General features: G+C 35.7%; 1 protein-coding gene and 1 long non-coding RNA gene across 3 annotated transcripts; one reads left to right on the forward strand and one right to left on the reverse strand.

Moving 5' to 3' along the window:
• Positions 1 to 11,463: 11,463 nt before the first annotated feature.
• Positions 11,464 to 117,334, reverse strand: SLC13A1 (solute carrier family 13 member 1). Of its 2 annotated transcripts, XM_007504223.3 has the most exons (17): positions 117,204 to 117,307; positions 111,408 to 111,507; positions 105,705 to 105,842; positions 77,873 to 78,001; positions 65,567 to 65,703; positions 63,018 to 63,205; positions 61,439 to 61,496; positions 61,309 to 61,357; positions 49,173 to 49,324; positions 36,916 to 37,035; positions 30,827 to 30,925; positions 29,262 to 29,363; positions 23,978 to 24,084; positions 21,859 to 21,968; positions 19,017 to 19,178; positions 14,987 to 15,124; positions 11,464 to 13,250 (listed from the first exon to the last, which is right to left on the reverse strand). In XM_007504223.3, the coding sequence occupies exons 3-17, from the start codon at positions 105,831 to 105,833 to the stop codon at positions 13,113 to 13,115; spliced, it is 1,818 nt and encodes a 605-aa protein (XP_007504285.1). In that variant the 5' UTR covers positions 105,834 to 105,842; positions 111,408 to 111,507; positions 117,204 to 117,307; the 3' UTR covers positions 11,464 to 13,112. The 2 variants fall into 2 exon arrangements, with proteins under 2 accessions (XP_007504285.1, XP_007504286.1); XM_007504224.3 differs by lacking the exon at positions 111,408 to 111,507 and having other exon boundaries at positions 117,204 to 117,334.
• Positions 17,866 to 72,382, forward strand: LOC130454587 (uncharacterized). The gene is made up of 3 exons (XR_008912285.1): positions 17,866 to 18,083; positions 71,215 to 71,261; positions 71,917 to 72,382. It is a non-coding gene; the product is annotated as an uncharacterized LOC130454587 (long non-coding RNA).
• Positions 117,335 to 144,179: the final 26,845 nt, after the last annotated feature.

Genomic DNA, 144,179 nt, shown 5'->3' on the forward strand with positions numbered 1-144,179 from the left:
TCAATTTAAAAGAAGCCAGGGATTTTATAGGGAAGAAGTGAGGAGGTAGAACATTCCAAGTATGGAGGATGATTTATGTAGTCAAGAAGGAAGGACATAGATTTTCATGTACAGGGAATAAAAAATGGATGTTTGTCTGTGTTCACAAGTGACTACAATGTGTAAATAATCTAGGTATTTTAATGTGATTTTTTTTTAAAGAAAGAAGGGTAAGAGGTAAGAGTCAGGCATCTAGAAGTGATTGTGAGGGACTATAAATTCAAAGCAGAGGAATCTGCTTTTATTTTCCTAGGGCCAATAAGAAACCAGTGAAGCTTCTTAAAGCAACAAGTTTGGATCTATTCTTTAGGAATATCAGTTTGGCAATTGTATGGAAGGTGATTTGGGAGAAGGAGAAGGCTAGATGTAGGGAGTCCAAATAGGAAGTTATTGCAGTAGTCCAGGTAAAAAGTGAAGAACAGCTAAACTTGGATTATGGCTATGTGAGCAGAAAAAAGGGTAGCTAACAAGAATTTTTTAGGTTTCTACTATGTTCTAGGCACTGTGATAAGTACTTTATAAATATTATTTCATCTGATCATCACAAGAACCTTGAGAGACAAATGCTCTTATTATCCCCATTTTGTACATAAGGCAGCTGAGGCAGACTTGTCAAGGGTCACACAGTTATGTATATGTTTGAAGCTAGTCTTGAACCTAGGTAATTCCAACTCTAGTCCCAGCATTCTATCCAAAGTACTATATAGCTGCTTCTAAAGAAGAGAACAGATATAGATGTTGTAGAGTAATAATTAATAGTACTTAGGAACTGATTATATAAGAGGATGAGGAAGAGAAGAAGAGTAAAGAGTTGAGAATGACTTCTAAGTTGCCAACTTGGAAAACTGGTAGTATCTTCAAGAGAAATGGGAAATTTAGGAAAGTCATGTATGTGGCAGAGAATATAATGAACTATGTTTGGGTGATGTTGAGTTTGAAATGTCTATGGGGTGTACAGTTAGAGATGTTGGAGACACATTAGTGGTAATGTGGGATTGGAAATTAGGAGAGAAATCATAGGATCATAGATTCAGATTTGGAAAGAACCTTAGGAGTCACCTCTTTAAACTGCTTCATTTCCTAAATGAAATTCTGAGGCCCAGAGATATTAAGTGTCTTTCTGAGAGCTATAGAGTTATTAGGTTCTAGAACTGAGTTTTAAAACAGATCATCAGACTCCAAATTCAGTGTTCTTTCCACTATACCACAAGGACTAGATATTTAGACTAAGGAGTTATGAGGATGGATACAGTAATTGAACCTATAAGAGCTAATGAGAAAACTTGGAGAAAACAGAAAGAGGGAAATACACAACTAGTAATTATGTTATTAAATGTGAAAGGAATGAATTCACCCATAAAACAAAAAACAGATAAGAGAATGGATCAAAAAACAAAACCCAACAATATATTATTTACAAAAAATAAAAACACTTTTAAATGAGACATACAGAATAAAAATAAAGAAATGGAGCAAAATATACTATGCCTAAGTTGATTCAAAGAAAGCTTGGGTAACAATAATGATTTATAACAAAGTTAAATCTAAACTAATATAGAATCAAGAGAGATAAACAGGAAAACTCTATTAAGTTAAAAGGTCCCAAGACAACAAATCATTACCAATATTAAACTTATATGTGTCAAGTATTATAGCATCCAAATTTTTAATAGAAAAATTAAAAGTTACAGATGGAAAATATATAGCAATAATAGATGGGAACTTAACTTTTCCCCTCTAAAAATTAGATAAGTCTAAGAAAAGTAAATAAGAATGAAATCAAGAATATGAACAGAATCTCAAATAGGTTAAATATTATCAATAGTGAGAATTGAATGGAAATGGAAAATGGTATACCTTCTTTTTAGTGTTACATGACCTTTACAAAAATTGACCACATGTGAGGGCATCAAGATATTATAGTTAAATATAAAAAGCAGAAATATTAAATGTTTCCTTTTTAGACCATAATACAACAAAAATTACATACAATAAGGAACCATGGAAACAAAAGGTAAAAACCAAAGACTAAGTGACAATCTCAAAAAATGAAACAGTTAAAGAACAAATGATTGAAACCATATACAATTTCATTGAAGAGAATGATAATATGAGACAATATGCCAAATCTTTTGGGATACAGCAAAAGTAGTAATTAGAGGAAAATTTCAATCTCTAAATGCTTATATTAATAAAGCAGAGAAAGAAAAGATTAATAAATTAAAAAGGCAATTAAAAAACTAAAAAAGAACAAATTAAACATACTCAACTAAAAGCAAATTAGAAATCCCAAAAATTAAAGATGAGTTCAATAAAATTTAAGGTAAGAAAACTATTGAATTAATAAATAAATATGAGTTGGTTTTATGAAAAATCAGCAAAATTGATAAACCACTCATTAATGTTATTTTTATTTTATTATTTAAAAAACCCTTACCTTCCATCTTGGAATCAATACTGTGTATTGGTTCCAAGGCAGAAGAATGGTAAGGGCTAGGCAATGGGGGTTAAGTGACTTGCCCAGGGTCACATAGCTGGGAAGTGTCTGAGGCAAGATTTGAACCTTAATCTTATTTTGAAAAAGAGAAGAAAACCAAATCGCTAGCATTAAGTATAAACAGGGTGACTGTATCAACAATAAAGATAAAATTAAAGCAATTATTAGGAGTTAAAAATATTTCCCATTTTTTCTTTTCTATAGAGTTTAATGCTATGGCAGAACTTGATATTGGATAGTATAGCAGAGAGAGAGATGTTAAATATACTTTAAGTGAAGGAATGGAGAGAAAAGGGGAAGCTCTTGTCAGATGAATTTTATGTTCTCAATAAAGTGTGAGATGAGATCCCTTGCTAAGGAGGAATAGAGGAAATACTATGGTTGAATTGAAGGGAAAAGAGAAATTTTTTTTCTCTTTTTTTTATTTAAACATTATTTTATTTGGTCTTTTCATACATTATTCATTGGAAACAAAGATCATTTTCTTTTCCTCTCCCCCCCCCACCCGCCTTTCCCTCTCCCATAGCTGACCCATGATTCCACTGGTTATCACATGTGTTCTTGACTCAAACCCATTTCCCTGTTGTTGGAATTTGCATTATAGTGTTCATTTAGAGTCTCTCCTCAGTCTTATCTCCCCAACCCTGTAGTCAAGCAGTTGTTTTTCATCGGTGTTTTTACTCCCACAGTTTATCCTCTGCTTGTGGGTAGTATTTTTTTTAGATCCCTGCAGATTGTTCAGGGAAATTGCATTGATACTAATGGAGAAGTCCATCACCTTCGATTATACCACAATGTATCAGTCTCTGTGTATAATGTTTTCCTGGTTCTGCTCCTTTCGCTCTGCATCACTTCCTGGAGGTTGTTCCAGTCTCCATGGAATTCCTCCACTTTATTATTCCTTTGAGCACAATAGTATTCCATCACCAACATATACCACAATTTGTTCAGCCATTCCCCAATTGATGGGCATCCCCTCATTTTCCAATTTTTGGACACCACAAAGAGCGCAGCTATGAATATTCTTGTACAAGTCTTTTTGTCCATTATCTCTTTGGGGTACAGACCCAGCAGTGCTATGGCTGGATCAAAGGGCAGACAGTCTTTTATCGCCCTTTGGACATAGTTCCAAATTGCCCTCCAGAATGGTTGGATCAATTCACAACTCCACCAGCAATGAATTAATGTCCCCACTTTGCCACATCCCCTCCAGCATTCATTACTTTGCATAGCTGTCATGTTAGCCAATCTGCTAGGTGTGAGGTGATACCTCAGAGTTGTTTTGATTTGCATCTCTCTGATTATAAGAGATGTAGAGCACTTTTTCATGTGCTTATTAATAGTTTTGATTTCTTTGGCTGAGAACTGCCTGTTCATGTCCCTTGCCCATTTGTCAATTGGAGAATGGCTTGATTTTTTGTACAATTGATTTAGTTCTTTATAAATTTGAGTAATTAAAGCTTTGTCAGAGGTTTTTATGAAGATTGTTTCCCAATTTGTTGCTACCCTTCTGATTTTGGTTACATTGGTTTTCTTTGTACAAAAACTTTTCAATTTGATGTAATCCAGATTATTTATTTTGTATTTTGTAACTCTTTTTAATTCTTGCTTGGTTTTGAAGTCTTTCCCTTCCCAAAGGTCTGACATGTATACTATTCTGTGTTTGCCTAATTTTCTTATAGTTTCCTTCTTTATATTCAAGTCATTCACCCATTTTGAATTTATCTTGGTGTAGGGTGTGAGGTGTTGATCTAAGCCTGATCTTTCCCCACACTGTCCTCCATATTTCCCAGCAGTTTTTATGAAAGAGTGGATTTTTGTCCCAAAAGCTGGGATCTTTGGGTTTGTCAAATACTGTCTTGCTGAGGTTGCTTGCCCCAGTCTATTCCACTGATCCTCCTTTCTGTCTCTTAGCCAGTACCAAATTGTTTTGATGACCGCTGCTTTGTAATATAGTCTGAGATCTGGGACTGCAAGACCCCCTTCCTTTGTATTTTTTTTTTCATTATTTCCCTGGATATCCTTGATCTTTTGTTCTTCCAAATGAACTTTGTTATGGTTTTTTCTAAATCAGTAAAAAAATTTTTTGGAAGTTCCATGGGTATGGCACTAAATAGATAGATGAGTTTGGGTAGGATGGTCATTTTTATTATATTGGCTCGTCCTACCCATGAGCAGTTAATGTTCTTCCAATTGTTCAAGTCTAGTTTTAGTTGTGTGGAAAGTGTTTTGTAGTTGTGTTCATATAGATCCTGTGTTTGTCTCGGGAGAGAGATTCCTAAGTATTTTATTTTGTCTTGGGTAATTTTGAATGGGATTTCTCTTTCTAGTTCTTGCTGCTGAGCTGTGTTGGAATTATATAGAAATGCTGATGACTTATGTGGGTTTATTTTGTATCCTGCAACTTTGCTAAAGTTGTTGATTATTTCGATTAGCTTTTTGGTTGAATCTCTAGGATTCTTTAAGTAGACCATCATGTCATCCGCAAAGAGTGATAATTTGGTCTCCTCCTTGCCTATTTTGATGCCTTCAATTTCTTTTTCTTCTCTAATTGCTACTGCTAGTGTTTCTAATACAATGTCAAATAATAGAGGTGATAATGGGCATCCTTGTTTCACTCCTGATCTTACTGGGAATGGATTTAGTTTATCCCCATTGCAGATGATATTAGCTGATGGTTTTAGATATATACTGTTTATTATTTTTAGAAATGACCCTTCTATTCCTATGCTTTCTAGTGTTTTTAGTAGGAATGGGTGTTGTATTTTATCAAAGGCTTTTTCTGAATCTATTGAGATAATCATGTGGTTCTTGTTGGTTTGCTTGTTGATGTGGTCAATTATGTGGATAGTTTTCCTAATGTTGAACCAGCCCTGCATCCCTGGTATAAATCCTACTTGATCATGGTGGATGACCCTTCTAATCACTTGCTGGAGTCTTTTTGCTAGTATCCTATTTAAGATTTTTGCATCTATATTCATTAGGGAGATTGGTCTATAATTTCCTTTCTCTGTTTTTGGCCTGCCTGGTTTTGGAATCAGTACCATGCTTGTGTCATAAAAGGAGTTTGGTAGGACTCCCTCTTTGCTTATTATGTCAAATAGTTTGTATAGTATTGGGATTAACTGTTCTCTGAATGTTTGATAGAATTCGCTGGTGAATCCATCAGGCCCTGGGGATTTTTTCTTAGGAAGTTCTGTGATGGCCTGTTGGATTTCTTTTTCTGATATGGGATTATTTAAGAAAACTATTTCTTCTTCTGTTGGTCTAGGCGATTTATATTTTTGTAAATATTCATCCATATCACCTAGGTTGGTATATTTATTGCCATATAGTTGGGCAAAGTAGTTTTTAATGATTGCCTTAATTTCCTCTTCATTGGAGGTGAGATCCCCCTTCTCATCCTTGATGCTGTTAATTTGCCTTTCTTCTTTCCTTTTTTTAATTAAATTAACCAGTACTTTGTCTATTTTGTCTGTTTTTTCAAAGTACCAGCTTCTAGTCTTGTTTATTAGCTTAATAGTTCTGTCACTTTCTATTTTATTAATTTCTCCCTTAATTTTTAGGATCTCTAGTATGGTTTTCTTCTGGGGGTTTTTAATTTGTTCATTCTCAAGTTTTTTGATTTGCATTTCCAATTCCTTGGTCTCTGTCCTCCCTAATTTGTTAATATATGCACTCAGGGATATGAATTTTCCTCTAAGTACTGCCTTGGCTGCATCCCATAAGGTTTGAAAGGATGTTTCACCGTTGTCATTTTCTTCAACGAAATTGTTAATTGTTTCTATGATTTCTTCTCTAACTATCTGATTTTGGAGTATCATGTTATTTAATTTCCAATTAATTTTTTATTTGGGTCTCCATGTACCCTTACCGATCAATATTTTAATTGCCTTGTGATCTGAAAAGGCTGCAGTTAATATTTCTGCTTTTCTGCATTTGAGTGACATGTTTCTATGACCTAGTGTATGATCTATTTTTGTGAATGTGCCATGTGGTGCTGAAAAGAAGGTGTATTCTTTTTTGTCCCTATTTATTTTTCTCCATATGTGTATTAACTCTAATTTTTCTAAGATTTCATTCACCTCTTTTACCTCTTTCTTGTTTATTTTTTGGTTTGATTTATCTAGATTTGATAGTGGTTGGTTCAAGTCTCCCACTAATATGGTTTTACTGTCTATTTCCTCCTTCAATTCTCCTAGTTTCTCTATTAAAAATTTGGATACTATACCATTTGGTGCACACATGTTGATTAGTGATATTTCCTCATTGCCTATACTCCCTTTTAGCAGAATATATTTACCTTCCCTATCCCTTTTGATCAGGTCTATTTGTACGTTGGCTTTGTCAGATATCATGATTGCAACTCTTGCTTTCTTTCTATCGGTTGAGGCCCAAAAGGTCTTACTCCAACCTCTAATTCTAACCTTGTGAGTGTCAACCCGTCTCATATGTGTTTCTTGAAGACAACATATGGTAGGGTTTTGGGTTCTAATCCAATCTGCTATTTGTCTACGTTTTATGGGTGAGTTCATCCCATTCACATTCAAAGTTATGATTGTTATTTGTGGATTCGCTGGCATTTTGATATCTTCCCCTAGTTCTGACCTTTCTTCTTTAGCTTTCTCCTTTTGAACCAGTGATTTACTTTAGGTCAGTCCCCCTAGTCCCCTCCCTTGAGATGCTTCCCTTTCTAGCCCCTCCCTTTTTATGCTCCCTTCCCCTCCCCCCTCTCCTTCCCTCCCTTTTTGTACTCCCTCCCCCCCCCCCTCCTTGAGTTTCCTTTCTTTCTTGCCCTAATGGATAAGATAGAATTCAGGATCCCACTGGATCTAGATGTTCTTCCCTCTCAGATTTGATTTCACTGAGAGTAAGGTTTAAGTAATTCCACTTCACGCTCTCTTCCTCTCCTTCTCATATGAGAGTTCTTCCCCTCCCCTTCCCATGTGTATCTTTATATGGGAAAGTTTATTCTATTGATTCCCCCCTATTTCTTGAAGTTAATCTTAGTATTATCGCGGTTCCCCCCTCCCTTTTCCTTTCTTTGCCCCAACTTTCCCCAAATCTTCTTAATGCCCCAATCTTTCCCTATGCTTGTTTCTTCTAACTACTCTTATGTTGATACAATTTATGAGAGTTACACAAAATATTTTCCCCACATATTAATATATATAATTTGATGTAAATGTAGTCCTTATAGAAGCGAGTTTGACTTAAAGAAAAAGATAAGATTTATCTCCTTTCCCCTTTCTTTCATATTTACCTTTTCATGTTTCTCTTGCTTTCTGTGCTTGGATATCGAACATTCCACAGAGCTCTGGTCTTTTCTTAGCAAATGCTTGGAAATCTTCTATTTTGTTGAATGCCCATACTTTCCCCTGGAAGTATATAGTCAGTTTTGCTGGGTAGTTGATTCTTGGTTGGAGACCCAGCTCTCTTGCCTTTCTAAATATCGTGTTCCATGCTTTGAGGTCTCTTAGTGTGTTAGCCGCTAAGTCGTGTGTGATCCTTATGGGAGCCCCCTTATATCTGAAGTTCCTTTTCTTGGCTTCTTGTAGGATTTTCTCCTTTACTTGGAAGCTCTTGAATTTGGCAATTACATTCCTAGGGGTTGTCTTTTGGGGATTTAGTATAGAAGGTGTTCTATGGATCCTTTCTATTTCTATTTTGCCCCCTTGCTCCAGAACGTGAGGGCAATTTTCTTTTATAATCTCCTGTAGAATAATATCGAGTTTGTTGTTTACCTCTGGTTTTTCTGGGAGACCGATAATTTGGAGGTTGTCTCTTCTTCCTCTGTTTTCCAGGTCTGTGACCTTCTCAGTGAGATATTTTATGTTTTCTTCTAATTCATTAATTTTTTTGGGGTTTGCTTTATTGATCCTTGCTGTTTTATCATCTCACTTTCCTCGAGGTGCTTAATTCTGGTCGTTAGGGACTGGTTTTGCTTTTCAGCCTTGTCTGCCCTTCTATTGGATGCTTCGAGTTCTTTTTCCAATTGAGCATTCTTATCTGTCAGACAGCTGATCTCTTTCTCCCATTTTTCTTTCCAGGTTTCCATCTTTTGGATAAGTTCCAGTTTGAGATCTTCCAGAGCTTGTTGATAGTTTTCATTTTGGGAGTCGTTTTCTGAATTTTTTTGGATTTCCTCCTCATTCTCCTCTTTTCCTTGGGTACTTCCACCATAAAAGTTTTCAATAGTCACTTTTTTCCCTTTCTTCCTGGAGGCTTGATTTTGGGCCATGTGAGCCATCCCTTTGGTGGTTTTATTCCCCTTTCCTTTTTGGTCTGGGATCTGAGTTATATGGGTAGTTTTTCTGTGAATTTAGGTTGCTTCAGACTAGTTCTTCCCAGCCTCCGAGGTTTCTTAGAGCGCTGGCTCCCTGATCAGAGCCACACTGCCCAGGTGTTCAGCTCTGCCCAGATAATCAGCGCGTGGTCCGCCCCTGGTGTTCAGCGCAGCCCGCCCCAAGTACAGCTCTGCTAGATTCTCCAGTGAAACCGCCCTGAGATGTTTTTTCCTGGCAGTCCCCAGATCCCAAGGACCCTGGAGTGCCCCCCCCCCAGACAGAGATGTTCCCCACTCACTCGCTGTCCTGGTGAGTGCTCAGGTAGCTCACTCTGGTTTAGTGGGGGAGGTGGGGTGGGGGAACGGTGGCTCAGTTCACTTTTCTGTGCAAGCTTTTCCTTCTTATTTTAGTTTGGAAATGTTCAAGCCCCACGTACCTTTGCCTCTGTGGGGTACTGGGGAGTCCTTCTGTTCCTCCAAAGGTGATTTTATGCCCCTTTGATGTAGTCTATTTCGTTCGGTGCCGGGGAGAGGAAGCGTGTGGCATCTAGATTGCAGCCATGATTACCCGGAAGTCCGAGAAATTTTTTAATGGATGCCAGTGGTCAGTTTATTAGGGGGGAAAATAAGTAAGAACTGGGGCTCAATTGAATTAGATTACATTAATTTATAGTGGATCTAGTCATTGTAGTTTTGTGATCTGTGCCAGTAGAAATTAGCAGCACACCAGTAGGAGCAGAAAAAGCAGATAGTGGGGGTAATTCAGAGTTGGGTTGTAGAAAGATATGAACATAAAATACTACAAAAGAAAAAGGGGAAAAGAGATTCAAGGGTTAATTGCACAAGATAATTTAAAAGTCAAGTTGTCCAAGGGCATCCTATAGATAAAGTGTTGGCCTTGGAGTAAGGAAGATCTGGGCTCAAATCCAGTCTCTGGTGTACATTTGCTAGGTAATCCTAAGTCATTTAACCTTTCTGAATGGTTGATTTAGCCAATTTTAGGTAACTTCCCAGGATTTATCTATTAGGTCATTGTGAGGTTTTTTTCTGCTTTGGTGAAGGAGATTCCCCAATATTTCTGCTTATGAAAATGACCATAGAATAGTTTCTGCTATAGGGAATTATAGAAATGATTATCTTGAAAAAGCAAATGAAATTAAAACTTGAGAAAATAGCCATTTAACTGTCATTCTAGATAGACTAATACGTGATGTGAGAGAAGTATATCTAAGGTGCAGATTAAAAGAAAATAAAAAGCACCTCCCTCCTGAGAAATGTTTTAACTCTTATGAAGAAATTTTATGAAGAAAATAAGAAGTCAACATATGTAATAATGACCAATGGAAATTTGGCTATGAAATCAGCTCATAGACTTTATTTGTTCATGACTACTGTAATAATTATATTATTAAAAATGCACTTAACCAATAACCTTGAAAAATAAGCCCCAAAGAGAAGCTTTATATATGTATATATACATTGATATGTGAATACATATATTAATATGCATGTCAATATATTTACATATATGTATATACATAGAGAAACTAAGAGATGAACAAAAGTTTGTTGGTAAAGTTTTCCAGTTTAATAAAAGTATTATGAATTATGAAGTATATTATAAATTAAGGTGGAGTTCAGAGCTGATATTGAAATTTTAGAAATTAATAAGAATTTATGAAAACATACTTTTTAATTTTCTTTGAATTCAATATGAGAATGAATTGGGAAAATCGACCAATAAAAAGTAGAAAGAGAGGTGATCATTTCATTTAGTATATGTAAAGGACTTAATCCTAAATTCCCATTCTACATGAATTCCAGAATATTTAAAGAAATTATTAATACTTATACATAGAATGTTTAAAAACTTTTATTTTTTTAATTAATAAACTTTTTTTTTTGGCATCCTATATCTATTACCCATTACAAAAGAATGAAAAGGAAAAAAAGAAGAAAGAAGGACCAAAAGTTTTGTAACAGATATTTGAGTCAAGCAGAACAAAATCCTGCATTGGCCATGTCCCAAAATGTATATAAATGTATCTCACATTCTGCATCTTAAGGTCATCTCTTATCTAATAAGAGGTGGGTCACGTGCCCTTTGAAATGGTTGCTCATTGCATTAATCAGAATTCTTAAGTCTTTCAATGTTATTTTTATAATGTTTGTGCTACATAAATTATTCTTTTGTTCTGAAGGACATATGTTAAATGAGTTGTCCAATCATTTCTGATACATGCAGCAAGTATTAAAATGTAGCAAGACAATTCCCTGGACCACTTGATTGTATTTGGTAAAGTGGAATTTTTTCCCCGTAGTGTGTATTTGGTAGCAGTTGGGAGTAATTTAGAAAAATTGTTCAAGCTGAAAAGTTGGCATTATTTTTCTTGAGAGCAAAACTAAACTGCTTATTATAATTGGGAAAGTTATTTTTATTTTCTTATAATGGCATCTGCATCAAGCCATATAATGCAGCAGTAGTAAAATAAATGATTAGAAAAAAGGCAGAATTATAATAAATAGTATAGGTCATAAATAAATGAGTTTACCACACTCTTAGGGGTGGTAAAATGAATGTTTCACTAGAGTTTTTATGAAATGTTTTCATGAAGGTACAGAAGACTGATATACTCAGGAATTTTGCAAAAAAAGTGATTTATTTCTCCATGAATACACTGATAACCCTAACATAAGATGCACAGAGATAAATACAAAAATTTAAAATGTACATTTTAAAAATCCTTTAACTATTACAATTAAATACTCACTCACATGCATGTAATTTTACCAGTAATTCTGTAGTAATCTTGATTTTTATAAGACCAAGCCTAACAAAATACTTTTAATTTAATTTAATTTAAAATCTAAAGATTTTAAATGGCCAAATAAGGATGAGTTTTTTTTTTTACTTTCTCTATATAGTTTCATCATATTAGAGTAGCTTTGCTTTTTACTCACTCCCATGAACATTAGTTTAATCAGCATGCTTTCTCCCTTCTACAAGCTTGCCATAAAATGTCATTCTTGACCTTCCTCTTGAACTTTCTTTGCTTGCATTTCCCATTTTACATAAATATCACTTGACCTATTTTTCCTCTATTGCTTTTGAACTTTATTCCTTTTTCTCTCTCAATTGCTAGTTTATGCCTTCTCTTCTTAGTTAATATTGTAGCTATTATTTTAATGAATTTGGAACTTATATTTAGGTCTGTATAGCTAGTGAGACCTTAAATTCTGTGTATTTCCATCTGTAAAAAAAAAAAAGATGAGTAACAGGGAGATACGGGACAAAAAGTAAATGCAATTTGAAATGGTGATTATAACCTATGATGAATTGTTTTTGTTTGGCATTTCCTCCATTGGTATATATGTTATACTAGTGGCCTAAATCATAGCAAGACTTATTGTTCACACATGTGAAAAATGTACTCCTTAACATTGATTAAAGATATGGATTACATTAAACTTAATTAACCATGTTTGAGAAGAAATGAAACAAGGATTGAATTCCCATTGTTTCCTGACTTCCATTTTTATGTTTTATGTTAGGATGCATACTCCACTTTTACATTTTTTACTTCAAATATTATATAAAAATTTAAATATATATGTACATATATAGATATCAAAGTCTCTAGCTACACTGTGCCTCAAGTGAATATGTAATACAAATCATAATGTTAAACTAAATCTCAAACTGAGGATAAAGCAAGTTGACTCATATCTAATTCTTTTGTATAAAGCAAAAGAAAATGACTCAAGTTCAATGTCAATCATGGGTTGCTTGATGATGCTAAGTGTAATGGAGAAAGAACTGCATTGACTTCCTCCCAATGGGGTTGTGGGTCCTGCTGTAAGCATGATACTTAAGTATACTTAAATAATCTATGATTTCTCTAGCAAAGGGAAGCTCCCTTGTATCTGTATTGGAACTCCATCAACATGGAATTCTCAGTAGAAAACTCCTAGGGTGCTGCCTAAGGCAAAAAAAAATAAATAAATACTTTGTCCAGAGTTATAGGAGCTAATATTTGAGTTAGGATTTTACCCCAGGGCTTTTTGAACCCAAGCACAAAACTGCAACATGTTTCCTTGACAGTAATTCTAAATGAAGGAATACCTGATATGTTCCCTACAAAAACAACTGTAGTTTGAAGGGCTTGCACTTTGTCTTGATGCCTCAAATATTCCTCCATTTAGCCATTTATTGTCAAGTTTTATGATGTATTCTTAATGTTTCTCAAAAATGTCCTACACAACAGTTAGAAACTCCATTCTGGTCAATGGTCATGGCAATGTAGTATTAGTAATTTCAGGAGCCCAACTAGGGTATGTATGGAGATCAAACATGGGTACCACCCATGTGAAGACACCAAGCATCACTACAGCAACACCAATGATATTAACGCCCAAACCAGCTTTAACCTTAAACAAAAATAAAATACAAAAGTTAGTTTCTTGTAAAGTAAACTAACAAGATGATTTTAATATAATTTTATGGATTTCTATATTGAGCTTGCACATAGCCTTGAGGAGTCATGTGAGTCACTATTCTGTAAATAAGAGAGGTTCTTTTTTCAGTGATACCAGATATTCTATCCATCTATCCAACCATAGAGTTGGAAGTGACTTGAAAAGGTTATCTTGGAATATGACTTAAGTCATCATTGATTTAATTGACACTCCTTTCTTAAGAAGGAAATTCTACAACCTCTGGTGGTAACTCATTCAAGTGTTTATAAGCTGTTTTGCATTAGGAAATTGTAATTTTCCTTTTACAATCATATTTGTTGTCAGCATTTTATGGCTTTTTTGTTATTACATTTTATGGGACATAATTTAAGGGGATAGTTTATCTAAAGTTTTAATATAATTAGTTGTGATATAACTAGGTTCTATAGTGTTTGATAAATGTTATTTGAAGGGAAATGAGGCTTTATTATTCTTTTCTTCAGGCTTAGTAATAACAGTTTCATTGATTTTTTATAAAAATCATGTTAAATTTTGTAATTTTGGCATCATCTTTAAATTTTCTCTAAATTATTTATTCTATAACTCAAACCAGACATAGTAGGAATGTGACTAATACTTATTCATCATCATCATTATTACTGTCATTTATTATTATATCTTGCCTCATATTTATTACTTGTATTCCTTCCAAATGTTCACATGTAATCATTTTTAAATATATACATGTTATATACACATATAGCTAACATAGATAAAGGCTAGCAAGTTACTATAGAAGCCCCTTTTTTTACATTCTCCTAGCTAAGGTTGGTTATTACATCTTTAAAAGCAATTTTAAAATATTAAAAAAGATTTTTAGCTCCTGAGTCATTCGAACTAAGGGATGTAATGATTTGGTCAATAGATAATAATAGCCTATTGTTGACTTCTAATATAGTGATAAAATGATTCTCTTACATTTATGGTCTTTTTAGTCCCTATATCAATTTGTGGTATATAGATATGTATTTCTTTTTTAAATTATTTTAAATTAATTTTAAGCATTTTTCCATGGTTACATGATTCCTGTTCTCTCTCCCTTTTTCTCCCCCTCCTCACAGAGCCAACAAACCATTCCACTAGGCTATACAGGTATTAGGTACATATTTCCTTTGCTACACACTAGCAAGTTTTTTGTTTTCTTAAGTACAAAACATTTTTTTCATGTTAGGTCATCATGTCTTTTTAATTTTACAAAAATTACCATTGATATGTACATATTTCCTTGAAAATCAGTCAATGCTATTGAGCTAGGTATCTGATCATTATGGCAACTCTTATTAGAATGTAAGTTGCAAGAAAAGATCCCTTTATTTTATTTACTCTATCTGAAGGCATGCAGAGTATGTCATTAATGAATATATATTAATAGTATGACTTCTTTACTTGAAAAAAGACCTCCATTCCTTTTAAATTAAGTATTATTCCAGATTATATCAGCCATGTAGGGCACAAATCTCTAAATACCTAATCTATAAATTTGATTCCAAATTCATGAAATCATTGAAAATATTTATTACTATTTTTTAAACATTCTCATTATTTTACCTACCAATATTGGAATATGAATCACATTTCCCTTCACCATAAAAAAGAGAGAAACAAAACCATCCCACATGCATATCAAGATCTTATTTCTAATCACTTACCATGTCCATGACTTTCAAGTGGCCATAGGAAAAGACAATGGCATTGGGTGGATTTGCCATTGGTAAGAGGAATGCAAATGAAATACATAGAGTACAAGGTATCAGAATATAAAGTGGGTTCACATGAATAGCTTCAGCCTATTGAATAAGAAAAATGAAAGGATGTTAAGGACATTTCTGAGGCAAAATAATAAAGCAAAAACTAAAATGAATAAATTCATCACAATTTAATATCTACTGATAAGATAATGAATGTACATTTGACAGTTATAGCTTTAAAAGAGAAAAAAAAAAGATTTAATCTGTAGGAATGGTCCCTTCCTTTCTCAGTAAGATGTAAGTCAATGCCAAAATCATTTTCCATCATATTTTCCTCAGTTTTTGCCTTTTCTTAGATAAGTTGTTTTCAATTTTTTTTTTCAGACAATGGGGTACTGAGCATAGGACACCACTACCCTTTGTCATACCAAAAAAAATTACAAAATTGTTCCCCCTTGATGAGACAATAATGTCTGTTTTGATCTTTAATATAACAAAGTTGTGTTATTCTGTCATGCCCTCCTCTTCATGAAACCATTTGATGTGTTCTTGTTAAAGATATTGGAATGATTTTCTATCTCCTTCCCCAACTAATTTTATAGATAAGGAAACTGAGGCAAATAGGGTCAAGTGACTTGCCTAGGGTCTCACAAGATGTTAGTGTTAGATCTAAATTCCAATTAACCTGGTCACTGATTACTAGAAAACTTTTATACTCTGATAAAAGTTTTTGAGAAACCTGAAAAATGTGTAAAGATTTCTTATTTAAGCAACAAAACTAAAAGCCATAACTCCCACTTTTCTTGTGGTGGGCATGAAAATAAGTATTTGCAATGATGGATTAATAGACCATTCAATATTAAATATATTGTATTATACATTTATTAAATCATATGAATATGATTTAGCCCATGTACATGAGGCCAGATTTGACATCAGGAAGATGAGTCTTCTTAACTCCATGCCCAGTACTCTATTCAGTGTACCACTTTAATTAAAAATTATTTCAAATCAGAAACCAAATTTGAGGTCACTTTTATACTTATAAACAGGGTATATTCCCAAAACTTTGTCCATCATTCCTTGCAAATTCTGACTACATTTTACTTGAGAAACAGTGTTATTTAATGGTCATTTGGTTCAATGCACATACTTTTTTTCTCAAAAATCTAACTCATAATTTACCTGCAGCATATATAATACTAATATTTCAAAGGCAACTAGACCTTAATTACTATTAATAAAATTTTTCTATGTCAAAAATATTCAATGATTAAATAAGATTACAAGAAATAAAAAGAAAAAGAAGTAACAACCGTTCTGGGTTCTAGTTTCCTCACTTGTATAATGTGGGGCTTGAACTAAATATTTCATAATGTTCCTTACACTTCTATCTCTGATTATTTTTTAATCTCACCTCTCATGGAAGCAGCAGGGGAGTGGGGAGAAAGAGGAAAATAGAGATGTCCAGGCTCCAATTCAATTAAATTGGGGCACAAATGACAGTGACACCAATTCTGGTGAGCTTTCCAGCTCATGACTTTCTTCTTTTATAAGGATCGTTTGTTTGTAAGTAAAATGTTCATTAGCCATTAACTGACTGTAGAAGAATTGCCATAGCAATATATTTACTCATTTTTTGTCCCCCCACATAATTCTCTGATCCAAGTTTGAGGAAAAAAAAATCAGCAAAGCTATTTTACCCACATAATCCTTTTTTTCCTTTTCCCTCAATTTGACATAGTACCATGATAGCTAACAGACACTGGTTGACAGTTTTAAGAATACCGATCAATTTTTCACAACTAGAGACAGAGGAATCTGTAACTGTATACTGTATAACTGTATAACTGTAATACTGTAACTCGTTCCACTAGGAAGGAAACATGTTTACATAAAATTGAGTGCACTTTGTGCCAGACAAAAGGTTAAATGAAAAAAAGTTGTATCTAGCTACTTGCTTGTGTTGGGGAAGGAATTAGTAAGGGCAAGAAAGTATCTCATCTCTTTTTCTTTCACAATCACCTTTTCTTTCTATGCCTTTCTTCCTCAATTTTTATTTTTTTATTCTTCCTTTCCTCCCTAGTATCTTCTCTGGACCAGCAGGTACTAACCTGAACCAAAGGTACTAAACCTTAAAACAAAAATATATATGCTTCTTTCAATCATTTGTCAGTCAATTTATATTCTCCCTCAGGGAAGAAGGAAGGGAAAAAATATGGATTCAGGTGCATTTGAATGAGAGATGTTTTTGTTAGAACTAAATTCCGATTAAGGGGGCATCTGGGTTGCTCAGTGGATTGGGAGCCAAGACTAGAGATGGGAGTTCCTAGGTTCAAATTTGACCTCAAACACTTCCTAGCAATGTGACCCTAGACAATTCACTTAACATCCACTACCTAGTCCTTACCTCTCTTCTGCCTTGGGACCAATACACAGTATTGATTCTAAGGTGGAAGGTAAGGGTTTAAAAAATAATGAATTACAATAAAGTAAATTCCAATTAACCTGGTCACTGATTGCTATGAAACTTTTATACTGTGGTAAAACTGTGTGACAAACCTGGAAGATGAAGAGAGACTTTTTATTTAAGCAACAGAACTAAAAACAAGACATTTTCCATAGTTCCCACTTTTCTAATGGGGGCATGAAAATAATGGTATGCAATGAGGGAATATCCAGAGTGTGAAGATGAGATTAACTCTCCCCTGATTGTGAAGATTAAATTAACTCTCCCCTGCCCATTTTTAGATTTAATCACCAGAAGCGTGTATACACCCCACTTACACTTGAGTGGGGGAGGTCTGTGACCTATTTGTGAGACAGTGGCTGATGAATCATAATTGACTGACTGCCCCCTGGGCAGTCCTAAGCAAAATTTTAGCTGTAATTGATACATGTAAAATGGAAGGAAGGCACAGAAAGTGACAAAAAGAAATGGTCTTTAAAAATGCCAAGAACTTCCTGTGAAGGGGTCTTTTGTCTTCAACTTCACCTTGGAGGAGGTCTAACTGAGGATCTCGGACTGCTTCTGTTTTCCTTAGAACTACCATGTAGGGTAAGTGAAAAAGGGTGACTCCTCCTTTCCTGGATTTTCAGAAGGGACTGGCCTCAGGAGAGACTCTCCCTCTTGAGAGAGGCTTCTTGCACCCCCAGGTCCTCAGCTCAAGGATAAGGACTAATTAGCCCTGCCTGAGTTGAACCAGGGCCAGAGCAAAATACTTAGTATGTAGGTTAGATATCTTACCCTATCCTCTCTCTTATTTTCTTACATTCACTCTATATTTTATAAATAAATTGCTAAAAAAAATCATTTTGGAATTGATTAAATTCCTGGAGACCCTACTCTTAAATAATCCAATCCAACCTTTTATATTAACCCCATATATTCTGACCCTTACAAGAGCAATATAATTAAATACATTATGTTTTGTGTTTATTAAATCACATGCTTATAATTTAATAAATATATAACACAATAATTTAATATCACTTTATAAAGAATAAGGAATAATATTTCTACAAAAGAGCACCTTAAATACCTATGAATACTACAACAATCCCATAATATGAATGAATGAATGAATGAACCAATCAATGAACCAATGAATGAACAAAAGCAAAAGCCTTTATAAAAGACTTATCTCATACTATCCTCTGAAGTAAGCACTGAGTACTCATACAAAAATGAAAACTAACTGCCTTCAAGGGACTTACCTTCTAATATGGTTCTAATACTGTAAGACTATTGTCTTACTATATATAGTATATATGCATATATATGTGTGTGTGTGTATATTTACATATATATACATATATATGAATAATAGCTCAGACTAAAAAAAATAGGACATTTTTGTTCAAAAACATCAGGAATGATGAATAGTGGCATAGAAGAACAGATTTGTTCCTCATTCCAGTAGCAATGCCTACTTGATTTGCTTTTAATCTTTTCTCTTACAAGGTCAGTCAAAGTAAACCAAATACTCACCAAAGGTGCTAATATAGGTAGGAGAAGGGTTATGGTAGCTGGATTGCTAGCTACCTCTGTTAAAGAAGTGACAAGCAAAGAAGATATAAGGATGATTGACCAAACTGGTAATGAGCCCAGAGGTGTTAGTTGTTGACCAATCCATTTAGAAAGTCCCGATTGCTACAAAACAAATAAAATTATATTGTTAATATTTAGTACTTATTAAGAATTCCTCTTGATGACTTTAGGAGCAATGCTTTGCTGGAGAAATCACTAGCTCAAGATGGTTTTGCCTATCTTGTAGTAATCTTTCAAAACATCTACATCTGTGGAATCAAAGTTTTCTGTAATTTAACCCTTCAGGAGGGGGGAAAGGAGAATTCATTGACTCTTACTCTGACTTTCCCAGTAGGTTCTAGGACAGTGTTGGTAAACCTTTTAGAGGCGGAGTGCCATGCCCACACACCCTGGAGACTGAGTGCTGCACCTCACCCCCAAACCCACCTTTACACCACATAGGGGAGAGAAAGCTTTCCCATTGTTCTGTTGGGCAGAGGGGTGGATGAAGTAAGGAATGTCCTCATCAAGTATAGAGAGGGAAAAGGGAGTAGCTTGAGCTCTCCATTCCCCTCCAGCTCTGCCACCTGTGAGCCACCCACCTTATCCCTGTGTACTCCCCATTGGGCTACTTGATAGAGGGGCAGAGGGTGCGAAAAAATGTTATCAAACATGATGAAGAGGGGAGGGGAGCAGCTCTACCCTAGTTCCTCTGTCTTTCTAGTAATAAGCTCTGAGGTGGGGGCTAGGGTGGTCACATGCCTACAGAGAACACTCTGCATGCCATCTTTGGAACCCATGACATCACTCTTAGAGGAGGTCTGATTTCTTTGTTTTTAAAAGAAGTCTGTTTAAGGAGGTTGTAAAATGGTAAGGTGGAAGCAGTTTAAGGAAGGAAATTTTGGAAGCCATCCCAGACTATTAAAGATTAGGTAAAAACTAAATGAAAAAAAACCCTAAAGTAGTAATAAATGTTGAAGAGTGCCTATATATGCTTCTCAGGACTGTGAAGGTAGAGGCATGATTACAATTTGGAAGTTTCTCTCAGAAACTGCAAGAATCTCAATTTCTTTTGAAAAGGTCATAAATTTCCTTTAAATCTTAGGGCTTGGGCTTCCTAACTTCTGTCTAGGTATTGATAAGAGAGCTATTATAGAAACATGTGTAAGCTTGGATCTGTCTTGGTATAACAAACTATAATCTCTAAGTCTGACTAAAAGAGTCAGACTATCCAACCTCTTAGGATTCCTCCAGATTAAATGTTCTAGGTCTAGGTCAAATAGTTTGTATTACTAGGACATAATTGAACTACTCATCTCCATCATTTGAGAAGTAAAGGAAGTGAAGTTCACTACATCAAATTTAGGTGATATATTGATCGTTGGAAAGAATACTAGAGGCAATCTAGTCCAGTTTCACAAATGAGGAAACTGAGGCACAGACAAGTTCAGTGACACACTCACACACAGAGAAATTTTTAGGAATTTCAGAATCCAAATATAAGGACATTGTGAACTGATATCCAGAAGCAAATTGCTCCTTAGTGAAGACTATAAAGCTACATTTCTAATGCCTATACTAGTAGAAACTTTCCTTCCTTGATGTTCAACATCCAGTTACACTGTAGAGAAGCTATAAAGTAACATTGGAAACAAAGGTAAGGCCTCTCTGGATAATTAGTTTCAGAAAGGGATGTATGTTGGAGAAAAAGAGGGCAGTTTGACCAGAATTACCTTCCCAAGATTTTCTGGCTCTAATGAATAATCCAAAACCTTTCCTGATGCATTCTGACATTTAAAAACAATGACCCAAAAGTATGAAAAAGTTCTGAGAAATTTTACAAAATCATAGACTTGAATCAAAAAGGAAATTTAGTTCAACACTTCAGAACTCCCCCCAAACTGTCCTTTTTTATGAAACTGTGAAAGCCAACTTAGTATGATGGGGGAAAGGACTATTATTTGCCATTTGTGTGACTTTACGCAAGTCACTTTTCTGGGTCTCTATAAATTGAGAGGGTTAGACAAGATGGAATCTAAGGTACCTCATTATAAATCTGTTATGCCAGGACCTTATTACCTCCTCTTAGTTCTCCTAAACTGAGCAAGGTGGACAATACAAAAGACCAAACCATGTGAGCCTCTTATTGATTACCATGAGTCTTGAATAAGAGAAAGTCAATATTTTTAGGGGAGACTTTAATTTATACCCAATGTATAATCATAACGATTTTAAACTTTGCTGTATCAAATGAACTCCATCATTTTAGCATACATTTATTCATCCTGTTGAAGGGTTTTCTTTGCGATCAGTGAAAGTTTCCTTCCTTTAAGTCAAACTGCCTCAGGAAAAAGGCCCTTTATATATCTTATTTTCCTATGAACTGAGTATTTTTTCCTATCCTTTTACTATACTAATATTATTTCATGGAGGGAGACTTTTAATATTGACTGCATTATTTCCTTTTGTCAAGCTGGAACACTGAAAAATAAATGTGATATGCTTGAAGTCTGTTAAAGTCCTTGAACTTTGCTCTAATTTCTGTTTTCTATCAGGTATGTGACTGGTGAAATCTATATCATGAAAATGAGAGAATAACCTTAAATTTGGTGAAAATTTGAGCCTTTGTACTTTGTTTTGGGGGGCAGGCACAAGTTGCCCAGAATCTTCTTAATAATAAATATAATGTAATGTAAATAATATAAATATAATAATAAATATAATTAAGTTTATATAGAATGACATATTAAATATAATTTAGTAATAAATAATAGAAATCTTCTTAATAATCAGAGTTTATTACCTCACAGCCATCAGCCAGGGCAAACCCACCACCCACGAGAATAGCTATGTCCCAGGGCATAAATGACTGGAATTCTTTCCAAGTAATCAGCGGAGAGTAATCAAAAGCAACTAGAAAAAAAAGAGAATTTGATCTTCAAATATTGTTTCACCAACAACCATAACACATGATACTTAAAAGTAACTTGTTTTCAACACTGGAAATGGTGCCTAGGGCATTAAGAGTTGGGCATGACTGGAAAATGAATGACAACAACTAAGACTAAAAGGGACATATTAGTTAAGTATCTGAATAAGTTTTAGATTAGTTTTGTTTCTCCCCAAGAGGAAGAACTAGGAACAAGAGGGCAGGTACTCAAGAGGCATATCTTAACTCAACACTTAGGGAAAAATTAATAAAAGTTGGATCTATCCAAAAATTGCGATGTACGCAATTGGCAGCAAGCAAGTTCCCATTCACTAAAAGTCTCCCATTAGAAGCTTATTAGATAATTTTACACAGGGTTACTGTCCATGGATGTAGACTATTTCAAAGCTTGTAAGGTCCTTCCTCTATAAGAAACATGAACCTCAAGAATTTCTATGAAGGATCTCACCCCAGACTGAAGATGACAAGACATTTGTTTCCCTGCAACCTGAATAATGATGATCCTGATTGTGGGGGATGACTTTGAGTCTAATATAATCAATCATATAATCTTATAATCAATCAAACATAAGGATTCCCCATGGAAGACCTTTTCACTTCCCAAAGGGAAAAGATTCTTGGTCAGAAAAGAGGGACAAAATTGACATGAGATCAGAGAAGAGAAATGGTTTTAAGACTTCCCAAAGTGTCTGGATAATAGTTGGAGGGGCTCAGCAAATACAAATGTAGTGAACTCTGTCAGGAAGCATATCTTCCTTGTTAACACTCTGAGCATTTACCTCATTGCTCAGGAAAAGGGAGCCTCTTTGGTAGCCTTTGACCACACAGGAAATGTTTGCAGGCTTGGGAAAGGAGACAGTGCAGTAAATTTTGGTGACTCCATCAACTTGACTTGGAACCCCTGACCCAAAAAATTCACTCCAAAACTACATGCTACACAGGGTGAATTAGAGCATCTCTTTGGTGAATTGATGCTGAACAGGGGAGGCATCTAAGTAAGAAGTACTAAACTATCAATAGCACCACATCTACCCTTCCTCAATCATCTAACATAGGACTAGATGAATGAAATGTGTATATCTTTGACCCCAGGATCCCTGTTCTTCCCCAACACCTCCACTTAATACTTTCTTAATAATTTCTTCATCCATAATTCCAATAGCTACTCTGACCACTGTAAATAAGCATGGCTTGCTGGACACCACTAGGATGACAAACAGCAAAATTCTTTTGGACTCTGCTGCCATTGGAGGTGCCTCTAACCTGAGGTTTCTATCTTCTCTGAACATCCCCCTATTTATAGTAGTCCTGTAGTCTTTATCACTCCACACCTGATCACTTAATCAGGGTACCTAATGTGCACTTTTTGGCAACCTGTGGCAGCCAGTAAACTATTTATTTGGAGGACTAGAATATTAAAATATATATATGATGACCCTTTTTTAAAAAAGGAAATGAATTCTGAGTAATTTTAATGATTAATCTTGGTTTTAGATAAGAGATGGTGAAATGTATCCCTTCCCTTAAAGAGCAAGATTGGGGACTATTGTTTAGGAATATTAAATACTGTTAGATGTAGCTACCTTGTATGTTGGTTTGACTTAAGTGTTCTATGGTACAAAGGGGAGTTTGATGTGTTTGGTGGGCAGGAAGCAATGCATATTTATATATACACATATATTATCCACTTATTTTGTACAAAAGAAACAATTCCCTTTTCTCCCTAAACTCCAATATTTCTCTTCCATAAACCTTTTGGTTTTTAGTATTTCAACATTTTTCTTAGTTCCTATTGTTGTTAGTTCTACATCTCTAACTGTATATCTATATATATGTGTATGTGTGTATATACGCATCACCTATGTGTGTCTGAGGCTGTTTCGCCTACTCATTTTATTCTTTTTAACAAGAGAGATTAGATTACCCACAAACATGACACTGATATAATCTAGAATTTTAAATAATACTCAACTGATTTCTCCAGTAGGTGACATTTTAGTCAATTTCTTGGCTGGAATCAAAAAGAAAAGGCTGCCTATAGTTAAGGCAACAGTTGAATCTGTAGCAAAGCCTGGATACCTAAAGGAAAGTTATAAATGTATTTATTAAACACAACATCTTAATTTCACAGGAATAAGATACCAAACGAATTATCCTATAAGTAATTGTAAGGCTATATGAGACTTACTTCATGAAACCTGTCATAAAAATTAATTTATCTTCTATAAATAATTTGCATATAAGTTGGGGCCCCCAATCTCAGAATTACTGCTTAATGTTATTGTACCAATATTTATTTGAATCAGGAACACACTGGATTTAAGCTTTGCTTCTAAGAGGCATTGTAGGTGTACTACCAAGAACACATCTTTTAAATTCCCCGTATAAGACAAATAGCCAGCCTACAACAGAAAAAGGGAGTTTATACACTGAAAGTTCCCTGCCCTGATGAAATCTATGGTCTGTACTGGTCCCAAATCATCCTACTATAGAAATAGATATCTATATGTTGGTTCCCTCTCTCGCTATATGTATGTATGTGTATACATATATATATATGTATATATAATTACTATATACATAATTACTACATATATAATTGCTATTTATAATTACTATATACACAATTGATATATATATATATGTATATATATATATTTAGTCCTATATCAATGTGAATAATTGTGTTGGTTTCTGTGGAAGTCACTGTGTAAAATCAGTATAAGGTATAAGGAAGGTGTCTAAGGGGAGGCATCTTCCTTTTGCTCTTAGAGAGATCCCCAAATTCCTTGTCTATTTAAAAACTGTCAATATTTTGGTGATCCTGTGATGTGTGGCATAACACTGGAAAAACCCACCCCTTAGGTTTGTTTGCTATTCAACACTGAGTATGTACTGATTCAGTGAATTAGAACCATGATGTGAAAATATAAATGCTGTATTTCAGTGCCCTTTTGGGGGGGGGGGGATAGCTGGATACAAAAAATAAAGTGAAAGCCATAACTGGTATACAATCTAGCCTTTGGAAGCTTGTCTCTGGATTTGTAAGGGTGTGGAAAGGGTAAATAATGGGGTTAAAATGTTCTGTTTGTGCTTTAATCTAAAACTCTTTGTAGCTTTGGGTTCTGATCTCTTCTCCCACCTCACTCCCTGCATGTAGATATATCAACATCAGAGGAAAGTAATTCAGAATCCTTATGGAAGAAAAATCTGAATAGCACAGTTCAGAGCCATCATTCTATACCCCAGAAGAAAAGCAGTGCTTAGGTACTCAGAGTCTATAGGCGAACACATTAAGAGCAAGTGCTTTTATGTTTGTTAGGATGAAAGGACCCATGTCAAATTTTGGTCTTGAATATCATAGCTAAATAGTCTCTCGTTTTATTTATTGTTGGGTTTTTTATTATTTTTAATCACTTTGTTAGAAGATAAATGTTGGAGCAAGTGTAGACAAGGCTTGGCAACCTGACTTACAACACTCAAATGTTTTTATTAAGCCAGACTCCAGCTAGAATAAAATATAAATGTTTTAGTGGCACTGAAAATAATCCCCTCTCTAAGGTAGATCTTGTTTCATAGTTTCATGTATCATTTCAACTCATGACTGTTTATTGTTTTTTATCTCAGCTAATAATTTCTACAGTATAAGAGGCTCTAGTTATTTGGGTATTAAGAAGTGGGGAGCTAGATGGCCCAGACCTAGAGATGGGAGGTCCTGGTTCACATTAAGCCTCAGATACATTTCCTAGTTGTGTGATCCTGGGTGAGTCACTTAACCTCCATTGTCTAGCCCTTTACTACTCTTCTGCCTTGGAATCAATACACAGTATTGATTCTAAGATTGAAGGTAGGGTTTTTTTTTAAAGTAAAATGAGTTAGGAACAAAATTTGAAAGCTAGATATTTCTAATTCTGATTGAAATTCTAAGCCCCCCCCTCTCATTTTCCCCTAATGTAGTGCACTAGATTTTAATCTGGAGGACATATTCAAGTTCAACAATTACTTAATACATCTATGACTGGATAAGTCATTTAATCTTTCTCTATTTCAGCTTAATTGTAAAATGAGGCAATAGTTCTAGATGATTTCTGAGGATCTTTCTTGCTTTACATCTAAAATTCTATTAAATACTATTTTGAATATAAACTACAGGAGTATTTTTGTATAGTTGCATTACAAATGAAGGAGGAAGGCAGGGTGTGCAAGGGAAAGACCATTGTGTCTGTAGTCAAGAGAACGTGGTTTGAATCCTGCCTCTTACCTGATCTATGTGCCCTTGCAGAAATCACTTAGCTTTCTCTAGGACTAACTTTCCCCATCTATAAAATGAAGAAGTTGAACTAGATAATATCTAGAAACCTTTCTAGATCTATGTGATACTCTTAAGAAAACAAATCCAAAAGCACATATATTTTTACAGCCACTTGGCAGTGCCAACAGTATGGCAATCTCCAAAGTCCTTCAAATGCTTGAAAATCAAAAGGCTACATAGTAGAGTTTAGCTCTCAAAGTCAACACTTGTCCATGGTGATATCTTTAGATATCTAAGACAATATGAATATTAAATGTATAATTAGACATGGGGGTTTGGGGACAGCTGGGTATCTCAGTGGATTGAGAAATAGGCTTAGAGATGGGAGGTCCTAGGTTCAAATCTAGCCTCAGACACTTCCCAGTTGTGTGACCCTGGGCAAGTCACTTGACCCCCATTGCCTAGCCTTACCACTCATCTGCCTTGGAGCCAATATACAGTACTGACTCCAAGACAGAAGGTAAAGGTTTTAAATTAAAAAATTAAAAAAAATTAGACATGGGATGGAAAAGTAGATGATATTGTGGAAATATGGCCAGTCTTCAAGTAAGGAAGACATAGGGGCAAGTTTTGCATGTAATAAAAATTATTATTAAAATAATTATAAAATATTTTTATTTTAAAAAATCATTTTATTTATTTAATTTTTAATTAATTATATTTAATTATATATTATATAATTTATAAAATTATATATAATTTAATTAATTATAATATATAAATATATAATGAATTAAATGTTTAATTTATTTAAAATTTTATTTTATTATAAATAAAATAAAAATACAAATATAAATTACAAAAAAATACAAACCCTGTGACCAAGAGCAAATTTTATAACTGCTTAATGTCCTAAACAACTCTATAGAATGCAATTTGCCAAGAGAGGGAATTTATAGCTTGGGAGTTACCTACATTGATGAAATTATAGGCCCAAACCATACTCATATGCTTGTGTGGGTATGTCTGTGTGTGTTTAGGGAAGGTGATGGAGAGGGGAAAAAATGAGAAAAAGAGATTATTTCACTCTCCCATAACCTGGCAATTCTCAGATGCCTTAGAATGTATCTATTGTATCATCTACCTGAAAATCATAATCATCCAGATAAAGCATTTTCTTTTCCACTGTAATACATTTTCTAAAATGAGTCTGGCTTGCTTGAAAACAAATTTATTTTCTTTACTGGCTGAGCAAAAAGTCATCATGGAGTGAGTCACTCTATTGAAGTCACCAGCATCTACAGCAATTGTCGTGCTGGGTTTCTTTTATTTCAGTTGTAATTGCTGGTTCTGTATTTTGCCAAGACAGACTAGGCTTCCCCGTAACCTCATTTTGTTTAATATGAAGTGACACACTGCATTCTATCCAGGTCCGGACAGATGGGATGGAAACAATGGGAGGTAGCCATAAGAAATGGTATTTGGATTTTGGACAACCTATGAATAGCTCTAAACTCTACAAAGAGAAGAGTTATGTCATATTTTCATAATTATATATTACAAATTGTCTTATTTTATATGTTTATATGCATATATCTATAAAAATATCAATTCATTTCCTATAGCTATCATGGGTTATGTAGATGAGGTTTAAAGACATTAAACTCTACTAGGTTAGCTGGAAATTTATTTGATTCACCAAATTGATTTGGGTTCCCCTTCACTTACAAATTATTTTTCTATTCTGATCTTCTCTGCTTTATATGTCTCCATCTCATTGTTTTCCCAGGTCAATAATTTCACACCAGGGTCAACAAACAATGCCCTGTGGCCCAAATCCAGACTGCCATTTGTTTTCATATAGCCCTTGTACCCAAGCCTTTGTTTGCCAACCCTTCATCTGAGAAAAGACTCTGACCTGGAATCAGACACTGTTTGAATCCCTCCTCCAATACTAACTAGCTGGATGACATTGGATAAGTCACTTCCCCTCTTTGAGAATCTATTTCCATCTCTTTAAAATGGGGATCCTAGATTCATTAAGAGAAAAGGTAAAGGGACTTTAGGTGGTTAACTCCTTCAAGCTAAATATAAGAACATTTCAGTCTAGAGATCAAATGATTTGCTTAAGGTCACAAATTTAAGAAACATAACACAGATTCCAGTCTGAATTCTGAATCTAAGTCCAACGGTATAACTGTATTCTCCTGCCACAAAATATAAAAATAGGAAGATGAAGAAAGAGGAGGAGATGGACTGACATTCATAAGGAAATTAATTGTAAAGCATGAGATGTAAAATCTCATTTTATCATCACAACTACCCTGGAAAGTTAATTTGCTAATTAATTAATGTGGATATTTTCTCTTATTATACAAATTATAACCCATATGTCTGCCCATTCTGTGTGACTTTTATACATGTCACTTCAATTCTCTGAACCTCAGTCCTTCAACTATAAAATGTCATTCTTTGTATCCATACCACCTAGCACAGTGCCTGGCACATAGCAGCCCTTCAAGAAATGCTTGTTGACTTACTGGTAACTTGTCTTCTATTTTGTTCTAATCAATGAGATTTATGTTTTTAAATGAGATTTAGATTAGGCAATCTCAGGTCCCTTTAAATCCTGAGATTCTGATTCTTCCATATAAACTAAAAGTCATGAATGCATAATCCTAGTAAGCCATCAAGGGGAATTGAAAGGAATTTGGAGTAGAACCTAGAATGTTAGAGCTAGAAAGGGCGTTGGAGAACAACTAACCCAATATACTTCTATTCTGTAGCTAAAGAAGGAAGGCTCATTTGTTCCATGTCACAGAGTGAGTAAATGTCAGAACCAGGACTTGAACCCAGATCCCCCAACTTCAGAGGCACCTTTTTTTGGCTTAGAGATGTCACCATGTCAAATGGAGAGGAATTAAGACTTGGATTCTAGTCTCGATTCTGAGGAAAGCATCAACGGTATATTGGAAAAGACGATTTGACAAAATGTGACACTTACTTTGGAAAAAGTGAGGACCAACCAGGCATAAAGCCAGGATCTCGGCTGAACCATAACAGGGCCATTATGCTGAAGAGGATCAAGGTTATAATTTCTTGAAACCTGTTGACAAAGTCCAATATCATCAACACTTATTTGGCTTAATTGTAACATGTATACAACAGTGCTCCTGGGCTATCATCAGGTTCTGTGATATCTTTAAAAAGTTATAAATACATATTATTGTTATTCATCAGCCTAGTTAAAACTCTAGAATGTAAATCCTATAAAGCCAGAAAGTTCATTTGACAGTTGTCATGGGAAAGAAAGAAAGGAAGAAAGGGAGAAAGAAAGGGAGAAAGAAAGAAAGAAAGAAAGAAAGAAAGAAAGAAAGAAAGAAAGAAAGAAAGAAAGAAAGAAAGAAAGAAAGAAAGAAAGAAAGAAAGAAAGAAAGAAAGAAAGAAAGAAAGAAAGAAAGAAAGAAAGAAAGAAAGAAGAGAGAGAGAGAGAGAGAGAGAGAGAGAGAGAGAGAGAGAGAGAGAGAGAGGGAGGGAGGGAGGGAGGGAGGGAGGGAGGGAGGGAGGGAGGAAGGAAGGAAGGAAGGAAGGAAGGAAGGAAGGAAGGAAGGAAGGAAGGAAGGAAGGAAGGAAGGAAGGAAGGAAGGAAGGAAGGAAGGAAGGAAGGAAGGAAGGAAGGAAGGAAGGAAGGAAGGAAGGAAGGAAGGAAGGAAGGAAGGAAGGAAGGAAGGAAGGAAGGAAGGAAGGAAGGAAGGAAGGGTTCCATGTACAGAAGTCAGCAAATAATGAGTTCACTTTTTGGTTTAGATCTGTAATTCGCTGGAGTCATAAATTCCTGAGTAGCTATACCCTGTACCAGTGCTGATTGGAAACTTTGCTAAAACTCAGTAGTTCTCAACTGTGGTCCAGGGACACCTTGGAGATTCCCTGAGAGCTTTCTGGGAATCTTTAAGTTAAAAAACTATTTCCATAATAAATAAGTTTTAATTTCTAATGTGATAGTTTTTCTTTCTGTTCACACATATGTATACATGTGAATTTATATGTGCACATACACATATGTATATGTATATTGTATGTATACCATATATATGTATACACACATCCCCAGATAAAAGAGAAGCTTGAGGGAAAGGTCCTCAGTAATCTTTCAGAGTTTAAAAGGGTTCCTAAGACAAAAAAAAATTGAGAACCACAGTGATAACTTGTAGTTTTAGGAGAACTGTGATTTGCCCAAGATCCATGATTCCAAGATCATTCTTCTATCCCAGTGGTCTTGGGTTTTATTCTACCATGGACTCCTGTCATTCTGGTGAAGCCTACAGACTTCTTCACAGAATAATATTTTAAAAATATAAAATAAAATATTTAAGATGGAAGGGGAACCAATTACATTAAAATATATTTATTATCTTTTTTTTTTGTAGAAAAGTTTGCAAACCCCTAGTTGGTGAGGGGGGGTATACTCTATGTCTCTTTTGAGCGTATATAAAAATACATCCTAGTAGGCATATACACATACCATGATTTTCTTTTCCTCCCTGTTACATAAGCAACAATATACCTTACCTCATTGGTCCAAGTTTTTGGTACTCTTCCTTAATAACGTCAGCACAGGCTTGTTCTTTGGCTGTTTTGGTCTTGCCACATTTGAACATTTCTGCAAAACTGGAATTTAAAAACTGTGATTCTTTTTAAAGATCTGATAAAAGAAGCATATAGGGTTCTTTCACACAAACCCCTCTCATCTGAAAACAATTGTAAGCTTTATAAAATAAGACTCAGCTCCCCTGTTATTGATAGATGTCTGGGTCATCTCTATTAATGCATCCTTCTCATGACTTCAAATTTATCTATCTTCTTTAACTTTAAGGTCCACTTTAAATCCTATCTTCTTCTTCCAACCTTCCCTGATAACTGTGAAGCATTTTCTTTTTTAATGATATTTTTGACAATGAGTACCTTGTTCCATAGTTTCTGTTTTTCTAATTAAATACCATAATGTAGATTCCCTTTTCCCTAATTGTTTCCTGTGTGCAAAGGTTTATAAAGTCCTCAAGGGGTGTGACTTCTTCATATCCTTTTTGTTCCCTAGACCATATTACCTGACATGATGCTCTAATGTACCTAGAGAACAGGGTCACAATGTGTTTGCTTTACTGTTCCCTATGACATACAAAATAGAGGGAATAAGTGCAGGTATCTTCCACATTGTGGGTTAGGGGCATGGTTGCCCACATGAACTGAGAAATCCATGTAAAATTTTTCTGCTCTCCCTTCATATCAGAGAAGGTTTGAATTTTTTTTCTTTTTCTTTCACAGGATGTTTATCTTATTGTAAAATTTGGGTTTGGGATTTGGTCAATATGTTGGTATTATGTTGCATATATTATATGCCTTTCTGAGATTATAAACTTTTTTCTGTGTCATCTGCTGACTTTTTTGTGTCATCTGCAACTTCTCAAAGCTCTCCAAAAATTCCCATTTAATTTCTTATGCCTACCCACAATGTATCAAAACCATAATGGGAAAGTCATGATATAGAAGGCATATCTGTATTTTTAAAGCACCTACTACAAGTCATTCTACTAAGTACTTTTTAAATATTATTTTACTTGATCCCCATAACAACCTTCTAAAATGGGTTCTATTATTATTAACATTTTACACATGAGGAAACTGAGGCAAGTGGAGATTAAGTGACTTGCTTAAGAGTCATACAGCTAGTAATTTAAACTCAATTATTCCTGGCTCTAGGCCACCTAGCTGGACTTTACATGATGATACAAGGTATCCAGTTGGCACCATCTATTCTTTTTTGATTACGCTGAATCAATCCATCCACATTCTACTACAGAGTTGTTCTACCCCATCATCCTTGCTCAAAACTCAGTAAACACTCAAATCCAGTGAAGATGCCTCCATGTCAGAAGCATAGATTCAAGTTTCATCCAATAAGGTAGTTAGGCTAATAGAGTACTGGGCCTGGAGTCAGGAAGACTCCAGTTCCTGAATTCAAATCTGACCTCAGACTCTTACTAGTGGGGTGAAGCTGGGTACATCACTTAATCCTTTTTTGCCTCAGTTTCATAGCAAAACACTCCAGTAGCTTTGTCAGGAAAACCACAAATGGAATCACAGAGTCAGACATATCTGAACAACAGCAAGATACAGATAAAGTCTCATTAACCTCAAAGGAAATATCTTACAACTACAACTCTGCAAAAACTAGTACTATACAGCAAAAATCAAAGAACAAAACGATCTCTCTATACAAAACTACTTAGAGCAGCAATGTTCATAGTAGTCCAAAATGGGAAATTAAGGGCAAAATCTTCCAACTTGGGAATGGCTAAACAAATTGTAGTATCTACATTTAATAGAATATTATTGTGCTATAAGCAATGATGAAATGGACAAGTTAAAAAAGTGGGAAGAAGTTTTATGAAATGATGTGAAGCAAGCAAAATTAGGAGAACAATTTACATGATTATCAAAAATTATGGAGAATAGCAGTTTTGAAAAAACTTTGGAACCACAATCAACACAATGGTCAAGCATAAGGACAAAAGAATAAAGATGAAACCCACTACTCGCCTCATGACAGAGAGGTGATGAACTTAAAATGCAAAAAGAGACATACATTTTCAGACATGACTGATATAGAATTTTATTTTGCTGCATTCTGTAGATTATAATTGAGGGATTTATTTTTCAGGATATAAAAATTGCTCAATAGGGTGGAAGTAATGGGAAGAATTGATTAATAAAAAACTTATTAGTTGAAAAATAAAAAGTGCTACACAAAAATCAAAAGAATTAGTATTATATTTCATCTCAAAATTCCCCTTTTATGAAATCTCAATTACAATATATCTTGGTATTAGCTCCTACCTCATTTATCCCTAAAATTACTCATGCTTTGGGGCAAGGTGTTTGGTAAGGATATGGTCAGAAGGCCAAAGAGTAGAGAGTGAAGAGATCACTTACTCTATGCCCCTTCTAATTTTCAAACTATAAACTCCCCAAAAGGTCTTTAAAACCACAAATAATGGGCATTTGTACTAATAATGGAGTTGTTTTTGATTAAAAACAATTTAGATGTTAAATTTTATTATTATATACAATGTTAGTAACACAGCATGGGAGTCAAAATGGTGGAGTAAACCAGCTTTGTGTCACCATGAGCGTTCTCTCCAATGAAGACTAAAATATCACCACAAACTGAAATCAGAAGTGAAAGAGCCAAGAAGGAGACAGAGTGAAACAACTTTCAAGAAAATAAAAACCAAAAAGGTAGGCAGAGAATATGTGGGTCATTGGGGTGAAAGGGAGAGAAGAGCCAGAAAAAAAGCTGTAGCAAGAATAGAAGAGCAAGCCAAAAGCAAGCCAAACCCACCCACCCCACATTTGCTGACTCATGTTTGGAACCTAAGTCCAAGCCAACATTCAGATCCTGAGCTGCTACCTGTGCAAATAATGGTATAAGTCAACTCACACCTCTTAAAATTTAAAAACTGTGGAAAAGTCCAGAGTCCTAGTCCAGGGCAATCTGGGCTGAAGTGGGCTGATCCATGTGGGTCCAGAGTGAAGCCAGGAATCCTAGTCTGGGTTTGGGATGAGGACAAAGTTCACAGGCCCCACTCCTTACCCCCATATTTTTTGCCCAAAACTAAGGACAGATCTCCAGGACAGGGCAATCTTATTGGATCCAAGTATAGAGTAAGACCAAAAACTTGTGTCTGAATCTGGGACTAGAATTTGATCAGCCCCTGACCTCATCAAGTTCAGAGTGAGATCAAAAACTTACAACTAAGCCTGAGGCAAGTCTTTAAACTATCAGCATTTCAAGGGTAATTCAGTAAGGAGGGGGAGAGGACTCTTAGAACCCTCAGCCCCAAGACTATCACATCCTCCTCCACGAACTGAAATTGGTAAAAACTCAGAAAATAAACTGAGAATAACATTAAGGAAGGACTGAAATTTAAGAGGGTATCCCAACTTCCCAGAAAACAGAGCCTACTTATAATTAGATAGGAACAGCGAGCAAACAAAAAAATATATAACTCTAAAGAATTTTTAGGTAATATATATATAGCATGTCATCATAAAGATGGCCCTACCATATGGCATAAACTGAGAGATAATTGATAGCCCTTGTGTTCCAATGGTATTCACACCATACCAAGAGACCTACCATATTCAATGAATCACCCTCTGAAGAATTTATGGGAGGATTGGAGAAAGATTGCTTAGGTTGAACAGATATAGATGACATGATTTTTATCATTGGAGGAGGAACTCATCTATCAAATTACAAATACATACAAGGAGTGAAATAAATTAGAAACCAACATTTATACATTATCCTATAACATACTAATATTACTAAAAAATAACCCATAGATAAGAGTGAAAAAATTTAGGATAAGCCTCATTTTGATATCCAATGTTCTGTAAGGAAATACAATTAAAAAAACAACAATAAGCATCTTTCCCATAAATAGTTATCCAAATATGAGACTGAACAGGAATCTTCTTGCTTTATTCTGGAACAATACAGAATTAAGTAAAAAAAACCAGATTGGCTTTCCTGAAAATGAAGGTTAATGCCTTCACAAAGGAACTGATGAAGCAAATGACAATACATCAACCTCTCCATTTAAATAACTTCAGTGGCACTGATGAATGAGACTACCGTCCCAAATATGTTTGGGTCATTTATAATGGGTAAGTTAACTGTGTTAACAGCCAACCCACTAATCAGAATGTATGGTACCCTGCCAAAAGAGCAGCTTATCATTTCTGTTTTTCAATCCCTTGCCTCTGGAGGTGAGTACCCCAGCAGGCTGAAAAGGACATTGAAAAATTAGCTTAAGAATCAAACTGTGCAGCATCTAACCAATGGTGGACAACAAGGAGAACTGTTTAAACATGCCACTGATCATGATTTATGGACTTTAACTAATTTATATACTTCATGGGACATTTTTACTCTACCAGAGTGAACATGTTTCAATATATCTGCCTTTTAGATCTTCTTAATTTCTCTTCCTTCCTCTACTTTATTTTTAAATAATAACAATTACATTCATACTTTGTAAAATTGTCAGTTGCCATAACAAATACATGAAATAATTTTGACACTTAGGTGAGATATATTCATTATTGAGTTCAGATTCTTATCTTATTACATCTACATCTTATAAAACTTACAATGAAAATATATTGGTTCATCAAGGTACCAGATTTCCAATAGAACCATTTAGTATGTAGATGTCCTCTCCCTGCTGGTGCTCACCTGCTGATCTCAGTGACATGCCACACATTTGCTTCCTTGGGGGATGTTGCTACATACTGTGTACACAATCTGGACAAATACATTTTTAATTTTTCTAGCACTATCCCCCACCCTCTGATGGAAACAGGCAGCTCTGGAAGGAACCCAGGAAGGAGAGGAGGGAAAAAATGAATGTCAGCAGGCAGACAGGCTATGGAAATCTGGGTAAAGGGTTGCCTTGTGCCAAGGCACAACACAACACACCAAACCTGTTTACAAAAATGCTGCCATTCACCAACAGGCAGTTTTTATAACCAATTTCCTTTATTACTGCTTAGGGTATCATATGCTGTTTTATTGATGATCCCTGAAATAATTTGAATACAATACTATTCTCAAAATGAATTTTAAATGTTAATTCTCTTAGGAATTATTTACAAAATTCTTTTTGGGGATTTGGATACTAAAGTGTGGATGAATAATTTTGTTGTCGGTATTGCTAAAAATATTGACAACTTTTGTCTTTCTGAAAAAATATTTCTCATGAAATATTAAACAAGAAAACTATGATCCCTCTAAGTTGGCTTGAAGTTCTCCCTGTGTTGAGCTTGTCATAGTTTATATCGGATTCCTTTTAAAATGCTTTTTTTTTTTCAGGAATAATGGCATTGAAAATTATTTATTAATATGGATCTTACAATGTAGTGAACTCAATAGAATGAATAAGGGTTCAAGCAAAAACTATATGACCATTGTTAATCTTATTTTTAAAGTGTGGATTAGGCCAAATAGCTTCTTAGGTCCCTTAAGAGCATATTTTCCTGTGATTCAATTTTAAATTATCTATCCTGCCTTAGCCACAAGTAATATCTATATTTGTATTTATATGTATATAAATATATGTAGATATAGATATTCATTTCTTCTTCTAATGAAGTGATATTCCAATTGGAAGGCTGACACAGAATAGAATATTTCTTAATTTTCCAGAAACAAAAATATGTGGCATTTGCTTAATTAAATTCACCTATAAGAAATAGAATAAAAATTTTTTCTTTACTTCTTGAAATGAGACCATATCAAGTTTCACAATTTCAAGACAAAAGTATATGCATGCTAGAACCTCACTATAATAAATGGTTAAGGCCCTGTGCTATGAGATTACTTTATGAAATAAAGCAGCATATAAGGAAGATATTTGGCAATTTTAATAACAATGTTCCCTAAGAAATGCTTAAAATTGACAGTACTTGGGCCAAAATTTACTCTATAGTAAATAGTGTTAAAGCAAGATTCCTGTGCCTATTTACATGGTTACAAGCTTTGCAAATAGTTCATTCACCTTTAGTGATGCCATAAATAGCAAATGTTTACTTACTTGAAACCTAGGAAAAGCCACTGAAGCCAGATCCAGGACAAGAAAAGAAGAATAACTGCAACAGGAAAGGAAAGCATAAACCAAGATCCAAAATTGATGCACTGACATTCTGGGTAGCGGCTGGAGAAAAAAAACAAAAAACATTATATTGGCAACATTAATATCACAAGAGGAACTAATGTGACATCTCAAGGATTAATACTGATTTACCATTTCCCCCTGTTGCTAGCCAAAGTAGGTTCTCTTGCCCCCTGGATTATCACTTAGAACAGTTAATCACAAAATTATTTCTACGCCCCAGTAAAAATCTGTTTTTTATAGAATTTTATTTTTGTATCTTATAAATTACATAAGCTTGTAAACATATCTATATCTATGAGAACAACTCCTGCAGTAGGTGCTTGGAACTGAAAATGAGTGAGTGGAGAAAATAAAACAAATGAGAGGAGAAATGAGGAGTTTCTCTTATAGGAAGATTGCCCTCATTAGACATTTAGTTCAACTTTAGCTACAGACAGATCCTGAATCTTATTCCCATCATCCATTATCCCTTCTTTATCCTCTTCATCCTTTTCCATTCTTTTCACTTATCCACAGCAGCAACCTCCACTGATCTATCAAACAAAAAACAAACCCTTTCTTTGATTTCTCCCCAGAATACCTGGAGATGGGAACACAGAAATTATATATACATACATGTATATATAGAGAAGCATAGACATTTAATCATATTACTATACAGGCACATATATATGCATATATACATGAATATACACATATATATCCATATATAAATAAATTTATGCATTCAAGCATATAATTTCTGTTTCTCTAGTAAACATATTCCCATTATCTCAAAAGAAGAGTCCATAATATTAAATACAATTTTGTGTTACTGCTTTGTTTTAATGAGCTGGGTAGATAAGTATTTGGATATCTGTAGAACTCATCTTTTTTATTAAGACTTTTCACTGTAAATTAAAATTACATTCAAAATTACATACAGCAACATCTAAGATCTCAAGATATTATTTATGTCCAACAACACTTCATCTCTTGTTGGCTGGTCCCCAAAAGTTCAAAAGTCCTTGAGAACTAAAAGCCAGGAAATAAGAAATTTAGATTTATTCTTTTTAAAGCTGTTTCTATAATCTATGAGAAATTAATTTATTTCTGAGATCAAAAATTCTGATTGAAAAAAATTAATAAAGATATGTCCTCCAAACATTCTCCTCCAAACAACTTTAAAACATTGCCTTAAATCAAATATTTAAAGTGGTAGAACTAATAAATGGTCAGGTAGTAGAAGAAAAACTAGGAAACTGATTGATACAAGAAAATAATGAAAAGAGGATTAATAGCTTGGCAAAAGAAGCACATAAATACTATAGAAATTAACATTTCAAAAACCAAAACTGGTCAAATGGAAAAAGAGGTACACAATTTCATTGAAGAAAATTATTTCCTAAATGTTAGAATTGGGCAAATGGAAGCTAATACTTCATGAGACACCAAGAAACAATAAAACAAAGTCAAATGAATGAAAAACTAGAAACTGTATAATATCTCATTAGAAAAAAAGTGACCTGAAAAATAGATCAAAAAGAGATAATTTAAGAATTATTGGACTATCTGAAATCCATTATCAAAGAAAGATATCATGTTTTAATAAAATAGCAAGGAAAACTGCCTCAATGTTCTCAAACCACAGAGTGAAATAGAAATGGAAAGGATCCACTAAAATTCTGGAATGCAAAAAACATCAACAACAACAACCCAGAATTACAATCAAGAATGACCTAGCCAGAAAAGCTGAGTATAATTTTTCAGTGGGGAGAAGTGGATGTTTAATAAAAGAGAGGACTTTCAAGCATTTCTGAAACAAAAGACCTTAGCCCAATAGAAAATTTGACATTTAAACTTAAACAAGACTCAAGATAAGCATAAAAAGATAAATATGAGGGTTTCAATAAGGATATCAATAGTTAAATTGATTACATTGATAAGTGGGAAGATGAAACATTTAACTCCTAAGAACTTTATCATTATTAGTACAATTATAAATGATTTATATAGAGGACATGAGTATGAGTTGATTATGTTGACATAATCTCCAAAAAAAAAAAATGAAGTGATGAGAAAAAGAGGTGCACTAAAAGAAAGGGGAAGGGAATAATAGAAGGGAGAAACTTTTCTCCCATAAAAGAAGCATAGAAGGAAGAACTTTTCTACTGAAAGGGAATTTAGGGAGAGATTTGATCAAAGGCAATACTTGAGCCTCACTCTTACTAGAATTGATTTAAAGAAGGAAGAATAAACATATATATATATATATATATACATATATATGTATATACACATATATGTGTATGTATACACATATATGTTTGGTTGTGTGTAGAAATGTAATTTACTCAATAGGGGAAAAGGAGAGGAGGGGAAGAGAAAGGATGGACTGATGAAAATAAAAACAGATTAAAGGAAGAAGTGGTTAGAAGCAAAAAATAATCTTTTGAGAAGGGATAGAATAAAAAGATAGAGAGGAAGAGGAGGAGGAGAAAATGAAGAAAATAGGATGGAAAGAAAAACACAGAAATCATAACTGTGAATATGAATGAAATGAGTTCACCCATTAAATGGAAGCAGATAACAGAATGGACTAGAAATCAGAATTGAACAATATGTTGTTTATAAGAGACACACATAAAACAGAGAGACACACTTAGAGTTAAAATAAATTGATTAATCAAAATCGAATATGTTTCAGGTAAATTATAAGAAGGCAAGGGTAGAAAGCATGATCTCAGACAAAGCAAACACAGACTTCATTAAAAGGAATAATACAGGTAACTATATTTTGCTAAATGTACCATAGACAATGAAGTAATATCAAAAGTTTTCTAGCAAGTTTCTCTGATAAAGTTCTCATTATACTGAGTATAGAACTGAGTCAAATTTATAAAAATAAAATCCATTATCCAACGGACAAATAATCAAAGGATATAAACAGGTAGTTTTCAGAAGGGAAAAAAAATCAAAGCTATCTATAGTTGTATGAAAAAATGCTCTAAATTACTACTGATTAGAGAAAGGCAAATTAAAACAAGTCTGAGGTACCACTTCACATCTATCAGAAATGACAAATGCTGAAGGGGATGAGGAAAAAATGGGCATGCTAATGAATTGTTGGTGAAATAGTGAAGAGGCCAACTATTCTGAAGAATAATTTGGAAGGAGACTTAAAAAGCTATAAAATTGGGGATACCTTTTGATATCACTACTAAGTCTGTATCCAAAAGATATCAAAGAAAAAAAAGATCTTTATGTACAAAGAATATTTATAGTAACTCTCTTTGTGGAGGCAAAGAATTATAAATCCAGAGGATGGATATTCATCAAGTGAGAAATAGATGAACAAGTTGTGACATATGATTGTGAGGGAGAAACTTTGTGCTATTGGAAATGACAAGAGAGATGGCTTCAGAAAAACACAAGAACTATATCAATTCATGCAAAGAGAAGTGAGAAGAACCAGGACATCACTATGTGTAGTAACAGCAATATTATAATCATCCAAGACAAAGACAAAGCATTCATGATGAAAAACTATAGGACAATCTAGAGAAAAAAATTATGAACTCTGAGAGTAAATTAAAGTATAATTTTCTTACTTTATCAAGTTTTTTTTCCTTAGAAAATGGCTAATATGGAAATATCTTTTGCATAATTTTATACATACAGTTGAAATCATATTTTTGCCTTCTGAATGAGTGTAGGGGGAGGGAGAGAATTTCAAACTCAGAATTTTACAAGAAATATTCAAATTAAATAAACAATAAATTAGAAAAAATATAATAAGTAGAATGCTGACCTGAGGAAGTTGAAGATAAACTTGCATTTTTATAAAAAGAAAAAAGTACTAAACAAGGAACAGCTAGATAAAACAGAAATAGTTAGGGAAAATACTTACCTTAGAACCCCTTATATGAAGTAATTTTGCTTGTATTTGGTATAATATCATTTACCTTATTTTGAAACTAATGATCTGTGATTTTGCCACTTCACTTCTTATGACAAACTTTTATAAGGATGTAGACAATCTTCAAAAGTTACTATAGTAAGGGCAACTAGGTGGTAAAGTGGATAGAGCACCAAGTCTGGAGTCAGGAGGATCTGGGTTCAAATCCAAACTCATACATTTCTTAGTTATGTGATCCTGGGCAAGTTACTTCAGTCTGTTTTCCTAGACCTTGACTTTCCAAGGCAGAAAGTACATATATTTTTAAAGTTGATGGTAGTAAAGATATTTACCACCCTGCTACTGTCCTCATGATTCTTTGTTTGTTTATCTTAAATTGGAGTTCTACTTTCACTGGTATAGAGAACTCCCAATTCTTCCAATATTAGCTGTTCTGGAATTAATCATTTTAGTGAATTAACTGATTTAGTGAATCATTTAGATTAAGGGTCACTGAGAGGATAAGATTTGCACAAGATCACATAGCCAGTATTATTGGTCAAAGGAGGGTCTTGAACCCTGAGTTTATTGACATTGTGTCTGGCTCTCTTTTTTCTGTACCATTCTGCAGTTAAAGCAAGTGTTTATACCCTGTTCATTTAGGTAGGCTAGTCCTGGAATAACAGACATACAATTTGTCACCAAGACCCTAGTTAAACGCTTTTCAACTTGGAAAGATCTACCAGAGTGTACTAGCTGGTATAGACTCTGGGAACAAAAAGTCTTTTCAGTGAGTACAAATTTACTCCCTCTTTATAGTTGGGGGTTGAGTTAGGGGGAGGGTGTTGTAGGGAAGAAAAGAAAAACTCATTTGGCTCCAAGAAGTTTATTAAAGTTTACTGTAACAGGATAAGAACTAAATCGTTTTATTCAACTAACAGAACTACCTAAGTATGCCAATTTTGTATACATCCATTTACCTAAACATAATTTCCTTTATCTCTAACTCCCTCCCTTCTTCCTTCTTTCTTCTTCCTTCCTTCCATTTATAGATCCTACCTTGATATCAGTTAATAAGATATACTGCAAGGCTATTCTTACTTGTCAGAATCATTTTAGATTTGAAAGGCTCAAGAGAAACATTTCAGAACCATTTCCTTCAGGGATAGTTCATCAAGACAGAATGAGAAGCCCAGAAAAACTAAACTAAGATGTTTTTTTTTTCCCTCCCTCTTTCCCTGTCTAAAGAATAATAAAGAACAAAATTACATAGACTGTGCTAATAAATGTTTCTTGGTTCTTAGAGATAGGTTTCAATTCTGGGTTCCAGGTTAAAGATTATGACTTTAATTTTATTAAGAAATCTTAATTCATGCATTGAAAATAAATGAATATCAAAAATTATAAAATCTCATTTTAATCTGGCTGCCAGGGAACAAATTTATTGCTCAGTTTCTGGGTTTTTTCTACATTAAGAAAAATAATTCACTATATAGCATTGTACACAGCAGATATGATTTGACCTGCAATATAACTGAATCAATGGTGCAAGGCAGTACTTTCTAATAGGGGTTTTCTATATTGAAGCCAAGACAATAATCTCTTTCAGAGAAAGTCTGGAATAACAGCTTGGCTGTCACAACTTTTAGGTCTGACATTAAAATGATGAGGGACTTTAATACCAGCAAAATCCCAGGAAATGATCCCTTAAGAAAGTATGTGATCATGGAATTTTTCAGCTTGATGGCATATTCTGGCCATTTGGTTCACTATAAGCACATGTCCATGCTGATTACCATCTGGTTGATTAATGTGTGTGTTGATTATTTCTGGGCCAAAGAAACTTTCTAGCTTTGTATTGCTGAAATTTTAAAGGTTTGTTTTCATGATACTAACAAAGATTTGAATGGGTCTTTTTTATATATGTACACACAAGTCTACACACACACATAGATATAGATATAGATATATGGACATATATATATATATATATATATATATATATATATATATATATATATAGGTGCAGCTATAAATTGGAGGGATTGGACTAGAGATATAACATTAACTCCAGCTCAAATATTCTATGAATATATGAAGTATGAAAAGAGAGTCTAGCTCTTGGGTAGAGCTCTTTTCAACTCTGCTAGATTTCAATGGTTAATCACACACACACACACACACACACACACACACACACACACACACTTATTTATTTCCCCTTTACCTCACAGACTTTCATTTGGCAGTATAATATGTACTGTCCATATAATGTATACTTAGAATCTCCATTTCTTACCAGATGACTTTACTTCAGAGTTCATGTCCATCCATTTCTCTTTATCTTCTATTTTTCCTAATAGGTCTCCATATGTATGGGACTTCTCTTAAACCTCAAATCCTGCCTAGTGTTCAAGAATAAATCTTCAGTAGTAGGGATGATGATAGCAAGATATGGAGGAGAGATTAATATCCCATGGCTACTACTTCCTAACACCCCCAAACCCCAGCCACATACATACTCACTTTGGTTGTCCTTTCAGAACTGTTCCATAGGAAGTATATACAACCTATATTTCTCACCCATACTCTGCTTTAAGACCTCTACCATAGCTCCTGAGACATAACCTGGAGGCTAAATATGAGATATTTCTTTAAGGCATAGTTGAATTTTAAGAATTCTTTGTATGATAATTTCACTCATAAAATCAATATATTACTTGCCTTCTCAAAGAGTGGGTGGGGACTAAAGGTAGGGAGAGAATTTAGAACTCGAAATTTAAAAATAAAATAATTTTTAATAAATAAATAAATGAAAAAGTAAGATTCAAAGTTAGGGGAAGTATTCTTTGCATATCCAAAGTCTTATTAACCTTTGTAGTTTCTTAGGAGTCTAAGTAAGGATGGGGTGGAGGAATAAAGAGCAATAAAGAAAAGGAAAAACTGTGACACTTTGTTAAGTAGTAATTCAAGAAAGGAGGAAGCCCTGGTGAGATGTACTATATGAAAGAAGCAGAACCAGGAGAACAATGTACACAGAGAGAAGGTTACACTGTGGTACAATTGAATGTTACAGACTTCTCTACTAGCATCAGTGAAATGATCCAGGACAATTCTGAGGGACTTATGAGAAAGAATGCTATCCAAATTCAGAGGACGAACTGTGGGAATAGAACCACAGAAGAAAAACAAGGGTCAATGGGGATATGCTTGGGGATATAGACTCTAAATAATCACCCTAGTGCAAATATTAATGGTATGGAAATGGGACTTGATCAATGACACATATAAAACCCAGAGGAATTGCATTTTGGCTATGGAAGGGGGTTTCAAGGAGGGTAAGGAAAGAACACGAATCTTGTAACAATGGGAAAATATTCTAAGTTATTTAAATAAAATTTTCAAAAAAAAAAGGACTAAATGATAGTGACTATTCCTACCATCCATCCTACTGTAGATCCCACCCCAAAACATAAGAGCTTTCACTACCAATCGAACAATCTATCAAATTTTCCATTCCCATTGGTTGGCAAATCAGGTGAAGGATGGGAGGATGGCATCCTAGATATTGCTCTTAAAGCTGCAGAGGGAGATTTGTCCCTGAAATCTCACACTGGAAATTTGAATACATTTTCCCAGAAAAAAATGATCAAAGTACTCGAAAATGTGAAAATATGCTTTGGAAAGTATGTGATAGGGAAATTTTATGAATAGGAATCATTGAAGGAGGTATAATAATACAATGGTTATTATTTGTGCCCTATGTAAATTTTGGTGTAATCAGCTTTTATGGAGAAAAGAATTTGATATATTAGATGGCTCTCTGAGAGGAAAAGGAAAATATAAGGAGAAATTTAGGCTATGTAAAATAAAAACAAAAGATAATCAATATAATTTATTCAACCTTAAGAAAAATACTTCAGTGGGCAGACTGGAAAACCTAAGTATAATATGTGATCTTGTTGGGGAGAAATGTCACAAATTTAAAACATGAATTTGATACGGGACATTTTGGAGTGAATAGGGAACTTCTTACAATAATAAGGCCAATACTCAATAATAGTAACTTCTCTCCAGCATATTTTATACTCATTAATGTCCCAGCTAAAGCCCACCAATTGGCACAAAAATCTTAAATAGGCAGTAATTTAATAAATTATGTGTTGATATTTTTATTCTCAACCCAATACCTTCCTTAATGAATGCTTTTTTTTGGAGACACTGAATATTCAGAGCCATCAGCATTGTTTCTTCCTACTAACAGACTCCTTTTCTTTGATTAGTTTTGCTCTGATAACAAAATGAACATGTAGGGTGTGATTCAGACATGGAGAATATCCCTTTCTCATTATCACCTCGCTACTTTAGGTCTTTGTCACCTCTCCCCTGGACTATGGCAGTAGTCTCCTGGAACAGAATTTAGAAGCCATCTGTTCCAACCCCCTCATTTTACAGATGACAAATTTGTCCACAGTCACACAGATAGCAAACAGTAGAGATGAGATTAAGATGCACACCTCCTGTGTGTAACAGGATCTTCCCAACACTAGGGCTTCACCTGTTTTAGCTTTCAAAAAAAATATAAGCTCTACATATATGAGAGGACTAATTCTCCCAAATAATATTAATAAGACTTTTGCTAATTGATCCAGTTGGTACAAAATTGAGACCAATAGACAGAGCATGTAAGATATTTTCAACAAACTCAGATAATTAGTGCTCTCTCATTAATGTTATACAGCTGTCAGAAACGCAACTGCCTCTGATGACTTTCTAGTTATATATCAAAAAGATGAGACACACAACTAGTGACTGTGGTTTAGTTTGACCAGTTATACCGTGATCATTTTATCCATAGCTAAGGTCATTTTCCCCCACTTGGGCTGGATCTACCAAAGAAAAATTTCATACAAAAATGTATGCTTTCTCTCTCTCTGTGAATTGTCAAGCTTATCATAATTGGAAAAAACCAGCCAATCTGAGACAGTTAGATACATTTGTCTGTGATCAAATCTTATTGTTTAATAAGTTGTGTATTGAACTGAACTTTTTAACAGAACAATTTCATTGTCTACTGTAAAGATTAAATAAATAAGAGGTCAGTAGACTTTCTCTAGTTCCCAAAGAACTTTGTGGTTTCTATGAGATAGCCAATCATTAATTTAAGCAGCTAATTTATCTTCAAAGCATAGCCTTTACTTTTAAAAAAGTCCATGTGGAAACTCCTCTCTACTCAACTCCCCAACTAGATTGTGAAATTCTTAAGGAACCTAATAGTTATTCACCTCTACTTTAAGTACCATGGATGTGGTAACTCATAGCATCATAGGTTTTGATCTGAAGAGACCTTGCAGCCAATTGAGTACAATCCTCTCACTTTGTAGATGAAGAGACTAAGAAGAAACATTAAGTGATTTGCCCAAATCACACAGCTAGAGTCTAAGGCAGGATTTTAATGAGTCTTCTTCACTACAAATTCTGTACTCTTCCTACTGTACTATTTACATGCCATGTTCACTAAGCATTTGGTGAATTAGTAAAGTATGCACCAGCTATTTTGAATCTAAGTAAATTAGTAGCCACTTGGAGTCAATTAGGAAGCAAAGGATTCCTCTATCTGATTTATATTTTGAGAACAAGTTGTCTAATCTTTCCCATTTCTGAATCTTTTTAAATAATGGCCCTTTTTGACTAAATGCAGGTGTCAGAAACAAACATTGAATCTGAGCTTTGAAAAAACCCATGGGACACTCAAAATAAAAACTGACAAAATAAGCATTGGCATTGCTAAAAGAGATGCTAAGTAATGTATCAAGAGAATATCAAGGACATCAACAGGTGATGTGGCAGCTAATTTGGAATCAAAGGGTAATCACCATCCCCAGTTCCAGTTTTCAGGACACAGAACAAGAGTTCCCACTTTTCTTCTCATACTTTTAAGCTCCTACATTTTAGTTTTTAGCATTTTATATGTCAGAAGATAATTTATTTCAAATTGTATACTATCCTTTATGGTAAAAGCTATCCTATGGTTAAAGAAAATGCAAAGAAACTACATCATAGAATTTAAAGATTTCAACTTGTGACCTCCATATTATCTTCTTTTTTTGTGACATTTGGCCTTTTGACAAATCCCCATGATTAGAATAATTTCTGGATGTTTTTTTTTCTTTAGAAAACCCAACTCAAAATCTTGGCCTCTTCATGATGAAAAGCTTTTATTAATAGCATAAAATCAAATATTTAGAGGCAAAAGTAACCTGACAGGCTTTCTCATCCCAACTCCTCACCTTACAGATGACAGAAGCTGAATTCCTGAAAAGTTAAATGACCCACAATCATACAGGTAGTAAGTGTCCAATATCTAGCATCTAAACTGATCTATTGGTTCCCAAACAACTGTTCTTTCCCCTTAATCTAATTCCTTTGTCTTTAAAATGCCTTCTAATCCAGTGGTTGCCCTGTAATCCCAATCTACTTGTTCAACTCTCTGTGCCACTCTTGATATATCCAATGCCAAATCAGTTTAGTCAATATTTCTTAATTACATCCAGATGTTTCTTTCCTCGTTCTAATCCCTCTTTCTAAAAACTTCTCACTTCATATTTTTGCCAGTTCAATTTCAACTTCTCTCAAGTTTCCATTCATATGCTTCATCTTTCAGGTAGCTTTCCCTGATCTACCCAAGCCAGAAATGATTCTTCCTTCTCTTGAATTCCCATAATGCTTTTTTTGTGTCCTTCAAGTACTTTTAAATTCTTGTTTTGTACTATATTGATTTATGTATATGATTTATTGTCTCCCATACAAAAGTTGCAAGGGACCTTAAAAATCATCTAGTCCAACCGTCTCCTTTTATAGATGAGGAAATTTAGCCCTACAAACAATAAATGTTTTGCTAAAGATAACTGTTGCAAGCTTCAGTCCTCAGATTTGAACTCATGCCCTATGACTCAAAAATGAGTGCTATTTTCATCATGTCTACATGTCTATACTACTTCTACTAGAGTATACGTTTCTTGAAGTCAAGAATTTTGTTTTCTTATTTATGTTCCCATATAGCACCTTTTGCAATGTCTTATTCAATATGTTAAGTAATGGTCAATAAATGTTAGTTGAATTGAATTGAACACACATTTTACATATAGACAGTGTAGTAATGTATAGAAAGATTGGCTCAAAGCCAGGAAGATCTAGTATTAACAATCACCTCTGACACATTCTTGCTTTGGTAATTTGGCCAAATCTCTTAAAATCTTTATGTACTAGGTGGTTCTCTAAGAGTATAAGTTGCAGAGAAGATGGCAACTTACATTAGTAGAAGATGTTTCCTTCCATGGGGTTTCCATATAGAAAACCAATGAAATGACAAGTCTTGTTTTTATCCATATTGAATATTAAGTAAAATTAATTGAATCATTGTCCTAAGTCCAATTTCTCTACTCATTGAGTGTTGTTCCTCATTTCTCCTCTCCTGTATCTTTTTCGTTCAAGGCCTCAGTAAATGGGAGTTCATATTAAAATTGCTAATTACTGATTCTCTGCTTTTTCCAACTCCCATAAGCTGAATTTCCTACATCTGTATTCCTGTCTTTCCAAGACTAAATCTTGATACTCCTGCCAGATTCTTAATTAAACATCCACTTGAACTTCCTCCAACTTCATGACATTTGGACTTGTACCGACTCACTTTGGACAAACATCTTTGATATTGGAAGTAATTGAATATATTGTTTAAAAGCATCTGGATATCCTGCTTTCAGAATTCAGCCAGCACCCTGCCACTTAATCCTTCTGAGTCACTCCTCTGAGCACTCAACTCTAATCTTAGTCTGGTTTAGACCTCTGGCTTTCATATGACCCAATGGATCTACCTGGAATTCTGTTTATTGTCCTTTCCAGATCTCATACATATCACTGCTATTCAAGGTACTATTGAGTCCATGAGAAGCCTGAAGTAGAATGTTAATACTATTTAAACTATACCTAACCAATTTTTAAAAGGAAAATAAATTTGTAATATAAAAGCACATCTCTTCCCTTAAGCTCTGCTGGGTGGATACTCTTGAGCAACAGCAGTAACTTGGTAACTATTGACATAAAAGAAAGTCCTAGAGAAATCACACCTACTTCTGAACTGGACTGTGATTATCTAGATTTAGAGGAGAGGGAGTAAACAAAGGTAATAGGTCTAGACTTAGATTTCTATGCTACCCATTTATAATTTAGAAATCATTAGTGAATTTTGATAAGTCAGGGATTTTCTAAGCGTAAACTCACCAGCTCATATTTTACTTACAAATTGAAATGCTCAGCAAAGATCAAGTTGGTAGATGTGCCTGTAATAGTGGTCAGCCCTCCAATGGTAGAAGAATAAGCAATGGACAGACACATCAATTTGCACATCATGTGGTCCTTCTTTGTCCGATATCTTCTTCCAGCTTCTGAATTCTGTGCAAGAGCAAAAATGAAGCATTTCTATGAGAAAAGTCTTTATAATATCCCTAATAATAATAAGCAGGGCATATCACTCTCACAGATGTGGTAGTGAAAGTGTTTGTAAACCATGACATATTGCAGAAATACAAGCTCTTCTCCCATTTATCCTTCCATTAATATCATTATGTCAGTGCTAATAATATTCGGGTTGAAAACATCTAAATTGTCACACAAATATAAAAGCTAGCCAGCTTAGAATTCTAGTCTTTAACTACATTGACAAAGGAGGGATATCTTATAGGAGAGTACAGTCCTGCCAAAAGTCATGATGGATATGGTAATGTTCAGCCTGGCAGGGAGAGACAAGAACACTCAACTATATTAACCTTTTAATTCCTACTTAATTGGAAGACAGGCCCAGAGGCAACATCTCTCCTAAAGTAAAATTAATTTCTTTTGCAACACGTTTTACCTGAAGATAAAGTTTAGTTTCCATATTGGATACTAGTTTTCCCTAAATACTTTACAAGGAAAAATATTTAGAAATCTTTAATAAAATAAAGTTAGAAATTGATTCTATTGAGAAATATAAATAAATAAATTCAATAAGGAGTAAAAGATCATTTTATGATAGAATTATGAAACAAAAAATAGATTTTTCTGACTTTTGTATGTGTGAATATGAAAAGGAATTATGATTTTGTCAACTTGGGAAACTTTCTAATTTGGGAACTTCCTCCATCAACACGGATCCCAGTCTATCCCACTAGATGTTGACATTTTGACTAATGCATGAAATCCTAAGATGTTACAAAACCTCTGGGAAGAATTGCATAATTATAGAAAGGAGTTTGGCTTTTGCATACAAACAGGAAAGACTGGATGGATGAAGAATCGAGATTGCCTATATATGAAAACATGTCTACACCCTATAGAGTTTGTCAAATAGCATATCTATCTGGGATAGAGAAAGATGGACAATAAACTGGATCCAGAGTTTAGAAAGGAAGAAAAAAGTGGGTTGGATTGTTTTGGGGAATTGAAAAGTACTTTCATTGATCCCAAGCTTCCAAAAATATCAAGAGTCTATCTTTTCAATTCAGACCTTTTTTGGTGTTCTAGCATGGCAAAAATACTCAAAACATAACAGCCTTTGGAAAACTAAAGGTGAATATGACAAGGAAGCCAATGACAAGGTGCCCAATAAGTGGAATCAGACTGCAACACAAAACTAATAATGAGCTCCTAAGAAAAAGAGTATCAAAGGATGTCATCAAGGAATTGTATGATACAGAAAATAGGTTAGTTATGTGGTGAGAGGGAGGGATGATAGGTAAATGATGAGAATGCTCAACTGAAACTCTTAAAATATTAACTAGTAAGAAAGGATTCCATTGTGTTGAGTTGATCCCATTGTGCTGGACTCTTAGAATGATATGCATATTAACTGGTCATGGGTAGGACAAGCTAACTTAATAAAAATGACCATGCTACCCAAATTAATTTATTTATTTAGTGCCATACCCATCAAACTTCCAAAATACTTTTTTACTGAATTAAAAAAAAAAACATAACAAAGTTCATTTGGAAGAACAAAAGAGCAATGATATCCAGGAAAATAATGAAAAAAAATGCAATGGAAGGTTGCCTTGCAGTACCAGATCTCAAACTATACAATAAAGCAGTGGTTATCAAAACAATTTGGTACTGGATTAGAGACAGAAAGGAGGATCAGTGGAATATACTTGGGGCAAGTGACCTCAGCAAGACAGTCTATGACAAGCCCAAAGATCCCAACTTTTGGGATGAAAACCCACTTTTTGATAAAAAAAAACTGCTGGGAAAATTGGAAGACAGTGTGGGAGAGATTAGACTTGGATCAACACCTCACACCCTACACCAAGATAAACTCAGAATGGGTGAATGACTTGAACATAAAGAAGGAAACTATAAATAAATTAGGTGAACACAGAATAGTATACATGTCAGACCTTTGGGAAGGGAAAGAGTTTAAAACCAAACAAGACTTAGATAGAGTCACAAAAAGTAAAATCAATAATTTTGATTACATCAAATTAAAAAGGTTTTGTACAAACAAAACCAATGTAAGCAAAATTAGAAGGGAAGCAACAAATTGGGAAACAATCTTCATAACAAAAACCTCTGACAAAGGTCTAATTACTCAAATTTATAAAGAGCTATATCAATTGTACAAAAAAACAAGCCATTCTCCAATTGATAAATGGACAAGGGACATGGATAGGCAGTTTTCAGATAAAGAAATCAAAACTATTAATAAGCACATGAAGAAGTGTTCTAAATCTCTTATAACCAAAGAGATGCAAATCAAAACAACTCTGAGGTACCTTCTCACACCTAGCAGATTGGCTATCATGACAGCAAAGGAAAGTAATGAATGCTGGAGGGGATGTGGCAAAGTTGGGACATGAATTCATTGCTGGTGGAGTTGGGAATTGATCTAACCATTCTGGAGGGCAATTTGGAACTATGCCCAAAGGGTGATAAAAGACTGTCTGCCCTTTGACCCAGCCATAGCACTGCTGGGTTTGTACCCCAAAGAGATAATAATGAAAAAGACTTGTACAAGAATATTCATAGCTGTACTTTTTGTGGTGGCAAAAATTTGGAAAATGAGTGGATGCCCTTCAATTGGGGAATGGCTGAACAAATTGTGGTATCTGTTGGTGATGGAATACTATTGTGCTCAAAGGAATAATGAAGTGGAGGAATTCCATGGGAACCAGAACAACCTCCAGGAAGTGATGCCAAGGGAAAGGAGCAGAACCAGGAGAACACTGTACACAAAGACAGATACACTGTGGTACAATTGAATGTAAGGGACTTCTCCATTAGTGGCAATGCAGTGATCCTGAACAACCGGAAGGGATCTATGAGAAAGAACACTTTCCACATTCAGAGGAAAAACAATGGGAGTAGAAACACAGAAGAAAAACAACTGATTGAATACATGGGTTTAGGGGATATGGCTGTGGATGTAGACTAAATGAACATCCTAATGCAAACACCAACAACATGGAAATGAGTTCTGATCAAGGACACATGTAATACCCAGTGGAATTTCGTGCCAGCTATGGGAGGGGTGGGTGGAGGGGAGGGGGGAATAGAATGTGATTTTTTTAACCAAGGAATAATGTTTGCAATTGACCAAATAAAAATTTAAAAAAAAGAAAGATATGCATGTTAGTTGCACAGGATAGATAGATGTAGATGGGCTGTGATCTTCACTAGGGGCAAATCCTGAACTGATAAAATGACAAGTTAATTTGAATATTCAAGAGTATTATCTTCAACTATATCCTATTTCTCATCTGCATAATTGATTACAAAGACCTATCCATTTCTACTTCTATAATATCTCACATATTTGTTCACTTGCTATCTTCCAAGTGATAGTAACCTAATACACTCCATCTCTATGAACATGACATTCAAATCTATATATTCAATCCACATCTTTCTCCTGAGTTCCAATCCCTCATCACTAACTGACCTGGTAGTAATTAGGAAATTAGTAATTGTTGGTGTCCAATTGTTTTAGTGACCTCTGACATTTTATGACTTCATTTGGGTCTTGGCAAAGATACTGGCGATTCTGGGAAAAGAAACTGAAGAGATTTGCTATTTTCTTCTCCAGATTATTTTATAAAAGAGGAGTTGAAATAAACAGGTTTAAATGACTTGTCCAGAATCACAGAGCTAGTGTCTGAGGCCAGATTTGAACTTGGGTAGATGAGTCTTCTTGACTCCAGGACTAGCACACTATCGCATGAGCCACCTAGTTGATCCAGATTAGAATATAATACTGGTAATTGGCAACTTAATATCTCATGGGAAGTTTAAATTAAATGTGTCCCAAGCATTATCTAACACACACATACACCCACACCCGACTTTTCTATCTAATTTTCTTGTTACTATCAAGGATAATTATCATTCTTCCAATTGCCCAGGATTTTGACCTCAGAATAATCCATGATTCTGCCTTCTCTTTTGATCTCCTATATCTAGTTAATTGAATAATAATATTGCTTCTACCTCCACAATATCTTTGAAATCAGTTCTCTTCACTTGTATGACTGCTGTTCTAGTTCAAGTCAATACCTTTCACTTGGTTAATAACAAAAATTTCCTAGTTTCCTTGCTTCAAATTTCTCCCTTCTCTAATTCATCTTTCATATAGCTATCAAACTGATATTCCCAAAGCATAAGTTTGACAGAGTTAGTCCTCTGTTAAAGAAGCTCCAATGTCTCCCAATTACCTTTAAAATCAAATACAAATTCCTTTTTTTCATAATTTAAAGTCCTTTACATAGCTCCAACCTGCTTCCTGACACATTCTTCTTCTAACCTCCCATATGCACAAAGACATTAATTCTTTCAGGTACTATGGACCAAAATGGTCAATGTTATTTCTTGCCACACATGACATGTCATCTCCAGTCTTAGAGACCCTGCAGGAGTTGTTCCTGAGGCCAAAAAAGCCTAGAATGCATTTTCTTCACCTCTTAAAAATTCTAATTTCCTTTAAAACTTAGATTACTTCCTATGTAAGACCTTTCCTGATCCCAATACATGTACTCTGTTGACAGTAGTTCTCCAAAAAGATTATTTTGATTTACTTTTTTTTCCCTAAAAGCTTGCCTTTCATCTTAGAATTGATAATGTATATCAGATCCAATACAGAAGAGAAATAAGGGCTAGGCAATAGGGGTTATTACTTGTGCAAGATTACACAGCTAGGAAGAGTTTGAGGCCACATTTGAACTCAGGACTTTCCATCTCTCAGCCTAGATCTCAATCCACTGAGCCACCTAGTTGCCTCCTTTGATCTAGTTTTGTAAGGACTTATTTTCCCAATGGAATATAAGCTCCTGAAGTGTATAAGAATTTCCTGGGGAATGAATAAATTATCTATTACCACATCCTGAAGGATCTCATTTAGAAATTTCTGCAAATTTCTCATTTACTACATTGTATGATAAATTATATAAGTATCATATTTCCATAATATACTTAAAATTGCATAAGGGGCAGAGGCCAGATTTTACTTAAACTTTGTATCTCCCCTAGAATCTAGCATAGTGTTTTATACATAATAGTTTCTTAAGAAATGTGAAACTGAATTAAATAAATAAATCAAAGAATGAAAAGTTGCTGAATTGGAAATTTTAGAACAAAATAAAAAATATTTCCTGTATCAGTGGCTCCTACATTTCATTTTGTACACTGTGATCCTCTATAATGAAGTTAGCTTGCTTGCTCTTTCATTTAGAGAGGCCCAGGCATTAACAAAAGCAAAATGGGGGCAGGAAGAGATAAGACAGCAAACTAGAGCCCAGAGGTCACCATACAAATTGGAACTGAGCTCCACTGGACAAACTGGCCTTCTCTTTTATCCCTCAGCCCCTGATAATGTCCTGAGCCATCATAAGGTAACAGAATTTGTCTCATTATTTGCCAGAACTCATTATACTATTCACTGATATCATTAAATACTTTTTTAAAATAATATTTTATTTGATCATTTCCAAGCATTATTCATTAGAGACAAAGATCATTTTCTTTTCCTTCTCCCCCCCATAGCCGACGCGTGATTCCACTGTGTTCTCGATTCGAACCCATTGCCATGTTGTTAGTATTTGCATTAGAGTGTTCATTCAGAGTCTCTCCTCTGACATGTCCCCTCAACCCCTGTAGTCAGGCAGTTGCTTTTCCTCGGTGTTTCTACTTCCACAGTTTGTCCTCTGCTTATGGATAGTGTTTTTTAGATCCCTGCAGATTGTTCAGGGACATTGCATTGCCACTAATGGAGAAGTCCATTACGTTCGATTGTACCACAGTGTATCAGTCTCTGTGTACAATGTTCTCCTGGTTCTGCTCCTCTCACTCTGCATCACTTCCTGGAGGTCGTTCCAGTCTCCATGGAATTCCTCCACTTTATTATTCCTTTTAGCACAATAATATTCCATCACCAACAAATACCACAATTTGTCCAGCCATTCCCCAATTGAAGGGCATCCCCTTGTTTTCCAATTTTGGGCCACCACAAAGAGCGCAGCTATGAATATTCTTATACAAGTCTTTTTCCTTATTATCTCTTTGGGGTACAAACCCGGCAGTGCTATAGCTGGATCAAAGGGCAGACAGTCTTTATCGCCCTTTGAGCATAGTTCCAAATTGCCCTCCAGAATGGTTGGATCAGTTCACAACTCCACCAGCAATGAATTAATGTCCCTACTTTGCCACATCCCCTCCAGCATTCATTACTTTCCTTTGCTGTCATGTTGGCCAATCTGCTAGGTGTTGGGTGATACCTCAGAGTTGTTTTGATTTGCATCTCTCTGATTATAAGAGATTTAGAACACTTCTTCATGTGCTTATTAATAGTTTTGATTTCTTTATCTGAGAACTGCCTATCCATGTCCCTTGCCCATTTATCAATTGGAGAATGGCTTGGGTTTTTTTGTACAATTGATTTAGCTCTTTATAAATTTGAGTAATTAGACCTTTGTCAGAGGTTTCTATGAGGATTTTTTTTCCCCAATCATTAAATACTTTTGTTCTTAAGTGTTGCTTGTATGGCATTCTTTGAAGAACTGGGAAATTTGAGTCAGTATGTCATAATGGATAAAACAACCAGCCAGACTGGGGAGATCTTGATTCTGTGGCTAGATTTCCCATGCACTAGCTATGTGACTTTGAATACTTCAATTAACTTATGAGGCTTGTGGTTTTCTCATATGTAAAATGAAGGGGCTGGTTTTGATAATTGTCAAAGCTCTTTTCAATTCAGTCTATAGCTCCTAATAGAAGGATTTGTTCTAGTCCCCAAAATCCAATCCAATCAATATCTACTAAGTGCCTACTATGTGAAAGGCACCATGAGTAGTACCAGGAATACAGACACAAAATAATAAATAATCCATGCCCTCAGGGAGTTTACATTCTACTCAGGGGAGACAACAAGGAAACATGAAAGGACATACAAGGTAATTGGAGGAGGAGGAGAGCACTAACAATTAGGGGATCAGGAAAGAGTGTTTTTTTTGTTTTTTGTTTTTTTAGGAGAGAGCACATGAGCTAAACTGTGATGATAGCACTCAAATCCCACAGCAACATTTTCTCTTAAAGCAAAAAGTGATTTTTCCCTTAGGGGATTTTTTTTCTCCCTTCAGTATTTTAGTTTGCAGATCAAGATTTAAGTGTGTGCAATGGGCAAAAGTAATCATTATTTCTTACCACTGTTTTTATAGTTTCTTAGGAATTTAAGGAATCTGAGAATCTCTCAAAAAATGGATGTACTCTTATGCTTTTTCATTTAAAGATGACATGGATGGTCAGAACAAAGCAATCATATATATATATGGCTGTGTATTTGGAGGGGTTGGATTTCATAATATAGAGAGCTGAAAAGCAGCTAAATGACCTAATAAATAAAAATCTGGCCTTGGAATCAAGAAATTGTTGTTCAGTCATTTTAGAGTCATGGCTAACTTTTCATAAAGATACTGGAGTGGTTTGCCATTTCCTTCTGCAGCTCATTTTAGAGTTGAGGAAACTGAGGCAAAAAGGTTTAGGGACTTGGCCATGGTCACACAATTAATGTCTGAGGCTGGATTTAAACTTGGGTTTTATTGATTGCAGGCCCAGTAGTCTATCCACTGTGCCTCCTAATTGCCCCAATCAAGAACACCTAAATTCAAATCTGGTCTCAGACACTTCCTAGCTATTTGACAATAGATTCCTTGTCTACAAAATGAGGATAGCATCCCCCTTGTTCTTGTGAGGATCAAATAAGACAAATTTTGTAAAGTGTTTTGCAAACCTGAAAGTACTATAAAAATGCTAGCTTTAACTATTATTAATTATAATTATTAGCAGAAAAGGATGTTTGAGGTGATAACTCCACTAATTTTATAAATGAGGAAACTGAGGCCACCAAGAAAACCCAAGGTCACTAAGGTATTATGTAGGAGAATTAAAATTCCAGTACTGAGACTCTTTTTCTAGTTTCATTGTGCTCTTCACTAGTCTTTGAGCACATTGAAATTATAATTTAATTAGAATGTTCCCTCTTGTTAAATTCTTCATAATAGAGTTAAAAATCATTTTCTAGTAGAAATATTCATGCAGCTTGCAGTTACATTCTCATTTGTTCCCCTGGCATCAATTGGAGCCCAAATTAGCCATCAATATTTCCTTTTTGAATTAATTTCAAACCTTTTTTGCTCTATTTGCTGCACCTTCCCCCTTTATCTCTTCCTCCGCCTCCCATGATAATTCCACTACACCTTGGACTGACGAGGTTTTCAAAGAATTGTCTTAGAACTTGCCAGCCTTCTATATCATTACTTCAAAGAATAAATACTTAGGGAAAAACTTAGGGAAAGTTTATGTTCTCAATACTGCCGTGGCAACCAGGAAAATATCTACATCCTGTATGTCTAAGTAATCTAAATGCAGCCGTACTCAGGGCATATCTACTATCTACATATCTAAATGGAGAAGGGTCTCCATTTATTCCTCCCTTTTCTCCACATACATCAGGACTCTTTAGTTTGGATCCCCAGAGGTCCTCTTCTCTTCTATCCCTACCCTGTGGTTGAACAATGCTGATTGGTGAGTGATCAAGTGTTAACTCAGCCAACCCATGTATCTAGCATGCTATATATTCATCCAATTATCTACCCTGGACATCCTGCCATCTGCCTTCTCACCAAGTACATAATCCAAATCCATCCTACCTTTCCCCTCTTCTATTACCACCACTTTCAATCTTTTGCTCTGGGAACAGTATTCCAATCAATGTGAATATTGCTTCTGGAAAGGTATAACAATTAATTAATTACCCTAATAACCCCAATCACCAATTCCTGTGATCCTTCAGACAAAAATTCCTTAATACAGAACTGTTCCCCTTTTGCAAATGTATCACCAGTGCTTCATACAGTGTTTATTGCATAGTAGTAACTATTTTTTTTATTCATTGTTCCATTTACCTCCTTATTCTCTAAATGTGGCTTTATGACACATTAACTTTCACTTTCTTCTTCAGGCTAGTCTGTGAGTTCTTCCCTTCAGTTCCATCTTTCCTTTGTCTTTTGATTCCTGGCTTAATATGTATGTCTACTAGGACTCTATATGTAGACTATATATTTAAAACAACAGCAATGGTTGAAGGGGTCAGAGAATGCCCAAAATCTAAAAGTTTGTGTGATCCTTAGTAGAAGTAAAAGTGGCCAGATAGGACCAAAGCCTAGTTTGTGATTTTCTTTGTTTCAGGAGTCTCCATTGCCAAAGAACCCATTACCAGGTATTCAGTCCTACTGGTGAAAAGCCTTTCCATGACAACCCAGGTTAGCTCTCAAAAAGCATATGCAATCTGTATCTAGAATGTACTTGAAGTCTTTTCAACATAGTAGAATATACCAGAACTTGTATTCTTTAACATAGTCTCCAACAACCTTGGGTAACCTTAATACCCACAGTGAGACATTGGAAGAGAACATTGGAAAAATGAGTTTCCTGACTGGAAATTTTATCAAACAAATGAAATCACAGATATGGGTAAAAAAAGTCTATTAATGTGTTATAGCCACAAGTCATACAAGTCACTGAGAAATTAAAGCTTCAGATTGTCCAAATGGCAAGAGAGAAGCACACAAGTGAGTAGAACAAGGCACATCATCATCAACAACAACAACAAATTATGAGGAAAACAGTATAAAAGATATCAAAAAGATGTTTTTTTCTGAAAGAGGAGGTAGCTCAATCATGTATTGAGAACAAGGAAGGTGATATACAGTCTACAGATCTCAAGAGTAACCATGTATCATCAAGCTGCCTAGAAGGAATCCATCTCCTATACTAATGGGTGAACTACTTGGAAAGGGTTTACTGAAAATCCTGGACAAAAGTTGCACAGGATAAGTAGATGGCTTATAACTTTGCTCTTTAGAGAACTACCCACATAGAAAAGAGCAGTGATCTATCAATGTATCAAAGCATTAAAAATGAAATTTCACTTGTTAGTGTAAAAGGGACAGTATAAGCTAATGAATAGAGGTTGGTGCTAAAGTAAAAAAATGTGCATTCAAATGGTCTGATTCATAGAAGCTGTGTGATAATGAGAGGATCACTTAAGTTCTAAATTCTCCTAAGCAATTCATGAGGACTAAGTTTTACATGACTTATCAGTCTGCACTTATGGAGGGATTTTCTATATGAGAAATTCCCAAAAAGAGAAATTCTCATAAGAATTTATATAAGGAAATAAGGAAAAAATGATAGTTCAGTGTGTGTCTATATATGTGTATACATAGATACATATTATATATATATATGTCTATAAATATATACATGTGTGGAGTCACACACACATATACACAAAATTCTTTGAAAATAAAGTATGCATCATTGAAGTATTTTTCAACCCTGCCCTAACTTTATGAGCTACTAAAATATTTTAAAGTTGTTGTTTTTTTAACTCAAAACCTTGAAGACATCCTCAACCTCCACTCCTTTCTTGGTCTATATAATCATTAAGTTCTTTCATTGCTTCCTTTGTAGTAATTCCCTACATCTATGCTAGCATCTCATATTCACAAGTCTTGTTTGAAATTTTATAAGCTAACACCTGGACAAATGCAATCACTTTCAACTCATCTCCCTTTTCTACTTTTTCCTTTTCTAAAGCATAGGTCCCAGCCTATTTGTCAAGTTTTTAAGCTCTAAGAATGGTTTATGAAAAGAATGTTTAAATTGACCTTTCATAGACCTTATAGATGTCTTAATTTTTTAAAAATTCATTAAAATTATTGAAATTGGATAAGTGGTATTGCTTAGCCCAAGATACTTTTTAAGACTAAATTACACAGAAGGTAGCAATATGCAAAGCTAGAAAATGTGTCTCACTTGGAGCTCCCTACTGAGATGAAATCAAAGGTCAAAATTTTTTCAAGTAATATAAAACTTCAGAATTAAATGATTTTTATCTATGTGTAGTTTATGAGTCTTAAAGCAATATTTAGATATCATTTTAGATCCTAAAAAAAGTTCTCAATTCATACAACTTTGGGTATAGTTTTCAGTGCATTTTTTTTCTTTATAACAAAACAAAAATCTGCTGTTAAGATTTCTGTGAGCAACAATTCTTTCCCCTCACCACAATGAGCTATCTATCAATGCATTATAGGGTAGAAGAAAGTAATGTCTCCCTCACTCCTATTTCCAATACCGTGGTTACCACAGGTCTATTGCTATTCAATATTTTTTTTCAGTGGGCTTAGAATATATTGTTCCCAAAGAAACTCAGTAGAGAATTTTTATATTAGATATAGCATATTGATTTATTTTGAGAAATGAATTTGCTGAGATATATTTCTAGATTTTCTTTCTTCAATATCTAGAGATATTTCTGGCAATTCTCCCATCTTATATTTGACAGTAGCTACTTCTTTAAACCTACATATACACTATTACATCATAAATTCAGCTCTCTAGTAACTATAGAAACATTTTCCATCGTTAGACTCATAATTAGGCTTTATAACCTTCGATGAAGATTAACAATATCCCCCACACTCAAAATAGGAAAGAAGTGGATGAAAGCTTACTTAAAATCGGACTGCTTAACAAGCAAAATCTCAGTTTAAAAAAATGCCAGTCATGGGCTTAATACCATTTTTAGATTCTCTTTGCCGTCATTATGATGCTGGTGGGTGTGTAAAAAACTAATGACATTTTTTTCTGAGGTGGAAAAATAGTTACTAGCTGGGAAATTTTTAAAAATCTACCTTTGAGGCTGAATGGAGCCTGAGGATACCAGGTTGACTTAGGGAAACAAAACAACTTTCACTTTGCTATGTGAGTTTAGAAATATATATCCAACTATCTGCCTACCAAGCATACTGATGTCATAGAAACTTGTTTAGAAAGAATCAAATTTGATGTACCTTTTCCATTTCCATCTTGCCCAAAGTTTTCCTTGCATCATTATTGTGTCTGAAAAATAAATTGCCACAGGTCATAATTTTGTTGAAATGTGATTTGGAAAATTTGAATCAAAGAATTTATGCTATTTACCTTGAAATTGGAGGGGCTTTTTCTTTCAGCTCATTTTTTTCAGGGAAATTATCACTTGCTACAAGATATTAATTGAAAGAAAGACAATTTAAATAAAATAGGCATCTTAACAGGAAGGCAGGATTGGAGAGAGAGGCATGAAAAGAGAAGAATTGGTAGAATGAAAATAAATTCTACCAAGAAAATAGTCTTTATTCAGCAGTTTAATAAGGCAATCAACTTTGATAAACATAAACTCCTCCTCAGGTTTCTCCTTGGTTTTGAGAGAAGGCAGATGTAAATGGCTACCATTAATGTTTCACATGAGGATATTCTATCAATCAGGAGCAACTATGGTAATTGCTGGGTTGAGTGCAGAGAGATTATGAGACTGCAGATCATAGACTGCTCCTAGGTTTAACTCAGGAAGGGAGAGACTGGGGGTTAGGATCTATAGATGAAGAAATGAGGACATTTCATTAGAAGAATAGATGATAGGTATAGAAGTGAACCAGTCTTGTTCCTATCATGGCCATTTTTACCACTATTTTTCCCTTTCTATCACTGGAATACCCCAATCTTTCCCTCTGCTTACTGAATTCCATTGTTTCTTTAAAGTCCAACTCCAATGCTACTTCTTTGATGTAGCCTTCCTGATTCCCCATGTTGGTACTGACCTTAACTTTCACTCTCCATCTAGCACTTTAATTTGCTATTTTTCCAGGAACTTACCATATAAAAGATACTGTAGATTCTTACTATCTTTCCTTATATAATGCCTCTGCTAGATGGCAAATTCCAAGAAAACAGAGAAAATATTTTATCTAGATTTTCTATCTCCCTCAATGCCTAACATGGCATTTGCAAGGAGTAGGCATTTAATAAATCACTGATAAATGCATATTGAATAAGGCAGTAAGATAAAATGGAAATAATTCTGAATTTAGAGTCGAGACCTGAGTTCCAATCTCTGCCCTACTATCTGCTACATGTAAGAATTTAAATATTTTGCTTAAATTATCTAAGATTCATTTTGCTCATTTATAAAATGAGAAGTTGAAACAGATGAGCTCAATTGTCCCTTCTAATTTGAAGTGTGTTGATCTGATCCTGAATAAGAGTAGCTTACTTCTATATAGCAGTTTACAAAAGTACTTTCTTTACAACTTTCTAAAGTAGTAAAAGTAGCAATAGTCCTCCTTCAGATAAGAGAAAACAGTAAACAAATTCTGCAGTGGCCCACTAATAGTAAATGGCAGAACCTGAATTTGAACCTATCCTCTTATTGAATATTCTTTGAACTATGTATATTATAACTACCTCCATAGTATAAATAAAAGTATTGATTGCCAGTAGAATCTTTTGTGCATAAATATAATGTGGTTCCTTTCAGTACAGATAAAGAGACTGAGATGTAGAAATGTTAGTTACAAAGTATAACAGAGGCTGGCACATAAGAAAAGTGCCAGGCTGAAGAGTGTGTGAGAGCCTCTGTCACAAAAGTCCACTGACAGCTTAACTGGGAATGCAGCCCAGAATTCCCGAGTTTTAGGTTCCTTCCCCTAGTAGACCTCACTGTGGCCTTATTAAAACTCAATACCATCAATTTCGAATCCATTGTTGGTAGATCCACTGAAATAAGTCATTTGTGTGGCATCAATCTCTGCTTCAGCACTGATGATCTGCTGAGCTACAGCCTCTACGATGGGCATCACCATGGCAGCAGTAGAGGTGTTGCTAAGCCACATAGACAAGAAGGCAGTGCTGATCATGAACCCCAGCGTAAGCCTGAAATGAAAGGGTCTTTAGTCTGTTATTGTTCCATTGGGATTGGTTAACCAAATATTATATCATTATAAGGAATGTTCAATGTGGATTGAAAAATAGCCTTTCAAAATCACAAATCATTAGTATTCTACCAAGATGGGGAACTATGAATCCAATTCAGGCCATGCAGAATCCAAAAAATCATGGCACAATGCCATGAGGACAATTATCCTAGTGGCTTCACTGACCTATGAATTTGGGAATAGAGACACATTTCCTCAGATTACATATATATCTGACTACCACTGAACAAAGACCATCCTTAACTCTAGTTACTATCCATGACAACAAAGAAGTCAGCTTTTAAATTGGGGAAGCTGATTATAGAGCAACTATAAGTGAAAGTGAACTCTAAAATCACCTAACTAGGATCCCTTGTTTTATAGGTGAAAAAACAGAGTACCGAAGAGATTAAAATATTAAATTAAAAGAGAGCTTAAAAGATTAAAATCACACAAGTAGAAAGTGGTAATGTATGGATTTGAACTCAGGTTATCCAAATGTAATGCTCTATCAACCATGTCACATCGCTTCAGATTTCTTCTCTTTACATATTGAGTATTCCTCTGCTTATTAAAATGTCTAGCAAGAAAGGAATAAGGAAGGGAGGATCAATGAAAACAAATCAATTGTTCTGTTTGTAAACCATTCTGGCACAAAATATGGCAACAATAAAGGGTATAAAGTATGATCAAAATGTAATCTTGGAGTTGTCATTGAATTACTGTTTACTTTGCTCTTCCTATTCTCCCTTAAAATGGATTGTCAAGAGTTAGTCCTATTCTACTTCTTTATTAAGTAGTTTCCCCACTTCCTTTAAAACATGGTTACATACAATTCCTTAGAATATTCTACATAGACTTTAATAATGCACATATACTTAGCCAAGATCTAACCCATTATAAGTAGACTGTCTCCCCCAAAATCATTTGGTGCTTCCCATAATCTTGGGAAATTGTCTAAATGGTTTAGAAATATATATATGAAGTAGATTATACCCTCTTGGATGTGGTGATCACTACACTGGTTATCACAAACCAGTCTGGCACAAGCAAAAAATATTTTTAATACAAAGTTAAATCACAATGAAAATATAAGCTCAAAAGATATAGCACATTTTACTCATGATGCTGGCAAGCCATTAATGGACCCTTCAGCAAATGGCATTGAAGAGAAACAATAGCTCTAGTTAATACTCTTTGAGGAGGAAAAAACCCTCCAATTAAGCAGCTCCTCAACCACATAGCTAAAGGGGTTCCCCCTGGCAATCAATTAAAACATCTGAGTTATTGGTAGTGCAAGGAAAAGGGACATTGTGATTTCTCTTCTTTTTTCTCAGTGATGCTTCATCTGTCCTTTGGGTCAGCTCAACTTTCACATCCTAAAGAGTATTTCCTTTTGATGTAGAAATTTCCATTAAATTTTTTTTTAATTTCAGGGAACAAAGCACCTTTGCTTTGAAGAGCACCAATAAAACACACGAACACAAAATGATCCCCTTTGAGCACTTTTAGGAAAGTACTTAACTTCATAATTCAAAATAGCACACCAATGGATATCTAACCTGAAATGGATTTTTACATTAAACTCAATACCATTTTATGACATTCAAATAAAGAATGTCTTAGAGCATAAAGTTATTCCTTTGATACCTCTGAGGTTGGAAGCTCTTGCTCTCCTTGTAACCATGACCTTACAAAGTGGTAGACTGTATTTGTCTCTAATTTGTTAATTCAATGAAAGAAAAATAAGTTAGCCCTTCAATGAAAAAAAAAGGATGTATTATTTCATGTTCTATAGATGAAACAGGTAGACATTCATTTTTCTCCTGCTGGCTTAAAAAGGTGAAAATTTTACCTAAGAATTATTCAAGTCTTCTTTTCACTTTCTCCTGATCCTGATATCCTTACAGAGGATGATGAAGGATCAAAGATCAGTGTTATATCTGCCATGAGTACAATATAACCAGTCCAGAAACAGTCTACTTGGAAACAATTTTGAAGGCTATCATTCTTGTCTGCCATGGTTCAGTGCTTTTCTCCATATTGGCTTTCAGTGAGAGAGAAAAGGTGAGATAGAGGAGGGCATTTATCCTAACTTCTCTATAATTAGAACTACAGTGGAAAGGGGGAAAAGTTCCCTCTCCAGTCCTAGAATGCATCTCTTACCAGTTTCATTTCAGCAGAGGGAAAGAAAAAGGGTCAGGAATTATGCTGTGACACAAAAAAATTCTCTGTCTGTACATTACTTATGGGCTTATTTGTTTTGCACAAAATGTTCTGTTCAAAATAAAGGCTTGGGAGTAGCAAATTGAAGACTTACCATGCAGGGTTCACACCCACCATCATCACCAATCTTAAAGCTATTCTCTTGTGTAAATTCCATTTTTCTATTGATGTTGCCAAACAGATGACTCCAATTAGCAATAGGTGAAAATCTTTGAAATAAGCAGATGCCACCTGAAATTACAATTAAGTCTATTATTAGGGTTATAATTTTCTTTGACAATAGCTGTAATTTAAAACAGTCCAAGAGTAAATTTTTGATCCCATTTTTACGTAATGTTGGAGAACTCTGGTTTTCTCCGTTTGCTTTTCACGGTCATTTTGATTAATTAGATAAAGTGCCACATTTATGAGGGTCAAATATCATAACATTGTACAATAAAAGAGAGGGCTTACTCAGCTCTTCACCTTAACCTTCAATTACAAAATCTCTTAGTTTGATTAGGGCAAATGTGTATATGTTTTTTTTTTAATTGAGAATTTCAGATCAATATAGAATAGATGAAAAGAACACTAAACTACAAGTTAAAAAACTTGACTTCTACCTCTGTCATCCACTAGTATGACTTCAGGCAAGTCACATCTATGACTTAGTATCCCAATATGTAAAATGTGGTGGCCATAGGTTTCCTTGGACCACCCAAGGGTTCCATGGTACAAAACAAAATTTGAAGAACACTCAGATCTGTTAAATCTCTTATATCTGTAGAGATCTGGAAAATTCATGAAAACCTGAATTTGGACAGCAGTCAGTGGACAACAAGAATTTCAACAAAATGAGGAAGTCAGGGAAGGTCTGATATTTGGGGAAGGGTTAAATTTGTGTGAGGTTTCAAGAAGGGAAAGTATCTGAAGAGAAATGAGATGATATCAAATAAAGGCCAATTGTGCCGATCTCACAGTTTTTTTCTAGAGTTAGCCTTGTCTGTACTACCTTCCTTACCAATGTTAGGATCAAATTGAAAGGTCTAAAGCAGTATAGAAATGTGAGTTATAATTATAACCCAAGACAATGGCTGGCCAAAAACCAAATATTTGGTCTGTTAAAAGCACTGCTACTAATTCTCTAGGTAATTAAGCCATGCAAATAAGCTTTGGCCCATAGCCCAAGATCCTAACAGGAATCAGGTGCCAGAGATAATGGAGAAATTTAATTTCTTCTACCTCCCATTTCATCCCTTATCATATTGTTTTCATTGCAACCTGAGTCTGTAAAATAAAATTAGCCACAGGCAGATGCATTTATTTTCTTAGTCTAATAGTCTGGAAGGTAAAAGAAGTTAAAAAAATATATGATGACTTAAATAAGATGTTTTTAACCTTTTTTAATGAAATATGCACACCTCTGTCAGAAGGGTTAAACTTACAGTTTAACCTTTTCAGAATAATGTTTGTAAATTAATAAAAATAAAATATATAGGATTACAAAGGAAAGCTACGGTTGATGAAAATAAAGATGTTATTTTTTTAAGAAGTCCAAGAATTTTCAAGCAAACTTGGCATGTCAAATAAAATTTCTAATGATTTCAAAAAAAAGTTTTCAGACTGCCTCCATAAAAAGTATTCCCAATTGCATTTAATCATTCAAACTTATGATAATATGTACAAAAACATTTTAAAAGGCTAGAGAACTATATAAAGGTAAGTTGTGATTACAATATGATATAGATTTGACTCTTGGTCTTTAAAGTATAGGCTGGTGAAACATAAACTCTAGTAGTTTCAAACAAATTTGAAAGGCTTCAAGTATTTCTGATTTCAGAAATAGGGAGATATCTGAATATCTGCCATGCTAAATGGGTAGAGATAGTAACAGAAAGGTGGCTATTAGGAGATGGACATTGGGCCACTGTGACCTATGAAAGAGATTCTAATACCCTTCAATACTATGTGATTCCCTTCTTTGGTGGAATGACAGAAAAGGGAACTAAAAGTGGTAAGAATCACACATTTTTAGATAATCTACAAAGATGAATTAAATTGTTGACAGTCTAAATATGTAGTCTTTGTTCAATAACCAAATGAATATGTACCTGGAGAAACTAAGTCATACCCATATGAGTATTCTCTCTACCAAAAAAAATTATAAAAACATAACATAAGTACATCACAAAGTCAAAAATCAAGTTTCCCACTCAAAAAATAGATTAAAAAAGAGTTGAGGAGCTACATGGTATGTTGTAATATTTATTGGGAAGGGAAATGGGAATTGGAAAACAGGAGGATAAATGGGGAATAATGGGAGGTTTGTATAGGGTTAATGAGGAGTTAAGGGGAGAGAGGGAATATTGCTTGGTGAGGCAAGGGAGGGAGATGCCCCCTGCTGAGAGGAAACAGCAGGGGTCCAATAAGGACGATTTGTCTTTGAATGACTGAAACTGAAGTTCAGCTCCCTCTATGACCAGAAAAGATAGTCCACTTATCTGACTATGAATTCAAATAACAAAAAGTTTAATAACTAGGTGGGATTGGAGTTTTCCTCAGTTTCAGACCTGAGGCCAGGCCCCAGAGGCTGGCGGAGAGTCTCTCCCACTCCCGTCTACTTTTGTTGTTCTAATTCAGAATCTTAGCAGTACACAGAAAGCAAACAAGAACAATTCTAACCTTCAGAAGCCTGTGTCTTTGGGCTGAACCAAGAAGAGCATGCCACTCCAGACTGGGCTGACCAAGCTCCCCTCTCCTCCACCAGGACGCAAGTCCCCCCCCCCCCCTAGCAGGAAGGAAGTGCTAGTCACAAGACCCAACTGCCACTCCCAGTTGGCCCTCCCCCACACAAACTGTTAGTCTAGTTTCCTTTCCACAATGTTCAAAGGCATCAAGTAATATCTTCTCATAGTACACTTGGATATTGAAAATCTGCAAATAGATGATAATAGAACTGATGAGATCATCAAGAGAGAGAAAAATAGAGAAAAAGATAAAAGGATCTTATCCTTCAGTCTGTCCTGAGTCTTAGTATCACATACAAATAGTGGGCATGGCATGGTTGATCATAGAGAGAAATAAGTGTCACAAAAATCCATAGCAAAATCTATTTGATTTGCTATTCTGGAGGAAAAATGGTCAAGGTAGCCAAATGCTAAAGCCTAATTAAATTTGTCAATCAAGAGATCATTGAAGCAAGAATTTTTAATTGGGTGGTGAGTTCAGAAGCCAGATTATAGTGGATTCAGAAAAGAGTGAGAAGAGAGGAAGAAGAGGCTCTGAGTGTATAGGGTTATCACAAAATAACATTCATTGGTCATCCATAATATACTAAATGAAATAGTAGAATACGAAAAATGGGTAATCTTTATTTCCAACACTCATGGAAGATATTCAGATATATTTGTTGGTTTGATTCAAATGTGTGGCTGGGCTCAGTGGGGTGTAAATGTTCAACCTTTTCTTAGTTTCCACGTGGATGAAAAACTCTGCCTGAATAATCATGGCCTGATGTGCTCCTGGAGGGAGGACCTGGTAGAGTACCACATCATGTAACTGTGGACCTTTTTATTCAATATTTTTTAATCAGTGAATTTGATGAAGATACAATAATAAGCATGCTTATAATATCTGAAGATGACACAAAATGACTATGTCTCTAGTGTCTAGCACAATACTTGAGCATGTAGTCATTACTTACTAAGTGCTTTATGACTGAATGATAGATTGATTTAAAATGAGGAAGGAAAGCATACTCAATCATGAAAGTGAGGGGAGGTTAGTTATTTTTATTATATATATATAACATGTAACATAACAATAATATAATGCATATGCTTTGTTATAAATATTTAATAAGTTATGATAAATATGCATACCCAAGAGAAACAAATTTCCTCATTATCTCTGTCCAAAAAATCTTTATCTCTCTTATTTTTCTTCTTTCCTATTATTCCTTCCCCCTCCCCAAGAAGGCAGGTAATATAATTTTAATTTATTCATAATTACATAATGCATATTTCTATGTTTTTCATGTTATAAAATAAAACAAATATTGCTTACACTAGATAAAAATTTAGGAAGGAAATAAAATAAAGGATGATATGTTTCAATTTGCATTTGGACTCCATCTATTACTTCTATGGTGATGAATATACTTTTTCATCATGAGTTCCTTCTAGTTGTCCTAGATTCTTTCCTTGCTGGTAATAATTAGATCATTCACAGTTTTACATCAGACATTATTGTTGTTAATGTATGTAAATGTAAATGTTAAATATTCTTCAGGTTTGACCACTTCACTCTGCATCACTTTATATAAGTCTTTCCAGGATGTTTTGTAATTATCTTGTTTGTCATTTCTTATGGCACAATAGGAATCCTATTCCTGAGCTTCTTCAGTCATTCCCCAATTGATAGACATTCCTTCAGGTTCCAGTTATTTGCCACCATATAAAACACAGTTATAAATATTTTAGAACATATAGTTTCTTTTCCTTTTTCCTTGATCGCTTTAGGAAATAAACCCAATAGCGTTAATTACTAGATCAAAATGAATTTTTAAAAGGTCTCTATAGGTAATTATGAATAAAAATAAGGATTAACTTTTTAAGAAATATATAGAAATTCTTATATTTAGGTTCAGAATGTCAGCAAAAAACAAAAAGTATAGTCTTGCGAAATACTGATAGAAATACAATCTATAGTTCAAGAGATATGAAGTCCAGATGTATCCTGCACTGGTCAAACATCTATAATACAGTAATCAGTTTTGAGTAGTACAACTTTAATGATTCCAACAAAACAGGGAGGGCAGTCAGATTAGCGAAGTACGTAGAAATCATGACAAATGAGACATGGATGGAAAGAACTGGGCAAGGTGAACCTAGCAAAGGCTAATCGGGGTCATAATATCTATCTATCTTCAAATGTCTAATAGCAAGAATTTTTGCTGTTATTTGGAAGAACAATTTCATACTACAAAAGTGTTTGTTACAGAGACAAATAGCTAAATATGTAGAAATGTCCTATAAAACATAAATACACAGTGAATCTTTCATCCCTGGATGTGCTGCTCAGGCAGGCTGACAGACCACATCTGACAGTAAACCACTTCTTACAGATAAGTATTGCAGTGGACAGATTGTTAGAACTGGAGTCAAGAAAATGAGTTCAAACCCAACCTCAGACACTTTTAGCTGTGACCCTGGGCAAGTCATTTAAGCTTTATTTGACTTTTTCCTCAACTGCAAAACAGGTATAGTACTAGTACCTACCTCAAAGGGGTGTTGTCAGGATGGAATAAGGTAATATCGGAAAAGCACTTAGCACATAATAGGAACTATATAAATGTTTATTCCCTCTCCCCTTCTCTGTCAGAATTATTATAGTGAAGACTCCTAAATTCCATAGTGGGACTCTGGGCTAGAAAAAAAGGTATAAATGATATTAAGACTGGCATCACTTTCGATTAAAATGTAAGTAGAAAATATTTAATAAAACAAATAAAATATTATCAAACATAGATCATGTTAATATGTGGTCATCTGTGTCACTCTGAAGTCCCGAGATACTCATGCAAGGTCAATGGCCCAAGTTTATGTTTGAGTTTGATACCATTAGTCTGGATGCTCTAATTCCCTTCCAATTCGACATTTTAATGATAATGTGCTCTTAGGACAACAATAACACCTTTGTGAACAAAGAAATCTTGTACCAGATATCTTTAACTTATAACTTGTTTGCTATGTCTGTCCAAAGGGATTCAGTGACAGTTCTGACAGATGCCACCCCTGAAAAATTGGAAGGTAGGTAAAGGTTTTCTTTGGCCTTATTCAACCACCAGAAATTCTCTCTTTCTTACTACCTTTTGTTACTTCTTGTGTTTGTCTTGTGGAATTCCAGCTGTTGATATCGCCCATCCCCTTTTTTGGTACCTTGATGAAGTTTGTGGTCTCCTAGAGCACCCTTGTGATACCTTACCCAACTGGACCACCCATCCCATTTCCCATTCCTACCATGGTCCTGCTTGATCTCAGCTGGAAATCTGAACTTTTTTTATAATGGATGAATTTGACCTTCCCAATGGAATATTTGCATTTTTAGAAATCTGATCTTGTTAAGCCAGATAAATGCATAGTTAGTGAGATATAAAAGATATATTTTTGAATGACAGTACCATTTCCAGACTTCCACCAAGGCTGCCACCCCTATCCTCTACAAGCCAGTAAACCTGGAATTAGCAATTTGGTACTCCACTTCTGAGACTATGTGGACTCTCATTCTATACAAATTCCCTTCATACTCTGGAGCTATATATCAATTTGAGGTACTAGAGAGACTTTTTGAATTATAGATCTTGGCTTTCTTGGCCAAGTAGGGATTAAAGAAATGGAAAAAACAACAAACAACAAAAATAACCTCTTTCTCCCTTTCCCTCTCCTTCTACCTCGGAATGGGAAGGCTCCAGAACAGAAGGGACCAAGGATAGAAGAAAGTGTGGGGAAGAGATACAATACTTACCAAAAGTCAAATTGGAACCACCAAGAGAAGTACCCCTGGACAACCCATCACAAAGGACACACATATCCAGCACTGTGAGACATTCTCCTACATTTTTTTAAATCTAGACAAATTGGAGAACAGATGAGAAGCTGCAGATTGCAACCGTGAGTTCAGGCAGAACTCCAAAGGTAATGAATTGCAAAAACGACCATCTTGAACTTTGAGCACTCTCTCCCTTCCCTGCTGTAGCTGCTCTGTTTAGACAGCTGTCATGCCCTGGTTGACTCTCAGAGACTGCAAGGTGACAGATATATGCTGGTACCATCGAATTTCATGCTTTTAATGGGAGACCGAATCCATTTTCTTCAGACGGGTACCCTTAAATTGTACACCTCTCAGCGTGAATAAACTCCTCTCAGCAAGAACAAAATAGAAATACATGTGAAACTTAATTTGCCTTTATCTTGTGAAATGGCAGGTTTCTGGGGAGAAAACAGGGAAAGTTTTTCTTCATTTAGAAAAAAAATTGTTTTTTCAACACTGTGTAAGGCAAAATGCTGCTGAATAGAAATGGTTTGTTTAGAATGCAAGAAGGGGCTGTGCCTTTTGGTGGTCTGAAAGGAGTGACAGGTAACTGATGTCAAACAGCAAATAAGCATGAGGCTAACATTTCCCCTTGCTAAGATGGCTACAGAGGTCCAACCCATTCCTTTTTGTTTAGGAGGAGGGAATCTAGCTGCAGTGTGCTAGGCTGGTGGAGCACACAGTGTGGTTTGAGGTCTCGGATGGGAAATTTCAATGCTGTTACAGAATCATTATGGGGATAGGACCTGTAATTACTTTATTATAGGGAACCCCCTCTCTGAATTCAAGTAAGAAACTTATCTACAAATTATATTCGTAGAGAGTTGTCTAGAGCCCTTGAAAGTGAAATAATTTACTTAGTCACCCAGAGGCTGTCAGAGAGGGGACCGGACCCTAAGTGTTCCTGGACCCAAGACTAGCTATCTATCCATTACACCATGTTACCTAATAGCTTATATTTATATAGCAATTTACATTTTATAAATTGCTTTTCCTTCCACAACAATTCTGGAGGGCAAATAGAACAAATGTACTATTACCCCATTTCAAGGATGAAGGAACTGTGGTTTGAAGAAGCAAGTGATTTGCTTAAGGTCACATAGATAGCAACTCTGTGGGATAACAACTTGTCAGAGTTGATTTCCAATTCAGTTCCAGGCTCTCTTTAAACTTAGTCATTCTTTTTTTTTTTTGAAGTTCAATATTTGGGGAATTTATTTTAAACAAATTTGGGTCTTAGGTTTATTTTATTGTTATTTCATTTTTCCATTTACATGTAAAAGCAAATTTTAGCATTAGTATTAAAAAAGTTAAATTCCAAATTCTCTTCCTCTCACCTTCATCCTTGAAATGGCAAACAATTTGATATAGGTTGTCTTGCAAAACACATTACTATATTAGTCATGTTGTGAAATAAAACATAACACCACCCCAAAAAAAGAAAAAGAAAAAAAAGGGGGGAAAGTATGCTTTGATCTTCATTTCAGACTCCATCTGTTCTTTCTCTGGTGGTAGATAGCATTTTTCTAGTTCTTTAAAATTATCTTGGATCATGGTATTGTATTGCTGAGAATACTGAAGTCATTAACAATTAATCATCATACAATGTTCTTGTGGTTCTGCTCACTTCACTTTTCATCAGTTCATGTAAGTCTTTTCAGGTTTTTTCTGAAAGCTTCCTGCTCATTATTTCTTAGAGCACTATAGTATTCTGTCACAATCCATATGCCAAAACTTGTTCAATCATTCCCCAGTTGATGGCCATCCTCTTAATTTCCAATTCCTTGCTACCACAAAAAAGAATTATCATAAATACTTTTGTTCCTATTTAAAAGATCTCTTTGGGATACAGACATAGTAAAGATATTGCTAGGTCAAAGAATATGTGCAGTTTTAGGCCACTGAGCAGAGTTCCAAATTGAATGAATGGTTGAATCAATTGACAAATCCACCAACAGTGCATTAGCATCCCAATTTTTCCACATCACTTCCAACATTATTTTCCTTTTCTGTCATATTAGTCAAAATGATGTGTAAGGTATAATTCAGAGTTCTTTTAATTTGTATTTCTCTAATCAATAGTAATTTAGAGCCTTTTTAAAAAAATTAATTTATTTAGTCAATTTAGAACATTATTCCTTGGTTACAAGAATCATATAATTTCCCTCCATTCCCTACCCCCAACCTTCCAGTAGCGACATGCAATTTATTGGATTTTACATGTGTCCTTGATCAGAACCTATTTTCATATTGTTGGTCTTTGCATTAGGATTTTCATTTAGAGTCTACTTCCACAGCCATATTCCTCTTGACCCATGTAATCAAGCAGTTGTATTTCATTGGTGTTTCTGCTCCCACAGTGTTTCCTCTGAATGTGGATAGTGTTTTTTTCTCATAGATCCCTCTGAGTTGTTCAGGATCACTGCATTACCACTAATGGAGAAGTCCAGTACATACAATTGTACCACAGTGCATCGATCCCTGTGTACAATGTTCTCCTGATTCTCCTCCTTTTGCTCTGCATCAATTCCTGGAGGTTGTTCCAGTTCACATAGAATTCCTCCACTTTATTATTCCTTTTAGCACAATAGTATTCCATCACCAACATATACCACAATTTGTTCAGCCATTCCCCAATTGAAGGGCATCCCCTCATTTTCCAATTTTTTGCCACCACCATGAGCACAGCTATGAATATTTTTGTACATGTCTTTTTCCTTATTATCTCTTTGGAGTACAAGCCCAGCAGTGCTATGGCTGGATCAAAGGGCAGACAGTCTTTTAGGCCCTTTGGGTATAGTTCCAAATTGTCCTCCAGAATGGTTGGATAAATGCACAACTCCACCAGCAATGCATTAATGTCCCAACATTGCCACATCTTCTCTAGCATTCATTACTTTCTGTTGTTGTCATGTTAGCCAATCTGTTAGGTGTGAGAAGGTACCTCAGAGTTGCTTTGATTTGCATCTCTCTCATGAGTTTTAGAACACTTTTTCATGTGCTTATTAATAGTTTTAATTTCTTTAACTGAAAATTGTGTATTCATGTCCCTTGCCCATTTATCAATTGGAGAATGGCTTGATTTTTTGTACAATTAGTTTAGCTCTTTATAAATTTGAGTAATTAGACCTTTGTCAGAGGTTTTTGTTATGAAGATTGTTTCCCAATTTGTTGCTTCCCTTCTAATTGTAGTTGCATTGGTTTTGTTTGTACAAAACCTTTTTAATTTGATGTAATCAAAATTATTGATTTTACATTTTGTGATATTTTCTAGCTCTTGCTTGGTTTTAAAGCCTTTCCTTTCCCAAAGATCTAACATGTATACTATTGTGTTCACCTAATTTGTTTATAGTTTCCTTCTTTATATTTAAGTCATTTACTCATTCTGAGTTTATCTTCGTGTAAGGTGTGAAATGTTGATCCAAACCTAATCTCTCCCATACTGTCTTTCAATTTTCCCAGCAGTTTTTATCAAATAGTGGATTTTCATCCCAAAAGTTGGGATCTTTGGGTTTGTCATATACTGTCTTGCTGAGCTCACTTACTCCAAGTTTATTCCACTGATCCTCCTTTCTGTCTCTTATCCAGTACCAAATTGTTTTGATGACCATTGCATTATAGTATAGTTTGAGATCTGGGACTGCAAGGCCTCCTTCCTTCACATTTTTTTTATGATTTCCCTAGATATCCTTGCTCTTTTGTTCATCCAAATGAACTTTGTTATGTTTTTTTTTCCTAATTCAGTAAAAATGTTTTTGGTAGCTCAATGGGTATGGCACTAAATAAATTAATTAATTTGGGTAGGATGGTCATTTTTAGTATGTTTGCTCATCCTACCCATGAGCAGTAGATGTTTTTCCAATTGTTTAGATCTAGTTTTAGTTGTGTGGAGAGTGTTTTGTAGTTGTGTTCATATAGTTCCTGTGTTTGTCTCTGCAGATAGATTCCCAAGTATTTTACATTGTCTAGGGTGATTTTAAATGAAATTTCTAAAACTTAGTCATTCTATGTCCTATAAATGCTAACAGTAACTAGAGGAAGCAGTAGATGACAGAAAGAATAATGGATGGAAAGCTAGAAAACATCCATTCCAGTCTTGGCTGTGCTATTTAATAGCTATGTATTAAAGACATTTTACTTCCCTAGACCTCAGTCTCCATAACTATCAAAGGAGGAAGTTGGGCTAGATGAGTATTGGGGGTCTGATCCCCATACCCACCCCAAAAGATCTACAAGGATCTTGAAAGTAGCTGACAAGAACCCTGCCATGTTCCTTTCTTTGTCTTAAAATCTTCCAGGCTGGAAACTTCTAGTCACCTGCTATCATCAATTGGACCTTACTAGCCAGGCCTTATTGTCCTCCTATTTATGCTATTAGAGATGGAATTCAATAAGACAAACCTGAATAAGACTCCACACTTTACTACAAAACCTCTGATTATACCTGCCAGGAGGGCTGTTGTCTTGTGTGAAATTACCAAAAAGTTACACTGAGGCAATTCTCCAAGCCAGATAACATTTATTTGCAGGATCATGCTGCCTGTCAATAAATAGGTCAGTGGCTTGCCTCAGTGTATGTCAAAGATCTCTAGCAAAAGGATGGCTCCCCCTTCATGGGTTTTGGTAAATATAAAACAAAGAAATGACCAGAATAGATGACATCATAGGACTGGGGACAACATGATTGATTGGAATTTTGGTAACAGGGGCTCACAACGATCCTTCTCTCATGGAACTAAGAAGTTCATTATTTGACTCAAGGTGTAAGATAACTTAGAATTTGGATAACAAGTCAGACATTCTTGAAGGATAACTCAGTGGTTGTAAAGATTTTAGGTCCAAAGACTCCCTTGCATTCATACATATTCCCCAAGGTCAGTTAAGTTCCTTGGGGTAAGAATAGATCAGCGATTAGCCAGAGAGATGGATTTTTAAACAACCCATTAGATGCCAATTCTGAACCAAGTTCAGAGAAAAAGAACCATGACTTAAGCACTTATAAGACAAAAAGCAATTACAGGAGAAAATCAATTACTTATGAAGAGGATCAATATGAAAATGACATCCTATAATGTGTAAACATGTCATATATATATGTATATGTATATACATATATATATATATATACACACACACACACACACACACACACACACTAAATATATACTAAATATAAAGGAATTTTGTATAACCTTGAGCCAAGTCCAGTAAGCCTCTTTCAGGATTATTGTTGATACCCCTTCCTCCTTCCACCATAGCAAGAGGTTCTGATAATCCCTCCTGCTTTTATCCCAAAATGCTTTCTAGGCCCTTTCTCCCACCCCACTTCCATTTTTTCCGGGTTTGACCCTGACTTTGGTTATGTTTGATGGCCTGTGATTAACTTCAGAGTTTTTATTTAGAGACTTATGATGTTCCAACTGGGAGTTAACATTGACCTGTGATAAAAGCCTAATTTTTTTACCCTTACTACCTTTCATCTTAAAATCAATATTGTGTATTTGTTCTAAGACAGAACAGCACTAAGGACAAGGCAATGGGAGTTAAGTAATTTGCGCAGGGTCACACAGCTAAGAAGTATCTGAGGCAAGATTTGAACCCAGAATGTCCTGCTCTCATCCTGGTTCTCTATCCACAGAGCCACCTAGGTGCCCCCCAAAAGGCTAATGTTTTTGGCAACTTTATATGACTCTTTGATGAAAGCCTCTACAAGCCACATTTGGCACGATTGGTAGAGCCAAGAAACTCTATAATTTCTCTACTGAATGTATGGCATATGAAAAAACAGCATAAATGGGGGTAGGGAAGAAATATTTACCTAAGAACTCACCTGCTTAGAAGGCATGATACCAAACAAGGGGAACATTAAGGCAGGCAGCAAAGCTGCTATAGACAGAGGTACAGCTTCTGTGAGCCAAAATATGGCAACAACAAAGAGGGTATATGCACATTCTGCTTCCTGGAATGAATTAAGGTAAAAACACAAAGTGAGAATGGGTTAGGAAAAAAATCACATAAACTATATTACTGGTTTATGAGACAAGACATTCCTAAGACTCATGTCTGTTTGTTTCATGGGAAATAGTTATTCCTGGATACTTAAACACAACTCATTGATAATTTTTAAAATGGCAAGGAAAAGAAAACCTCTAATGATTTCTCCATAGAAAGAAAAAAATCATGATCAGCTCTCTAAATGCACACTAATATTGATGATGTGTCTCTACTCTCTTTAGCATCGGTTATTCTACAAAGACTAGAAATTATCCTTGAAGTTTAGAAAGTTCAGTCATGGTTTTTGAACTTATGTTCAGTGCTGAAGTTAGACTCTTCACCTGGGGCACTTCACCCTCCACCCTTTCATTTAGTTTTTTTGTTTGTTGTTTGAATAGATTTATCATTTTTTTAAGGTTTTCTTTCTAGCATTACATCAGAATTCTTTGAATCCCTTTTCACCTAGACTGACCTCTGCTTCATGAAAAAAACAATAAAATAATGACATAATGCAAATACATTTATCATGTACCATTATCATGTACCATGTATCATTATCATTGTCTCCCAGAATTAAACGATTCCCCCTCTCCTTTCCACAATAAAGGGGAGCTATGTTTCACTTTCTATTCTCTACTGTTTTCGTGGTTTTTAACTGACTGATGTTTTCATTTATATTTTTGTGATCATTGTACACACTGTTCTCTTGATTCTGCTCATTTTGTTATGCATTAGTTCATAGAAATATTTCCTAGTTTTCAAAATTCCTCATGTTCACTGCTTCTGACTGCCCTGTTTCCAGGTGGTACAGGGGAACAGTTTGTTGTACCTAGAGACAGGAGGTCAATTCAAATCCAGTCTCAGATACTTACTAGTTCTGTGATCCTGACCAAGCCAAGGTAGAAATCTGCTCTCTACCAATTTCCTCAGATGTAATAATGGTGACAATAAGAGCACTAACCTTCCAGGCTTGTTTTAAAGTTAAATGAAATAATACTTGTAAAGTGCATTGCAGAGTACCTTGAATATAATAGGTGCTTAATAGATGTTTGTTCTCTCCTGCATCCCTACATATACCATATCTACTCATTCTTTCCCCTGTCAACAGGCATTGACTCTATACCCATTCCTTTGCTACCACAAAGCAGCATTTGGAATTTTGTTTCTGCCTTTGACTTCCTTGGAGTATATGTCCAGTAATGATATTGTGAAGTAATTAAGTCACTTACTCAAGATATAAATCTTATTATGGTTTCCTCTTAATTTTAATGGTTATTCAACAAGAATTACTACATCTTCAGTGTTTGTAATAGGTTGTAAGATTGAATGGAGGGTTTTTATGTGATTTTATTTTAATTCAGACAGGAAATAAGGCTTCACAGTCTTTGACCATGAAGAGTAGATGAACAAACCAGCTTGGACTGGGATCAAACCTTGAAATATTGACCTCAGTACTGTACTTTGGCCAGCAGAGAAGAGAAAGCAAAAAAGAAGGATGTTAATTCATTCAACTTCTTCAACATGCTTTTCATTGAGCATTTATTGCCATGTCATGTTAAGTACTTTGTGGAGAATAGCTCATGTTCCCTCTCCTTAAGAAACTTATATTCTAGCACATAAATAACGTGGCAACATGTTGCCCTTCATGACTTCATTTATGTCACCGCCATCAGTGACCCTAATATTCATTTTAAAATGATATTCCTTTGCATAAAAATGTGGGGGATTTGGGAGAAAAGATGAAAGGACACATAGTATAATTTGCCAGAGGTTTTATACTCCATTAGGATGGTCCTATTCAAATCATAGCTAACTCTATTCATCTATTCCCTTCCCCACCTTCCCCTTACCTCACATTTTAAGCAATATTTAAATGGAACTGGGAATTTAGGGCACCTCACTGGTACAGTGGATAGAGTACCATGCCTGAAGTCAGAAAGTCCTAAGTCCAAATCTGGTATCAGATACTTATTAGCTGTGTGACTCTGGGCAAGTCATTTAGCCCTGCTTGCCTCAGTTTCTTTATCTGTAAAATGTGTTACTGATGGAAATGGTAAACCATTCCAGTATCTTTGCAAAAAAATTCAGAAAGGGATCATAAGGAGTTAGACAATGAACAACAACAACACAACAACAGGATTATTACAACTGGAAAGTATTTATAACTTTCTCTTCTATTTTGCTTTTTTAATTTGGTTGGTTGGTTCTAGTTGGTTGGTTTTCCCAAGATGTATATTTAAATGATCTCTACCCTTGCCCTCTTCAACAACCTCTACATTCCCCCCACCTACCCAAAAAAGAATTTCCTTTCTGCTTCTGTCTTAGAAAATGAAGGCAGCCGACCTCCCTCCCCCTGCCAATTATAAGACAGGGTAGAACTTCAATTTACCATGCCCAGAGTATTCTCAGGGTCAAAGAGAAAGGACAGACAAGCAGACTTCCTCAGACTATCTCCTTTTCCCTGCTTATCTGTAAGTCCCAAACTCCTCTCCCTTTTGACCTCTTGCTTTTGAAAGTCCAAAGTGTCCTTTGGAGTCATTCATGTTTTCTCTGGTATCTTGTCCCTTGTAGTTAATTATGAAGTACAGACAACAATAAACATTGGAATGAGAACTTTGCCTTGAAGATTGAAAATCACTTCAGGCTTCAGGGTTCATGTAAACCCTGACAACATCAGTAAGTTTTAAAAATAAAAGTAAGTTTAGTTTGTTTTTTCCTGACCAGATCTGTGACTTTATCAGTATTTTGAGCACCTAGTGGGGAAATTCTTGGACTAATGCTGATGGATACCTTTTAATCTTAGAAAGTTGCTAGGACACTGAGGAGTTGTCATTTGCCCATGTTCATAAAGTCAGGATGAGACAAGGGCAGGACTGGAACTGTGGTCTTCCTGTATTCCTGTGGCCCTCTCTTTCTCCTATGCTCTGCTGCTTTTACTTAAAATAAAATTTTCAGTATTAAGTTCAATTGAGGAAGGGAGTTGAGAGGACCTTTCTGACTCCAAAGCCATCTCTCTCTATGCACTGTCCCACTTCTGGTATTGTCAATGTTAGACTGAATAACTAAGTGGCTACGCTATCCTTCCCTTGACTCAAATAAGAAATTTACCCATAGCTTTGCTGGACCAACTTCACACTTCAGCCTGAGCCAATTCATTCCCAATCTACTTTCTACAATTCTTTCTTTTCCTTGCTTACTATCTCTTCATGCTTCACTCTCAGTTTGATCTTTTCTTCTCCATGGACCACTACCTTGCTTCTCCTCCCCTTCCTTCATGCTCCTAGGTGGCTCTGGGTTCTTATTCATCTCAATAACCTCTTCTGGCCTTTTATTGTTCCAGACCACTAAATCTTGATAGAACTTTTCTCTTGCCTGGCCCAGCTCTCCATACCTGACCTGCTTGCTTTCCCAAATCCTTCTTCCTGCTCTCAGCAGCTGAATAGGCTTACCTTTCTCACCTAAAAAGGACCTGTCTAGAAGCAAGGGAAGACTGCTCTGACTAGGCGGATTAGAGCCTGGGGACATTTCAATAGAATTCTAACTGACTGAAATTACCACGGGAGATGTGGCTGATTATATTTTAAAAATCACTTTAGTTCTCTTTTAAATTATAGCCCCAAATGGAAATGAAAGGTAAATTACAGTTAAAAAAAAGTTTTCTCCCTCCCCCTCCTCTTTATGACACACTGACTGATATTAGAGAGAGTAATTTGGCTGATGAATTAAGACCCAAGTGGGCATGATCTCATCTAAGCACAGTTTGAGAAAACCTGGACCAATCACAGGCTTCTCTTGCTGCAATTCATTTTTAAAAGAGGACACGAAGTAATTAAGGAAGGGAAAAAACTAATGCATTCTGAATCCGTGTGCTACAAGAAAAACACTATTATTATTTGACAGAGCTGTGAGGGCCTCGTGGCTCAGGGTACATCTGTATTCCTCCTCCTGCAATGGTTTTTAACCACTCATATTCAGATTAATAATAAAAGCTTTAACTGTCTCAGAATGTCTCCATCCACAAAGATAAAGAGAAAAATGAGCTAAACTGCAGAGAAAAAGAAGCAAGCTTTTCTTTTTTCCTCTCTGAAAAAAGGATAGCAAAGAGGAAGACAATGATTTTAGTGGTTCTACCTTTTATCAGGCAGCTGGCCTCAAAAAGCTCAGATTCACCAAATGCTTTTAGCTCTTCCTTCATAACAGTTTTCACATTGGAGTCTTACATTCTAGTCCCATCGCCACCCCCCAATCCCCCAATTCAGGCTCTCCCCAGTCAGCAAGTCAGTCAATAAGCATTCAAGAGCTTCCTTGTCCTAAGATTTATTCTCCTAAATGACCCTTTTTGTTGTGTCACTCCTTTGCCAGGCAGGATGACCTCTGTGAATTCCATTGCTTTCAGATTAGTCTGGAGTAGCCTCTCCAGCTTGCTACCCAAGATCCTCCAGAGTGTGGTTCCCACCCACATTTACAAATGTATACTCCGCTCTTCTGGAAAAGGATCCTCCAGAGCCATTCAGGCTGATCTGCTCACACAGCCCAAGACTGCCTTCATTGCAGCTAGTAAACGGATATTCCTAATGCATGTATTGCATCTAGCAAAAAATAGCCCATCCTCTGGCATTTTATGTTCTGGCTCCAGCCAGTCTTGCCTAACTGACTGAACATTATTTCTGCCCAGTGTAGTGCCTTCAAAAGACTTCAAACTGGACTTGGACATTTATGAGCTATGTGACCCTGGGCAAGTCCTTTAACCCTGTTTTCCTCAGTTTCCTCATCTGTAAAATGAGATGGAGAAGGAAATGGCAAACCACTCTGAACTTGTCTTTGCCAAGAAAACTCTAAATGGGGTCATAAAAAGTCCCACCAAACTGAACAACAAAACAACCCTACTTCCTACATATCCTGTTTTCCAGACAAAATAGACAACTTGCTGACACTCAGACACTAAATTCCATTCACCTTTGAACTGGGTCTTACCTCCTCCTGCCACTTCTTGGAACTCAAACCTCCCTTCAAAACAGCTCAATTATGACCCTTTTAAGATACATTTCTGAATTCTCCCTATATGGTGGCCCAAAGCTCAAGATCAGCAGTCAGGAAAACCTGAATTCAAATTCTGACTCAGATGCTTAATAGTGTATGAACCTCAATTTTCTCATTTGTAAAATGGGGATAATTATATCACCTACTTCACAGAATTGGGAAGATTAAATGAGATCAAAACCTGTAAACTGCTTTGTAAACATTAAAGTGCTACATATTGATTATTCTTTGTTCATATCTTATTCAATATTTGTTGATTGGCTGATTGATTCAAACTGATGAGAACCTCCATTTTTTTTTTATAAATGATGATTCAAAATGGAAATAAAAAGCAAATTTATGGTAGCAACTAGGTGGTTTAATGCATAAAGAGTCAGGCCTAAAGATGGAAGGCCCTGGTTTCAAATCTGACCTCAGATACTTCCTAGCTGTGTGACCCTGGGCATGTCACTTAACCCCCATTGCCTAGCCCTTACTACTCTTCTGCCTTGGAACCAATATACTGTATTGATTCTAAGATAGAAGGCAAGCATTTTTTCCTTTAAAGAAAAGCAAACTGGCCTTAAAAATTGTTTTATACCCCACATTTCCATGACATGATATTAGACTGAGCAAATCCCACATATTTTTTAAAGTCTCTCTCAAGCCCTGTTTTCTTCTGTCAGGCCAGAAAGATCTAGCTAGCACTCTTTCTCTCTCTCCCACTTCTCTGTCTCTCTGTCTCTGTCTTTCTCCCCGCCCCCTCTCATCTTTCACATCTGCAAAATCAAGGTGTTTAGAGTTCTGAATCCTATGATTCTATATAAAGTATAATTAAATGTATAACTTCTCCAGGCAAATTTTATAAGACATTCTTGTCATTAGATTTATCACTGGGCTTGGGGTCAGGAAGACAAGTTAAAATCCAGCTTGAAATACTTACTAAATCTATTACTCTAAGCAAGTCTTTTAACTTCTGTCTCAGTTTCTTCAACTATAAAATAAGGTTCACAATAGCACCCTATCTCCCAAGGTTTTTGTAAGTATTAAATGAGATACAATTAATAAAGCACCTAGTGTGGTGCCTGGGACAGAATAAGTGCTTAATAAATGCTTGTTCCTTTCTGGCTTCTTAACAAATTCTTCAATCTAAACTTTGGGGAGGTAAATTTTTTTCAATTTCTTACATTTTATAACCATTCCTCCTTCTTCTTTGTGCTTATTATTATCTCTCCTGATTTTAATATATCTATATCTATAACCTATTTTAGTCATTTTCATGCTGATTTATTGCATTCTTTGCTTCAATCTCTTAAAATGATATTATTTTCTTAAAAAGCTTTCTTTTCATGCTTTCTTCCCAATCTCTCTTCTTTATATCTTCCCTATAACTTCTTTTTTGAGTTCAATTTTTCCAGAATACTTGTTGATACAATTTTTAATAATCATTTTTGATCCATGTTCTCTCCCTCCTTTCAATTCTCCCCCTTTCCAAAAAAGGCAGATAATATGATATATGTTGTACATGTGCTATCATACAATACATGTTTCCATGGTCATTATGTTGTGAAAGAAGATATAAAATCCTTACGTTAGAGAAAAATTCCTGTAAGAAATCCTCTAAATTCCTTTAACTGAGTCTTCCTCATCCTAGCTTCTTCCCCTCCTAATTAAGCATCTTCAAACTTCGAAAAACACTTACATCTCTGAGCTTCTCCCAACATTTACCATTTTCCTGTCTTGTCTCCTTTTCCTTATCTTTCCACATCTCTTCTTGACTTCATTCTTCTCACATTGTTAGTTCAGTGCCTCTAAATTTCCTCTCATTATATGCTTTTGCTTCCATCTATTATGTTCTCTAGTCTCTTTAACCTCAAAACCCCTGTATCAAGTGAATTTATTGTGAGGGAAGAAATAATCAGTACAAAACAGCTTGCATGTTAACTAGGACTGGCCCATGACATTGGACTGTTTTTCTCAGCCAGCCATGTGATGTTTCTCAGCCCCCATCATTTTATTTCATCTTGCTGTTAACACATACTCTCTTCACTTCAATGCCACTAAATTAATTTTTTGTTTCAATTGTCATCTTCAGTTCAAACCCTCAATCTTGGTATCTTTCTGCTTTAGATTTCTCATTGTAACCTTCAGAAGAATTCCAGGAGCAGCTCAATGTAAGAAAATATACAACATAATACCAGATTTACTATCAATTGTGTTCAGGTAAATTTCTTGATTTATTTATGAGTTTGGTTATCTATAAAATATATTCAGAGCTGAGGCAAATATTAAAGTAGTTCAAATCTGGAACATATTTAGGAGAAAAAAATCCCTAAGGACATTAAACACTTTTCAATTTCCTTGTAGTTACACTTTAGGAATTATCATGGTACCCTTTTATTTTTTCTGTCATTAGTAGGACTACAAAAACCCAAAGCTAAGAAATTTTAAAAAAGGAAAGGGAGGCAGGGGAAGCACAGAATAGTGAGGAAATGAATAAACGAAATGCTAAGGAAAGCATTGTTTTGTTTCTTTTATTTATGCCAAGTAGAATGGTCTTTGGCTTGGAGAGGGCAGAAGGAAAGTGACTTAATAGGAAATTTAAATCCAATATAAATGGTGAGATAGAAAGAGTGCACATGCCTAGCTGCTCTTGATGAGCTTAGATTATTGGGCCCAGATGAAATACACCATATAGGAATAAAGAATTGGCAAATGTGCAAGTATGGAATCTTTAAAAGATCATAGTGATTGCAAATGGGCATAAAGACTGAAGAAAGACAAGTTTTGCCCTATTTTTTAACTTTACCTTCCATTTTAGAATCAATACTATGTATTGGTTCGAACGCAGAAGAGTGGTAAGGGCTAGGCTAAGGGGGTTAAGTGACTTGTCCAGGGTCACATGCCTAGGAAGAATCTGAGGTCAAATTTGAACCCAGGACCTCCAATCTCTAGGCCTGCCTCTCAATCCACTGAGCCACTGAGCTGCCTCCCACCAATTTTTTTTTTAAATGGGAGTGTAGACTTCCGGGTAATCAAGGCTGCAATCTAGACGCCACACTCTTCCTCTCCCTGGCACCGAACGAAATAGACTATATCAAAGGCTCATAAAAATCACCTTTGGAGGAACAGAAGGACTCCCCAGTACTCCCCAGTACCCCACAGAGGCGAAGGTACATGGGGTTTGAACATTTCCACACTATAATAAGAAGGAGGAAAAGCTTGCACAGAAACGTGAACTGAGCTGCCCTTCCCGCCCCACCTCCCCCACCAAATCAGAGTGAGATACAGGAGCTCTCACTGGGACAGCGAGTGAGTGGGGAACATCTCTGTCTGGGGGGACACTCCAGGGTCCTTGGGATATGGGGACTGCCAGGAAAAAAATGTCTCAGGGCAGTTTCATGGAAGAATCCTGTGCTTAGCACAGGGGGCCCAGGGAGCTGTACTTGGGCCTTGCGCTGAGCATCTGGGCGGAGCTAAACACGTGGGCAGTTTGGCTGTGATCAGGGGCCAAGCACTCTAAGAAACCTCGGAGGCTGGGAAGAACTAGTCTGAGGCAACCTAAATTCACAGAAAACCTGCCCATATCACCCAGACCCCAGAACAAAAAGGAAAGGGGAATAAAACCACCAAAGGGATGGCTCACATGGCCCAAAATCAAGCCTCCAGGAAGAAAGGGAAAAAGGTGACTATTGAAAACTTTTATGGTGGAAATACCCAAGGAAAAGAAGAGAATGAGGATGAAATCCAAAAAAAAATCAGAACATGCCTCCCAAAATGGAAACTATCAACAAACTCTGGAAGATCTCAAACTGGAACTTACCCAAAAGATGGAAACCTAAAAAGAAAAATGTGAGAAAGAGATCAGCAGTCTGACAGATAAGACTGCTCAATTGGAAAAAGAACTCGAAGCATACAATAGAAGGGCAAACTAAGCTGAAAACCAAAACCAGTCCCTAACGACCAGAATTAAGCAACTCAAAGAAAGTGAGATCATAAAACAGCAAGAATCAATAAGCAAAGCCAAAAAATTAATGAATTAGAAGAAAACATAAAATATCTCATTGAAGAGGTCACAGACTTGGAAAACGGAGGAAGAAGAGACAACCTCCAAATTATCGGTCTCCCAGAAAAACCAGAGATAAACAATAAACTCGATGTTATTCTACAGGAGATTATAAAAGAAAATTGCCCCCACGTTCTGGAGCAAGGGGGCAAAATAGAAATAGAAAGGGTTCATAGAACACCCTCTATAGTAAATCCCCAAAAGACAACCCCCAGGAATGTAATTGCCAAATTCAAGAGCTTCCAAGAAAAGGAGAAAATCCTACAAGAAGCCAAGAAGAAGAGCTTCAGATATAGGGGAGCTCCCATAAGGATCAAACATGACTTAGCGGCTAACACACTAAGAGACCTCAAAGCATGGAACACTATATTTAGAAAGGCAAGAGAGCTGGGTCTCCAACCAAGAATCAACTTCCAGCAAAACTGACTATATACTTCCAGGGGAAATTATGGGCAGTCAACAAAATAGAAGATGTCCAAGCATTTGCTAAGAAAAGACCAGAACTTAGTGGAAAATTTGATATCCAAGCACAGAAAGCAAGAGAAACATGAAAAGGTAAATATGAAAGAAAGAGAAACAGAGATGGATCTTATCTTTTTCTTTAAGTCAAACTCTCTTCTATAAGTACTACATTTACATCAAATTATATATATATATATATATATATATATATATATATATATATTAATATGTGGGGAAAATGTTTTGTGTAACTCTCAAAAGTTGTATGCATCATAAGAGTAGTTAGAAGAAACATGCATAGGGAAAGATTGGGGCATTAAGAAGATTTGGGGAAAGTGGGGGCAAAGAAAGGAAAAGGGAGGGGGTAATCATCTATAACACTAAGATTTACTTCAAGAAATAGGGGGGGACTTAATAGAATAATCTTTCCCATATAAAGATAAACATGGGAAGGGGAGGGGAAGAACTCTCATATGAGAAGGAGAGGAAGAGAGCTTGAAGTGGAATTACTTAAAACTTACTCTCAGTGAAATCAAATCTGAGAGGGAAGAACATCTAGATCCAGTGGGATCCTGAATTCTATCTTATCCAACAGGACAAGAAAGAAAGGGAAATTAAGGAGGAGGTGGGGGTAGGGAGTATAAAAAGGGAGGGAAGGAGAGGGGGGAGGGGAAGGGAGCATAAAAAAGGAGGGGCTAGAAAGGGAAGCATCTCAAGGGAGGGGACTAGGGGGACTGACCTAAAGCAAATCACTGGTTCAAAAGGAGATAGCTAAAGAAGAAAGGTCAGAACTAGGGGAAGATATCAAAACGCCAGCGAATCCACAAATGACAATCATAACTTTGAACGTGAATGGGATGAACTCACCCATAAAATGTAGACAAATAGCAGATTGGATTAGAACCCCAAACCCTACCATATGTTGTCTTCAAGAAACACATATGAGGTGAGTTGACACTCACAAGATTAGAATTAAAGGTTGGAGTAAGAACTTTTGGGCCTCAAATGATAGAAAGAAGGCAGGAGTTGCAATCATGATATCTGACAAAGCCAAAGCACAAATAGACCTGATCAAAAGGGATAGGGAAGGTAAATATATTCTGTTAAAAGGGAATATAGACAATGAGGAAATATCACTAATCAACATGTATGCACCAAATGGTATAGCATCCAAATTTTTAATACAGAAACTAGGAGAATTGAAGGAGGAAATAGACAGTAAAACCATATTAGTGGGAGACTTGAACCAACCACTATCAAATTTAGATAAATCAAACCAAACAATAAACAAGAAAGAGGTAAAAGAGGTGAATGAAATCTTAGAAAAATTAGAGTTAATAGACATATGGAGAAAAATAAATAGGGACAAAAAGGAATACACCTTCTTCTCAGCACCACATGGCACATTCACAAAGATTGACCATACATTAGGTCATAGAAACATGTCACTCAAATGCAGAAAAGCAGAAATAATAAATACAGCCTTTTCAGATCACAAGGCAATAAAAATATTGATCGGCAAGGGTACATGGAGAGCCAAATCAAAAATTAATTGGAAATTAAATAATATGATACTCCAAAATCGGATAGTTAGAGAAGAAATCATAGAAACAATTAATAATTTTGTTGAAGAAAATGACAAAGGCAAAACATCCTTTCAAACCTTATGGGATGCAGCCAAGGCAGTACTTAGAGGAAAATTCATATCCCTGAGTGCATATATTAACAAATTAGGGAGGACAGAGATCAAGGAATTGGAAATGCAAATCAAAAAACCTGAGAACAAACAAATTAAAAACCCTCAGAAGAAAACCATACTAGAGATCCTAAAAATTAAGGGAGAAATTCATAAAATTGAAAGTGACAGAACTATTGAGCTAATAAACAAGACTAGAAGCTGGTACTTTGAAAAAAACAGACAAAATAGACAAAGTACTGGTTAATCTAATTAAAAAAGGAAAGAAGAAAGGCAAATTAACAGCATCAAGGATGAAAAGGGGGATCTCACCTCCAATGAAGAGGAAATTAAGGCAATAATTAAAAACTATTTTGCCCAACTATATGGCAATAAATATACCAACCTAGGTGATATGGATGAATATTTACAAAAATATAAATTGCCTAGACTAACAAAAGAAGAAATAGTTTTCTTAAATAATCCCATATCAGAAAAAGAAATCCAACAGGCCATCAAAGAACTTCCTAAGAAAAAGACCCCAGGGCCTGATGGATTCACCAGTGAATTCTATCAAACATTCAGAGAACAGCTAACTCCAATACTATCCAAACTATTTGACATAATAAGCAAAGAGGGAGTTCTACCAAACTCCTTTTATGACACAAACATGGTACTAATTCCAAAGCCAGGCAGGTCAAAAACAGAGAAAGAAAATTATAGACCAATCTCCCTAATGAATATAGATGCAAAAATCTTAAATAGGATACTAGCAAAAAGACTCCAGCAAGTGATCAGAAGGGTCATCCACCATGATCAAGTAGGATTCATACCAGGGATGCAGGGCTGGTTCAATATTAGGAAAACTATCCACATAATTGACCACATCAACAAGCAAACCAACAAGAATCACATGATTATCTCAATAGACGCAGAAAAAGCATTTGATAAAATACAAAACCAATTCCTACGAAGAACACTAGAAAGCATAGGAATAGAAGGGTCATTCCTAAAAATAATAAACAGTATATATCTAAAAACATCAACTAATATCATCTGCAATGGGGATAAACTAAATCCATTCCCATTAATATCAGGAGTGAAACAAGGATGCCCATTATCACCTCTATTATTTGACATTGTATTAGAAACACTAGCAGTAGCAATTAGAGAAGAAAAAGAAATTGAAGGCATTAAAATAGGCAAGGAGGAGACCAAATTATCGCTCTTTGCAGATGACATGATGGTCTACTTAAAGAATCCTAGAGATTCAACCAAAAAGCTAATTGAAATAATCAACAACTTTAGCAAAGTTGTAGGATACAAGATAAACCCCTGTAAGTCATCAGCATTTCTATATATTTCCAACACAGCTCAGCAGCAAGAACTAGAAAGAGAAATCCCATTCAAAATTACCTTAGTCAAAATAAAATACTTAGGAATCTATCTTCCGAGACAAACACAGGAACTTTATTAACACAATTACAAAACACTCTCCACACAACTAAAACTAGACTTGAACAATTGGAAAAACATTAACTGCTCATGGGTAGGACATGCCAATATAATAAAAATGGCCATCCTACCCAAACTTATCTATCTATTTAGTGCCATACCCATGGAATTTCCAAAAATTTTTTTTTACTGATCTAGAAATAACCATAACAAAGTTCATTTGGAAGAACAAAGGATCAAGGATATCCAGGGAAATAATGAAAAAAAAATACAAAGGAAGGGGGCCTTGCAGTCCCAGATTGCAGGCTATATTATAAAGTAGTGGTCATCAAAACAATTTGGTACTGGCTAAGAGACAGAAAGGAGGATCAGTGGAATAGACTTGGGGTAAGTGACCTCAGCAAGACAGTATATGACAAACCCAAAGATCCCAGCTTTGGGGACAAAAATCCACTATTTCATAAAAACTGCTGGGAAAATTGGAGGACAGTGTGGGAAAGATTAGGTTTAGATCAACACCTCACACCCTACACCGAGATAAATTCAAAATGGGTGAATGACTTGAACATAAAAAAGGAAACTATAAGAAAAGTAGGCAAACACAGAATAGTATATATTTCAGACCTTTGGGAAGGGAAAGACTTCAAAACCAAGCAAGACTTAGAAAGAGTTACAAAATGCAAAATAAATAATCTGGAATATATCAAATTAAAAAGTTTTTGTACAAACAAAACCAATGTAACCAAAATCAGAAGGGTAGCAACAAATTGGGAAACAATCTTCATAAAAACCTCTAACTAAGGTTTAATTACTCAAATTTACAAAAAACTAAATCAATTGTAAAAAAAATCAAGCCATTCTCCAATTGATAAATGGGCAAGGGACATGAACAGGCAGTTCTCAGCCAAAGAAATCAAAACTATTAATAAGCACATGAAAAAGTGCTCTATATCTCTTATAATCAGAGAGATGCAAATCAAAACAACTCTGAGGTATCACCTCACACCTAGCAGATTGGCTAACATGACAGCTATGGAAAGTCATGAATGCTGGAGGGGATGTGGCAAAGTTGGGACACTAATTCATTGCTGGTGGAGTTGTGAATTGATCCAGCCATTCTGGAGGGCAATTTGGAACTATGCCCAAAGGGTGATAAAAGATTGTCTGCCCTTTGATCCAGCTATAGCACTGCTGGGTTTGTACCCCAAAGAGATAATAAGGAAAAAGACATGTACAAGAATATTCATAGCTGCACTCTTTGTGGTGGCCAAAAATTGGAAAACGAGGTGATACCCATCAATGGCTGAACAAATTGTGGTATATGTTGGTGATGGAATACTATTGTGCTAAAAGGAATAATAAAGTGGAGGAATTCCATGGAGACTGGAACAACCTCCAGGAAGTGATGCAGAGCGAAAGGAGCAGAATCAGGAAAACATTGTACACAGAGACTGATATACTGTGGTACAATCAAAGGTAATGGACTTCTCCATTAGTGTCAATGCAATGTCCTTGAACAATTTGCAGAGGTCTAAAAAATACTATCCACAAGCAGAGGATAAACTGTGGGAGTAAAAACACCAATGAAAAGCAACTGCTTGACTACAGGGGTTGAGGGGATATGACTGAGGAGAGACTCTAAATGAACACTCTAATGCAAATACCAACAACAGGGAAATGGGTTCGAGTCAAGAACACATGTGATAACCAGTGGAATCATGCATCGGCTATTGGAGAGGGAAAGGTGGGGGTGTGGGGGGCAGCGCGGGGAGGAAAAGAAAATGATCTTTGTTTCCAGTGAATAATGTTTGGAAATTACCAAATAAAATAATGTTTAAAATAAAAAAAATGGGAATGTATAGGTAGCTTCTTTAGAATTTATTCTCACTCCCCATATTAGGAATGCATGTCCTCTTCTATCCCTGACTTTCACAATATTTATTCTCTTTCAAGACATAATCCAAGTTCTCTCTCTTTCCCAAAGTCTTCCCTAATTACTCAATATTATTACTCCCTACTTCAACCTGCCTTGAGATCAGAGAACATTTCATTTTTGTCTTTGTATACTCAACACCTAACCCAGTGCTTGGCATATATTTGGTAATTTAATTGATTGTTTTTCAGTTATCCAATTCTTTGTGATTCAATTTAGGATTTTCTGGGCAAAGATAATAGAGTGATTTGGCATTTCCTTTTCCAGTCCATTTTATAGATGAAAAACTGAAGCAGAGTTAAGTGACTTGCCTAGGGTCACATAGCTAGAAATTTATCTAGTGTTGACTGAGTAAATGAACATTTTTACAAGGCATATAAAGAAAGAAAACTTCATTACCTTTCTAGATGGGCCCAATAGTTAGGAAACTCATCCTTGCATCAAGTCTAAATCTTCTCTAAAATTTATTGAGCCTAAATCTACTCTAAAATTCTTTTTTTGTTTTATAATTTGTTTGGTTTTTATCTTACAAATATTTACAGAACACACACACACATACACACACACATGCTACTTGAGAGGTCTCCTACTACAAAGTATAAGAGTTAAGCAAAACTAACTCATTCATCACTCTTTGCTGTGGCCTCTGAGATCAAGCCAAACAAGTCTAATCCCTCTTATACATGGAAGATTTCAATTATTCAAAGATAGCTTTCATTTCCTCTAACTAAATCTTCTCTTCTCCAAAATAAACATTCTCAGATCCTTCAAATGATCCTCAAAAAAAAAAAATCAAATAAAAGCCCTTCACTATCATGGTTGTGCTCCTCTGTGCGATGTGTACAGTTTATCATCTACTCAATATATACTTGAACTTCCTAAAATATAAGTCCCAGGACAAAAAAGAATACTTCTGACAATATTTGGCCATTTAGAGGACAGAGAATCTATCATTTCTGTAGCCCTGGACAATATCTCTCAGTGAGCTGTAAGAAAATATGAAGTTATGTCTTACATGATAATACATGTATAACCCAGATCAAATGACTTATCATCTCTAGCAATGGAAAGGAAAGGAGGGAGGGAGACAATTTGGAAGTTATAAATTCAGAAAATGTAGGTGGAAAATTGTTATTACATGTAATTGGGAAAATAAACTATCTTTTAAAAAGAAGAAGAAAATATTAGCTCTCTTGGCTGCTTTATCATGCTGTTGGCTTGCAAGCCTCTGAAACCTCCAGATTTTCTTCAAATGGCTTCTGAGTCATACTTCCCCAGTCTTATACTTATGAATATTTTTGTTTTTAAATCCAAGTGAAAAATATTTATCCCTCTCCAACTTCATGTTATTAGATTTGGTTTAATGTTCAATTGGTTGATATTTTGTTAATAAGAATTTATGAAGCATCTACTATATTCCAAGAAATATGCTAAGCACATCAATATCATCTTTTGGAACCTGACTGTCACCTCACATGTTAGATCTCTCTTCTAGTCCTGTATATCTTCACATTTGATCAACATGTTATCTCTTTTCTGAGTCACTAATAAAAATATCAAATAACTTAGAGAAAAAATATCATACTAAGTTGATGTTAAACTATGAATGACTAATTGTGATTCTAATAATTTAACTAGTGTCTCTTACTAGCTGTGCAATACCCTCAAAAATAACTTTAAATTTTGTCAGGAACCAAAGTTGAGTTCATTGTTCAAAGTTTTTAGAAGTCATTTTATTCTTCATGGAGTATCAGAGTAGATGGCATTCCAGTGGCTTTTCTAACTTCCTTTTGGTTGCCTCCAAATCTAGCCCTTTCCCCACTATAACAGAATACCTTCCTTTAGTGGCTTTTCTATCACCTCATAGACAATATACAATTTCAGTCCAAGGCTCCATATTATGACTGTAACTTATTTTTTCATATTTATTTTACATTATTCCCTTCATTCATGCATTCTGAATTCTAGTCAAATGAGATTATTAGCTATTCTTTGATTTTAACCTGCCATCTCCTGGCTTCTTACCTTCATGATCTATCCCTCTATATCTGAAATGCATGTTCTCATCTCCTCATGCCAGTTGACTTCTTTTTTGGAGTATGTATATATGGCAGGGGATGAAATGGAATAGGAATCATCTTCTAACCTGGTTGACATACATACCTGATTACTCATATCAAATAAGGAGTAGATAATGGTCAATTCAGTATTAATATGTTATGATCAATCCTTGACCAGCCACTGGCTGACTCCTTTTTTCAATTTCATTAATGAAATTTCTTCCTATTTCATAAAGGGATGAGGATATAGCTTCTTGGAAATGAAACTCTCTACCTCCATTCCCCTATTATACTAAGATTCCATCTTTACATATTAATTCCATCATGAAACCTTTTTTGAACTCTCATAAGCTGAAACTATTCTCCGTTTTTATGATTTTTTTCCTTAGAATAGTTTGTCTCAATCCCTTTTTTGTTGTCAAATTTTTCTTTGCATTATATACCTACCTAACTATAAGTTATATTCCCCTTGTCCTTAATATTATAACCTCCTTGAGGACAGAGACTGTAGGCACTGTTTATTTTCCACCCACCCCCTACCATCATTTCCTTTATTCCTGCCTTAGAGTATTAAACACAGGGGGGTATTTAATAGATTGTTTTTTATTAACAAGCTTTAATTTTCTCTCTCCCCCCATATCTCCTCTCTCATCTTACACACACTGAAAAAAAGGAAATGAAAGAAAAACAAGACCATTTTAACAAATATGGAGTTGAACACAACAAATTCTCACATTGGTCATACCCTAAAGTACAGAAATCATACAACTGTTTTTTGCAAGGTCATGAAAACTGGAAGCCATTCCCTACACACTCACAGAAAAGTGATCCACCATATTGTGGAATTAAACTAGACACCTGGATTAGTTTCCAGATTGGTTGTCCCATCTTGCTTATAGTGGTTGTTACTCTTAGTACCAAATTATTCTGTGCAAAATAGGATTTGAGGAAATTATAAGTACTGAAGAAAAGAAAATTAAGGTGTTAATTAGCAAAACTCTTTCCAGGAATTTTGCATGAGAGATGAGTAGATATTAATTTTCACTAAAGAAAATATGAAAGGGTATGGGCTTAGTCTGCCTCTAGAGGAGTACAGGACAAATAGGAGAAAGGGCTGTCTAAATATAGAAAGCATAAATATAAAAAATATTCTTTCTTTCTCCAAGAGTAGAAATGCACCCATTATGAAATCATTGGATTGTCTTCTCTAAAAAATTTTAGGAAAAGGATTTATAGAATCCTTATAGGATGATTTCAATGCAGTATTCCTCAGAGACAGCAAAATGGGCAAGATCAGTGTTTCTCAACTGCTGATGCAGAGCAAATTTTAACTAGTAGATGGAGTGTTTCCTTCCAAAGGTCTTCACAACTCAAAACCCATAAACTTGAAAAACGGATTCTTCACAGACAAGGTCAATTGCCTCCAGACTCAATGTGGACAGGCATTAATTCTCAATTAATGCCTTGGGTTAAAGGTAGCTGTGACCACACACTTTGGCAGGATGGGCCTAGAAAAACACTGAACCATAGCATGTTTATAATTAGGAACTAACCAGGAGGCAATGAAAAATGTGATTGTTTTTCATGGAAGTTCACTGTTATTTATAATTCAATTAAATATCAATTAAACATCTGTGGTATATAGAGCATTATGCTAGGTGCTAAAAGGAATGCAAATATTACATAAGATATAGTCACTACATTTGTGGTCTTTTCTACTTAATAATCAGATAAGAAACATACACAAGTAAGTACTTTCCGAAATCATCCAAAAGTGAAAAAACTGTGGAAAGTGCTATGTAAGTTCTAATGGGAATGAAATAAGAAGTATTATTGACCTGTAGTAAAATGTTGACTTGGGAATAAGGAAGAAGGTACAGTAGTTTGAAATATTTCAGAGGTTGTATTAGTAGGATTTAATAACAGTTGAATAAGAAGTGAGAGAGAAGCAAAAGTCAAATATTACATCAAGGGAGATTAAAGATAATAGAAAAGGGAAAAAAGAGGATATGAGTTAAAGAACACAAGTAGAAAGGTTGGCCTTAACAAGAAAGTCCCAAGAAAAATGAACAATGAAGATCACAAAGAAATGATGAGGAGATTTATTGAGATATGAAGAAGAATAAGCTCATGAAGGATGAATTCTATTTATTTTACATTTTTTAAAATTCTATTTTCCATAAATTTCTATTAATAAATATTTCTGGCATTTTGGGATTCATATTCTCTTCTTCCCTCCCATCTCTGTACCTTCTCAAAAATAGCAGGTAATATGATATAGGTTGTCAATATGTCATCATATAATACATATTTGCATGGTCGCCATCTTATGAAAGAAAACACATTACTTACACTAGAGAAACATTCATGGAGTAAATAAAGTGAAGAATGGTATGCTTCAGATTTCATTTAGACAATGAACTCTTATCAGCCAAATGGGAAATGAGGTCTTCTGCTGAGAGGGAAGGGGGAAGAAGAAGGTAGTAGGGTAGATCTTGGGGCAGTGGGAAAGGTTTTTAATAGTCTGATGGAAAATTAATAAGGGGAAAAGAAAAAAAAAGGTTGTTGTACAGTGGTGAGGCCCCAACTGAAATTAGGTATGAAATCTGCAGCAAGCAGAATCTTGAGAAATAGAGAAAGAAGTTAATAGGGTAAACCCAGAGTTGGGATTAGTTTAAAATGACTGAAGACCAGAGTGTTCAAAAGTAGTTAATAGTGTGTTTTGACTGGCCAATGTTATAATACACATTTTTAAGAGAAAAATAAGGCCAAAGCATATGGATCATGACTAATTGCTCTTAAGTAGCATCTATGCAGATTAAGGCTTTTTAGCATCTAAGGCAGATTAAGAACCAATGGTTCAGCCAAGGAGGAAAATATGTTAACACAATATACTAGACTCTTATACAGTAAAGAACTGACTTTGAACTTTTAAATCCAGTTAGTTGTTTGTTTTAAACCTTCTCCTTCTCTCTTAGAAACATTGCTGTGTATTGGTTTCAAGAAAGAAGAGCAATAAGGGTTTGGCAATAGGGATTAAGTGACTGGGCCAGGGTCACACAGCTAGAAAGTGTCTGAGACCAGAATTCAACTCAGGACCTCTTGCCTCTAGACTTGGTTCTCTATCCACAAACCCAGTTAGTTGTCAACAGGATCCTGTAGACCTAGTTAAAGCTGATTTGATTCTAGCTACCTCCCCTGTCTCCTGTCCCTTTTATTGTACCTTCTTCCCTTTTGTTACCTCCAGATATATATTTTCTTCACTACTTCCCATTTTCTGATGACTGAAAAACCTTCCATTCTGATGTTTAAGGAAAGGAAGATATCTTAATCTACCATATCTATATCTATAGTTTACATGTAAATTCCTGGAGGCAGAGACTATCTTTTGCCTTTTTTGTATCCTCAGATAATTAGCACAGTATTTAATAAATATTTTTGGTTAATATATGAGTAAAAGGAAGTTGATAAGAAAGCAACAATCCTTTCTTCACTTGCTAATTATTTATTCTATATGATTGAAAAAAAACTAATCAGCCATCCCCCACATCCTAGAAAGAATACTGGAGTTGGCCTCAAGACACTTCTGTTTTGTGGCTAACTAGCTGTGTGATTTTAAGTTACTTAACTTCCCTGACCTTTCTTCCTCACATGGAAAATTGGGGGCTTAGACTACATAATCTCTAATGTTTTTCCCTATGAGTATATAAATCATTTAAATCCTTCAGGAAAACATGCTTCAGTGAAGTCTCAATCTCTCAGTTTAGCAATATTTTATTTTTTCAAAACTCATTTTCATACTTTCTCCTAATTATCAAGTGTTTATTTTCTTTCCCTCACACTTTCTCCTCCAAATGAACACACAAATAGAAGTTATTTACAAATGTAAGACAAAAGAAAATGAATCTACTTTTTAAACAATTAGCTTTTCTTTCCAGTTTTACTGTAAGCCCTATAAATTGGAGGCTCTCTTTCTTTATTCATAGATATAGATATAGATACAGATACAGATACAGATATATAGATATAGATGTAGATATAGATATAGATACAGATACAGATATAGATAGATATAGATATATAGATGTAGCTATAGATATAGATATAGATACAGATATAGATACAGATATAGATATAGATATATATATAGATATATAGATGTAGATGTAGATATAGATATAGATATAGATACATATATAGATACAGATACAGATATAGATAGATACAGATATAGATATAGATATAGATACAGATACAGATATAGATATATAGATATAGATGTAGATATAGATATAGATACAGATATAGATACAGATACAGATATAGATAGATATAGATATAGATATAGATATAGAGATATAGATATAGATATGGATATAGATATAGATATAGATATAGATATAGATATAGATATAGATACAGATATAGATACAGATATAGATATAGATACAGATATAGCTATATCTGTGGATAAAGAGAGCAGGGCTTCAGGTCAGGCAATTGTAAACTGTGGCTAAGACTTATTCTGCTTGTGTCCCTGTGGGCAAGCCACTTTCTCTTTTTACCCCAGGCAGCTCTCTAAGACTTTAAATTGCAAATACGTGGTCCTATTCAGAGGTGGTGGGTCTTTGACCATTGGATGAACCTTGGATTGGATTTAAAACAATATAGAAACTCATTCATATTTCTGTAAATGTCATGATTTTCTTGAGACACATTTTGATACATATTTCTTTTTTTTTAAACCCTTACCTTCTGTCTTGGAGTCAATACTGTGTATTGACTCCAAGGCAGAAGAATGGTAAGTGCTAGGCAATGGGGGTCAAGTGACTTGCCCAGGGTCACACAGCTAGGAAGTGTCTGAGGCCAGAATTGAACCTAGGACCTCCCATCTCAAGGCCTGGCTCTCAATCCACTGAGCTACCCAGCTGCCCCCTGATATGTGATATTTCTCCACAAAGTGTAAAGCATGGGTTTTTAACTTACTGTGTATGAACTTAAAAACATTTCAAAAACCAACCAACCTGTATTTCTGTTTAATTAGTTTCTTCCCCGAGCCTATGCATTTCACTTTCAGTATTTAAAAACCTACAAAGAGGTTCCCAGGTTTCATCAGCCTGCCAAAGGGGCCCATGTAGCGGGGGCACACACAAACACCCACCCACATACAAAGATTGAAAATCCGGGTCTTCTAAGAATTAACAGCCAGGCTTATCTGCCCTACTTCTGTTCTGATCCCTTGGAAAACCTATTGGCATTTTTTCACTTAGGAGTGGCTGACAGGATTTCTGACTGTCCTACTTCGCCTTTTAACAGGCTTGAGATTCCAATTGTATTGAAAAACTCCATAATATCTGTGAGCCCCAGGGATTAACTGGAAGCAAAACTGTGAAGTATACTGATGAAGGGTTTTTCCTAACCATACATACCCCTCATGACCACTTCAAGCACTCCATTATCTGTAGCAGGTCCTCTTACATTCCCCCAAGAGTCTTGTTACTGCTGTGGTTTCCTCCCAGCCTACCATTATGACCCCTCCAACACCCAGTAAACCTTATCTATCCCTAATTACATCCCAGCCTTGCCAGACAAGAACTAGGAGTGCGCCTTTTATTTCTAAGTGATTATAATGATTTGCTAACCCAATAAACTAATCCATGCTGACATGCTAAGGGAGAGGAACAGAAGAGGGCTCTGCTGATTTTCTTCTCTTTTAAGTGGGGAAGATGCTTAATTACAGTGTTATATTAGTGTTAATATTCTGACTTTTATCCTCTAAGGAAGTAACAAACGACAAGGTTTTCTGGGGTATTGTGGTAATTGTGTAAAGAAAATAGTTTGAGCAGGAGGGGCCTTGCAACATTCATAAAATTACATGATATCACTGTTTAATAAGTTCAGGTCCATCTCTACAAGGCAGGATCCTCTCTCTAACACACTAGAAGCTTCTTATCTAAGATCCTTGGACCTTCCTGGCCTCCATGATACTCCCATTAAAAATGATATAAGATCTCTTGAGAACATGATGACACTAGATTTGACCTTACTTATAGCTGAGCCTGTATAAACTGTTTCCAGTAAGAGTAAAGTATTAGAAGTTGATCATTAACAAAGAAGAGCTTATATAACTGTTCCAAAGAAGAGTGAATCTTGATGGAGATAACATTTCCCCCCTGAATAAAAGGCCACACAATTTAATGGAAAGAGCTTTGGGGCAGCAGAAAATGTGGATTTAAAAAATCCTTGCTTGCCTACTTTCAACCCATACAACCTTGGATTAGTCATCTCACTTTTCTGAGGTAGTTTCCTCATCTCTAAAACAAGATAGCTGGACTCAGTTATTAGTAAGGTCTCTTCCAAATAGAAAACCTGATAATCCCATTTAAAATATTAGAAACTCTTAAATATTAAATAGCTCCCTCCTCATTCCTTCAAAGCAAGAAGACTATGGGTATAATATATTGCATATACTAGTTGATATATTGGCTAATTTTGCTGAATTTCTTTTTAATTCCCTCTTTAAAAATTGTTTTTAACCAAGAAAGGCATACTGGGCAGGGAGGGGAAAAGATGTATTCATAATAAAGGTGATATAAAAGTCTAAGGTTTCAATAAAAATATCAGCTAAGCTAAACAATTCAGAGATTTACACATAGTAGTCTTTTTCATGATGGCTAGTATAACAGTATGTAGATTGGTTTTACAAAGTATAATTAGCAGTTGAAAAGCAGAAAAATCAGTCAACTAATTGATTATCTACTCTCTATAAATTTAGTTTCATGGCTATGGTGATCTCTCCCCCCCCCTTCTCTCTTCTTCTTCTTCTTCCTCCTCCTCCTCCTCCTCCTCCTCCTCCTCCTCCTCCTCCTCCTCCTCCTCCTTCTTCTTCTTCTTCTTCTTCTTCTTCTCTCTCTCTCTCTCTCTCTCTCTCTCTCTCTCTCTCTCTCTCTCTCTCTCTCTCTCTCTCTCTCTCTCTCTCTCTCTCTCTCTCTCTCTCTCTCTCTCTCTCTCTCTCTCTCTCTCTCTCTCTTCTCTCTCTCTCTCTCTCTCTCTCTCTCTCTCTCTCTCTCTCTCTCTCTCTCTCTCTCTCTCTCTCTCCTCCCCACTCTCTTTCCTCTTCCTCTCTCATAATAAACTGGTGGGAAAGGCTGTTCAAATTAGTATCTCTGCCCTAAACATCTAGTTCTACTTGAACATATCTAAGGATCCCTTCTACAACATCACTGACAAATATTCATCTACCCTCTTTAGAAAACCAGAAGTGGAGGGAGCTCACTCACTACTTTTGAGAGCAACTCATCTCAACATGGGACAGTTCTAATTGTTAGAAACATTTTTGTCACTTAAGCCTCCAAATGCTGTCAAAACTTTCAGTCAATGCTCCTAATTCTGCCAAGTTGAGATTCATTTCCCAGCTCTATATAATTTAGGTAATCAAGAGTCTAAGAGTTATATAGTTTGAGTCCACTGAAATTTATATTAACTTGATTTGAGTCCAAATTTAATGATTTATTACCAGTTTTGCATTCTTTCTTATTTTTGAGAGAAAGGCTCAAAAAATACACTAAAAAGGTACACTTGCTTCAAAAATGCCCTGCTTTCCCTGTAAGTCACTTTAAGGCAATATTCTTTGAGTTTAATTAGTGGCTGACTGAATGATTACATATGCCTTCAAAAGTAGCCAAAAATGAAATTACTTTATTGTACAAGGAAAAAGCCTTTCATTATCATTAATTGGTTTTTAACAAATAGCTTGATTGAAAGGGAAGGCAAAGGGAAAACATTTCATCAAATACCACCTGATTTCATTCTCTTCCACAAGGGTCATATACTCTACCAAAGATCCCACTAAAAAACCATTGGTACTCCATGTACCAATTACAAATTTTAGGTAAATAATTTTACTTCAAAAAAAAAGTGCTTTTATTTGCTTGTCTTCTTTTTTTAATGGATTTGGCTCAAATATCTCCCCATAGTACTTGAGTCTAAAGAGAGCAATAAATTTTAGTTATTTATGTAAGTTAAAGATTATAAGAAGTTGAGCAGGGCCCAAGAGACAGTTTTACTTTGTCAGGTCTAATTTTAACTCGTTTCCTTATTTTAATTCAAAATAGGTGATATTGAAACTGATGTGAAAATAGGGAAGTATGGAGAATTATTATTTTTTAAAATGTAATAAGTATTTGTTTTTTTTTATTTCTACAAACTACTAATCCTCTAAATATGGGGGTACAGCTTAAAAATCTCAAAGGAAATATAGAGAAAAAAATGGGGAGACCAAACTCTTCCAGATCTCATACTATACCATAAAAGACTAATCATTAATATGATTTGGTACTGGATCAAAAAGGGAGGGGTTATGTGGAGTTAAATGGCTCAATGGTTAAAAAGCTGGGCCTGGAGATGGGTAGTCTTGGGTTTAAAACTGGCCTCAGACACTTCCTAACTATGCAATGTTGGCAAGTCATTTACTCCTCAGGTGCCTAGCCTTTATTGATCTGGAGTCTTTGGAACTTACACAGTATCAATTCTAAGACAGATGGTAAGGGTTTTAAAAAATAAATTTAGACTGTTTGAACAATGCCTCAAATTAAAAAACAAACAAACAAACAAACCTAAGATCCTGGTAAGTGGACTAAGGATTCACTAGTTGAAAAAACTTCTGGGAAAAGTCAAAATCAGTCTGGTAGAAATTAGGTTTAGATCAAAACCTCATACAGTGTATCAGGGCAAACTACATGGATATGTATGGATATTTTGGATATAAATGGATAATTTGCACATCAAAAGGCCGCATCATTAAGAAAATAAGAAATAAGGAAGAAATTACCTCTCATGTCTATGATGAAGGTTTGTCCTTATGACCAAAAAAGAGAAAAAGAGTTTCATTCATAAAAGACAAAATGGACAATTTTATTTACATAAAATTTAAATGTTTACAAAAAAAAAATAAAAAACAAACAACCCAGGGCAGCTAAAGATAAAAAGGAAATAGTTAACTGGAGAAAAATTTCATTGTAGTGTTTCTCTGATAAAACTCTCAGTTTTAACATATATAAGGAACTTGTTCAAATTTACAAAAAATAATGGTCATTCCTCAATTTAAATGATCTACAGGAATTTCTCAGGTTAGAGTTATGTCTGTCTCTGTCTGTATATCTCTGTCTTTGTCTCTCTTTCTGTCATCTTTTGTCTTAGAAACAATTCTAAGAGTGCCAAGATAGAAGAGTATTAAGGAATAAGCAATTGGGGTTAAGTGACTTGTACAGGGTCACATAGTTAGGAAATGTTTGAGGCCAAATTTGATTCCAAGTTTTCCCAATTCTAAGCCTGGCTCTCTATACAATAAGCTACTTAGCTGCTCTTAGAATGCTCTTCTGATATTAAATTTTTTTTCAAATTAAAAATAAATTTCAAAAAGAAATATAAAATGAAATCTGAGTCTTTCATTTCTGATGCTGATTATAATCTTGTTATGCCCAAAGGAAGTTCATTACATGATAGTCAATCTCCTGTTAATGAACATTTCCAAGTAACATTAGGTAGGTTCTCATAATCTATCTCCCATCTATAAACCTTTTCCAACTTGAGAAGATGAACCATCTGACTGAGTTCAGAGAGTCTTATTTACCTAAAACTTAGCCAGTTAGTACTGAATTATTGTGGTCCATAGAACTCATGCCCCCACTCACTAAAAGGCAAAGGTAGTGTGACTGACATTGGTAAGTGATCATAGAGTTAGGTATAGGATTGTTATTATAGATTTTTAATCTAATCTCCTCATGTTACAAGGAAGCAACCAAAGAGCTATATATTTAAAGGTGATTTCCCTAATGGCATATAAATATTAAATGACTTTTAAAATGTTCCATAAATATTAAGTGACAGTGAGGATTTGAACCCAGAACCTGTGGCATCCAAACTTATGGCTTTTCCGTTACCAGGAAATGCTCACACTAATGATACCACTGACTTTATCTACAACACATAGTTCCCTGAAAGAGTTATTGCTTGATGTTTATTTAGCATTTTTACATTGAAAGAGATTTCTACTTCAAAAATTTCATTTTTATTTTTTCATGGATTTCAAAATCTACTTTTCTTTGCAAAAGAAAGCATGAGCTAAGATGTGTCAGACCTATTGTTTTTATGTATTTATCTGACAGCATGATTATTCTTTTTATTCTCAAATAATTATATTTTAAAAAAAGGAAATAATGCTTAAGCAGAATGCCCTATGACAAAGTGATTTAACTTAACTGGAATATGGTGTTGTGGTACTTTTAAATAAAGAATAAGACTTTACCTTTTTCAAAACATTTTCATTCCCAATGTCTCATTTAATCCTCAAAACTGAACCCTAGAAGTAGTGTATTGCTGTGCCCATTTGATATGCAGAGAACAGAGAAGTAACAATTCAGATTTAAGCTTTATAAATGTTTTCCTCACAAGTGAAATAGATAGTATAGTTATTATTACCCCTATTTAACTACCACTACCCAATGCAACATTGTACAGATTTAGAAACAGAGGCTCAGATAATTTGAATAACTTGGCTATGGTGACATAGGAAATAAGCATCAGAACTGAGACTGGACTTGATGCCTCAACTCCCCAGCAAGCCATTTCCCTTATCTTTTGGGAGATGAATCCTGTTTCAAAGATATTTCCTAGGAGTCATCTCTTCCATTCATCCTTTCTTTTAGCTTATTGTATCATGTTTTCCCCTATTCCCTCACAAAAATTTAGGTAAGAGAAATGCTGATTAATTGAACATTCCAGTTGATCAAGCTGCTAGTCCTCAAAATTGTCTTTTTATACAGTTAATATCACTTGCTAAGAAGCAAAAATGGATAAAGCACAATGATTGAAGTTAATCTGAACTTGAAACGCCAACAATTTTGGCCCCTTTAAATTTGATCCAGTTATGCAATGAAAACATAAGACAAGTGAAACTGGTCAAGAAATATAACAACCATTTTCTCGTCATTCACTTACTTTGGTTTGGATTATTAAAGGCAGTGGCAATAAAAGCAGCAGGGTGAGGATGATGAGGATAAGCCTGCGATAAATCAAGCAGATTTCAAGAAGCTTCATTTCTGGGAGCCTAGATGTCCAAATCCTCATATGGACTGTCTAAAAAAAATCATGACAGACATTAAATAACCAAGCTGGATTAATATTTCTCTAGTCTATCATCTTGAGTCATTGCAACAGTGTAGCCAATGTTAGTTAACATTAAATCTCATTTTTTTTATTGCTTTAGTGCCTTTACTAACAAGCAGAGAAAAGCAAACAGTGTTTTGGTAAAACTGAAAAATAGTCCCAATGAATAGTGACTATTAAAGGCTTTTAAGGAATAATAGTTTTCTCCCTACACCTTCCCCTCACCCCAGCTGCAGCATAGCTTTGACACTAACTAGATCGTAGCCTTTTGACTAAGGCTATTAACTAAATCTTCTAAGGTATCTGTGAGCAGTCAATATGCCACTACTTTCTTTAGGCAGCAAATTTATATTTTAAAAAGAGTTTTCTATAGACAAAGCCTTAAGCCATTCAGTAACCAACATTAACATAGCAAATTTTTATTAATTGTCTATTGCACAAGGAATATTCAAAGGCAAAACTTTCAAGGGGGAAACTTTTAGAGATATTTGGAACAACTAGGTTTGGGCTTGGTAGGGAATATTTTTCTGTTTTTGTTATTTGGGGGGGGGGAAGCAGTTGATCCTCTTGAAATAATCCTTTTAGGCAGATAGTTTTGCCTATGTGTAAGCTAGGATTCTTCCATTTAGGACATCTTTGGACTTTGAAAAGAAACAAAATTTCAAATCTATAAAGCACCATGAGAGATATGTGATAAAAGAACTTAGAAATCATTTAATCAAGCCCCACCCCATTCCCATTTCATAGCCAGCAATGATCTGGTGCTAGATTTGAACTCAAGCCTTCCTGACTTCAGCATTCTCTCCACTGCTTACATTATGTACATCAGGTATACAGGAAAATGAGACAAAGACAAATAAAGTGATTGATCCAAGATCAAACATCTAGTAAATGGGGGAAGTAGGACTTAAACTAGGTCCTCTGACTTCAAAGCCTATATTGTTCCCACTATACTGTATTTATAATACAAGGTGATTTTTTTTTTAAAACAAAACTGAAGTCAACTAAAAATTCTGGTCTTGGAGGCTTGGAAATTCACTACTTAAAGTGTTCTGACCAATGTGTACAAAAAAGGAAAGCATCAATGAAATCTCTGTGGGTTATGAAGTTGAAGTTCATTCTCTAACATCTTCAGAATATGGAATCTATGGAAGGACCTACAGAACATAATTGATTTGAAAGATTGAGTAATTAAGTAGCAGTTTTATAATGATGTTTGATTTCTACTGTAGTACATAGATTGATACTCCTATCTTGCAAAATTCATCCCCCATATGCAAAGCTATCTCAGTTTCCAGGAATTTGCAGATCCCCACAATTGTAGTAATAATAATGATATATTAATTGATATTTAGATAGTACTTTGTGGTTTAAAAGTCCTTTATACAGTTGTAATATAAGATTGTAATGGAATACTATTGTGCCATAGGAAATTATGAACAGGATGATCACAAAAAACTCAAAAGACTTATATGAAGTGATACAAAGTGAAGTGAGTAGAACCAGTAGAACATTATACACAGTAACAATAACAGTCTACTATGATCATCTGTGAAAAACTTAACTGTTATTAGCAACAAAAGGATCCAAGAAGTTCCAAGAGATTCAAGGCTCATCTGACTTGTTTTAATATTAAAGGGTAGCCCTCTAACCACATCCAGGACTCTTAGGAATCTGCCTTCATCCCTACCCTCATCTTCTCAGTTTAAAAGATCTTCCAAGCAGATGAGTTAACAGGAGAAAGGACAGAAACCATTCATTATCATGGGACCTAGGCAATCATACTCCTTCCTGTGTTAGGTGTTTGTGATCTGGGAAGTCAAAGTCTTTTCAGGTCTTGGGTTCAGAGACATGATCCTTCTGGATTTTTGTAGGAGTTTTCATGTGAAGCTAGAGTGGAGAGGGAAATCTGGGGATTGCCTGTAGAGAGATCCATCACAATTGCTTTGTTTTTGATATTTTATTCTTGGCTTCCCAACTTTTCCCTGTGAAACTGAGTTAGACTTAGCAGTCTCAGCATGAAATCAGTCTATCATCTCTTTCCCCTTCCTTACAATCTTGTTTTGGTCTAGTCCCTCTATCAGAGTCTAGTTTCTAATTATAAATGAGTATGATCAGACTTCCCAATTTTTTAAAGAAAGTAAATAAGCAATCCTTCAGGTACCTGTGATGTCTTATATAAGAAAGCATTTTCTCTCAAAGTTTAAATTTGCAGTGAATAGTCAGGGAAGAAGTGTTACATAATAGGAAAAAAGAACATGATTAACTTACAGACTTTTATAAACTTATACTTCTCCAATCTTAATTTATTTTGCAGAATCGTGAAATCAGTATTGTCAGATGAACTAACAGAACTATAAAACTAGACTTCAAAGATCATCTGATCAAAACCCCTGGTGAAAAGCATGAAATTTAGCTCCAACTTCCCTGATAAGAAGTCATTTGGCCTTCTCCTGATGATTTACACCAGTGATGGCAAACCTTTTCTAGATGGAATGTTGGGCCTCGATCCCACCCCACCAGTCCAGACCATATTCTTCCCCTACCCCACACAGGAGGAAAGAAGCATTAGGCTGTTGGGAAGAGGGGTGGGTCATATGAGAAATGTCCTAAGCACAGATGAGGAGGGGGAGGAGAGTGGCCCTAGCACTCTACTTCCTTCCACTTCTGCCACCTGTGAGCTGCCTACTTTATCACTGGTGCACTCCGATTGGGATGCTGGACAGTGGGGCAGATAATGTGAAAAAAATGTCATGAGGCATGGTGGAGAACAGGGAAAGGTACAGCTCCACCCAAGTCCCTCTATCTTTCTAGGATTTGAACTCTGGGTGGGGAGGTTGTGGAGGACAGTTGAGTACCCACAGAGAATGTTCTGTGCGCCATCTTGGGCACTCCTGCCATAGTTATGACATCACTGACCTACACTAATATACTGCTCCCCTGGGGTAGCAATTTTGGATAAATTTGTTATGTATTTTGCCTTTTAGTGAATCAAAAATATACTCTGAAAATTTCTTTCTGTTGATTTAGTTCTACTGTATAGAGCAAGTAAAACAAGTCTAATCATTCTTCCACCTGACATCCCTTTAAATATTTGAAAAATATTGTTGTATTGTTTTGTAACCCCCCCCATTACCTCAAACCTTCTTTCCTACAGATGATATATTCCTATATTATTTAACCCATCCTCACATGTGTAAGGGCTAAAATACTGTTTTCAGTTTTCTCAGTCTTTTTGATCACCCCAAGTCCTAGACAATTTGACATTATCCCTTCTAAAATGTACTGCTCATAAGTGGACCCAACATTCCAGATGTAGTATGAATAGAACAAAAAATAGAAGACTCATCCATTCTCCTTTTCTGAGCACTATACCTCTATCAGGGCACCCTTAAAAGGTCATTGCCTTCTTTCCAGTTCATATGGACTCATAATATGTTAACTATATTAACCATATAATTCTATTAAAATATCTAGGTCCTTATCATATCATTTTCTTTCCAGTGATAAACTGGCCATACTATGCTTATATATAAATTTAACATTTTGAGCCCAGGTATGGAACTTTTCCACCTTTGTTGTTACTGTTGTTTCCTTATGACAATGGCATAGCATCTTGAGGTTTATTGTTCAGTTATTTCAGTCATGTCTTACTCTTCATGACGCCATTTTGGATTTTCTTGGTAAAGATACTGGAGTGGCTTTCCATTTCCTTCTCTAGCTCATTTCACAGATGATAAGACTGAGGCACTGATTAAAAAATTTTCCCAGGATCATACAGGTAGTAACTGTTGGAACTCAGAAATTTGAGTCTTTTTGACTCTATGTATGGCACTCTAGCCACTGTGCCACCTAGTTGACCAATCTTGAAGTTTACTGAGTGCTTAATAGTAATGTTATTTGTGGGGTTCTTTCCTGGGTGTTTTCCTCACAAGAGATAACAGGTATTATGGTTGATTATTATTATTTGGACCATACTAATTATTTTATGGGCATAAAGAACATCTTCCTGGAAATGTGTTCTACCGATACAGATTGGAAGATATTATACAAATGATAGTCTTATATTTGCCCAAGAGGTTGAACTTGGTACTTGTGTAGACTTGGTTCTATGGAATTATAATAGGGAGAAACAACAGGAAACACATTGACCCTTTAGGACATTCCTAGAGTCCAATAAAACTCCAGAAATCTGAACTGATACATTCTTTGAGATGAGAGACAATCACCTTTCAGAATCACCAGATATTCTCTTTTTATTTTTTATTTTTTGGCTAATATGTGCATACCCTAAGTACTTTCCATTCTGCACTTGTCTGTGCCATAGGTGATGAACCTTTCTCTGGGAAAAGTCTTTGAGATGAATATTTGAGATTCTGATAATTCAGAGGTCTGTCAAATAATGATACTTAAAAAAGCATATCACAATTATAATACCCAAAAGTATACCTTTCCAGTGACATAGTCAGAATGTGTCAGAGGCAACACTTTAATCCAGATATTTCTCACTCTCAAGTTGGTCCTCTACCCACACTTCCATTTTAATTTGAGAATTTTTTTGAGAATTATTTATTTGAGAACAATTAACTGATGTGGAATTTGGAGCCCTGAGAGATTATGACTTTCTTATGGTCATATAACTAGAAAATAAGGCAAAATTCAAATTCAGTCCTTTTGACAGTTCAGTGTTCTGACTACTAGAATATCCCTGCTATCCCACTCTGTTCCCCAAGTATACCTCAGTATATATGGAGTTTCCCACAAATGATGAAGTTGCATATGACCCAGATTCTCATCTTCTTTCCCACTACAAACATCATTACTTCCCTCCTTGCAATAGTAAACTCTTTGAGGGTAAGGATTGTTTCATTTTGCCTTTATGTCTCCAGCTTCTAATATAACATCTTGTGTGATTGTTGTCTGTCCATTTTTCTAGAGGATCAGTGACATCATAGGGTAATATGTTAGCAAAATAGATTACAAAGTCAGGACCTTCACTCTCTCTTCTTCACAAAGTCCAGTGAGAGGATGAAAGGACAAAAATCAGGATGTTGTCTTGGAGATGTCTCATGTTACAGCAGATGGATTACCTTAGCATCTGGGATGTCTAACCAAGCTCTAAGAATTCCATAGTGCCTACTTCAGCCACATTCATGGCCATTGGAAAAATTGTTTTCATCTGCCCATTCCGCTGAGAGAAGTCTTCCCTTGCCTGGGGTAGGCATCTCCCTACCTCATCAATGGGTCCAAGACCTATCAGTTACCCTCAACCTGGTTTAGCTATCAACCAAAATAGTTTAACTAGAATGTGGCTGATGTAGATGCTACAGCTTCTTGGGACCACAGGTAAAAGTTAGGTGACAGGGAGACATTGAAAGTGGGTGAACAGCCCTAAAAAGAGAGTGTGATAATACTCTATTGACATCTCTTTCCAAAACCCAGAGGCATTTCCAAGTGAAAATGCAGCATCTGAGGAAGATTTTAGTGGAGGAATGTGCTTTGCAAAAGATATATAAGTACCTTACATCCCCATACCTCTGTATGATTTCCAAAGCTATTTTCTCACACATGTATGGTGAAGTTGGTATGACAAACATTACTTTTACTAATCTGCTCTGGGCCTTAGTCTTCCCATCTGGAAAATAAGAAGGTTCAATTAGATGACCTTGAAAATCTCTTCCAATTCAAAGTATTCTCATAATGGCTCCCCTCCTCCAAATGAAATCATTAGTATATATAGACTGAATGTATGTTTTCATTGGTTATAACACTTATAAACAAGGAAACTTCCTTTGCCAATGCCCTACTTTGTAACTTATTGTCTTAGAGTACTGCCTAAGGCACTGAAACATTAAGTAAACAATAATAATAATAATATAATAATAATAATATAATAATAATAATAATAATAATAATAATAAGGCATGGAGGTGGTAGTAGATCTAGTGCTTGGCCCAGAGTCAGGAAGAGCTGAGTTCAAACTCAGTTTTACTTTCTAACTGGATGACCCCAGGCAAGTCCATTAATCCTGTTGGCCTCAGTTCCTCACTTGTAACTCTGCCAAGAAAGTCTCCAAAGGAATCAAGAGTTATATATGACTGGAAATGACTAAACAACAACAAATAATGATGATGATGATGATAGTGTACATAGTAATGAAGATTTGCAAAACATTTTATATATACTCTTTCATTTGATTTTCACCACACTCCTATGAGGTAGATACTATTAGCCCCACTTTACAAATGAAGAAACTGAGACTGAGAGATATTAACTGACTTGTTCAGGGTCATATAGCTAGTTAGTATCTGAGGTTAGATTTGAATTCAGCTCTTCCTGGCTTCAGGGCCAGACTCACTTCATGTACTATAACACCTACCTGCCTCTAGATCTTAACTAGTTTAGGCTAAGAGCCAATACTAGTCAGTGGTATGTCTCAAGTGACTAATTAAGTTGTCTTTCTGACTCTAATGGTGGCTATCTATCTATTACAATATGCTGCTTTTCTATATATTATGGAAGGCAACATTGAGAGCATGGTTAAATGATTTCCCTGAGCTTTCACAGCAGTGTCAGAATTCAGGCAGGAGTTTAAGTTTAGGGCTATCTACTCTAACACACCGACAGGTAAATGTCAGCTATTATCTTTCATTCTGTATAGTCTCCTTTCTATCTGCTGCAAAGAACATTCTGAATTCGATCTCAGTGGATTTGTTCATCCTGCTTGTGGTCAGGACCAATCCTCATTATCTATCCATAATATACTTGTTTTTAAAGACTTGTTTCAAATTCTTTTTATAAAACCTTTCTGATACTTCCCACCAACATTAGTTCTATGCATCTTCATGTACTTCATACTGTCTGTTTCAGCATGTATTGGTATTCTATCTTGTTTCATTTTCTGTTTCATATGTATAAGTATTAGGTTCTCAACTGATTTTTATAACTTTTCTGTTCTTCAATCCACAATGTAAGGCAAATAGCGGGCACTAAATAAAATGTAGACTGTATACATGTTCTTTATATACTTATCCTGTGACTATGAAAAATTTGTACCACTTAGCTCAGCGGGTAAAAGTAGGATAATGCAAACTTAACAACTAGATTTTTACAAAGGAAAATGTTCTGCAGCTAAAAACATTGGATTGAGCCTCAGATGGCTTTCTTTTGAATGAATATCACTGCTCTTCCATGTTTTCCTTATTCTCTGAGCTCTATCCCTGACTCTCTGGACATCTGTCCCCTATATCACAGCATCCTTTTCACCTAAGAACTTCATCATTACCCAGGACCATCTCACTCTGCCCCTGCAGTCCCTCCCTGTTGTTTTTTAAACCCTTACCTTATGTCTTAGAACCAATACTGTGTGTTGGTTTTAAAGCAAAAGAGCAGTAAGAGCTAGGCAATGGGGTTTAAGTAACTTGCCCAAGTTGACATAGCTAAGAAATATCTGAATCCAAACTTGAACCCAGGACCTCTCATTTCTAGGTGAGCCTCCTAGCTGCCTCCTAGTCTAATTTTTTAAGTGTCCAGGCCAGCCATGTTCATGACTTCATTCTGATCCAGACAGCATTCTTTACTCTGAATTTCTTTCTCCACTATTTATCACCTCCACTTTCCTAATTTCCCTCCACCTATCCTATTTATCTTTCTTTTGTGTTACTTCCCCTATTAGAATGCAACTCCTTGAGGACAGAAACTGTTTTGTTTTGTTTTGTTTTTTTTAATTTTTGTCCAGTGCTTAGCATGGTACCTAGTATGTAATAAGTATTTAATAAACGCTTCCTGAATTGACTTGATTGTCAGGGTGATGAGAATTCTAAATCAGATTCTGCTAATCAAACCTCAATTAACTTTCTAATTTTGCTCTTAAATCATATGAGGATAAATTAGTTATTTAAATTCTGGGGGAATAGAAGTGAGTACATGACCCTGTGCATACTAGAAGGATGTTAGCTAATTGATAAATTCCCTTAATCTGAATGACAAACAAGTCTGAGAAATGGGATTAAGAAAGTGATCACAGAATGTTCTGTACATTTCTCAAGACTGAAATTTCCTGTCTTTGGAGCAAGGAATTATTCCCTTTAAGTTTTAAGTTTTTTAACAATGATCCCTTAATCATTGATTTATTAGAAGTCACATGGGGTCAGGAATGCCACCAAGGAAAATTTAACAAATCAAGCTACTTCCCTATCCCTGTCACACTTCTTTATTCCCATAAATTCTTTAATCTCATGAATATGTATTTATTCATTCCTTTTTTAGACTATAAGAATGCTCTGTATTCTGCCTTGAATATTCTTGTGCTTTGGATCCAATTTATTGGCAACTGCTGGCTTTGCTAATGGGAATCTAGGTGGCTTGGTGTTTAGAGGATCAGACCTGGAGTTGGGAGCAAGTTCAAATCCAACCTTGGATATTTGCTAGCTGTGAGCTACCTTGTTAGCCTCTGTTTCCTAATCTTTTAAAATAAGCTAGAAAAGGAAATGGCAAAGCACTGCAATGTTTTTGCCACAAAAACCCAAAATGAGGTCATGAAAAGTTTGATGTGACTGAATAACAAAGCTTTGCTAATAAATTGATCACCATTGGAACTCTGTGCTTCAATTTACCTTTATTTTTCATATAACAATAGCAATGTATGGATGACAATTTAGTGTCACATACCCTCAGAAATGGGGGAAAATGGCTCAGAACTCAGGTTCTATTGAGACTGGATCAGCAGTATTTTTACATATATGAAATACAATGATACAAGTTTTATCTAGGTTTTAATCTCTTTAGGATTTTTTAGTTAAAATTGTATACTAGCTTGGTTAAGTAGCTAGAAAAGAATGACTTGAATTCATTAGGTCAGAGTAGATAGACAATAAGAGTTATCATGGCAAAGTTGATAGAAAGATAACTTTAGAATCAGAAAGCCCCATCTCTTACATATCCAGTAGGACCTTCTTTTATGAGACCAATATGTTCAAAGAGCCTTTCCATAAGTTTGATATTGTGAATAATAGTGAACCCTATTATTTGATTAATATTCTTATACAAATGTACCTAGGTACTTTATGACTTTTCTTGGGTTTATTAGAGCTACCAGCATCACTACTCTTGTACTTTGAGGGCCATTATTAATAACTAAATAGCATTAATGAAACAAAGAGAAACTGCTCTGACATAGACATGGCTTTTTACAAGTAAGAAGTCTAGAGAAAGATGATGGTGCTAATTTTGGGGCAAAACAATTTAATGACTCACAAAAATACTCAGAGCAAGATCATGTGTGATTGGGACAACTGCTGTGAAAGTTTACACTTTGGGAAAATAGCATGGATTTAGCATGGATTTTTTCATTTTACATATATTTCTGTCTTTATTTTTTCAATTGCTAATTGCACATACCTGAATTGCATGTGTTGAGTTCACATAAAACAAGGTCTTGTGGAACTTGGTGTATAGATAAGTCACAACCTTTCAGTTGGCAATTCTATGACTACAGATTAGATGGCCCAATCTATAGAGAATTTCCCATAATAAATAAATCAAAGAAATCACAGATCCAGTTCCCACAAAAAGGGCAGAAAATATATTTTCTCTTAATGATTATCAATTCCAATGACAAATTTAAACTTTAATTTTGGAAGTCACTCAAGGTAGTTCCTACAAATAAATTTTATATCCTAACTTTCATGAATCTTATCTCTTTCAGTTATTAGTCTCCAAAAAAAGAAATAAGTTCCACTTGTAGGATGCATTCAGTAACTGGTTTTTAATAATAAATATAACTAACACTCGTTTCCTTTCCTTCTACTGTGACTTCTGATCTTATCTTTGGATTGCCACCATAACTGACCAAAAAAGACCTCATTTTTGCCCTTTATGGCTCTATCTATAGCTTTAGCCTCCATGGGGGCCCCTGAACTTCTCCCTCTAATACTGCAAAATGCAGACTGACATGAAGTCAACCACCGATTTATTTATTGTTTACTATGTGCCAAGCACAGTGCTAAGCACTAGGGATAAAAAGAAAAGGAAAAGACAATTCTTTCTCTGAGAGCTCACAGACCAATGGAAAGAAGCTAAGTGCAAATTCCCTGGGCATAAAGGAAATATAATCTTTCAAGATAATGGCATTATCGTCGACATTATATAGTACTATAAAGATTGCAAAGGCCTTTTCACATATAAGGTGTGTACAGAGACTTTGGAGATATCTTGTAATTTCATCTGAGCTTCACATCAACCTTTTGCGGTAGATACTACAAGTGCCTCCTTTTTGCATTTGAGGAATCTGTGGTTAAGAGAGATGAAATAAGTTGCCAATAGTCATGAAACCAGTAGGTATCAGTGATGGGATCTGAATGTTGAAATGCTAGTTTTTCGAGTCTTATTTGGTAAATCTTAATAGTGCCTTCTTTTCCTAAAATAACTTTTAAAGGCTACTATGGAGTCACTAAGGTCATGTATAAGAAATTAAATTTCAATTATTTATTAACCATGGCTTCATTGGCCATTCTTCCCCTGCTAAGAAGTAAATAACTGACTGAAGAAATGATGAGACTTGAACTGTGCCCTAAAAGGTAGCTAAGCCAAACTCCCTTGAACCAAAAAGGGATGAAAATTTCAGAGATTTTATATATCTTTGTCATTCAGTTGTTTCAGTCATGTCTGACTCTTTGTGACCCCTTGGGATTTTCTTAGCAAAGACACTGGAGTGATTTGTTATTTTCTTCGCCAGCTCATTTTATAGATGAGGAAATTGAGGCAAATTCTTGTGTTAAGTGACTTTCCCAAAGTCACACAGTTAATAAATGCCTGAGAAGGATTTGAATTCAAAGACAAGTTCCTGAGGACCTGCATCCTATTTACTTAAGTATCTAGGAGAAAAAGCAATCCTCTAAAACCCTAACATTGAACCTTATCTGCTACTTTTTGCATTTGTGGTTGTGGTGAGTAAAATCAAGCATAAATGCTCTTCTACTAATAAACATATTTTAGAAGAGAAAAGAAAAGAGAAAAGGAAGAATATTCTAGGTCTGTCACTTGTCTCTACTCACCAGCTCCTGAGAAATTGGGAATGGAATAAAAGTAATTTAATAAAACAAACTAACTAAAAAACTGATTAACTTCACTCCCTTCCCTCTAGCCCCTACTCTATCATATTCAACAAAAGTAACATTCTATTTAGTCACAAAGATATTTTGGTTTTTGATCATTCTTATAACAGTATCATAATAATAGTCAGTATCTAGAGCCAGGAAGAATATTAGTAACTATTTCATCCAACCCCCTCACATCATAGATTTTCCTGAGTAGATGAAATCCCTTGCTTACCTTCACACAGATAGTTAGCAACAAATTTGAAATTCAAATCCAGGATTCTTTAAGCTGTACTATGGCTCTTCCTTTGGTTTCCTGATAAAGAAATGAGAGGTATGGGATGAGGGCTAGATCTAGAGTCAAAGGTCCCAAGTTCAAAGCTCATCTCTGACACCTTACTACCAGTGAGGCCTAGGAAAAGCCACTTAACAACCCTGGGCCTCAGCTTCCCTATTTGCAAAACAAGAGAGGTTGTACTAGATAACCTGTAAGATCTGCTCTAGCTCTAAGTCTATGATTTTAGGTCATGAAGAATTTTCCCAAAATACCTTTGATCTCATCAGCTTGTAGCACTAAGGAGAGTGACTTTTATTAAGTCAGCACCCCTATGGGACAAGAGAAAAAAAGTATCCTGAAAATGCTTGCTCTGACCTTTGGATTCCCTAGGATTAATGCTGAGGATTCACAGGATTGAGGTCAGAGTCCTTAGGATGTCTTCAGGGCTATTATATGACCCCTTCAATATTCAGCTCAGCAGAATCTGAGGGATATTTCATATCTTTAAACAGTGAGTCATTATTGATATTTCTAGTGATGCATTATTTCTCACAAAAGTAATGAGCCAGTTGGACTTGGAACACCCCCTGGTCCAGACAAAATCTAAAGATGAGCTTTGTTAATGAAGTTTCTAATTATGATTTCTTTTAAGGCATAATACACGAAACTAGCACAATCAAGCCTACTGTCAAGCTGACCCTCTTCCTTCAAGTTTTTCTTTTTTCTTTTTTCCCAGTCAATGTGGACTATTTTACAATATGCTATTAACATGAATAAAGAAACTAAGCTAGGTTGCCCTCTCTCAATAATTTGCTGTTGGCATAGTTACAGAACTCACTGTTCTTTAACCATAGGCTTCTTTTGTTATTGGAGTTGGGTGGCCATTGAAAACTTTTGTTTTAGAAGTGAATTTAGCAGGGGTTGAAGGAAAGAAATGGAAGTTTCTTGACTTCCCTTCCATTTGCCACATTTAAAAAAGTGTCGATTATCTTTTGTGAAAGGGGACAGTATTGATATATTTCTTTCTTTAAGAGTAGTTGTGTTATTTTATTTTTTTATTTCAATTTTTATAATTTATATAAGTATTTCCCCCAGAATCAGTATAATTTCTATATTTTAAGTGGAAAAAAAGCCAAAGGGTTTTTTTCAGAAAAAAAATTATTTTAAAAGTAAAATTCGGTGCTATTCTGGGCATATAGAGGGTACTTGATCCAGGTATGAATCTGAATGAGAGAATGAATGCTTATGGGTAGAACAGTGGAAATTCTAGATTATTCTTTTAAGAAATGGAATTTTGTAAGAAGTGAATAAAAATATAGTATATGAATGCAAAGGGAATATATTGTATCATTAAAATGCCAAATGTGAACAGTACAAAGAAATATAATACTACATGTAGGATAGGTGGAGAAGAATTAGAACAGAAGCATATACACATTGACTCAAATGTGTTGCATAATTTTAAACCACAGGTACTCAAATGATAAACAAAGTCTCCAAGCCATAAAAAAATAGGTTAATTCGGAGAGGGCCAGGTCTCCCAATAAAGCCAGACCTCTGGTCAAGATCAGGAGACCCTGAGCACCTTTTAGACCCCAAAGAATTAGTCAACTTTTGTACCAGTACAAAAATAGTCCATGACAATAGTTATGCACATCTAAAAATAGAGGCACCTAGAAGCAATGTTCATTGGTTAGGACAACTAGGGAGTGTTACTTATTGGTAAAAGGAAACATTTGACAATGACTTAAAAATCACTTGTTGGAAAGAGGGGGAGCAGTGATTTCTAGGCTGGTGACATACAAAGTAAGAGTGGGTGGTGTTGGGTAGTACCTGGTGCTGAACCCAAGGTCAGGAATCCTGACATATAATGGATCACAAACTAGGGTGCCTGATATAGAAATTCTGAAGGGTGGAACTGACCCTAAGGCCTATGCTAAAGTAGTTATTTACTTAATTCAAAACCTTAATACTTATACCAGAATAATCACAAAAAGTCTACTAAAATCATGACTTATGCTAACTACCTTATATTTATAATTATGATTATATCAAAAGCACTGCTAACATTGAAATCTAATCCTCATATAAGGGAGTAGGTGGTTTTTCTCCCACAAAATAAATAAAAAATAACCATAAGGTGTGAATTTTAAAACTATTCAACCCTAATCAGACCATACTTTAGAAGATCTGATTTAGCTATTTCCTGATCAGTAACAATGGAGATACTTAGAATAACAGAATCAGGTCTTAGAAACTCTACATTTCTCCCCTCTCCTTAGTTTAACAAGATTAGAAGGGTCTGCAACAAACTAAAAGATTTAATTATCTGAAGAGATGGTCTTCAACAGACATGTCCAAAAACAGCAGACAGAACTCTGGGCTGTCCTAAGTCAAGCTAAGCCATCATTGGTACAGCTGAGACTCTGGAAAGTGACGTAAAATTGTTCATATAAGGCACATCACTTCCTCTCTCTTCCTCTTTCCCTAGAGACTCTGGTGGGCAGCGTGCTAGGTGGTCCAACAATCTTGGAGTGGTGGCAGTTATTTTGTCTGGGTTTGGACGTGAGTTTTGCCTTGGAGCTGATTTCAGTTTTGGGCATCTTGGCTTAGCCCTTTCTTTTTTGGAGTTAAAACTGACTCCTTCCTCCTTCATACTCCAAAACCTTATCTCCTAATCTCCCCAGTCAGTACAAGCCAGGCGTGGGTGGGGGTGGTGGGGTGGAGTAGGAGAAAACCTACTCCTTTCCTTCCTCCTCCTTAATCTCCTCCACTATCATTTAAATCACTATAAAATTTCCAGCTGACTTGGGTATTTCATTAAGGATTTTTATAAATAAAATCCTTGGTGACCAAATATAATTATTACATTCAGTTTCAACCATAATTTTAACCTTTACAGTTTTGGCTGACCATGTTGGTTGTGATGAAATAACCTCAATCTTCTTAACTTTCCTAAACCTTTTTTCCCCCACTGTGACTATCCCTTTTAATAGCTTATTTTGAGCAGCTGTAAAGGCAAGTAAATTTGGATTTATTTTTTTTCTTTTCTCCCTCTCTCCTTAAATTAGATAGAACACAGCTGTTTTAAATCTTAGAAACAGGGCCCTAAGGTCCTGGCTGGGAGAGCTGTTTCTAAATCTCCTTTCCCTTAGGGAACAACTGCCTACATTAGGAGTGGGGAAAACCTATAGAAACTTTTGGCTTTGTCCTAATCCCCACATATTTTGTGAAGTCCGCTAGAAAAATAATTTATATATATATATATGTATATATATATATATATGTATATATATATATATATACATATATATATATATAAATGAATACTACATTCTTCAACATTTATATGGAGGTTGAAGAATTAGGGACATTGAGGAATACAACATACCTCCAATTTTTTATATTATTAGGTAATGTCATTTTTGTACTCCTCATTATTTTAATTTATTTTTATATTATATATATAATATATAATAATTATATATTACTCCTCATGTGTTTAGAAGGGCTAAAATAAAAAAAATTGAGGATAAAATGCAGGAGAACATAAAAAAATGCAAGAGAACATGCAAGCCCAATTAGACAATTTAAAATATTTCTTACAGGATCAATTGGCAAACAACCATCCTACCAGAAATAGACCTGTTTCTGAACCTTTGAATGAGGAAATTTCCTTCCCTGAAATAGAGATGGAAAACACCTTCCCTATAGCTCAGCTATCAGACTGGCTCTCTCATGGTCAGCAAGTATTGGCTGAATTTTATCCCCAAGACCTTTCTCCTACAATCCCAGTTTCTCATGTTCCTTCTCCTACACAAAACCAAATTCCAGCCAAAAGGAGATATTGTCCTCCTAGAGAAACCCACAGGTACCAAATTCAACTAGAGGCCTTGCAATAGTAAACTCTTTGAGGGTAGGGATTCTTTCATTTTGCCTGTACATCTCCAGCTTCTAATATAACAACTTGTGTGATTGTTGTCTGTCCATTTTCCTAGAGGATCAGTGACATCATAGGGTAATGTCTTGATATGTAGAGGCCTATTTCCTCTAAGAGAAGTACTTGAAATAGGAAGGAACAAGGATGTGGTGACTTTAAGGCACAATACTGTTTACCCCCAAGAAATAAATGAATTTACATAAAATATCCCCACATATGAACAAGATCCCTTTCTAGTTACAAAAAAGATGACAGACATATTTTTTCAGTATAATCCATCTTACAAGGACATTGAAAACTTGCTACAGGCTTTTTTAACTGAACGTGAGAAAAATAAAATAATTGCTCATGTCAACAAAACCCAGGGGCTCAATGCAGCACATTGGCCATCTCAGGATCCCGAATGGGACTATAACGACTCTGAGGATCTTCTACAACTATATTGTTGTAGAGAGGCCATCCTAATGGCAATGAGAGAATGTGCAGACAGTACAGATAAGTGGACAGAATTTGAAAAAATTAAGCAAAATGAGGAAGAGACACCCTCCAGATTCATGGACAGAATAATTGAGTTTGGGGGTATATACCTGGATTTTGACCTATCTAAAGAAAATAGCATAAAACAAGTTAGAAGCCTCTTTGTCAATAACTCTTGCAAAGTGATTAGGGATTATTTTAGAACACATTTTCTAAGATGGCCAGAGATGGACTTGAAGAATTGTGGGAAACATCTATATATGTTTCAAAGGGAAACAAGGAAAAGGAGGAAGAAAATAATGATGTCATAGAGGAAATAAAGAAAGAATTGAGATGTTTAAAAGATAAGATGGCTAAAATGGAAAGTGTGCATGATAATCAACCAATGACACTTGCCCCTCTCTGGGAATCTAATTATCAATCCATTACAAGCCTTTTCTGTGGGAAGAGAGGCCATGTAATGATGGTCTATAGGAGCTGGCTATGGGAAAAAAGGAATAATAACAGCTTTATAAATAATAACTATAAGACTTCTGGGTAAGCATGGCTGCAGAGTAAATGTGGCTCACTTCCTCTCCTCAGACCTAATGACACAGACAACCTCAAAAGACTCCCCCCCCCCAAAAAAAAACAACCATCCTCATAAGAATAGAGAGACTCCCCACTAAGGCTCAGCACTGAAGGTAGGTGGGAATCCAGCATTTCCACAATATAAGGGAATGAAAAGCTGACCTACCCTCCCCCACGAACCACACCGACAGGAGATAGAGTTTAAGTCAGCACTGGCCAGAATCAACAAGTAAGGAAGGGGCACCCCGGGACTGAACAATGATCAGCCCCAGGTCTGGGGACCTGAATATGACCACCAAAGACCTACACCTGAGAGTAGTAATACCCGAAACTCTGGCAGGCAGCTGAGGGAAGACACTGTGCTCCCCCGGAAGACAGCACAGCTGTGGAGAACCAACAATTTGTCTGAGACTAAAGCCTTGATCATTAAACCCTTACACTGAGAGCAAGCCCTCCTCAATCAGATTTCTGACTACAAAGGGGAGAAAAAAAAATATAGAGATGGCAAACAATGCTCAGGAACAACAGCCACCCATCACCAAAAAAAGCAAGAAGAAGGGGGTGACTTTGGACACATTTTTTAGAGGGAAAATACAGAATACAGAGGAAATAGAAGAGGAAAAGCAAACAAATGCTCCAAAACCTTTTCAGATCATAAGGTAATAAAAATAATGATCAATCAGGGTATATGGAGAGCCAAATCAAAAATTAATTGGAAATTAAATAATATGATACTCCAAAATCTGTTAGTTAGAGAACAAATCATAGAAACAATTAATAATTTGATTGATGAAAATGACAATGATGACTCATCCTTTCACACCTTTTGGGATGCAGCCACAGCAGTAATCAGAGGAAAATTCATATCCCTGAGTGCATATGTTAATAAACTAGGGAGGGCAGAGATCAATGAATTGGAAATGCAAATAAAAAAACTTGAAAGAGAACAAATTAAAACTCCCCAGAAGAAAACCAAACTAGAGATCCTAAAAACTAAGGGAGAAATTATTAAAATTGAAAGTGATAGAACTATTGAGCAAATAAACAAGTCTAGAAGTTGGTACTTTGAAAAAACAAACAAAATAGACAAAGTACTGGACAATCTAATTTAAAAAAAGAAAGAAGAAAAGCAAATTAACAGTATCAAAGATGAAAAGGGGGACCTCACCTCCAATGAAGAGGAAATTAAGACAATCATTAAAAACTACTTTGCCAAATTATATGGTAATAAGTATATCAATCTAGGTAATATGGATGATTATTTACAAAAATATAAATTGCCTAGACTAACAGAAGAAGAAATAGAATTCTTAAATAATCCCATATCAGAAAAAGAAATCCAACAGACCATCAAAGAACTCCCTAAGAAAAAATCCCCAGGGCCTGATGGATTCACCAGTGAATTCTATCAAACATTCAAAGAACAGCTAATCCCAATACTATACAAACTATTTGACATAATAAGCAAAGACGGAGTTCTATCAAATTCCTTTTATGATACAAACATGGTACTGATTCCAAAGCCAGGCAGGTCAAAAATGGAGAAAGAAAAATATAGACCAATCTCCCTAATGAAAATAGATGCAAAAATCTCTCCAGCAAGTGATCAGGAGGGTCATTCACTATGATCAAGTAGGATTTATACAAGGAATGCAGGACTGGTTCAATATTAGGAAAGCCATCCACATAATTGACCATATCATCAAGCAAACCAACAAAAATCACGTGATTATCTCAATAGATGCAGAAAAAGCCTTTGATAAAATACAATACCCATTCCTATTAAAAACACTAGAAAGCATAGGAATAGAAGGGTCTTTCCTAAAAAAATAATAAGCAGTATATATCTAAAACCATCAGCTAACATCATCTGCAATGGGGATAAACTAGATGTTTTCCCAATAAGATCAGGAGTGAAACAAGGATGTCTATAATCACCTCTATTATTTAACATTGTACTAGAAACACTAGCAGTAGTAATTAGAGAAGAAAAAGAAATTGAAGGCATTAAAATAGGCAAGGAGGAGATGAAATTATCACTCTTTGCAGATGACATGATGGTCTACTTAAAGAATCCTAGAGACTCAACCAAAAAGCTAATCAAAATAATCAACAACTTTAGCAAACTTGCAGGATACAAAATAAACCCACATAAATCATCAGCTTTTCTATATATCTCCAACACAGCTCAGCAGCAAGAACTAGAAAGAGAAATCCCATTCAAAATCACCTTAGACAAAATAAAATACCTAGGAATCTACCTCCCAAGACAAACACAGGAACTATATGAGTACAACTACAAAACACTCTCCACACAACTAAAACTAGACTTGAGCAATTGGAAAATCATTAACTGCTCATGGGTAGGATGAGCCAATATAATAAAAATGACCATCATAACCAAACTTATTTATCTATTTAGTGTTATACCCATTGAACTTCCAAAATTTTTTTTACTGATTTAGAAAAATCCATAATAAAGTGCATTTGGAAGAACAAAGGATCAAGGATATGCAGGGAAATAATGAAAAGAAAATACAAAGGAAGGTGTCCTTGCAGTCCCAGATCTCAAACTCTATTATAAAGCAGCAGTCATCAAAACAATTTGGTACTGGCTAAGAGACAGAAAGGAGGATCAGTGGAATAGACTTTGGTTAAGGGACCTTAGCAAGGTAGTCTATGACAAACCCAAAGACCCCAGCTTTTTGGACAAAACCCACTATTTGACAAAATCTGCTGGGAAAACTGGGCGACAGTGTGGGAGGGTTTATGTTTGGATCAACACCTCACACCCTACACCAAGAAAAACTCAGAATGGGTGAATGACTTGAACATAAAGAAGGAAACTATAAGTAAATTAGGTGAACACAGAATAGTGTACATGTCAGACCTGTGGTAAGGGAAAGACTTTAAAAACAAGCAAGACTTAGAAAGAGTAACAAAATGTAAAATAAACAATTTTGATTACATCAAGTTAAAAAGCTTTTGTACAAACAAAACCAATGTAACCAAAATTAGAAGGGAAGCAACAAATTGGGAAACAATCTCCATAACAAAAACCTCTGACAAAGGTCGAATTACTGAGATTTATAAAGAGCTAAGCTAATTGTACAAAAAATCAAGCCATTCTCCACTTGATAAATGGGCAAGGGACATGAATACACAATTTTCAACTAAAGAAAACAAAATGCTTAATAAGCACATGAAAAAGTGTTCTAAAACTCGTCAGAGAGATGCAAATCAAAACAACTCTGAGATATCACCTCACACCTAGCAGATTGGCTAACATGACAGCAAAGGAAAGTAATGAATGCTGGAGGGGATGTGGCAAAGTTGGGACATGAATTCATTGCTGGTGGAGTTGAGAATTGATCCAACCATTCTGGAGAGCAATCTGGAACTATGCCCATAGGGCAATAAAAGACTGTCTGCCCTTTGATCCAGCCATAGCACTGCTGGGTTTGTACCCCAAAGAAATAATAAGGAAAAAGACTTGTACAAGAATATTCACAGCTGCGCTCTTTGTGATGGCAAAAAATTGGAAAAAAGGACTTCCGGTCAAGATGGCGGCTTAGAGAAAGCTAAAGTTCAGATTTCTGGAAAACCCTTCCAGACCGATCTCAAACTATAAGCTCCTAAGGCGCCGAAATTCAAGACAATCAACAGCATAGACCCTGGGAATCCTCCTCCTGGACCTGGACCTGGATCAGAAGGTACGGCCCCCCTCAAAAGCCAGAACCTGAGATCACTTGGACTTAAGGGGTAGGAGAGCAGAGTCCAAGGCTCCGGGAAGCCGCAGCCCCGCCCCGCTCAGACAGCAGGGTCTTCTAAAACAACAACAACCCTCAGGGCCTTCTATCCGAGTCCCAGTGAAAGTCACTGCCCTCGGAGCTCCCCCCGCAGAGAGCAGGCTTGTCTGAAACAACAGCAACCCTCAGGGCGGGCAAGACAGCCTCATGGGCTGGATCCTACTATCCAAGTCTCAGTGAAAGTCATTGCCCTCGGAGCTCCGGGAAGCCGCAGCCCATCCCCTCGCAGGCCGACGAAACAGCCTCATGGCCAGCTATTCTGAAGGCAATTTCCCAAAAACAACCCAACCCAGAGAGCCGGGGGAGAGTGTGGCCTCCTGGTCCAACCCTTCCACTCCAGTTCCAGTGAGGCATCCTCAATTTAACCCAGGGAAACCTCATAGAACCAACAATCTGCCCAGGACTAAAGCCTCTGAACACCAGACAGAGATAAGAAAAGCTAATCCTCCACATTCAGAGATGGCAAACTCCACAGAAGCACAGAAGCCCCAAAATACCAAGAAAAATAAGAAGAAAGGGGCGACTTTGGACACATTCTATGGAGCCAAAATACAAAATACAGAGAAGATAGAAGAAGATATACAAGAAAATGCTCCAAAATCTTCCAAAGGAAATGGAAACTCTCCACAAACCCATGAAGAATTTGAATCAGAAATGACCAAAAAGATGGAAGCCTTCTGGGAGGAAAAGTGGGAAATAATGCAAAAGAAATTCACGCATCTACAAAACCGGTGTGATGAAACTCAAAAGGAAAACCAGGCTTTAAAGGCCAGAATCAGCAGCTGGAAGACAACGATCGTGTAAAAGAGCAAGAATTAATAAAGCAAAGCCAAAATACCAAGAAATTAGAAGAGAACATAAAATATCTCACTGACAAGGTGACAGATCTGGAAAATAGAGGGAGAAGAGATAATTTAAGAATAATTGGACTCCCAGAAAAGCCAGAAATAAACACCAAACTCGACATGGTGATACAAGATATAATCAAAGAAAATTGTCCAGAGATTCTAGAACAAGGGGGCAATACAGCCACTGAAAGAGCTCACAGAACACCTTCTACATGAAACCCCCAAAAGACAACTCCCAGGAATGTAATTGCCAAATTCCAAAGCTATCAAACAAAAGAAAAAATCCTACAGGAAGCCAGAAAAAGACAATTTAGATATAAAGGAATGCCAATCAGGGTCACACAAGACCTTGCAAGTTCTACTCTGAATGATTGTAAGGCATGGAACATGATCTTCAGAAAGGCAAGAGAGCTGGGTCTCCAACCAAGAATCAACTACCCAGCAAAACTGACCATATACTTCCAAGGGAAAGTATGGGCATTCAACAAAATAAAAGATTTCTAACTTTTTGCAAAGAAAAGACCAGAGCTCTGTGGAAAGTTTGATACCGAAAATCAAAGAGCAAGGAATACCTGAAAAGGTAAATATTAAGGAAAGGGGAAAAATGTTATCTTCTTCTTTTACTCAAACTCTCTTCTATAAGGACTACATTTATATCAATCTATGTATACTAATATGTGGGGAAAATGTAATGTATAAATAGGGGGTAAAGAAAGACCAAATAGAATAATCTTTCTCACACAAAGATTCGAGGGAAGAAAACTCCTATAAGAAGGAGAGGAAGAGAGGGTTTTTTTTTTTACTCAAACCTTAATCTCAGGGAAATCAACTCTGAGAGGGAAAAACATCCAGATCCATTGGGATCTTGAATTCTATCTTACCCAACAAGGGTAGGGAGAAGGGAAAACCAAGGGGGGTAGGGGGAGAGGGAGAACAAAAAGGGAGGGATAGAGAGGGGGGAGGGGGAGGGAACAAAAAGAGAGGGACTAAAAAGGGAAACATCAAGGGAGGGGACAATGGGGACTGATTCAAAGTAAATCACTGGACTAAAAGGTAGAGCTGAAGAAGAAAAGGTTAGAATTAGGGAAGGCTATCAAAATGCCAGTGAGTCCACAAATGACAATCATAACTTTTAACATGAATGGGATGAACTCACCCATAAAATGTAGATGAATAGCAGAATGGATTAGAATCCTAAACCCTACCATATGTTGTCTTCAAGAAACACACATGAGGCAGGATGACACCCACAAGGTCAGAATTAAAGGATGGAGTAAGACCTTCTGGGCCTCAACTGATAGAAAGAAGGCAGGAGTGGTAATCATGATATCTGATAAAGCCAATGCAAAAATAGACCTGATCAAAAGGGATAGGGAAGGTAATTATATTTTGTTAAACGGGACTCTAGACAATGAGGAAATATCATTAATCAACATGTATGCACCAAATAATATAGCACCCAAATTTCTAATGGAGAAACTAGGAGAATTGAAGGAAGAAATAGACAATAAAACCATACTAGTGGGAGACTTAAACCAACCATTATCAAATTTAGATAAATCAAATCAAAAAATAAATAAGAAAGAGGTAAAAGAAGTGAATGAAATCTTAGAAAAATTAGAATTAATAGACATATGGAGAAAAATAAATAGGGATAAAAAGGAATACACCTTCTCAGCACCACATGGCACATTCACAAAAATTGACCATACATTAGGTCACAGAAACATAGCACACAAATGCAGAAAAGCAGAAATAATGAATGCAGCCTTCTCAGATCACAAGGCAATAAAAATAATGATTAGTAATGGTACATGGAAAACCAAATCTAAAACCAATTGGAAATTAAACAATATGATACTCCAAAACCGTTTAGTTAAAGAAGAAATCATAGAAACAATTAATAATTTCATCGAGGAAAATGACAATGGCGAAACATCCTTTCAAACCTTTTGGGATGCAGCCAAAGCGGTAATCAGAGGTAAATTCAGATCCCTGAATGCTTATATTAACAAACAAGGGAGAGCAGAGATCAATCAATTGGAAATGCAAATGAAAAAACTCAAAAGCGATCAAATTAAAACCCCCCAGCAGAAAACCAAACTAGAAATCCTAAAAATTAAGGGAGAAATTAATAAAATCGAAAGTGATAGAACTATTGATTTAATAAATAAGACAAGAAGCAGGTACTTTGAAAAAACAAACAAAATAGACAAAGTACTGGTCAATCTAATTTAAAAAAGGAAGGAAGAAAAGCAAATTAACAGCATTAAAGATGAAAAGGAGGACAGCACCTCCGATGAAGATGAAATTAAGGCAATCATTAGAAATTACTTTGCCCAATTATATGGCAATAAATACACCAATTTAGGAGAAATGGATGAATATATACAAAAATACAAACTGCCTAGACTAACAGAAAAGGAAATAGAATTCTTAAATAATCCCATATCAGAAACTGAAATCCAACAAGCCATCAAAGAACTTCCTAAGAAAAAATCCCAAGGGCCTGATGGATTCACCAGTGAATTCTATCAAACATTCAGAGAACAGTTAATCCCAATACTATACAAACTATTTGACATAATAAGCAAAGAGGGAGTTCTACCAAACTCCTTTTACGACACAAACATGGTACTGATTCCAAAACCAGGCAGGTCAAAAACAGAGAAAGAAAACTATAGGCCAATCTCCCTAATGAATATAGATGCAAAAATCTTAAATAGGATACTAGCAAAAAGACTCCAGCAAGTGATCAGAAGGATCATTCACCACGATCAAGTAGGATTCATACCAGGGATGCAGGGCTGGTTCAACATTAGGAAAACCATCCACATAATTGACCACATCAACAAGCAAACCAACAAGAACCACATGATTATCTCAATAAATGCAGAAAAAGCCTTTGATAAAATACAACACCCATTCCTATTAAAAACACTAGGAAGCATAGGAATAGAAGGGTCATTCCTAAAAATAATAAACAGTATATATCTAAAACCAACAGCTAATATCATCTGCAATGGGGATAAACTAGAAGCATTCCCAATAAGATCAGGAGTGAAACAAGGATGCCCATTATCACCTCTACTATTTGACATTATACTAGAAACACTAGCAGTAGCAATTAGAGAAGAAAAAGAAATTGAAGGCATCAAAATAGGCAAGGAGGAGACCAAGTTATCACTCTTTGCAGATGACATGATGGTCTACTTAAAGAATCCTAGAGACTCAACCAAAAAGCTAATTGAAATAATCAACAACTTTAGCAAACTTGCAGGATACAAAATAAACCCACATAAATCATCAGCTTTTCTATATATCTCCAACACAGCTCAGCAGCAAGAACTAGAAAGAGAAATCCCATTCAAAATCACCTTAGACAAAATAAAATACCTAGGAATCTACCTCCCAAGACAAACACAGGAACTATATGAACACAACTACAAAACACTCGCCACACAACTAAAACTAGACTTGAGCAAATGGAAAAACATTAACTGCTCATGGATAGGACGAGCCAATATAATAAAAATGACCATCCTGCCCAAACTTATTTATCTATTTAGTGCTATACCCATTGAACTACCAAAATACTTCTTCACTGATTTAGAAAAAACCATAACAAAGTTCATTTGGAAGAACAAAAGATCAAGGATATCCAGGGAAATAATGAAAAAAAACACATATGATGGGGGCCTTGCAGTCCCTGACCTTAAACTATATTACAAAGCAGCAGTCATCAAAACAATTTGGTACTGGCTAAGAAACAGAAAGGAAGATCAGTGGAATAGACTGGGGGAAAGCGACCTTAGCAAGACAGTATACGATAAACCCAAAGATCCCAGCTTTTGGGACAAAAATCCACTATTCGACAAAAACTGCTGGGAAAATTGGAAGACAGTGTGGGAGAGACTAGGAATAGATCAACACCTCACACCCTACACCAAGATAAATTCAAAATGGGAGAGTGACGTAAACATAAAGAAGGAAACCATAAGTAAATTGGGTAAACACAGAATAGTATACATGTCAGACCTTTGGGAGGGGAAAGGCTTTAAAACCAAGCAAGACATAGAAAGAATCACAAAATGTAAAATATATAATTTTGACTACATCAAACTAAAAAGCTTTTGTACAAAAAAAAACCAATGTTAACTAAAATCAGTAGGGAAACAACAAATTGGGGAAAAAATCTTCATAGAAACCTCTGACAAAGGTTTAATTACTTATATTTATAAAGAGCTAAATCAATTGTACAAAAAATCAAGCCATTCTCCAATTGATAAATGGGCAAGGGACATGGATAGGCAGTTCTCAGATAAAGAAATCAAAACTATTAACAAGCACATGAAGAAGTGTTCTAAATCTCTTATAATCAGAGAGATGCAAATCAAAACAACTCCGAGGTATCACCTCACACCTAGCAGATTGGCTAACATAACAGCAAAGGAAAGTAATGAATGCTGGAGGGGATGTGGCAAAGTGGGGACATTAATTCATTGCTGGTGGAGTTGTGAACTGATCCAACCATTCTGGAGGGAAATTTGGAACTATGCCCAAAGGGCGACAAAAGAATATCTATCCTTTGATCCAGCCATAGCACTGCTGGGTCTGTACCCCAAAGAGATAATGGACAAAAAGACTTGTACAAAAATATTCATAGCTGCGCTCTTTGTGGTGGCCAAAAACTGGAAAACGAGGGGATGCCCATCAATTGGGGAATGGCTGAGCAAATTGTGGTATATGTTGGTGATGGAATACTATTGTGCTAAAAGGAATAATAAAGTGGAGGAGTTCCATGGAGACTGGAACAACCTCCAGGAAGTGATGCAGAGCGAGAGGAGCAGAACCAGGAGAACATTGTACACAGAGACTAATACACTGTGGTATAATCGAACGTAATGGACGTCTCCATTAATGGTGGTGTAATGTCCCTGAACAACTTGCAGGGATCCAGGAGAAAAAAACACACCATTCATAAGCAAAGGATAAACTATGGGAGTGGAAACACCGAGGAAAAGCAACTGCCTGAATACAGCGTTTGAGGGGACATGACAGAGGAGAGACTCTAAATGAACACTCTAATGCAAATATTATCAACAAAGCAATGGGTTCAAATCAAGAAAACATCTAATGCCCAGTGGATTTACGCGTCGGGTATGGGGGGTGGGGGGGGGAGAAAATGATCTATGTCTTTAACGAATAATGCTTGGAAATGATCAAATAAAATATATTTTTAAAAAATTGGAAAAAGGGGGGGGGATGCCCTTCAATTGGGGAATTGCTGAACAAATTGTGGTATCTGTTAGTGATGTAATAGTATTGTGCTCAAAGGAATAATAAAGTGGAGGAATTCCATGGAGACTGGAACAACCTCCAGGAAGTGATGCAGAGCGAAAGAAGCAGAACCAGGAAAACATTGTACACAGACACTAAAACACTGTGGTACAATCGAATATAATAGACTTCTCCATTAGTGTCAATACAATGTCCCTAAACATTCTGCAGGGATCTAGGAGAAAAAACACTATCCACAAGCAGAGGACAAACTGTGGGAATAAAAACACCTAAGAAAAGCAACTGCTTGACTACAGGGGTTGAGGGGACATGATTGAGGAGAGACTCTAAATGAACACCCTAATGCAAATACCAACAACACAGAAAACAGTTCAAATCAAGGACACATATGATACCCAGTGGAATCGCACATTGGCTATGGGAGGGGTGGGGGTGGGGGAAAGAAAATGACCTTTATTTCCAATTAATAATGTTTGAAAATGATCAAATGAAATAATGTTTAAAAAAAAGAAATAATTACTCTAGCAATGACTATGATAATGATAATAGAAATCACAATTTTAGAACTGATAGAAATAACTATAATGATGATAATGGAAACCACAACTTTAGGAATAACTATAGGAATAGATATTGGGAAAACCATAACTCAAACCAAATGACTCCACAACAATGTAAGTTAAGTGGTGCTTGTCCAAAAAATACTCGAGGTGCTAATGCCCCTCAGGGTGGTGCCCTTTAGGGGGGTGCCCAAGGAACTTCCCAAATGCAATGAAGGTGTTCAGGGGGCCTGGGGCATAGGAATCATAGGATACAACCTTTGATTTTCTGGACCCTGATGTCCTACTACCCATTTTCCCTATCCACTGCCCCCCTAGACTAATGAACCCCATGTTACTTTAAAGGTGGGGAACACCTATTATGATTGTCTTTTAGACACTGGAGCTTCCAGGTCTGTATTAAAGAATACACCTGATTTACATTGTTATTCTGTTGGCTCAGAAAATGTAATGGGAGTGCCAGGAATACCCCAAAGGGTTAAAAACTTTCCCCTAGAATTGTGTCTGTAGGACCCCTAGAGGTACAACATTCCTTCCTTTTGATTCCTGACTCCCCTTTAAATTTGCTGGGGAGGGACCTTCTATGCAAACTCAGAGTCACAAAAACTTGCTCCCCAGATGGTTCCTTATCATTGAACATAGCTGAGGAATCTTTAAATTTACTCCCTGTAATTCTCTGAGAGTCAGGAGGAAAAAGAGCATCCTACCTTTGCAATACCTGAAGGTATACTGGAGTCTCTTTGGGCCACATCTTCTTCTGATGTAGGCTTACTTAAGTTGGCTGTTCCTGTGCAGATAAAAACTAAATCTATCTCACCTCCTTCCATTCCTCAGTATCCCCTCTCAAAAGAGGCAATTGAGGGAATTACCCCAGTAATTAACTCATTAATTGCACAGGGAATAATAATCCCTTGTCAATCTGAATACATGCCCATCATGCCCATTAAAAAACCAAAAAGGGGGCCCTGATGGCAAACACCTCTCTCTCTCTCTCTCTCTCTCTCTCTCTCTCTCTCTCTCTCTCTCTCTCTCTCTCTCTCTCTCTCTCTCTCTGTATATATATATATATATATATATATATATATATATATATATTTATATAGGATTTGAGGGCTGTGAACAATCACGTTATAAAGAGACACTCAGTAGTTTCCAACATGAATACTATTATCTCTTCTATTCCTAGCACAGCTACATACTTTACAGTAGTAGACTTGTGTTCAGCCTTCTTTTCCATACCCATACATGAGAACTCCAGGCATATCTTTGCTTTCACCTGGCAAGGCTGCAAGTATTCCTGGAGTCATTGACCACAAGGTTTCGTAGATAGCCAAGTTTATTTGTGCAAATTTTGAGCCAAGATACAGATAATATAAAATTTAAAAACAGCAAATTAGTCACATACATCTTGTGATCTACTCTTGGCTTCAATAGATGCAGAAACATGTCAGGAAGATAGTAAACACTTTCTTTTGGAATTGAACAAAAGAAGGCATAAGATCTTGAAGGATAAGGTTCAATGGTGCCTCCTTAAAGTAGAATATTTGGGGTTCATCCTGACTGCAGGTGCCCACTCTATTTCTCCCAAACGAATTAAAAATATTCAAAATTTAAGCACTCCTACCACTAAGAAACAATTGAGAGCAATTTTAGGAGCAGCAAGGTTTTGTAGACAATGGATTCCTTGTTATGGGGAAATTACTAAACCCCTTGTAGCACTAAAAAGGGATTCAGTCCCTGAACCCCTCAAATTAGAGCCAGAACACCTGTCAGCTCTATCAGATCTAAAAAAGACTATCCTATCTGCCGCCCGCTCTAGGCATCCCAGATTACAACAAGCCATTTACTTTGTATGTACATGACCAAATAAAATTATTACATTCAGTCTCAACCATAATTTTAACCTTTACAAAGGATATCATCAAGTATTTAGAAGGTGATTTGTTGCATGGTTTTATTGCTAGCTTGTTAATGAAGCTGCAGTGCTACTATCATCCTCATTTTTTAGATGTGGAAACCAAGGCTGAGAGATATGCAGTGGCTTGTCCAGAAGTTGTTTATTTATATATTTAGTGTCTAAAATGAGATTTCAAGTCAGTTCTCCTCTATTCCAAGTGCCTCCCTCTACTCACTATGCTATCTCCCTGTTCATCCCACATGTATACAATATACTTTTTTTAGTTTCATATGTAACTGTAGGTGATAGTTTATGATATTTGTGATTAATGGTTTTATTGCATCTTGGATATTTGACTTGTATCCTAGTGTGGTATTCCCTCCCCCCCAACCCCCTCCCCCCAATCTATCTCCTGGATACCAAACTTTTTTAATTGGGTTAGTACTTGGGTGCCTGGTATACAGTCAGTCTAGTCAGTTGGGTAAGAGGTGCTCTGAGAACAGACACAGCCTATCAAAACCTACTATTACTTCCAATCCAGGATGCAGTATTAGAGAACATTAGTAGATTTATTTAACAATGGCATGATTTTCTATAGTGCTTTGAGATTAAAAAAAAGAGTTTTCCCCACAATAACCACATGAAATAAGCAATGCAAGCAAAGCCCCAGTGTTAGAGACTCTCCCTGGACACAAAGGACCCTGATACACTTTGAGTATCTGTCATTTAACTAGCTTGCTTCTCTCACTAAGGTGGAACACAGAAACTTCAATATTTACACTCCCTTCCAGGGTAAGCAACAGCTCCCCTTAGCAGCTGATCTCATAAAGTTTTGAAAAACAAAAGTTATTTGCACTGTAAAAGACACAGAAAGAACTAACCTCTGAGCCAACAGAAAATCAAGATATCCTCCCCCGGGCCATGGGTCATTCTTCCCCTCTGAGACTGACTCAATTCCTGTGAATTACAGTTCTACCCTGAGTGGTGCCCCAGCAAAGCCAGTCAGACCCTTCACATTCTGTATTTCGTTGCCCTTTCATCAGCAAATCTCCTATTGTTGATGTATCACCATTCTCTTGTACTTTTTTCTCTATTCCTGTCAGGGATTGTGAGTCTTTCTCACTTCTATTACTAGGTTTAGTTCTGGCTCTTTACTTTCTATTGTACATTTCTACTTTAGAAACTATTTTTGACCCATAAATGGTTGAATTATTAGAGGGATGACATCAGAGCCTCTGCTCACAATATTATAACTTTTATACTCCAAGGCATATAATGCTTCTGGAATATTTACTATCATTTTACACTCAAGTCCTGCAGCCTCTCTTTAAAGGTTTTATTGGATGATTGTGGGAGGGCCTCTTTTTTTTTTTTTTGGACTAATCCAGGTGATCTCTGATTTCTACATCAAGGTATCTTGGGGGTGATACATAACCATTTATCAGTGCTCTATCTTGAAGTCCATGGGGTATTCAGGTAAGATTATGAGAATTGAACACTGGTTTGCACCCCTTTTCTTGATACTATAAGGTCAGTCTTGGGTATTGAGGAAAGTTTCAAATTGAATTTGAAAACCTGATCTCTAGTGAATTGGGTTCCCCTGGATGGAATTAAGAACAAGACCTGAGACTTATCTGTTTAATGGGGATTCCTGAGCATTCTAGAAGGATGCCAGGAGCCTCATATTTCCCTGCTGTCCCAAAAGACAGTTGCCCGTTGTCCTGTAGGACTCTTGGTATTTCAGAAGATGCTTGCCCCTTGTCCCATGTTCAGAAGACCAGCCTCTGACCCAGCCTGAGGTCAAATCTGTCTAATCAGGGATACCCAGAAAAAGTGATGTGATGGGGAGGGGTGTAAATGATGGGTCAAGGAAGCTATGGTGCTGGCCAAGCAGTGGAAGTGAATAAAGCTGCAAGATAGTGAGTTCAGGTTACCTAGGGAAGGTGTGCCACTGGCCATGTGACTATGTGCTTTTTCTTTGTCTGACTTGCTTTTTACTATTTAATAAGTAATTATAAATTAATAATCCCTAGAGAATTTTAATTGTAACATATCGCTGTTGTTCAGTACTTTGATGACCCCCCTGCCACCCAGATCTCACTGTGGCTCTAAGAAGCAAGGCCACACATCAATAAACTCTCTTGGAAGGCATACAAAACTTCATTGAGGGTAACTGATAGGTCTCATAACTGTTGGGTGAGTTAGGGGGGTATCCACCTCAGGCAAATGAAGACTCCCTGTTGGAAGAGGTTGATAAGAGTAATTTGTTCCAACAATCTTGAAGGCAACAGAAGCAGACACAATGAAGACTTAGAGCATGGTTAGACAACAAAGAAGCCAAGGTTATCCACTACATCCCCAACCATCACCAATCATCTTGAATTTTGACTTGCCACTGCACTTCAATGACTGGAAGAGAGAATGAGGTTGATGATTTTGTGTAACTGCCTCATTTAAATCCAATTTAAATAAGTCAAAAGGTATCACCAATGATGTCATTTTGGTCCTCTTGAAGTTTGAAGGACAACAATCACCATCACCATCATTTACACCTTGGGTCAGGACCTTCTGCTGAAGCTGTCCACTTACTTTCTTCCTCCTGGGTATCTGGGCTAGTTTATATATTAACTTGAAATGTTTATTAGAGAACTTTTGGATGGGAATGATGAGCAGTCTTGAGCCAAAAGAAGGCCAATGATGTGCGGTCTCATCACACAAATACTATTTTTATATCAGTAAGAGAACAGGATGTGAGAGATCAAGTTTCATAGGTTTTTGAAACTAAATGAATTTCAAAAATCACTGGTTTCAGTGACTTCATCTTATATATTAAGAAACAGAGATCCAAAGAAAAGTTAATGATTTACCTTACATCACACAGCTAAAAAATGTGATAAACCCATGAATGGAAACCTAGATCTTCTCATTCTCAGATCAGTGCTCTTTCTTGTAAACCATGTCACTGAATAATATTATTTTCATTATCAAGGATTGCCTTTTGGACTGGTTTCATTGTTGCCTCTGGCAACATCTGGTAGCAACTGTATATGCTAGCAATGAATCTAAAGACTTGGATAAATGTTTCACTGAGACAAGAATAGCATTGTCTCTGTAAATCATCTAGAAATTAGTCTGAGGGTGAATTATGATCTGCAGGTAGTATTAAGTAAAGTAAATTACTCCCAAAACAGGAATAACCTGCAGTTTGGGGGCTTTAGATACCAATTCAGATATTACAAAACACAACTCAACTATGAGTTAGCAGATTATCTTTTAGTTTCTATGAAAACAATATGCATCACCATTTGGATAAGCTAGAATAAACTTCTAAGAGGATATTCATAAACATGCAGACACTATGTCACTGGACTTATTCTCAGGTTACTGTCCTACCTCTTTTGGTGACAGAGCAGGACTTTAAAAGAGGAAAGTAAAACTAACTAAAGTTAAGCTCTGCACAGAAATAATGGGAATAATAATAATAATAATAATAATAATAATAATAATAATAATAGCAGCAAACATTTATATAGTGCTTAAAGGTTTATAAAACATTTTATATTATCTCACTTGATCCTTATGACAACCATAGGAAGTGGCTGTTTTTATTACATACATTTTATAGTTGAGAAAATTGAGGCAGCAAAAGGTTACATGACTTGTCTGGAGTCGCACAGGTAACACAAGTGTCTGAGGCCACATTTGAACTTGGATTTTTCTAACCTCAGGTCCTCTAGCCATTATACCATCTATTCTATAGTTTTACTATGCTTATTAAAGTAACATAATATATTTGGGTCTAAGAAGGTAACACCATTCTCACAGTTCCTCAGGCTCACAACTTAGGAGCCACCCTAGGTTCTTCATCCAATCTTGGTTGTATGGTCCAAGCTATTGCCAAGGCCTGATGATTTTGCTTCTTGAATATGCCTTTTTCTCTCCTTTGAAACTGCCACCACTCTGGTGGCATACCTAGATTATTGCCATAACCAGCTGGTGGGTTTGCCTGCTCCAAGTTTCTCCCTACTCCTATCCATTCTCCATTCAAACACTAAAGTGATTTTTTCTTAAAGCTTAAGGTTGATCATGTTGGGCCCTCTATCCCCCTCTCTCAGTGAACTCCAATGACTTTCTGTTGCTTTCAGAAGCAAATATAAAGTGCTCTGTGTGGCATTCAAAGCCCTTTCTAACCTAGCCCCCAGTACATTTCTAGTCTTCTTATACCTTACTCATTGACCTCCTGGCTAATCCTTGAACAAGGCACTCTATCCCTTGGTTTTAGCCATTCTCTCTGGCTATCCCCCATACCTAGAACACTCTCCTTATACATCCCTAACATCCTTCAAGTCCTGACTATAATCTCACATCCTAAAGGAAGCCTTCTCCAGCCCCTCTTAACTTTAGTGCCTTCTGTCTTTAAAATAATTCCTATTAATCCTCTGTGTAACTTGCCTTGCACATGTGTTTGCATATTGCCTCCCCCTTTAGAACCTTTAGAAAGCTCCTTGAGGGCAGGGACTGTCCTTTGCTTCTTTTTGTAACCTGATAGCTTAGCTCAGTGCTTAGGCCATTTTTGTTTAGTTGTTTTCAGGGAGGAGTCGATATGAACTGTAGGAGAGAAAAACTGTAGGACAGAAGAAGCATAAGTATCATGAGGATACTCAGAGATATTCTAAGTAGCACCAGTAAAGGCAATTGGGAGAATATGAAAAAAAAAAAGTTTAATACCAGAAAGGAAACAATCTAAAACCAGGGCACCTTTGGAGATTTAAAAGTTTATTGGTTGGGGGCAGCTGGGTGGTTCAGTGGATTGAGAGCCAGGCCTAGAGATGGGAGGTCCTAGGTTCAAATCTGGCCTCAGACACTTCCCAGCTGTGTGACCCCGGGCACGTCACTTAACCCCCATTGTCTAGCCCTTACCACTCTTCTGCCTTGGAGCCAATACACAGTATTAACTCCAAGATGGAAGGTAAGGGTTTAAAAATAAATAAATAAAAGTTTATTGGTCTCATTCATGACCAACCACACTATTTTAGACCTTCTGAGCCCCAATTGATAAGTGGTCAAAGGAAACAAACAGGTAATTCTCAGATGAATAAATTAAAACTATCTCCAGTCATATGAAAAAAAGAAAAGCACTGTTAATTAAATAAAAATTAAAACAACTCTGATGAACATGGAAATATGTATTATATAATAACACATGTACAACCTCTATCATATAACCTGTCATCTTTTGGGGGGCGATTAGGAGGGAGAAAGTGAACTTAGATTGAAAAATGTTAAAAATCATTATTGAAAATTGTACCAACATGTAATCTGAAAAGAAAATTAAAAAAAAATTTAAGACTCTGTGGAAAGGATCGACTCGTACAAAAATATTTATAGCTGCTCTTTTTGTAGTGGCAAAGAATTGGAAATGAATGGGATGTCTATCAAATTGGGAATGGCTAAATAAATTGTGATACATGTTGGTTATGGAATATTATTGTTCTATTAGAAATGATAAGCAAGATGATTTTAGAAGAAGCTATAGGAACTGATGCAAAGCAAAACAATCAGTACTGGAAGAACATTTTACACCACAACAGAAATGTTGGATGATGATTATTTATGAAAACTTAGGTACTGTAAGCAATGCATTGTTCTGGGACAATCCTAAAAGATTTATGATGGGGAATGCTATCCTCCTCTGGAAAAAGAACTGTTCAAGTAGTTTCTTACATCCATGTATTTATGGTTTTATTTGGGGATCTTGGTTATGTATGAGTGTGTTCTTATAAAAATGACCAATATGAAAGGGTATTTTGCCAGACAATAATTTTTAATAGGCGGAAGAAGAAGGGGAAATGCTTAAAATTAAATAAAAGATCCCCTGAGGCAAGCTACAGCATGGGTATCAAGAAAAAATTTGATTATCACATATACTCTTTTTAAACCATATTGATTGCATGAAAATGGGCTTTGACTTGATTACAAGCATACCTCATTGTGTTGTGCTTCACTTTCCTGTGCTTTGCAGATACTACATTTTTCTTTACAAACTCAATTTTTGTGGCAATTCTGTGGTGAGCAAGTCTATAAGCACAATTTTTCCAAGAGCATGTGTTCATATTGAGTCTGTTTTACATTTTGATAATTCTTACAATATTTCAAACTTTTCCATTATTATTATATCTACTATGATAATTTGTGATCAGTGATCTTTGATGTTACTATTGTAATTCTTTTGGGGTACTTGTACTGCATCTATATAAGATGGTGAACTTAACCAATAAATGTGTGTGTTGATTGTTTCACCAATGGACATTCTCCCTCTCTCAACTCAAGCATCTTTATTCCTTGAGATACAATATTAAAATTAGGCCAGTTGATAACTCTACAATGGCTTTAAGTGTTCAAATTAAGGAAATCCACAATTGATGTGGCTCATTTCATTGTTGCCTTATTTTAAGAAATTGCCACAACCACCCCAACCTTAAGCAATCACCACCCTGATCAGTCAAGCAGCCATTAACATAGAGGGAGAACCCTCCACGAGCAAAAAGATTTCTAGCCAATTTTAGCAATAAGGTATTTTTAAATAATCCCTGCCTTCATAGAGGAAACAAACATGCAACAAGCATGAAAACATATGTATAGAAGAAAAATACAAAGTAGCAGGAGATAACCTCATAGCGGAAGACACTAGCAACTGAGAGGGCCATTAAAGAACTGGTCAAGTGACTCTTACCATCTTTTTGCTCAGTCATCCAGTGAAGCAAACAGAAATGAACCAAGGTCAGTTTTTCAGGTGTCAGCTTAGGCAATCTTTTACCAATGGTTACCAATGACCTTACAAAGGCAGTGCACATTCTTGTACTTATCTACTAGTCTGTAGTATGTGTTTGGAATGTGAATGACCTTGCGTTTTGGCTGGATCTTTTGGTTAAAGCAATGCCCTCCAACTTTTTTGATTAGATTCTCCTACCAGTCAAAATTTTTTTAGTCTGTATCCCTACATTATCTATATATCTATAAATTATATTTATACTTCTGTATACATGAAAATAGTTATATAAACATACATATACATGTTGCTATTTGATTGATCCTGTTGCACCCAAAAGCAAAAAAATAAACAAATAAAGAGGTGATCTGGAAGGCAGAGACTGGATTGCTGGAGAGGGGGTAGGGAGAAGATTTTTCAATGTAATCTATTCAGCTGCTGCTATAAGTACCAGGGTGATATTAAGGCTATAACTGCCCTGAAGGGCCTATCATGATGAAAAAAGGGGAAGGTTAAAAGCATGCAGAACAGTAGAAGGGGGTAGTGTGAAGAAAGAAGGGAACATTGGAGGCCAATTAGTAAAAAAAAAAGGCATGGTTATATTGAACATAATATCTATGATTGGCTCTTATTAGGAGCCAATTCATTTCCCAACTCCTTTTTGGTTAAATACATGCCAGTTGGAGTCATGCCCCAACCCCTACTTTGGAGACTACTGAATTAAGCATGACGCTAAGAGCAAGGCCACAGAATCAGAGGATATGATGATTGGCAAGGATTTTAGGAATCATCCAACCTATTTCAGCTAGGAACATGAATACAATATCTCAGGAATCATCAAACCTCTGCTTGAGCATCTTTAATAGTACAAAATCAACATTTCCTAAGAAATACATCATTTTTGTATAGATTTAATAGTATCAATATATCAAACCCTTTCATCTTTCTCTATAGTCTTTCCATTCAAGAACTCATAATTTCTCATGAGTTCCTATGCTGGCAATTCCTTAATTATAGCCATTGCCAAACATCCAGCTCTCGATGCATATCACCAATTACCTACTAGGCATTTCTGTTTGAATGATATCTCCATTTCTACTAATAATGCCATCTTCTTTCCAGTCACTCAAATTTGAAAGCTAAGTTATCCCTGACTCATCTCAACTTCATCTCATATACCCAGGTAGTTATCTAAACCCAGCATTTCTTCTTTTAAAATATCACTGAGATTAACTTTTTTCTCAATCATCCCACCTTGCAACCACTCTAGATTGTCTCATTGTCTCAGACATACAGAATTTAGAGTTGTAATGGATGTCTGTCTCATACTATAAAGGAATTCGCATTACAACATACCAGGCAAATAGTCATCTAAAATCCACTTGAAACCCTGAAGGAGAGCAATATGCTACTTTTCAAGGCAAACCATTTCATTTTTTAACAACTCTGATAATAAGGAAGTTTTCCAAGTTTAAATTTACCCCCTACTAATTTTTCCCCATTGTTCCCAGTGTCAACTTTTGGCCCAAACAGGGCAATTATAATCTATCTTTCATTAAATAGCTCTTCATATACTTTAAAATAATCATCATATTTTCTATTCTCTTCTATTCTCCTAGTCAAACATTTCTGGTTCCTTCCAATGATCACCATATGACTTGAACTTAAGGCCTTTCACAACTCTGGCCACCTTTCTCTGTATTCTTTCCAGAATATTATCACCCTTACTAAAAAATGGCACTCCCACAGATATGATCTGAAGAGAAAAAATACAAAAGACTATAATTTATCTATTCTTGGAAACTATTCCTCTTAATGTAGCCCCAAATTGCTTGAATTATATTTTGACTGGCACATCATTGAACTCACAATGTTTTACTTGTAGTTCACTAAGATTCCAAGATCTTTTTCAGATAAATTGCTAATTGTCCTCTCCTCATTCTGTAATTGTGAAAGTGTTTTTGGAAACCTAGTATAAGTCCTCACACTTGGATTTCAGAAAAGATACAATAGTTTTCCCCCTTCAGTCTCTCTACTGTCCAATCTATTTTACCCATAACTACCAGATTAATTTTCCTAAAAAGTCTCATGTACCTTTCCCTCTTAATAATCTAAAATGGCTGCCCAATGATGCTTCTAACTTCCCATGAAATAATGAAGAGTGAAACAAGAACCAAGAGAAAATTCTCTATAGTAACAGAAGTATTTTTTGAAGAATGACATGCATATGTGCATCTCTGGAGAAAGAACTGATAAAAGAAATAAGTAAAACATAGTTTTATATGTACATGTATCTTTTTGTCAAATGATGCCTTCTCTAATAGTGAAAGGAGGGAATTAACTGATTGCTTTTATGTAACAAATGGATATATTTAATATTTTTTTAAAATCTGGAAAAATTACCCTGACTACCCAACGATTTATGAAGCTATATATGCTGTAACTCCCTCTCAAGAGCTTGCTTTCCTTAGACGATTGGTTTACTCAATGGCACTCCTCCTCCTCTACCTTCATGAATACTCTGTCCCATGACTGAAAACTGTCTTCAGCCTAATCATGTCTCTCACTGTCTTGAATAATGTGTCACAGTTGCAAGGTGGCAAAATGAATATAGTAACTAAATCACTGATCATAAATCTGAGTTTGGAGATCTCAGGGCACATCGAATATAACTACTTCTTCATTTTATTTATAAGAGAACTGTAGAGGTTAAATGACTGATCCCATAAGTGGTAAGTATCAGTGATGGATTTTGAACCTTTA

The sequence above is a fragment of the Monodelphis domestica genome, chromosome 5 (assembly GCF_027887165.1).
Source record: "Monodelphis domestica isolate mMonDom1 chromosome 5, mMonDom1.pri, whole genome shotgun sequence".
Classification (NCBI taxonomy): domain Eukaryota; kingdom Metazoa; phylum Chordata; class Mammalia; order Didelphimorphia; family Didelphidae; genus Monodelphis; species Monodelphis domestica.

Bases quoted from the DNA above. Each gene is read 5' to 3' on its own strand.
- SLC13A1 (XM_007504224.3), bottom strand. From the start codon at position 105,833: ATGAGGATTTGGACATCTAGGCTCCCAGAAATGAAGCTTCTTGAAATC. The intron at 65,704-77,872 runs GTGAGTTCTTAG...TTGTAATTTCAG, and splicing joins GTATCATGCCTTCTAAGCAG to GTGGCATCTGCTTATTTCAA. The intron at 29,364-30,826 runs GTAAGGTATATT...CTTTGTCAACAG, and splicing joins CAAAAACTTGGACCAATGAG to GTTTCAAGAAATTATAACCT.